Below are 104,565 nucleotides of genomic sequence, written 5' to 3'. Positions count from 1 at the left end.
GCGGCTCAGGTTAAGCAACGCCAATCAGTCAGATGTCAGACTCAACAGACCTTTGTCATAACCCTTGGCTTTGCATGATTTCTGAATTTTCAGGGCATTTTGCAGGTATCCATAAGCAAACTCTGTCGATGCTGCAAATTGAACAAAGGCTACATAGCTGTGATCTACTGGTAGTTCACCTAATTTGTCTCCCTCAGGCCCTGTTTGCCTGCAGAATCATCTGAGACACGTGCATAGTTAATTTTTGCAGCTTGTGATTATCTTTAACATGCTTACCTCAGAAAACAAGATTTAAGCAATTCTACAGTCTATGTCTAAGTGAGAACTTCTGAATTTGTTTGAAATAAATTGGCCAGAGGGGCTAATTCAATTTGGCATCTCCAATGAAGATAAACACTAAAACCAGGTTTCATCAGTACTTAGAGAACAACTTCTTGGGCCTCTGTGACATTAGACATTATGTGATGCCTGAAAGATACAGCTGGAAACCTTGTGATACAAGGGTGGTAAGCACGTGTTGCAAAATATATTATGTAAGTTTTGCATATCGCTAATGTTTTAGTTTGTGTATTTGTTTCAGCAAAAAGTTGTTGAGGATACTGTTTCCCAAGGATGATTGGACTCTTCACAGCAGTAGTATGACAAGATGATCATAATATCAGGATGAACAACCTGTTCATAAATAACCTCTAGTTATTTATACAATGCCCAAATGTTTTAAACATTTAAAAATATGAGTGTGTTGAACAATGGGATATTCTGCCTAGAATATGCCTTGGTCATTTTATGGAATTATTTGTTTCATAGCTGTACTGTCATATATGTAGCATGAGCTTGTGAGACTCTCAGAGCAGCAGTTTTGCTGTTTGCCATCGCCCGTGGTTCTCTTTCAGTTGTGGTGCTTCCCACATTCCCACTGAATGTGCTTTTTTACACTGTGTCACGCTGAACGTGCTTTACATTGCACCCACTCCCTTCCCCAGTGTCTTACTCTGAATTGTATTTTGATGTTTTCATAGCCTGATCAAACCAAAGGAAGTTAAAAAGATTTAAACAAATGCATGCACACTCCCCATGATCTTCTTTATTTTTATGAATTTGGTTGTTATTACCATTTGCATTGTTTTCTTTATCTTCCTGGGTGTTTGCATTTATTCCCAGTATCTACATATGTCAGCAGTATGCATACTATCAACGTAACCCATTGTTGCATGGAAGATAAAAACTCCCCCGGTACTTCAACTTGCAGAGCGAGCAGATGAGTTGTTTCCAGCCCCCATTTGCAGTTCAGGTTGCATAGCGATCTCATGTTTTAACCCTAGAGTCTCTCTATTCCAGCCCTGAGTTTCAGCCAAGAGATGATTATAACCTTTGCTCCCCACTTGTTGAATTATATCACTCCCCAGGATCACCACGACCCTTTGGGTTTGAATGGGGTACATCTATCTTTGCTATCACCCTTTGTTTATGGTATTGCAGTCAGCTTTCAATCTGCATGACAAGTTTCCCTTTCCAACTCAATTTGAATTAATTTTGAGATTACAATTTTGTGCGACACCGTAATTAAAGGCGGGAGTGCAATCCAAACATAGAGCATCTACAGCTTTTCCTTCACTCATGAATGTTGCAATTCTATTTTTAACAGCAGTTAATGACTGTGGCAAAGTGTAATCCTTCCAAACTAAGGCTGCTTGTTGCTTGTAGCTCTTTTACACAAGAGGAGAAAAGCCAGACCCAGCATGTATAAGCAAAAGAAGGCACCTCCAGATGACTTTTTGATCTCCATCATTCAGATGACACCAGTCATTTAACAGTGTTAAATCATAATGCAGGAACAGTCCCTAGCACATGCTGTAGACAGCAGCAGCTGGAACAAGGAAGAGTTATCTCTCAGCCCAGCCCCGCATGCATTTAGACAGACCAAAATGCCTTGTCTTACTAAAATATTAAGCAAAACACAGAAATGTGAAACTTAGATCTTCCATTTTGAGCTGTTCATTATTTGATTCCAGGTCCTTTTGCACTCAGCATTGTGCTTGTGATCTGACACGCAGTCAGGCTCCAACACTCAGATTAGACTGCCCTAGAGAGCAAAGCGTGTGGGACAGCCTCATCAGAAAATGCAATGCCAGCAGCAACTCCTAGTATTATGTGTTAATCTAGTTTGGGGGAAAGGCAAAATTAAATTTGCCTTAATATTTTTATACACAAAACAAGCCTGCATGGATAAAATAGCTTTGGATCATTAACAGAGTGCTGCATATGCAGTCTGCCGAGGCAGCAGCTGGGTCTAAACAAACAGATTAAACAGCGCTTTGTACCTGTGTATCAGACACAAATAGAAGCTTCTGCTCCCATTGGTCTTATTGCACCTTCTTTGGGGGTTTTGATACACTTTACCTTGATCACATCAAAAAATATTAATCCTGGTCCATACATGTTATTGCACAAGCTGAACGTACAGTATCGGCTCTCCCCTTGCTTTTCTTTTAACAGTCACATAGTAATAGAGTGAATGAGACGTGCTGCAGAGGCATTAGCTACTTTGACCTCATGGAAAAAGCTATGGAGTTACGGGTGAGATTTTATTATCTGTCTCTTTTCAGAAAACCAGTGATATCATGTCTGCCTCACCCTCATGATTGCATGTGATAGATTCACATTATTCATCAGATCAGTAATTCATGTTATTCCCCTGCTGTTTCTTTTCGTTTCCCCTCTGCTTCTTCATAAGGTGTTTTCCAGTATACACCATTGAACTGGAAAATGTAGCCTGTCAACAGCCTCAAAGTGTTCTTTGCAGCTCAAAACAGTGCTAAGAGGCTTGATCCCTTATTATGGGTATAAAAAAAATACAGGCAAATCAAGATTGGATCAGAGTTTTCACAGTGAAAACTACCCTTGCAGGCCATGTTTCAATCTTAATTAAAGAATCTTCACGCCTACTGTCACTGAGGCTCTTTGTCAGAACTGCCAGCTTCTTGTTACATCTTTTGTCCTTTATAACTTCAGAGACTTTGAAAGAGTGGTAGAATTTGTGAAAATATGATTTTAAGCCATATAAAGTACACGGTAGTGAGTACAGAAACAGTCTACTTACCGATCAAAAATGTCATGAGCAGAGATGGCTCTTGCTAACTGCCTAGTGCCATCTATTGATGAAAGAGAAAAAGTTGAAGGCATTTGTTGCAAAATGTGTGCAATGCAACGACCTTCAGCTAGACAGCACAGGGAGGGGGAACTGGCTGCAAGTCCTCCACGGTACTTCTGCTGAGGTCAGGCTTTATGCCAGTTCCTCTTCCCAGACTTGGAAGATCTCCTGGGAGCTGCAAGAGGCAGGAGCTGTCCTTGTGCTCACCATATGCCTTTGTACAGGCTCGGTATCCAGCCAGTTCCTGGTAGTACTTCTCCCTGACGCTCAATGTCAGTAGGCAACGGAGGGGTCAGCACTCCCCCAGGATCCATGTTGGGTGGCAGGAGGCTGTTCCCATTCCACACAGGAGAGAACTGCAGCCATACAGCTGTGCTTCATTTCTCACTGAGTATTCCCATCATCAGGAAAGAAACATTACAGGTATGAATCAGTTCCGGATTAGGAAAGCTCCTTAAGCCTCTGCATGAGCTACCTATCCATGGAATTCAAGGGTTCAGTACTTTTGCTGAAACATTTGTGCACAGAGTCAAGTAATACACTCAGGAGTGCCCCACTGGCCTCCAGCTGTTCTTCCAGAAAGGCATGGGTTTCTGCAGCTGGTGTGTCGTATCTAACAAACCACTGCAGAAATCTCAAGTGACATTAGACTCCTGTGCTCAGACCACTGAATCAAGGCACTAGACAATACCATCCATGGAGTTTTTTGGTTGATTCTTTGCCCCAGATGAGACACCTGTGTTTGCTCCATTAAGTGACACCCTAAAAGCCTTTGACAGTAGTGTAAGTCTACCTACAAAGCTCATGTGCAGACATTTGAATTCAGACACCTTCATCTGGAACTGAATCTGAGCTTATGGGTCCAAAAACCATCCAGCCACTCAATACAATGCCACTTGTTCGACACCTCCATATAATACTTTCCTTGGCACCTCAGTGTGATTGCTGCTCTGGCTCTGGTCAGAGACAGCAAATACCTCCACTGAACTGCTAAAGCTTCCCATCGGAAAGGTTTCATTTACCTATTAACAAGTGAGAAAAATAAAGTTTTGGAAAGATAAGCATAAAGCCTCTAAGATTTCTGGTGTACGTTTGTAAAACAACATTAGGAGCTATTCAATTCACAGCTCTTCCTGCCTCCATCACATCACAGGACTTGTTTACTGTGCTGGAGGTAGTCAGTGACAGCAGAAGGCTATAGATGGCTAAGCAGTGGCGGCTTTATCTACATGAAGAGATCAAAGGACCAGGCTAGATTTTAAATGACAAATTCCAGAGCAAAGAAACAATTTTTGCCATTACATAAGGCAGTATTCAGGGACTCAGGGCTTTGGGAAGTGAAAGTTGTAAACTAGGAGTGAATGTGCATGACTGCATTGCTTTAAGGTCTGTGATTTTGTGTAATAAATAATAATGCAATAACTTTTCTTTCTGAAGCAAAGTTATTGCTCCCAGAGTGTTGCAGGCATGACAAATAAGTTAGACCTCTTGGGTAACCACAGGGGCATAGGAGGCAGCAGTCCAGGGCATGATCTGAGAGCAGTACAAGTCTCCTGTGAGAGAAAGATATTGATAGACATTGTACCGGGAACGCGTTCGGAGTGGCCAAGAAAGATCATGGAGGCAGAGGAAACAAGGCAAGGGCACAGAGTCAGCTGAAACTCTTTCTGCAACAGCCACACCAAGCATCTGTAGAGCAGGAACAGAGCAGCAGATGAGCTCTCCTAGTCCTTCACTAACCCAAGTGATTGAGTAGTTATTAAACTTCTTCAAACTGGTCATATTGTTTTGCTGCCAAAACATGCTGTCTTCTGAACCTTTTCATTCATAGAGTTAGGTCCTTTCTACTAATTGAAAACCTTAATCTGTTCATGGCTAGCTTATTCCCACCAAATCTGATAGTGTGCAGTAATAAAATACAGTAGATATTTCTTTTCTGAGCTTTTGACTCTGCTTCTGTCTTTGAATTACACTATAGACTCAGCAGGTATGAGAGTCCCATTGAGCTAGACACTCCACTGGGATCATACATAACAACACTCTGTCTCCAAGTTTCAGTGATGTGCTACACACATTATATATTTCCAGACCAGGGTCAAAATGTGCAGTTGCCAAGGCAGAATTAGTCTGGTTAATGAGGCTTTCATTCCAGGAAAATAAGAGAAAGCAATTCCTTATATCTCTATTTCCATATAATAGCTACTTTTGTATAATGATCAGAGTAGGGTAAAATATTTTTAGTGAATCAGAAGAACAAAGTAATAAAAGGGCTTGAGTAGCTTGGAGGGAAGAGAATGCACTGAACTTTAAAAGATACTTAATGTGCCCATAAATAAGCCAAGATAACATTATATACAGGTCAGGTAGACTCTCATAAGGAGCACTATGAAGTGAATAATAACTCATAAGAAAATAAAAACTAAGAAGGACAAAAATACACCTTTGTTCCCCTCCCCTAAATCTCAGTAAAGATCAGGAGGGTGTCCTAAAACTGTACCCTCCACAAAAACCCTGCAGTACTTATTTGGCAAATGAAGAAGTCTTTAAAATATTCCTAACATTACGTGTCATTGCTATGTGCTTTTTTTTTGTACTAATGAATACTATGATGTCCATAATGTATAGTGTATAGAGACATTGTTTTCTTTATATGCATGAATTACTAGTCCAATTGGTTAAAATGTTTAAATGGCACAACAATTTTTGGTTTTGCAATGACATTTCTCTCAAGCAGTGATTTTTTAAAGCAATACTTGAACATCTCCAGCCTCCCAAAATCCAATGCGTTCACTAGAACTGAAATTTGTCCCCTATATATTTTTCCTTCAGTCATCACAGAGAAGAGAAGAAAACATTAGGGGAGGAGGGGAAGAAAAACCAGGAGAAATATGATAGGGATTGATGTTGACAGAGGAATTCCTGGGTTCCCATCTCTCCTCTAAGCACTCTCTATTCATGTCATTCATGCCTACATGCTCCACAGTACGAAGTCAGTGAGCAGTCCTTAGAGCCAAGAAAGGAAACCATGGAGTTATCCTAACTATTCAGCTACAACAATGCTCTCTTCGTCTTCTGTTTCCTGTGCAGCACTTGTTATTTCATGGGAAACAGGGTAACTTCAACAGGAGGGATTTAGGTTGTTACACTGGTACACTACCACTCCACAACCTAGGCCAGATGTTTCTGGAGGGAAGAGTTGTGTTGCTTCAGGCAGAAGAGGGTACTCTTCTGTGTCCCACGGCATCCTTTTAGTACTAGATAAATAAGGATACCCTCTTTTCATTTGTTTTTTAAGGTAAAAGGGGACTAGGCAGTGTACATCCTCTGCAGCCTCACTGGGGATCAGCTATCAGATTAGCTTCACTAGGACAGACCTATGAAGGAGCACCACGTTTGGGGTTTTCCTGAGGTCAGTGGATGAGATGGAAAATTAAAAACTCCATTCCAGAAAACTCAAGAGTTCATGTCTCATTTTTGCTTAAAAATTATTGACTTAAATCACATTCTCCAGAGTAGTTTTGACTCCAAATACTAACACAGAACATCTCTGATCTGCAGTCGGGATTCTCAGGGTGTGTGGTACAGGAGGGGGATGGGGCCTGGGAGGGAGCAGCAGGAGGACCCCCATTCCAGCAGCCTTGTGGCTAGCTGTCCTGCCAGCTACTTGGCAAAGCTGCCTTTGGGGACATGTGTGCTGTAGCTGTGACCAGCAGAAGTGACAAAGCCTCAGTGTCAGGTACCAGCACTGTGGCAGGAGCTCCCAGATCACAGCAGTTTCCTCCTGGCTGCCAACACTGGCTGTTAGCATCGAACCTCATCAGCCTTAGCACTGACCACGGTTTGTCCTCTTTGGCATTTAGGTCCATGCATGGATCAATAGCAGCGGTAATAAACCAGTTACCAACGACAGGCAGTAAATCAGAACTTTTTCATGGCCACAACACAGCTTTTATCTGCCCTGATGCTTTCTTAAAATTAAATGTCACTTTGCAGCTCTTCATATAGATCCACATGTACTGATGGTGCAGTCACTGCTGAGGTGTCCTACACCTAGGCTCAATGTAAGTCAAGACTTCCCTTGTTCAAAGCATGACAGTCTGTTCTTTGCAGTCATGTGTGATGCTGCAGCCCCAGCAGAATGGCACTGCCCTACTCTACCAACAGAAAACAACAAGGAAAATCATGACGGCGTGGGCAGACTTAGGACTGTTCTGCTGGTTTTGGCTGGAGTAGAGTCAAAAGCTGCCAAATGGTATGCAACAACTGATATCACCAATGCAATTTTCTTGGTCCCTCTGGCAGCAGAGTGCAGACCACAGTTTGCTTTCACAAGGAGGGGTACCCAGTAGACGTGGAATCGACTGCCCTGGGGTGGAAACACAGCCCTACCATCTGCTGTGGATTGAGGCAGACTGCACTGGAACAAGGTGAAGCTCCCAAACACCTGCAGTATATTGATGACATCATTGTGTGAGGAAACAGTGGAGGAAGGGTTTGAGAAGGAGAGAAGAGTAATCCAGATTCTTTTGGTAGCTCGTTTTGCTATAAACCAAAGCAAGGTCAAAGGACCTGCACAGGAAATCCAGGTTTTAGGAATAAAATGGCAAGATGAGTGTTGTCATATCCCAATGGACACAATCCATAAAATAACAGCTATGTCTCCACCAACTAACAAAAAAGAAACACAAGCTTTCTTAGGTGTCGTGGGTTTTTGGAGAATGCATATTCCAGGTTAGTCTGACTGTAAGCCCTCTCTATCAAGTTACCTAGGAGAACGACTTTGAATGGAGCCCCAAGCAGCAGCAAGCCTTCAAACAAATTAAACGGGGGATAGTTCATGCAGTAGTCCTCGGGCCAGTCCAGAGAGAACAAGACATGAAAAATGTGCTTTACAGCACAGCCAGGGATAACGGCCCCACCTGGGGACTCTGGCAGAAAGTGCCTGGAGAGACTGGAGGTCGACCTCCAGGCTTTTGGAGCTGGGGATATAGGGGCTCTGAAGCCCCTTATGCTCCAACTGACAAAGAAACATTATCAGCATATGAAGGAATTCTTGCTGTTTCAGAAGCAGTTGGTACTGAAGCACAGATCCTTTTTGCACCTCTATTGCCTGTGCTCGGCTGGATGTCCAAAGGGAGGGTCCCCTCTATGCATCGCAACTGATGCTACACGGAGTAAGTGGGTCACACTGATAATGCAGTGGGCTGGAATGGGAAACCCCAACCACCCAGGAATCCTGGAAGTGATCACGGATCGGGCAGAGGGACGAGACTTCAGACAATTGCCAGAGGAGTTGACTCATGCTGAAGAGACCTCTCTGTATAATGAATTACCAGAAAATGAAAAGCAATATGCCCTGTTTACAGATGGATCCTGCCATATCATGGGAAAACATTGAAGGTGGAAAGCTGCTGTCTGGAGTCCTACATGACAAGTTGCAGAAACTGCTGAAGGACAAAGTGACTCAATTTAGTCTGCAGAGGTGAAAGCCACCCAGTTGGCTTCAGATGTTGCTGAACAAGAAAAATGACCAGTACTGTATCTCTACACTGACTTATGGGTGGTGGCAAATGCTCTGTGGGGGTGGCTACAGCAATGGAAGCAGAACAACTAGAAGTGCAGAGGCAGACCCATGGGGACTGCTGAATTATGGCAATATATTGCTGCTTGGGTAGAGAACCTGGTTGCAAAAGCACATCACATAGATACTCACATACCCAAGAGTCATGCCACTGAGAAACAGTGAAACAGTGAGAAGGTGCACCAGGCTAATAGAATGGAAGTGGCTCAGGCGCATCTGGGTTGAGCTATTTATAACCTGATGGGCCCATGACACATCAGAACATTTAGGAAAGGATGCAACATACAAATAGGCTCGTGATTGAGGGGTGGACTTGACTATTGGTGCCATTGTATAGGTTATCCATGAATGTCAAATGTGCACTATAACCAAATGAGCCAAGTGGCTAAAGGCTTTTTGGTCTAGAGGACAATGGCTGAAATATCAATATGGGGAAGCCTGGCAGACTAATTATATCACACTACCATGAACCCATCATGGCAAGTGCTACATGCTTAGAGTGGTGGAAGTGACTATTGGATGGTTGGAAATACACCCTATGAGCCACGCCACTGCCCGGAATACTAACTTGGGCCTTGAAAAGCAAGTTTTATGATGACATGGCATCCCAGAAAGAGTTGAGTCAGACAATGGGACTCATTTCTGAAGCAACCTCATAAACACCTGAGCCAAGGAGCATGGCTTTGACTGGGTCTATCACATGCCCTACCATGCACCAGCCTTCAGGAAAATTGAATGATACAATGGACTGCTCAGGACTACACGGAGAGTAACAGGTGCTGGGACATTACAGCACTGGAATATACATTTAGCGGAAGCCACCTGGCCAGTTAACACCAAAGGATCTGCCAGTCAACCTGGCCCTGCTCTATCAAAACCATAGTACGTATAAGGAACTTGTTGGGGAAAACAGTCTGGATTGTTCCTTCCTCAGGAAAGGGTAAACCTAATCATGGGATTGCTTTTGCTCAAGGACCTGGGTGCACTTGGTGTGTAATGCAGAACGATGGGAGAGTCCAACATGTACCTCAAGGTGATTTAATCCTGAGTGAAAATAATCCAAGATTTGAGTCGCATGATATAGGAATTACTATAGCAGGAACCCCTTGTTGCTAGCCAGACTAGGAGCAAGGGGAGGAGTTCACTGCAATATTAAACCCTATGACCTGGCTCAAACAGACCAGGGGTGGAGTTTGTAATGGATATGCCTTTAAATTGTTGTAACCTATGGTCTGAGTTGTGTGATGCAGGATTTACTATAGCTGGAACCACCTGAACCAATGGAGGACAAGCCTTACAGGAGCAGTGCAAGTGCAGTGACCTGAGCTGAGCTGGCTTTGGTGCCCAATAACTCCACGCAACACACCACCTCTCCTGTCCTGAGTGACCACCATAACAGATGGAGCCTGAAGTCATGGATTGTTAACTCAATGGACATTTTTTGGACATTTATGGACATTTTACAGATGTTTCAGAGGGGTGGTCCATAGATTAAGGGAATGATATCTGTGTATTGTATCAAAGGATGAGAAGGGCAATGTTGGTTAATGAGGATATATTGGATAGTGTGGGACCTGAGCATGATGTAAATGGTGTGGAATAAGGGGTTGAGAATGTGCTGGGTTTAGATGGAGTAGAGTTAATTTTCTTCATAGTAGCTAGCATGGGGCTATGTTTTGGATTTGTGCTGAAAACTGTGTTGATAATACAAAGATGTTTTCATTATTACTAAGCAGTGCTTACGCAGGGCCAAGGCCTTTTCTGCTCCTCACCCCACCCCACCAGCGAGGAGGCTGGGGGTGCACAAGAAGTTGTGAGGAGACACAGCCGGGACAGCTGACCCCAGCTGAACAAAAGGATATTCCGTACCGTATGACACCATGCTCAGCATATAAAGCTGGGGGAAGAAGAAGGAAGGGGGTGACATTCAGAGTGATGGCGTTTGTCTTCCCAAGTAACTGTCACACATGCTGGAGCCCTGCCTTCCTGGGGATGGCTGAACACCTGCCTGCCCATGGGAAGTGGTGAATGAATTCCTTGTTTCGCTTTCTTGCATGCGTGGCTTTTGCTTTACCTATTAAAATGTATTTATCCCAACCCACCAGTTTTCTCACTTTTACTTTTCTGGTTCTCTCCCTCATCTCAGCTGGGGGTGGGGGGAGCAGTAACAGAGCAGCTGTGTTGTGCTCAGTTGCCGGCTGGGGGTAAAACTTTGCAAGGAAAAGCCATATTCCGGAGTGCAGCTGGCCCCTCTATTTTAAACTCTATCTGATAGAGTTAGAACGCAAATCCCTTATGGACAAATGCTGAAACTTAATCTCCATTAGTGCTTCTACCATTAATGGTGAAGATAAATGCTTCTGTTTCCCTTTTTTCCTATCAGAGCAACTATTTTTCCAAAGGTGACTTCTTTTTTAACACCTGTGCTGTACAGATGTAGTGTTTTGCAGATGGGTAATTCAGAAAGGCAAGATTATTTGAAATGTGAAATGCAGAGCATTATGTCTAAGAGATAATCTTGTTTTAGACTAGAATAGATATACCTACGAAGTATGCTGTTCTGCAGAAAATGTGCAGTAAGACATGTCAGTCTGCTTGATCAATAGGTACAACATACACCCTCTTGGGCAGCAGGTGAGTACATGGGTGCAGCTCTGCTGATAACACTTGTTGGTTTGTGAAGCCAGTTAAGCAGAGCTGGTGGTATTGGTGTAGCCAGATGTTCCCAAATCTTCCTATCAGAGAGTTTATTTCAGCTGATTAAAGCATTAAGAAACTGTTTAAATTTTCGACCTAGACAATATCTTTTTTTTATGTGTCAAAAAAAATGAACTCAGGTGTCAATGTATTTGTTGGTATTAGAAATGACTTTACAACTCTTTATTGAGACACTATAGTGATGCTGAGGTCTCAAGTAAAGACTGGTCTCAACATGCAATCTTTGATAATTCATGTGAAAAATTCCTCCAAGCTTGGTCAAATTATAAGACCATCACAAACCCACAAGTACAGCAAAGACTGTTGAGGTTTTAACCAAATAATTTTAATATTCCACCTGCAGCCATTATGTTGTATCTCTTTGTGGCTTTTTCTTACTTACTTTTGATATGCCATGTCCTCAGAATGAAAAATCTTTTCCAGTTTTGGGCTACAGCAACTGTATTATATTTTCTCTGCAGTCCTTCTGCCAGGGTTTTGTAGGATGTAAGAACAGAGAAAAGACATTATTTCACCTCTGTTTTCCATATGTGTTCGTCCACTCCTTTTCCTTTCCACAGAGCTCAGTATAAGGCCAGACCTCTGAGGGCCAGTGCAGTGAAGGGCAGTGGTATCCTGACACACCTGCTGCTGCAGAACTGAAACAGCGTGCAGCGAATGCGGCTGGCGGCTGCAGGAAGGGACAGGGTGGTCTCACAGGAAAGGGAACTGAACATTGTCCCAGTTCTGCCAGCTTCAACGCTGGGAAATGGCTTCTGTGCCACGCTCCATCACAGAGTTTATCCTGACCAGGGCATTTAAACCCAGTTGCTCACTGCTGAACACCCAATGTGCACAGTGTCTTTCTCTTCTTGTTAGTCATGAGACAGCCAAGGCCAGGCTGGCAGAAACACCAAAAGCTAACCTATGATTCTTTCTTCTTCCAACAACACATCACCTCACCCACTGGCACTCTGTTTCTCACTCTCTTTTTTGAACTTCCCATCAACAAGATGGGCCTTTCTGCAGGAATCCTGGATTTAACTTTATTGTAAGGAGTGTATCTAACAGTGGGTTGGCAGTCTGTCAGTCTGGCTGGGGTCACTTTTAGGCTGAGTAATACTGAACAGTGCTAAGTAATGCTGATGCTACCAAGCTAAGAGTTAGGTTAGTGAGGTAGTGCTGTCGACCCAAGCAGTAGTTGCATATAGCATTACAGATATCACTTCTAGCAGTTGTTTGCAAATTGGGACAGCTCCAGACCTGAGAAGGCACATGGCACCAGCTCTGTTGTATGTATCTGCATGTCACACACATAAGCATCCCATGAAAACAATGGCAGAGTAAGTAACGCAGTATATCGGGGTGAATTGAGGTATATATGAGGAGCTTGAGCCAGGGAACAAAAGGCTCCACTGGTTATCAGCCGGCCAGGCATTTGCCACCGTGGTGTTGCCTACTGGGCTGCTGGAGTGAAGGAAGCCACAGTGACAGTATTGGCCAAACTGTGTGTGACAGAGGGGTCAGAATCCCTGGCAGAGGTGGCTTTTGAGGGCAAGCTATCAGTACAGCAAATACAAGTATACAATTACCTTCAGCTTCAACATAAGGAATGATAGGTTCCTGATTAAATTCCTGGTTTAATCTCTGATTCTACTAGGCCAGTTCTGATCGACTTTGGAGTGACGCTGAAAAAAGAAATCCCGCTGTCAACTAGTTTAATGCCTCCACCAGAGCCCAGACATTCAGCTCTTCTCCAGCAGACTTTCAAAGGTGTTTAGAAGCCCTAGGGTGAAGGCTGGCATTTAGTAGACAGAAAAATAAGCATAAACAGGCTGTAATAAACTCCCTTTGAAAATTAGATACTTAGCACGCTCATGTATTTCTGAATAACCCAGTAGGTGTTGATCCGTATCTTCATAAATTTTTGAAAAAGCGTACCTGCTTCTGTCTTATTTTTAGCTGCTCACTTTAATAGCGCTACCCTAATGCACTGAATTGCAATGGCTATTCATATATAAATAATATAATGGCTATTCAAATATAAAAACTCACTGCTAGCTACAAACTATACAAACCCGGAATAATGAGCAAACTTTTAAGTCCCTATGTACATATGAAAGAAACAAATGCAGAGCTGACCACTGCTGAATGTCTTGCACTGACGATAAATGCCCAGGAGAGGGGGCTATAGGACCAGATAGATTTTCATATAAGAGCCTGGCAAAGCTGAACACATGACGATGGCTAAAGAATGATAGAAAAAACGAGAAAACACCTTGAACTTTAATGTCAGCCATTTTTTAAAGTGTTTCTAAATAGTTATATGTAGCCAAGACATAAGGACTTTAACATCAATGAATTTTCTTAATCTTACCTGTGTGTTCCAATTGCAGAAATATGTCTTACAAAAGATTCTTAACTGCTTTGTGTGACATAAACACCTTCTAGGATTATGAGATCAGTGTGGCATAAGTGTTGGTGAGTGCAGAAGGGGCAGCCAAGTGGAAAACAGGCTTTTGCAACTGCTGAGATAGGTCACCTTGAAAGATGGAACTGGAGAGCCATCAGGATAATTTTACATTCATCCAGTAGAGACTGGGAGTTTAGAGATAAAAAAGAAAAATAAATTTCCTACCTTAATATGTCTGTTCTTGTCTCTTTGTTGGGTGCACAAGGTCTGTTACAGATTGCTTCTCTTTAGACTTTTTAAAACTTAATTTGCAAATAGTGTAGCAGTAACAGTTGCATCCCCCAAAATTTACAACTTTTGTAAGATTATCCCCAATCAGATTACAGTTGCTCAAACATTGCACCATGAGATAACTTTCTAGTTTTCTAAAAATTGAACCAAGGAGGTGGCTTCAGCAGATTTAAAGACAGCTATCCACCATAAATGCTCCCTCAAGTATGATAGAACTAGGAAAAGAAAGCTCCCAGCAACATTTACCAGGAGTACCTATCATGACTTTACAAATAATCTGAACTATTGCCCAAAACTGTAATATACATACTGATATTTTGTTTCCCATATGCAAGGTACTTTGTCTTGTTCAGACACAGCTTGGTTTCTTAAACTGAGCTTTTGGATGCTATGTCTTCTGTAGTGCCTGACTTACAGACACTGATGCAGCCTTGACATTGCATTTCAGTGCCTTTGATGGAATTATCAGAGTTAAACCATATATTACAGATCTATTTTGCTAATATTTATGATGTGCTTGGAATTACAGACATTCTGTCTTAAAAATCAGAGAAGACAGAAATTTAAATGTCTTTTTCCATAGAAAACCAATCCTGTGGAATTGTATTTTTTGCAGGTTTTATCACTTTATCTTCTGTGGTAACAACAAGCTGGTATTCTTGACTGAAGGGCTTGGCCAACAACTAATTCATGGAAGTGTTTTGGCTTTTTTTTTGTATCTCAGAGTGAATACTTCCGGATTTTTTGCATTTTTTCCTAAAGACATGTAATGATTCAGGGTTACTTTTTTCTACCACATTTTTCAGCCTGTGCATACTTCTAAGTTACAGTGCATAACTGTGAGACCATCTGAATAATAGATATTTAGTATCAGTGAAATTCTGCACATAGAAAGGTAGTCCTGGACCTGCTCTAGAGACTGGCAGAAGTGAAGAAAAGTGGGTTTCTCCTACCCCATACCTAAACAGGGACTTAGATGAGGGGATGACTTGCCTTCCTGTTGCAAGGTAGTTACTCCATTGCTTGGAGAATGGCAGGACTAGGAGTAGATTAGATGCTTCCCTTTTAGGTGACCAGTGTTAGATGAAAACAGATGCCTGGTCAGGGCTAAATCAAACCTTGTTTGAACTGAAAAATTTCCTACACATTTTTTTGGTAACCTAGGTAAATTTTGGCTCTTATTTTCCTTCTAAGCCCTGTTATAAGATGAGACATGCTGTGTCCCTGAAGGCTTGACTAAAGCAGATGCCATGGTTATTTTCATTAAAAAATACAGTGGAAGGAGGAACTGTACCCAGATTTTACACAGTAGGTGACTTATTAGATAGCTTCCTCAAGAGGTGGGGGATCCACATCAAAGCAATTCAGAGGGAAACAGAAAAGCAGGCAGCCAAAGCTGCCACCCAGACAGCATGAAGGCTACAAATACAGCTCTGTTAAGCTGTGGTTTTGATGAGGCCAAGTGATGCTAGAGTATGACGAAGACAATCAAATATACCACAAGACAGTCAAAGACACAGATTTTTTTATTAGTGTTTGGTCTTGGACATGACTGAGAACGTTGAAGCTGTTGTGAGCTGTGACTTGCCTTTCTATACCAGGGTGAATAAATCCCTTAATTCCTCCCTGTCTGCATTCCTGCATTTGTAACATGGCTTTGCAAATGTGGGACCATCCTGGCTATGCTTATACTGCTTGAACGAGTGAACTTCAGACAACTAAAGACAGGAGAAGCTGTGGCTCCTTGCCCACCTTTCACAGTCTCTGCACTGCCTGAGACAGCAGCAGCGCACATGAAGCCCACAGACTGCTCACCCCAGGGGGCTCTGGAAGACACACATGCTGGCTGCCCTGAGCCCGAGATGGCCACGACTCTGTCTGAAGGGGAGCCTTAATAATCTCTCTATGACTGGCTACTGGATATACCACATTTTTTGCTGTCAGCTTCTCATCTTAGGTTCCCTATTCTTTATTTTTATGAAGTCCTTGTCATAAAGCCACCATGAAAACTGTACACAGAAGATGTTTGCAGAAAAAAATTAAATAGTTTTGCAGCATCCAAAAACGGTGCTGAAATCTCTTTCATGCGGTCTCCTGGCTTCTCATCTATAAGATCCCAAACAGATACAAGAAAGTTAAGTGAGGCATCATCTCCTGCACTACACCAGCTGGTAGAGCTGCAGAAAACAACCAAGCTTTCGGGCACAGAAGCCTTTCTTCCCATCTCAGGGAAAAGCTCCTGATTCAGAGCAAAGAAAGGCCTATGTGTCCCAGACAGAGGCATTTGTCCAGGCCTGGAGGAAGGGTTGTGTGCCCAAAGCCACGGCACCTGTGCACCAGCGCTGCCCAGTAGGTTTTGCTGCTGTATCAGCCTAACAAAAGGTATTATTTCTTCTTCAAAAATTGCTGCATCTATACCCTCAGACTATCACAATTGCAACAGTGTTGCCATTTGTATAAAAGAAAACCCTAAACTATGCCACTAACAGGGAGTAATTTGTTCTCTGCCTCGGTCGCCTTTTGTCTTTCAGTGAATGTATCCCTGTCCGCTATTGCCTGTGCCTGCACTCCATGGTGCTAAGGGAGCATCACGCGAGACTGAGAATTCCCTTTTGGGAACACTTACCTTCAGTGATCCTGAAAGGTTTGTTTTCATCCCTCCTCCGAATAGCAGCTGTTGAAAATTTTAAAGGTCTGTTTAATTTTCAGCATTTTTACATAATTCTTGCACTAAGGAGGAGGAAAAAGGAAGGCAGGAAGACAGGAAGAATCAGTAAGCACTATGCTACCCATGCTCATGATTTATTTTGTATAATGCTTGCTGTGTAACAGTCTATCTAGCCCATTGTGCTCTTGCCAAAAGTAGTCATAAAAGATCGCTCAGGGAAGGGGAAGAGTAAGAACAGAACAAGTATGTGCAATGGATATCTCTAATGCTCTTCCAGCCATCAATTATGTCCAGCTTGGGGACTTTCAGGGCTAGATATAGCTCCTGTGCATTTAGTAGCTCCTCTATGAACTCGTTCCATCTCCCCTTTTAACATCTACCTCTTTTGGTTGAGAAGTTAGATCCATATCGCACAATGGAAAGAATCACCTCCTTCCTTCACATGTACATACACTGGATTTCATCTGCCATTTTGCTGTCAGCTCGCTCAGTCTTGTGAAGTCTTCCTGCATCCCACAGATTTCTGGATTGTTCTGAACTACATTGGTAAAGTCCTCTTGCCTTCAAGGATTGACTGTTTCTTCCAATCCTGTTTCCTATTCCTAAACAAGTTTTTATCTTTTCTATGGTAGCTACCTAGTTACTGTATATTAGACGTTTGGTCTGCTGCTAAACCAGAATATATATGGCACTCAAATGGCAAAGGGTATACAAGCAGGTATGCAAGCACAGGAGCAAGGTGAGATGACAAGGTTGATGTGATCTCCTAAGCTGTCTCTCCCAGTGCTTTCAAGAATAACTTCTGCAACTTCTGACTGCATCTAGCCTCCTGGAGTCAGAAAAAGCATTCTAGCTTGATTAATGGGAAAGAAACCTTGAGGGTACAATAGTCCTCCACCTTCTGAGGTGGTCTGCACATCCTGTAGGCTTAAGGACTGACAGAAGCCCACATCCACTGAAGCATTCATGAAGCAACCCAGCCTGGCCAGCCTGCATCTGCACCCCAGCACTGACACTGCTCACACACATGCTGAGCTGCTGAGCCTCTTTGTACACTCTGCGTGACAGTAGAGTCCCACTTCCCTGCCACATGCAGTGGCAGGAGAACAGCTGTGCAGAGATGTCCTGCTCACCAGGGCTGAGCCAACATGCTCTTCTCACCAGGGATGGGCTATGGATGGAGTCAGAAGATGCCTTCTCCACACCACCCCGGCAGAGACCTGGCTGGGTAGTGTGGTTGCAATGCCTGGACTTCCCCCTGCTCCTTGCCTTACACGCACAGCATCTCTCCTGCCCTCTCCATCCTAAGCTCTCCTCCACTACTGGTGATTGTCAGCTGACAAAATCTCCCAGTAGAGCTGGAAAAGCTCTAGACAATAACATCATTACCCCACTGGCTGGCATTCCACAAGTGTGTGCATCTAACCAATTTTGTCCCCAGGCAGCTCCTTGTTTTCCTTCCCACCCCCAGTCTGAAAGAAAATAAAAGTCATTGGAGCTTATTCTAGACAGCTGGCCACCTTAAAAAGACGCCAGACCTGCTTGTAGCCCAGATGCATGAATACTAAAACAGGGACAAATCTAACATCCGTGGTTTTAATCTGGATACAAAATATTGTGTTGTACCCATGCTGCCCCACTCCACTGCCACCAGTGGTAAGTGCCACCTACTATCTATCCTCATCCTCACCACGCTCCTCTTCCTCTGCTGGCCTTTGGCAAGGATCCCAGTCATGGTAAAGTCCTCTTCTCCTGAGCATAACTAGTACACTAGCATTCCTGTGAGTGAGGGAGTCCTCTCAGGCAATCAGTCTTGTTCTGAATAGCAAGGAAGGACATATCAACGATATACAGAGAACTAAGGGATTGCAGGAGAGCAGGTTTTGGACCAGTATTTCTTTCTTGGTTCCATACATGCTGCTGAAACAGAGACCAGAGCCCTTGCCCTGGGATGCCTTGAGGACAGCATCCCTCTAAACACTCCTTGTAACTGAGGGTATAAAGCTCCTACTGGACCAAAGGAGAAGACAGGGTGGGCCAAGGAGGTCCTTCAGGAGGGGCCACAGACCCTGTTTTCCCCAGGGGACCCTGTGGTGCTGCTGGAGGCAGCTGATGGGGTGGATGCCCAGGCAGAGCTCACCCATGGCTCCTGGGGGCTGACTGGGTGGGCTGGAGGCTGACTGGATGGGCTGGGGCAGAGGAGCATGGCTATCCCTGCAACTGAGGGAGGTTTCTTCAGAGGGCCAAACCTGAAAATGTGCTAAGCCTAAGACCTGCTCTGTTTTCTTGTTAAATGACCCACTTCAGGCTATTCTAGAGCTGCTCAGCAACTCTTTTGTCAAAATCAGCTAGCATGACTTCTGCACCGCCCTGAGGCATGGAGCCTGCAGGAGGTTTCTCTCTGAAGCATCAAGGACAACTTCTTCACCTCAGCCTCTGTGGGAGAAAAGAACAAAGTTATATTGGGAACTGAATAACAACAACAGGTTTTGTCTCTTGCCAGAAATAGTGTGCAGCACTTGTCCCCAAGCAGACTTGCTACCCTGAGGAGAGGAGTTGCACTCAGAGCCCCAACCATCCCACGTTTACCCTGCATGTAAACCCAAGGGAGGTATTCACAGCCATGTTTATTGCACTGGTCATCTCTGGCTGATATATAGGGTATACTGTTAAGTGTGGTACCAGGTAGGGTCCCCAACAACTAAGAGAGAGACCCCGCAGGTCTCTGGTCCTTCGGCTTTCAGGGGGACAGCTATGTTCACAAAGTGAGCACTCACCACGTGCAAGTACAGACAGATTCTGAGGAAAACTCCTGAGGAAGCAGCATGCCCTGTGCAAGATCCTGTTTCTTCTAACTGGTGCCACAGAAAGGCTGGTACTGGTAGAGGTCAAGCAGAGCCAGTTCTGTAGGTGGCACCTTAGGTTATGGGCTGACCTTGGTGCAGATAAGTGTTTCCCTGTGCTAATTGGACTTTCATGAACTGGGCTGAGAGGAGTATCTGGTAGCCATAACAGCACCGTGACTCCAGCTGGACATTTTAATGCAGCATAAAGGCTGTAGGACAGACATGGATGCTTGGGCCTGGATAGACACAGGCCATGCACAACAGTATTTACCTACACTTACAAAGCAATCTGAGATTTATCGAGAGCTCTTGCATTCAAAGTCTTGACAAAGCAATTACAAAATCACTTTCTTTTCATTGCTAAATAAAATAACAGCACTGCTTAGCAAAATTCTTTTGGGCAATGTACCTAGTGTCAGACTGATCTCTGTGTGACTGTTACAAAGTTAAACATGGCATAAGTCTGACTCTTGGACTCTTTTAGTAAGTTAAGATAAACCATAGCTAGGGTTCTTTCCAATGCTTAAGCAATATAACAATTAAAAATTGTTAGTATTATGTTCCTTCTTTTCCAAGTGTAAAGAAATCAAATTAGGACATTTCTACCTGCTTGCAAATTAAAATAAAATTCAACCATGTTCTTTCCTTCCACTGATGTAGTGATAATTTTTTTTTTTAAAAAAAATGTTACATTAGTTGTTTGGTAAATAAAAACTTAGGCAAACATGCCTGTTTAATAGGTAGCAAGAAAGTCATAATTTCTTCATTGTTCTGCATTGAAGTAGATAAAAAACACTTACGCATGTTTCTCCTTGGCTACCCCATGGCTCTCCATCTTGGCCTTATATTCAAAACATATTCAGTTATTTTTACTACAGATTCATTTATTCTTATTCTGCAGCTAGCAGTACACCACATGTGAGTTTGGTACTACTACTGAATTTCACAGGGAACGGAAAAACAGACAGAAAACTCAGATTACTCACCTATAAATCTTTTCCAAACAATTTAGCAAAAGCATCCCACATTTTCTGCCACAAAACAAACAGAGAGGACAAATGTTTTGAAGTTTCAGTTACTAGGGACCCTCAGTGACCTGAATGTTCCTGGAATGTCATTTGACCGGTTATATCAAATTGAATGTTTTCTTCATCCCTGAATGGAGCTTCTCCTTTAAATAAAATAGTAAACAATAATCAACGTTACAATTCTTTATAAAATCTTCTAAAATGTAATATTAAGATTTTACTGTCTTGTGTGCTTTTGGGGATGTTTACCTGAATGTACGAAATGGAAAAACTCCTACAAAGCAGAAAACACACCAGGGCCAAAGGGATGCTGAGGACAAATGACTGAAAATCATCTCTCAGATCCTAACTGATAGTCTTTTGTAAAATGAACTTGGAGCAGAAAAATAACCATGGAAACCTCTCCGCTCTGATCAAATCTGTAGAAAAACAGGGAAAATACCCTTTAATTGTATCTGCAGCAGGAAAAACAAGTGCAGTACTTGTTGCCTGTGCCAACTGAGCAGTGATTCAGAAACTGATTTACCGGGAAGGCTCCAGACCATCTTTCATACACAGACACACTCTCCCCTGTGGTGCCTATATTGTCTCTTCCGTTACAGAGTGAAGGGTGGTGGTACAGCATCACTCTGCTCCCCATTCAGATCCTGGCTTGCTCTGCTCCCGTACCTGGGAGGCTGGTGCCTGCCATGGGGGAATGACCCAGAGGTTGATCCCGCAGAGCAGGAAGATGGAAAAGCCCCCAGTTAAAAAGAACATTTAAGGAAATTTACAGTTGAAGAAAATGTTAGACTTCTTCCATTGAAAGCAAAAGGACTGAAAGAACATTTTTAAACCCTATTAGCTTCAATGAGATTTAAATAAGTGATTGAAGGTAAGTGCATAATTTTGTGAATAAAAATTCTTTAATGATCCTTAAACCTACAGCTGTCTCATCAACGTTATCTAGAGTGGAACCAGAAATTACTTCCGGTAATCTGAGGCTAAACTACTTGAAAATTAGATTTTACGAGGAACAAGGGACAATGATTCATGTTAGAGATCTACAGTTCCCTCTCTTCCTGTCAGTCAAAAATGAACCTAAATCTTCACCTCGCACATACAAAATCCTTAAGGGTTTTTATTATTGCTAAACTACTTGAAAATTAAACTTTATGATGAGCAGGGGACAATGATTCATGTCAGAGATCTATAGTTCCCTCTCTTCCTGTCTCAGTCAAAAATGAACCTAAATCTTCACCTCATACTCACAAAATCCTTAAGGGTTTTTATTATTGCCCGTTTTTATTACTTTGTTTGTAATTTTTATTTTCTTCTTAAAACTAGACAGAAGTTACCTAATAACTATGTTTGCCCAGACCAAGACCTCATAAAACCCACTCAAAAATTGTTAGCCTCATAAAGTAGCAGTCAAACATGCAGGAATTGTATTTTTCATAGCTTAACTGAGCTAACCTATCCAGGAAAACCTATGTAGCTTTAAAACAGCAGCAGCATGCAGTGTTCAGTTTTAATCCCACTACATGTCGGTGTTGCACCCTGCAGTGTGCCCTCCACCAGAGCAGAGCCAGAGCAGACGCTGCTGTCCCACAGCACTGCTGAGCAAGCCGAGGGCTGCTCGTGGGGCAGGTGGGCACATAGGCAATGCCCAGAGGTGGCCAGGGGCAGAGCCCTCATCCTGTGTTCCAGCAGTATGTGGGAAACACCCCAAATCACAGACCCAATAGTCAAGGTCCTGTATTCATGAGCAGTGTTAGTCAACCTTGCCATAGTGCTGGCTTCTTATTCAAGCCAGGTGTTTTTGGGGTGTTCACTACTCCCTACATACTTGCTGAAAGTAAATAGTGAGGGGGAAAAACCCTAATCTTACAGTCTTTGACAACTTTTCATTCTATAACTATACTAGATTTTTTTCCCCCTTTAAAATTGTAAGGCAGGACTAGAACTGTAGCTCTTGTCTTTCTGGTCTCATCTCTAAGCTTCATTCACTTTCTGAGCTACAGAGATCTGTTAATAAAACAAAAAATTGCAACAAGAATTTTAAAGTTATTGAGTGTTTGGGGGTTTTTCAATACAATAAAGAAAACCTAAATGTTTATACCTTTAATATTTCTTGCCTTTGCCCTTGTACTCCACATCTACCTCTTTTCACATCACACTTTGAAGAAGAGAGGGGGAAAGAGCTGCAGTAAAGAATGAGAGTTCGTTAGTATTTTTGGCTCTTCCTAATCTGAAAACTGAAAAGTTTTTATTATTTTTAAGGAGAAAATTTGCTTTTTCTCCTGAAACATCGTATTCTACAGCATTTTGTTCGATAGAGTTGTACACGGTTATACTGAGGAAGTCTGACTTGGTTGTTTCCCAACAGTATCCTTCTAGTAGTTCTTACCTTAAACATGAGATGTCAGGTTTTCAGCCCAAACATCTTTAAGCAGGTAAAAAATGGTTTTGGCATTGGATAAATTCCAGTATTACTGGAAAGAAGAAAGGCACTAAAAAATTAAGCAAATAATGATTGCACAATCTCTTTGACTGCTATGACAAAGCTTTGACCGTTAGTTATTTGTTTCTAAATTACTGCCATGGTGGAGATGTCGGACTAGGAAATTGGATCTGACCTTTCATATCCTGAGACTGGCAAAAGGCAGAACATTGCACCATCATTCGATCTTGGGAAATTTTATTTAATCACTGGAGGCCTGCTGTGTCCTTTCTATGTCCTCCTGAAAGACCGTACAAATGGCAGAGAGAAGACCAAAAGATATATGTAGAATCGTGGGTTTCAAATAAAACATACAATCTTTCTGTTTAGATAAACTTCTCGCTGAGAGCGGAGATTTTTAAAAATAGTCTATGATCCGTTGTACAAAAGTAACAATAGTCCTGAGGCATGAAGTCCGATTTAGACCCAAATGTTCCCAAAGCTTAAAGCTCTTAATGTACAGTATTATGGACCGAAACCAATGCTACAAGGGAAAAGTGCTTTTGTTCTTAATCTTGTGGTCTCTGATCAGATCCAGCTCTAAACACGTGCAACCTGGCTGCCAGCTAGGAGCAGGTAGCCCCTGAAGGAGTGCATTCCTGGCTTGAAACCCCAGAATGACTCTCATGTGAATTGTGCTTTCTTAGCTACTGCTCTATAGCTTTTACTATCACATTCATTTAATAAAATTGCTTTTTTGCATAAACTCCACGTTGATTTTACACAGACTCCTGCATTGACTAAAGGTTTCCTTTCTAGACAACTGATGTGTTTCACTGATGATTTTGATGACAGATCTCAGAACCAGTAGGGGAGGAAATTCAGCCTTGCAGGTATTGACTTGGTAGGTGAAGGAAAGCTCTCACACTGGGTTTTCATATACTGTTCTAGAAAACATTAACCACAGTACTATATATGTACTAAATTTGCTTTAAAATAAACTCTTCTGCATTTGGTTTCCTCTAGGCTACAGACAAATCTATTTGAATGCTTTAGGATTTGAGGTTATAATACCCTTCTGTCTGCAATGGAAGCTTTTTCTCCCAACCCAGAAGGGAACAGAATTAAGGCACTCACAGTGGTTCTTTACTTTGGTGCAGATCTTAAACGTGATCAGTGGAGGAACAAAAAGTATGAGTACTACAAGGAAAAGCTGCAAAGCAAAAATCTGTAGCAAGCCAACAACACAATCACCTAATATATGGCAAGATACCAGGAAGGGGAATAATGTTCTGGAAACCTCCATGTTAAAAATTGGAGGAAGAAAACTGAGAAACAAAGAGATCTGTACTGATAAAGTCACAGAAGTGGCGATTCAGGAAGCAAACCTGTAGTGGGGCGGAGGCAGGACTTCAAAAAAAGGGGCAGAACAGGCAACCTACTTGTTTTCCTCCTGAATTCTCTGCAGCAGGATTTCCTCATCACATCATGTGGAGCCATGTAAATATGCCCCCTCTGGCTACGTGACAGGAATCATTTCCTCCACCGTGCTTGCAGGGAAGGAAAGCAAAAAAGAGAGGTCAGGATCTTGGGGATTTGTATTAGCAGATAGCACTTAGTCAGGAAAGGGATAAAGATTACGGGGGAAGTGGTGCTATTGGTTTGTAATCCTTTTCTGTCACACATACTTTTTTTATTAATCACAAGGAATATGTGGAAAAAATTAAGCTTTACTATTCTTCACTTTCAATTTCTAATTGGTGCTTAATGCAGGGTATAAAGGTTTCAAAATGTACTTAGAACAAGCTTACAAGCTGAAATTTTGTTAGAATCCAGAAATGTGACAGAAAAAAATTTTCTGCCCAAGTTTTCAAATGTGTCTCTCCATATCTGCACCTAAAATAAAGAAACATGGGAAAACAGGTGTTTTAAAACATGGCAAGTTTATTAGCATATTCTTAGCTGTGTTCTCCCTGCTTCACATATTTAAATGTTGAATAATAGCTTAGATTAGACAGTCTAGTTTTAGTATTACACATTGTACCACTCAATGAAGCAGTGTTAAAATGTGTGCTAAGGCATCTTTTCAGTTTCTGAACTGAAAGTTCAAGACAACCATTTTCAGCAGCCTAAGAAGTGTGGACATTGCCTAAATGAAAGCAAAGGCAACAGCTGTGCTGGAATCCTTCAAGTGCTGCAACCCCATTCGCACGCACACATTTTTGCCAGTTGAAAAGCTTAAGCTTTCTAAATAGGAAAGAGAAAAGACTGTTCCCACATAAAAGCATCCAACATTATCTGCATCCACACTAGGAACCGCATCAGTATAATGCCCAGGCAAAAAAACTGCACTGCAAGCAAAGCGGTTAGCCTGGAAGAAGCACATCGGCTTCCTTAGTGGTCTGCTTGCAGGAGTTGTGTGATTCTTTCCAGTAACACCTCTCTGTGTATCTCAGTGCTCCGGCCAGAGCTGGGACTCTGATTCTAAGCACAGCCACGCAGGAAAAGCCCAGCCTGCTGCAGCAGCACCATGCCTTAGCACTCAGGTGACATGAACAACTGATTTCATCAGGTCTGGTCAATGTGCAGAAGTTTTGCTGGTTGCAAATGGATTCATAAAAACCAAAAGCAGACAGAAGTCTTCTAATAGATTTGAGTCTTATTTCCTACCAATGTAATGAGTACAGAGCACACAATGTACATTCAACAGAAAGATAACTTCCAGAAAAACATCCATCCTTGAAGCCTTTAAGCACTACAAAATCTATTACGTACTAGACATGTATGCTGAAACATACTAGTTTATTTTTTATTATATTAAGACATTTTATTGGAACAAGACTAACACACTCAGGTTAAACTCTTTTGTACAACTGCTCTGCCCTTATTCTTAGTTACTCACTAGCTTTTAGTCATTTTATTTATTTCCATCCTGCTCATGAAATTATTGAGCAATGCCAGGGATCGCACTAATCCCCATTGAACTCTGCTGGAAACAGCCCCACTTGATGATCCTTTCCTACTGATAGTTAGGCCTTGTCCCCCTGTACTCAGCACTGGTGAGGCTGCACCTCGAACAGTGTTCAGTTTTGGGCCCCTCACTGCAAGAGGGATGTAGGGGTGCTGGAGCGTGTCCAGAGGAGGGCAATGGAGCTGGTGAAGGGTCTGGAGCACAAGTGTTATGAGAAGCATCTGCAGGAACTGGAGCTGTTTAGCCTGGAGATGAGGAGGCTCAGGGAGGACCTGGCTCAGGGAGGTTGTTTAGTTTGGAAAAGAGGAGAGTCCTGGGGGATCTTATTGCTCTCTACAGTTACCTGAAAGGAGGCTGTAGGCAGGTGGGTGTTGTTCTCTTCTCCCAGGTAACAAGCAACAGGAGAAGAGGAAGCAGTCTCAAGTTGCACCAGGTGAGGTTTAGATCGGATATTAGGAAAAATTTCTTCACTGAAGGGGTGGTCAAGCACTGGAACAGGATGCCGGGGATGGGTGTGGAATCAGCATCCCTGGACGGGTTCAAAAAATGCATAGATGTGGTGCTTAGGGACATGGTTTAGTGGGGACTTGGCAGTCCTGGGTTAATGGTAGGACTTGATGAACTCAAAGGTCTTTTCCAACCTAAATGAATCTATGATTCTTCAATTGTTGAATTCAGTTACCAGTTTTCTATCTATTTTACATGTGTACTACTTCTGTTGCAATGTGATGTGTTTTAAAACGAGTATCATGCAGCAGTAAGATAAACACTTCACACATTTTCATATGCAAGTATACTTTGTCAATTTTAGACATTTTAGACCGATTTCTTGCACTGTTAATGTGACTAAGGAAGCTTGGAAGACACTGTGTAAAGGTATTTGATGTTAATATATGCTGCTAACTGATTTATTTAAATAAACGTGTCTTCTTTTGGGCATTGTCTCATTGGCATTGACACAGGTTATACCAGTTTGCCTCCACTCACTCTGAATTGCATCAACTTAATTTCATTGATTTGCAATCATGCTGCTAATGCTGTGTTAAGATCAATTCTTAGCTTACAAAGATTTACCACGTACCTTATAGTTGTGTCCTGAAGGAACCACAGATAAATGTTTTCACTGGAAAATAAAAAGCAGTCAATAAATGCACTTTATTAGTATCGGCAGCATAACAGAAAGCCTACAGCTGTTTCACATATGAATTGCTTAACCAGTGATCTTCTACCATTAGACCTTTTCACAGGCAAAAAGTTCAGAGGTGATAAAAACTTAAAAGACAAATCTGACTGCAATTACACAGTTATATGTCAATCTCCCAGTTAATCTCTTCTCTTTATACTCTCTTATAACCAGGTTGAATCACTCCAAGTAGGAGGTGAGGTCATACTAATTCAAGCAATCTTAAGCACTCAGATATCTCCTGATCTAACTAATATAAGGAACTCCCTTTATTGCAGTTACATTTACTATTTTTTATAAAATTTGCCACTGTTCATGTAAAAATGACACTCCTGACTTGGCACTGAAGAATATGATGGTGAGAATTTTCACCATGAGTCTAATTCAAGTTTGTCTGAGGCTCGAAGTCACACCAGTGCTTTTCATACTGGTGCTCCTAAGCTACATCAAGTGAGCTAGTCTCAGTTCTCATGGACAGAGATTCATGTAGCAAGAGCCCACCACAACTGTTGGCTTCCCAGCAGACAGGCACATGAGTGGCTCCTTGGGAAGGCTCCTGTGATAGCCTGGAATTTCTGAGATATTTTTTTTTGTTTCTGATAAGAACACCAGATCCACAAAACAAACTGCAGGGCTTTTGCCACAACCTTGGCTTGCCAGCAGTCTGAGATTCCACTCTGACAGACAAAGGATTTTGTTTTCTGTCCAGATCGTATCTTCAAATGTTACATTTTTTCCCTCAGTTATGCTTCCCTAGGATAAGAGGTTTACTGATGTCCTTTCATTACTCCAGGGATTGTTTCAACATACCTTTTTTTTTTTTTTTTTTTTTTTTGTAATTCCATCCAGGACTTAATTTGCAAATTAAGCAACTAACCTTATTGTTCAGGCAAGACTTACTAATGCTGCTTCTAAAATGGCTACTAGAATCTGTTCTACTGCAGTCTCTGGGTTGCCCTAGCTGTCCTGCACTTTTTAATATTATTACTTTTGGCCTTTTTTAAAACAAGACAGGTTAGATAAGAGAATATAGGAAAAGGCTTTTAGGAACAGCTTATTCAAGATGGTTTTCAAAAAGACACGTGATGTTGTATGCAGACTTGTTACTGGCATATGTACAAATGTATGGCCATTTTCAGATGTATACAGTAATTCCTGAGGCAAAATGCATGCCATTCACCAATAGTTTTTTCAACATATGCAATGAAGTCTTTCAGAATCTGCTGTTAGCTTAACTATGAGAAAACAAAGAACACCTCACACAAACAAATAGTCCATAGTAAAAATAGTGAAATTACCTTTCAAGGAAATAATTTAACTGATTCCCTGTTAATTGCTGTGTCCTAGCAGCCCTTCAGAAAAGACGTGCCACCTGACACTGTTGTGCCACATATTGGATGTGCATTGCAGCGAGTTTGAACTCTACGATCTTGAAGGTCTTTTCCAACCTGAATGATTCTATGACTCTAAGAAAACTGTTCAGTTTTGTCAAGGCAATTTGCTGCCTGTTCCCATTTCTGATGCTTCTCAGTCCCCACTGCAGTCAAACCATCTATAGAACAATCAATACAACATATAGAATAATCAATACACCACTACTTTAATTTTACAGAATCATAATTTGGCCACCTTTTTTCCATCCAACTGTGAAGATTTTCTGAGCAGAGCACCTCTACAGTGAAGCTACCCTTACACGCTAGAAAACATAGGGAGTTTGCAAATTAGGGAGGGTCAAAGTTGTAAAATGAACCTTCATTTTGACCTATTATGGTATGAAACTGGCATTTATGCTGACTTTTCTTTCCTTGGTAGAAGTATCACACATGTTCTACCAAATATTTGCTTTGGTACGCTAGGTAAAATCCCACTGGAAATCTGGACACGTTATCTAAGCAAGGGAAAAGGCTTAAATTCCTGCCTTCTTACACAGAGTGTGAGGTTGAAGGTGGATGAAGTTCCTGGTGTTAGCTTATGCGTGTAAAACCCTGACAGCACACAGGTGCCATTCAGGAATGACTACAGCCCAGCAGAGAAATTCTTGTGAATGTGGTGTTCCCCAGTCAAACAAAGTAAAAATGGGAGAAGTATCTGAACATACATAAATTTACTTTTAACTATAAAACGTGTTATTAATTAGCTAATTTCACATGACGTGCCAGATGTTGAAATGACTGTGTTTTGCCTGTGGTATAGCAATACCTCGAGTATGAGCTCAGACCGAGGGATTCACCGGGCCACACAGTGCCACGGCTGCAAACCCTGCTTGTCACACACCGCCTACAGTCTGAATAATTGAGACAGGCAAAGGGTAAAACGGGAAACAGAGATACAGCAGTATCTTGTCTGAGGTCACATGGCTGGTCAGTCACAGAGCTGAGATTAGAAAGGGGGCCGCCAGGCCCCCTCCAGCGCCCTCGCCGCAAGACCCTGCTGCCCGCCCCTGCTCAGCTGGTGAACGTAGCTCCATTTGTTACAGCAGCTCCTTGCAGAAGCGGTAAGTCTCAACGGAGTCACAAAGCGTGTAATGAGAGCCTCTGCTGATAACAGCGGGTTTTGTTGAATTACAGAAACAAGCATATGGAAGCCTTCAAAATAATTCTGAAATTTCGCTTTAAGAAGTACAAAAGCATAATTAAAAAACATCTAATTTGAATAGCTCTATGTATCCCCACTGTCTGATCAGGTTAATTACTTAGTTTGATTATTTTCTGAAATCCTTTTAAATTATTAACATGTAAAAAAAATAACCCTCCAGTACAAAATGATAAAAGCATAATTTGATAATCCTGTAATAAGGGTAGACAATTGCTTTAAGAAATGTTCAACTGCTTTTCAGGCCTGAGGCTAAGTAGGAAAAGATAGCTATTTGCACATCAGAAAATTGTGATATTTTAAACGTAGCTGCTAAGCCTTTATTTTACAAAACATTCTATTTGTGCGTCATTCTGCAGAGCTAATTAGAACAATAATAGCTATAAAATTTATTATTAACTATAATATTTGCCCTTCGGCGGAATTTGCTCTCGCTCCACTGTTGTCAGGTAAACTTGTGGCCAGCTATTACTATAAAAATAACTTCAAAGGCATATTAATAAAAATAATGCAGTAATGAAGGATTATTTCTTTGGGAGAGTCTAAAAATGCTGATGTCGTTTGGAACAGTTTCATGCCTGTACTGCTGCTGATGGTGGTAAATAACTCCAGCCTCCTCAAAATGACTGCATCACATCCAGGCGGTGCATGAAGGCATTTCATTCCAGATTAATGCTGATCAATGAGTCAGGTATTGTCTGCTGTTAAGGAGAAAACTGGTGATTGTGGACCACATGGAGCTTAGCTTGATTCAGGTGTGGTTCTGGGACTAAGAGTAAATAAACCCACTTGGGGAAGCAATCTGCGATCGCGATATTCCCAGCTCAGTCCCTGAGTTTTAACATCAAGAACTTAAAAATACATACCGCTGCTCTATGAAAAGTTTGACATTTAAAGTATCTTGCTTTACTCAAGTGGTTCTTTGGGTTTGCTGAAGATGAAAGTGATTTCCAAGTTAGGAAACCTGGTGACATGAGGGATGGTAATGTGGTAAGAAAGTTGAGGAAGAATAAAAGGTTTGGGTGAGGGGGAGGAAGTTGCTCCCATCAGCTTAAGCTGCTGGTGAGTCTACCCCTCAATGAGAAACTGGATTCAGCAAGATCAGGAACAGAAACATGGTCATGAGTCTGTTTACAAAGCTGTAGGCTAAACACAAGAGCTTTGTTGTATTTTTAGGAAGAAAAGATGTGTTAGGAAAAAAAAAGAAAGATACTAAAAAATAGTGATGAAGGCAGAGAACTAAGAAAAAAAGTGTTGCAGATGTCAAGGAGGATTTTGAAGAAGTGTGTAGGATACATCATTCCAAAGCAAGAGAAGTGTTAAGGAAGATGCATCAAGATTGTAGGTGCCCTTTAAAAGATGACTTGAGACATTGATAAGATCTGTTCGGAAAGCCATAAATTTCAGAACAGTGTTTTCTCTCCTTAGCCCAGATGTTGATAGTAAGCACGTATGCGGTCCAAAAGGTTGATTTGTTTAGGCAATGCTTTCTCTGCTTGACAAAACTCAGATACCTAAATATATCTATCTTGTAATTCCAGTGATGGGCCAATGACTATGCTCTCCCAAAGCTTTCTAAGAAATGCATATGCAAAAGCTATTTATTGGAATTTCTGGGGATACTTTCAAGATACATAGTTATATTTTGACGGTTGTTTCCATCATGCTAGATAAAAATAATGGCACAGACTGTTTCCAAAATAAATACTGAAACAGTTAAACTAGACACACAGTCATTCTTCCTGATTTAATTAGGATAATCATAAGAAATTATGTTAGCACATGCCTTTTTCTAACCTACGCTTTCTGTAGAACATACATGCCCCTTTCAACTCACAAGATGAACAGAAGCCCAAGGAGTTAACCATACTTTCCTTCTAGCTGCAGAAACGTGCTGCAGAAACGTCCTGCATAACTATTAAAACCTAGTACATGTCAAGGACATTTTCTTTTGTGGACTGTAATTCAGAAATTAGGAGGAATTTTATAGATGAGATATACAACTACATCTTCTTTACCACCATGCATCCCAACTAGATTCAGAACTGCAGATGAAGGAGAAGCTCCAAGAGTTCTGTTCTCACTGGGCAGTCCCAGAAAACTGCTGTCATGACTGCTGTTTCACTGCCACAAGCTTTTGTCACAGAAGGTTATAGGTGCTTTTTGGTGAAAAATGTCAAGCCAGCATAGTCAGTTTATATATATTTTGAAGGCAGGACCATGTCCAGAGTGTAAGTGGTATATACAGGATATATTCTGAAGAATGGAAGACAATATATTATATGTGAACTGCACAGAATACTGAGAATTGCAAGTGTTGAGGGGCAAACATGGGAATCTGATTTTTTATTTCATTTTCAAAATAAACATTCGGATACAGACATTTCATAAAATAGAATACATCTGCAATGGTAGGCAAAACAGAAAATGAAAATTTTAAGTACTTTGAAAAAACACTTAATAGTAAGATTAAAAAGATTCTCTCCCGCCCACCCCCAATTAAGTTCTACACACAATGACCCAGTACCATGCTGCCAGTTACTTACTGCTTTACTAGGAAAGTAAGCCTTCAAATATCCTCAGAGGCCATCAGCATAAGCCCAGAAAAATGACTGTTAATTAATCATCTTAAAAATATTAATTATTTTTAGTACAAGTAATTTTAATGAAGTCTTAAGAACTACAGCCTTGGGAAATTGACGACTCCTTTTATATATGTGCAGACACACACAGAGATTATATATAGGTATATATACAGAGCTAGTACAGACAGCACAGCCTGCTTTAGCTCTCCTGTATTTCTAAAAGTATCCAATCAGTTTATAAATTCACTATAGAAATGCTTCAGTGATTGTGCGTAGTAATGAATTCTGCAGTGTGCTTATATGCCGCATAGCCTAGTACTTTTTTTGCTGGAGTTTTATGTAAGCTTGTGCTCTTTGATTAAAGGAAAGAAAGGAAGGGAGGACAGAAGGAATTGAGGGAAAATAAGGAAGGATGGAAATTCTCAGGCAATACTTTGTAAAAATTTGGAAATTGGGTAAAACTGAATTAATTGATGCAATAGACACCATGACTTCCTTTTTTTCAGTGTGAGTTAAAAAAAAAAAAACAACACCACAAAAACCAAACAACAACCAACCCTAAATTCAGGCATTACCAAAACCATGGCAGTAAATTACATTTATTTTTTTGAATATACAAGTGTCTGCCCTGGATCTCAGCTGTGGAATTTAAAAATCAGGCATGAGTAAAAGGACCACCCAAAAACATACCTACTCAAACCAAACTCTCCAGTAGTTCTAATAAAGAAGAAAAAAATGTTGTTTGCTGCATTCCTGGAGGTAAGCTAATGCAAGTTCTAGTGGACAACGGTGGATAGAGCTTTCCAAAACTGAGGATCCCTCACAGAGAATGAACGCCCTGCCAGCTGCTTCCTCATACTTCATTTGCAGAGCTCACATGTGTGAATCTCTGTGGAGTTTGAGTTGATGGTATATCACAGGGAGAAAAGTAATCTTTCAAGCAACTAGACTCAGTTCCACACAACTGTGCTCAAACACGATAAAGTTCTCATAAACCAAACAGTTTGGTGAGAAAAAGATTTATCTCTGTAGGATAATTTCTTTTAATCTGTTATGTAAATCAGTAGCACTGCTATCTTTTTAGTATCTTCCATAAGGTTTTATTTAAAGTCTAGACATGCTCTACAGAGAGTGTAAAATGTGTGCATCTGAAATCGCATTTTAAAACAAGGTTTTAGGCCACAGAGTCATTCTGGAAGCAGAACTGACTCATGGTTTCTCAAAGCCTGGGCAACAGCCAGCCTAAGGTACATCATGCAGGCTGTCAGTCAGCAGCAGAGCAGGAGCAGCCTGTTTGGGAGCCATGTGTTCAGCCCCGTACAGGCTGCTGCTACACGCAGCCTGGCACCTACCAGCAGTGCAGCCAGCAACGGAACCAGCATCCCTTGCTGACCGCCTGTTCCCCCACCGGCTCTCCTGGGGAACGAGCAGGTGCCATGCAGCACAGCATCCTATCGTGTCAGGTTGTTGGGGGCTTATGGGGGGCTAGGTGGTCTTTTTTTGAAAATTCTTCTTCCCTGAAGTCATTTGAATATGAATCTGTGTGAAGGTACAGTTGGAAAGGCAATCAGTTCGTACTAGCAGGTCGGGTTATGTTTACCTCAGCCCAATATTTCTTTCTGTCTACTACTATATAATTTCCTACTTTTTTAATGTGCCTGAGAGAATATATACAGAATATGGCAAAGACTTGTTGCAAAGCATACATATGTCAAGGAGCCTGGTGGCAGGGAGTGGCAGGGCTCCCTCAGGGGCTGCCAGGCAGAACCACAGAAGCAGGGCTGGTCCCACCATCCCAGCCAGAAGCTGGGGCTGGCACATCTGCCAACTGTTCACAGCTGGGACCAGCAGGACCCATGGCTGGACACAGGCCACTGAACGATGTCCATAGCCTGGTAGGGCATGTGCAGTTCTGTAACTCGTGTTTGCCTAATGCTTCCTCCCAGCCAAGGGCAATTCACATTGCCATCCTGGATTCCCCAGGACCATTTTCCCCCTGCTGTGCTTCAGCACAAGCACTTCTGAACTAACAGCTGAGCAATATTGCTTGCTCTTGCAATGACATTGTCTCTCTAGGCTTCTTCTTTAAACTCCAGCTTCCTGAGTGGCAGGAAATTCTGATGTTCACTCATTCATTAGAAGTTTTGCACTTTGTATTTTCAAAGTAAGCTTTGGGAGCGTAAACTCTAGAGACTCAAATAAGGGAAGCTAAATAAACATATTGTTTAAATGAAATAAATAATCCCTCTGTATGATCTTCCTGCAGGGACAACTACAGTCTGATATTACACAAATCCGGTCACAGACATGCAGGTCAGCTTGGGTCTGGAAGAAGTACAGCATTTTCCAGCCAAAGAGCCCCCTGGCCACCAGATGTTGCCAGCTGCCACCCAGAGCACCTGGGGTGCCCCATCACCAGCCTCCAGCAGGGCCGGGCAGGCTCCCCGTGCCGCGTGCTGGGGGCTTAGCTCCTCTCCAGAGCACGCACAGGCTCCAGCGCCGCGCAGGGCCCGCCAGAGCTGGGCTGGCCCCATCCAGCATCCCCGACGTGACAGCCACGGCTCCGGGCGGCTGGGGGGCTGCTGGGCTCAAGCACAGCGCCACACCAACGCGTGGGGCTGCGCCAGGCCCCCCAGGACCTCTGTCAGCCTGAGCTAATGGGCTCACTGGGGCTGGGGTGACAGCACGCAGTCACCCACTATGGCCTGCTGCCACCTTCCCGCTTGACGCCCCCTCCCTCCTCCTCCTCTCACTCCGGTTAGCCCAGCCCCTCGGCCTCTCCAGCACCGCAGCTGAGTAACTTCCGATTGACACGCCAGGCGGAGTTCGGGATGGAAACTGCCCGCCCGCCCGTCGCCGTTAAGCCGCTCAGCTGCCGCAGCACCGGCTGCACGACACCTGCCCCGTGTGACGGTGTAACTGGGGATGCCAAGGCCTGGAGGTGCCGTTCCCGAGCGCACCGGCGGGCTCGGAGCAGAACGCACAGCCGCTCCTCTAACGCCCTTCACTGCGAGCACCCGAGCAACCAGGCACCAGCTGGGACCTGCGGGGACCCACGTGTTTGTAGTTGTTCCGATTATGTTTGTGACCGCCACCGCATGGCCCGGCGTCACCGCGCTGCCCCTGCTCGCCACGATGTTTTCCCCCAGCCGGCCCGCAGCCTCTGCCCCCGCGCACAGAGGCGCCGCGACACTTCACACGGCGCCCGCCCCCCGGGCTCGCCCTCCCTGCCCGCGCGTTGCAGCGCAGCGCGGCCCCGGGGCGGGGGAGCGGGGCCCCGCCGGCGGCGGGCGGGGGGCGGCGCGGGGCAGGCACGCGGTGTTTACGGGTGAATGAGGGGCGAGGCCGGTAGCGCTGCGTCAGAGCGGCGCGGGGGCGCGCGGGGGCGGGCGCACCCGGCGGAGCGGCCGCCGCGGGCGGGGGGCGGTGACGCGCATGGCGGGGCGGGGCGGGGCGGGGCGGCTGCGGAGCGCGGCCGGGCGCGCTGCCCCGCGGCACCGGGGGCGGCTGCCCGCGTCCTGCCCGGCCATGGGGGTCGGGCTCCGGCCGAGACCCCGCGGGCGGCGCTGACCGGAGCGGCACCCGCCGCTCGCTCCCCGCGCCCGCGGCCCCGCAGGCAGGAGGCCGGGCGGCGGCGGCCGGCGCCCGCGGGCGGGTGGCGCGGGGCTTGGCGCGGCGGGCCGCGGCGCGCGGGGCTCGGGACCCGGAAGCAGAAGCGGGGCCGAGAGGCGGCTGGATGGGAAGGCGCGGCGGCGGCGGCGGGCGGCGATGGGAGAGCAGCAGAGCTCGCTGAGCGCCCCGCGGGCGGCAGCCGCGCCGCCGAGCCCGGCCGGGGCCCCGCGGGAGCTCGGCCCGGACGAGCCGCCGCCGCCGGAGGCGGCCCCGGGCGGCGGGGCGGCCGGGTCGGAGCGAAGCGAGGAGCCGCCGCCGCCTGCCGCCGGCCGCGAGCGGCGAGGGGCCGAGGAGGCGGAGGCGGCGACCGAGCCGGAGCAGCCGCTGGCCGCAGGAGAGCCGGCGGCCCTGGCGGAAGAGGGGCCGGGGCCAGAGGAGAGCAGCGGCGGCCGCCGCCGCCCCCCCCGGCGGCACGTGTACTGCACCGTCTACTGCGTGGAGAACGACCGGCCGGCGGCAGCCCCCGTCTCCCCCGGCGGCGGCGGCGGCTCGGGCGTGGGGCAGCCGCCGGCGCGGCGCGGGGTGGCGGCGGGCGACGACCCGCTGTCGGCGGGCGGCAGCATCGAGGTGGTGGACGTGTACCTGCTGCCCGAGCCCTTCTCCGGGCTGATCGCGGGCGAGTTCGGGCCGCTGCTGGTGCTGAGCTGCCGCGTGTGCCTGGAGGAGAAGCCTATCAAGCCGCTGTCCTGCTGCAAGAAGGCGGTGTGCGACGAGTGCCTCAAGCGGTACCTCAGCTCCCAGGTACGGCCCGGGCGGCGAGGCGAGGTTGTGCCGGGGAGGGGGCAGAGCGTTAAGCGGGGCGGCCGGTACCGGCAGCGCGGGCCTGAGCATCGCCCCGCGCCTCGGGGCGGCGGGGGGCGGAGGAGCCTTTCCCGCCCCACCGAACGCGGCTGGCAGCCGCACGCCCGAGAGCTGCGGATTTAATGACCATTTGTTCTCGAAGCGTTTGCGCGTTGGTACGCAGCCTGTCGGGTTGGTCACTTTAACGTTTTCAAGCTCCTTCCATCTTCTACAGGATGTTCTCTTTGGATTGTCAAACTCTTGCCGTTACGCGGCCGGCACCGGTCTCCTGTAAAGAGGAATGCAAAGGGCGATGGATGGAGTCCGGCGGCAGCGTTAGCAGCCGCCCCGGAGGCGACCCCCGAGGTCAGGTGCCGGGGATCCCGGCTGGCATCCCACAGCCCCGCGCACCCCGCGGCGCTTGTGCCCGCTGTCATTCGGCGTGTTCCTCTGAGAATAATGCGTTTGGTGTTAGGCCAGATATGTAGGCTTAAAACAGTGAGGGGGGGGTGTCTGTGTGACTGTTCGGTAGGAATCACAACAGTAAACAAGAACTTCCTTGGGGGAAAAAAAAAGTAAGCCCAAAATGCGGTACCTAGTCTGTGCTGGGCAGAGAGCTGCTCATCCTGGGTTGGTAGGTAGCTAATCACATAGAGGCTGCTTGTATCTTCATCACTGCTTTGTCAGTCAGAACTGCTTTTTCAAACCAAAATCAGCATCTTGAAAGCAAAGCTCCGTCTTAGTGTTTTTAGTAGCTGGAATCACAAAACACTTGTGTGTTGTTACTGACACTAGTGCAGATGTGCCCTAAACTGAAAGCAATGGGTGAAGTATGGGTATGTGGGAAAAACAAAGCCAAATAAACGCTTTTTGTACCACCTTTATGTTTTTATTCAACATAAACTTTTGGGACGTGCCCACTGGAGAAACGCTGGTGTGTGGTAGAATGAATTTTTACACCTGTTGGAGCTGAGAGTTGTGCTGGGGCAGCCTGTGCTTCAAGCCTGGTAACACTTGTTGTGGCTAATGGTAAACTCACTAGCATTTCTATGGATTGCCTCTGTTCTGTTTAGGTAACAAGGAAAGGCTTAATGTGGGGGCTGATGGATGGGAGAAGCATAATTTTGTTTTGTACATCTCCCGTAACACTTAAATTCAGGAACTTTATCTCGAGGCTTTATGTACAGAGCCCAGAATGGTTTGGTTTGTAGTTAAGTGGTCGGCTGGAAACTCTCAGTCGTTTGGTTTTTTTTGTGTATATTGCCACTGCTCGTTTGCATATTTGCTGCTGAGGTCCTGTGTCAGGACGTTGTCTTGCTTTGAAGCTGGAAACTGCAAAGTGGTGTGATGTTAGGGTGGTCTTCTCTAGCTTCTGTTGGGGCCTGCAGCTTACAGTGATCTAATGGAAGTTACATGATCTGGTAGCTAAAGCTACCCTGAAGAGCTCTTCTGCCTGGTTTAGGCTGGACTCTCAGAAGTCGATATGGGAGCTCGGTGGCTGAAACAACTGGTTGGCCTGGGAACCATGGGTACATGCCCCATGAAGTGGGTTTAGCATTAGCCAGCTGTTGGATGTGTATGCAGGGATGCCCTCTTAAAGGAAGCAGCTAGTATTGCTGAGCACTCTGCAAAGCTTATCCCAGCATTAAAAGGTGGTCTTGGCAGATAGCCATATGGGTACTTACTCCTGTACGTGTAAGGTGGGGCAGGGATACAGATGCAGAGGAGGGGATGTCTGCAGCAAGGATGCTGGTCTTCAGGAGGGAGATTCACAGAGCACTTCTGTTGGCATGTTGTTACAGAAACTGTTATGACCAGGCAGAATTTTAGTTGCTTGATAAATTTGTTCAGGGAAAAAGGAAACAAAATACCCTCAAATAACAGTCCAATGTGTTCTTCCCCTGTCTTCCTTTTTTGTAAAGAACAAGAAAGTGATGTTTCTTTGAGAAGGACAAGAAGCGATGTCTCTTTCCTTTGTGCTGTGGAAGGACCCTGTGACTCATCCTGACGAGAGAGGAGAGGCTTCTACATGTCAGTTACATTAAAGGAATTTCTGGGAAGGATGAGTGGAAAGGCAGTATAGGATAGAAATAGTTGCCTTTCATCTTTGAGACTTAACACTGGGTGTAGCAAAGAAAAAAGGAAAATTTACCGAAAGTTCAAAAGGAGTAAATGTTGAAAAGCTGTTTCTGTTTGAAAATTTTAACAGATTTTCAGTTTGGATACAGTCAGCTTGATTTAGGAATGAACCTGACATTGAAAAAAAACCCACCCAAGAACAAAACCCCAGGCAGCAATATGCATTGTTCAGATCTGTTTTTCCTTGTCAGAGAAGTAGCAATCTGTGGCCTTGACTCTTAATTCTCTGGAGGGGTGGTCTTCCATGCTGCAAATGTGGAGCTGGCAGAAGTATAATGCTTAAAATAATTCATGTTACCTTTAATGTCTGTGTGTTTTCCTACTGAAGAAAGCTGAATTCTTGATGATGGTTTCATTGTGATTTCTGAAATGATGCTTAATAGAGTAGCAAAGTAAAAACCCTGTTAATGCATTCTGCCCTCTTCTATGCAAACATAGAACAGCATTGAAACTTCTGCCTTGGAGCCCTTTCATAGATCAGAAAATCAACTGAAGTTTTAGGCATTGTTGAAAAGAAGATTATCCAGATGAGACTATTCCAGCTGCAGAGTTTACTAGTAACGTTACCAGCATGCTGGAAAATGAGGGTAATTGATTTAGGACTGTTGCATCTGAAGGTCCTTAGAGGTCAAATCGTGGCTTTCTTATCACTGGCACAGCACCTTGCTGTATAATCCCTTTCAAAGATTTAACGGCTGGAGCAGAAGCTTAGCAGGGGAGCCTGGAGTGCCCAGGCTGATCTGGAGTCAGACTTTTGGTAAATTGCATAACTTCACCTCTGCCTCAATTTAGCTATTCTTTCTCCTGGCCTAATAGCTGCAGACCCTGAGGGCTTTTCAGGGTCTAAGACCAGTTTATCTACCATTCAAAAAAACTCTATGACTTCATTCTTTTGGTCCCAGAGAAATTGAGGGGTTAGCCTGAAAGAGGTGGTGGCTCTTGCACCTCAGGACCTGGTGAGTCCCACAGAGCCTGGGTCAGTTCACAAGAAGCCCCATCTCCAGGAATCAAGGCAGCCTCAAAGCTGCTCTTTGTTGTTACGCTTAAACACAATATAAAACAGATGAGCCCGAAGAGTGTGAATATTTGAACTGTCAGTGCTCTTTCCGGACCATGGTGCTCACGGAGGCAATCTCCATGGGCTCTCAGGTATGTGCAGCGTGAGATCGGGGTCCGAAGGGTGGAAGAACAGTTTTCTCTTCAGCTGGGAGCTGTGGGCTTCTGCACTCATGCATCTAGTATACAGGTTAGGGACAGGGGTGGGAAGAACGAGGACGCTCAATCTCAGGTGCAATACTGCCTTCACATCCCCTTCACTTCCCATCCTCCTCTCCATTTAACATGGCACCAAAGCCATGTTATTCCAGAGACTGTGTGCACAGTGCACACACATAGGTTTGCTAAATGAGTGATTCACTTCCTAACCTCTCCTGGCTGCTTCTACATCTGCGTCAGAGGGAGTATTTGTGCCTGGTTTTGCTTTTTGTCCATTTGTGTGTCCGGAGTGGGGATAGGGTTTCTTTGAAATTTTCTTTAAAAATTGTAGGCAAATAGATACAGGATGATTTTTGACTTAAGAAGAGAGGGAAAAGACCTAAAGTATAACTAGGTTTTTATATTTAACTTATTCTGGACTGGTAAAGAGGTTAAGATTTATATGTGTTTTCTCATCTCCCTAATCTGTGAACTTGGCGAGTGCTATTCAGAAGAACAGTATTACTCCTCACTTTTCAGCAAGTATTGACTAGACCAAAATAACATTTGCTGTTTCCTAACATCTATAAAGTACAATATGTTCTCTAATAAATATTTGAAGCTATATATATAAAATTGCATCTATACTTGTTTCACTTTTCCTATAAAGTGGCTGTAAAAGTTTTATAGAAACCTTGGTGATTTGACTGCCTGCTTTTTCTACATGCAAATTAGGAAACTTGATAATCCAGTTTTGATCCTATGGTTATTAGTGATGCTTTATATTGTAAATCTTGTAATTCTCTTGAAGCAGTTATTCTTACATTAAAGGACTTTGGGTAAGTTAATTTTAAACAGCATACTATATTCTCAATCAGATATTATGGTGCTTTAATTATAGGAACTGTAATGAGATTAGTGGCCGTGAGTAAATTGGAAGGGATTGTTGGGGGTGGGGAGGGACTGCATGCAACAGCGTTTTGTGCACAGCTGATTTTGGTGGGACTAAAATTCTGCTCACCTCTCCTGAGCATGGAATGTGGAGATTGTCCTCCCTCTGCCCAGGACCTGTTACTAGTCTTTCTTTCTCAGTGTCCTGACATCTGGGTTTTGACCCCTTTCCTTTTTTTGTGCATGATCTCTTTCTGAAAGACCTGGAGAAAAAAAAAGCAGCAGACTGTTAGAGTCAGGATTTTTGTGGGGAATGTGATTATATAGCCATGTAGTGAAGAGGAGAATTTAAGAGCAGGCTGTATTGCCTAAAACTAATACTGGCTTGGAGCCGGAGGGACTTGACACCTGCGTGCCTCTTCAGGTGTCTGATGGTATCTTATAAATGATACATCTTCAAAGCCGTAGTCTGGTTGCTGATGAAAACGAGCTAGCAGAAATGTAGGCACCAAGTGCTGAATCATCTGATGGTTAATGAGCTGCTAGTGCCCTGAGTCAAACCAGAGCTCAGAGGGCCACTGTCATTCCCTGTGGGAGCAGCTCGGTGTTTGCAAGGGTTATTAATCCAAAAGCATGCTCTGGCTGTAGTTAGTGAATTAGTTGCTAGGACGGCTGCAGGCTGCCTGCCAGGGGATGATGGTAGGGTGAGCGACCACTTGCCAGCTGATATTGCAAGAACACAGAAGTTTCTAGAGGAGGAAGAGAAGTGCAGGAGGGGAAAGGAATATATTACCTGCTAGATTACAGGCCTTCTAAACCAAACCAGCCACTTCAGCCACTATAAGGTGGCTATGTTCCTGAGTAGGAGGAGGAGGCAGCAGATAGACCTGGTCCATTAGCTGCAAGCAGCCTGTAAGCCGCAGGAGCACCTAAACTACTTCACTGTCATTTTCAGCAAACGGCTTCTGAAGGTCTGTCCTGTTCTCCTGACATGTTGTATGCAGTGCCAGTGCTGAAGTGCTGCTTGTGTAGCCGGCTGCCCAAAGGTTACTGTCACAGTTCAAGATGACACCCAAGTACCTTTAAGACTGTAAACATGAGCCTTTGAAGTTGGCTGGGCATATAGCTGGCTTTCAGTCCTTCTTGAATACTTGTTGCTGGATCCAGTTTGAGCCAGACTGAGGCTTGGAACAAAGTTTTACAAAATTAAGCATTGCAGGAAATACATTTAAATTCTTTTAAAAGAAAACTAGTTTTGAGTAATGTTCTTGAATACAGCCTAGTTGTCCTAGCGCATGTCAGGCTTGATACTATGTCAACATACCACCACTTTGTGTGGTGGTTTTGTTCCCTATGCAGGAGTAACTGCAAGCCTACTCTGCATGGATAGCTATGACTTCCTCTTGTTTAGACAAGTGTTTGCCAAAGGTAGACCTGGAATATGTGGCCATCATTTCTTAGCCATGCTGTTACGGAGTGAAGGGGGGAAAAGAGTGGCTGTTTTTTCAGCTAATAAGATTTCCATTAAAACTCTAATCTGTAGGATCAGAGATGTTAGGAATTGAAAAGATTGTGTCACCTTTGAACAGTGGTAGGAAGGGTTTGCTAATGGGGGAAAACCTGAATTTCTGGGGTGAAGATAAATGATAAAGATAAAATTGTTGATGTTGGTAGCAAGGGGTGAGGATAAATGGCGAGTCCTGCAGTGGTGAATTTTTTGATGTTGATAGTAAAGCTGGTTTTGAAAGGTGAAGGCTTCCTATGAATATGAAATTGCAGTGGGAGATGAAGGGGAACCAGTTTTGGTTTAGCTTGAGTTGAAATCTAATTTCAAAAATGTGAAATTTCTGTGAAGCAGAAGCCCTTCTTGTCAGCTGGCTCAAATAGCCAGCATGGTGCACCTTGCTGGTTTGTCAGGAGTGTTGGCATTGGGGACCACGCATAGGCTGAGCCACGGGGACATCGCCTGCTGTGTGCCTTCCCTTGTACTGCTCTCACCAGCTGTTCCAGGCACAGGTATGGACTCAGGCCAGGGGTTTTAAAGTGAAATGAGTTGAAAACTGAACTGAGTTTTAATTGCCCAGACAAAGAGAAATGAAGGAGTTAAAGGGGCGTTGGGAAGGCTTTTGGCTCACCTCTGTCCCTATTCCCCTGTTTTTCCAACCAGAACAACTGTTCCTCCAGTTGCTTTGGGGCCTCTTGGCCCTTCATTCCTCTCTTCTTGTACAAATATCTTGCTTCCTGCTGTCTAAACCAGCCAGGCTCAAGGAAGGTACGACTCTTACGTGACCAGGATGTGAGTACGTTGTCAAAATGATTTAAGAGTTGTAAGGGATGTAATTTCTTCAAAATTCTTCTGGTGAAGAAGGGCTTTACTTACCCACCCAGTTACCATGTTTTATCTGTCTAGTATGCTTTAGCTGCTTGCACTTCAGGTTTCTCTTGCCTTTTTTTGTATATTTTATAAATTCTATTAAAAAATCCTCATCTATTTGATTTTGTTAGTCAAATACCTATGACTTTTTCTAGTATAGAAGAAGTGACAAATTTGTGTAGTGATGAAGAGGCTATTAACTTATGAGCCCATTTTTAAGTACTTGAAAAAATTTTGATATGGTATTTGGAAGCTAACATGAACATAAAAATAACAGCATTCTTGTTGAATAGCCAGTTCTTAAATGTATGTTTTTCTGATATGGCGTGCACACATTTATTGTATAGGTAAATAAGCCTTGTGAGAGCAGGTGCTTAATGTAAGTGAAATAGGAAAAAAATAGGATGGAAAACAAATTCAAGACTTTACTTGTAGAGAAGAAAACTTCATGGTTGTAGGGTTTCTCCTATTTATTTACTTAATTGTGAGAAAGGCTGTGCACTCCCTAGATTACAATTTCACAAAAAGATGAAAGAAATTTCTAAAGCTGTCCCACTCCCTTTTCTTTATGAGCTTGCTGGTAGACCATAGTGCACTTTGAAAACTGCAGATGTTTTTTACAAGGGATGTCAGGTTGAAATAATAACAAAAGCACCTTTCCCCTTCTGTGGACTTTCTTCCCAAGTGGTGTTTTTATTAAGCACAGTACAGACTATACTGGATATTGTAGTGGAAGGTAGAAGGGACAAAGTTTAACTTTCCCAAGCCTAGTTATGCTGATGCCATTGTGTATTGTTTTCTACCATAGACATTGTACAAATGGCAGCAAAGGCAGGTACCTCTCTAGTTTAATTGGTTTGGCTCCCTCATCTCATAGGAGTGGTGGTGTATCAGCTTGGGGCCGCGTGTAGGATGGGGATCTGAATGACTGTCCCTTTAGCTTGTAGGAAAGGGAAGTCCTATCCAAACTGTTTCAGCTGTGATGTGGCTCTTTGGGGTTGTGCACACAATACAAGGAAGGAAGAAGAGCGAGAAGAAGGTTGCCAGGATGGGAAGGGCTTCGTGATGTGATAAGAATTGGTTTGCCCCAGAAGATGGGCCTGCTCAGGATGAGCTTTCATAAAACAAAAGGGAATCATGAAGACTGGTGTCCTTCATGTATGAGGTGCATCTTTAGCCTCTGTTTAAACCTGCAACTTAATACTGGCTAGTTATTCTGGTAAGTGGTGGCCAGAAAGTGAAATGGAACTAGCTCTATTTCTGGTTTCTTATTGGATGGGGGCGGGCAGGAAATCTAACCTTAAAAAGGAAAAAAAAAAAGTGTTTTAAACACAGTTTAAAATAAAGAACTTCCAAGAAAATGGTGGGTTAGTGTTTTACTGGACTGCTGGAAGACTTTTATACCCTATAGGCAGCAGAGAGGGGTGGAGTAGGTAGGTACAGCATACTATCTGTGACACCATTTTAGAGGTGCTGAGAGGTGGCCGCTTTCCTGAACAAGCAAAAAGAAGGGCTTTGCTATTGTCAGTGCCATTGCTGTTGTGTGGGGGTACAGAAATGGTGGAGGTGGGCTTCTTAAGATATTCAGCTATTTTAATGTTGCTCACTGTGTCAGTGCACTCTGGGGAGAGGACAGCTTATGCCTTTCCATTCCAGTGCACCTCTGCAGTGCCAGGTATGATTTGTCTCCTTAGAAATACTCCTTTAGCAGCCTTATGGAAGCAAGTATGTAAATTGCTCGGTGCTTTTTCAAGTGCATGTGCAGCTCAGTTGTGCAATAGCTTGGAAACTCTGCTTAGTTAACTTCATGGTATTAGTGTGCAGCTTAAAAGAGGGAAAGAATGTGCAACTTAAAAGGTTTTTTTGGAATGGACAGATTCACAGAAGAGCAAACATGTCCCATAGTATTTAGATGCTAAGTTGCGTACCAACTACAAAATATTGATGTTAGGACTCCAGGCAGAGTTATGGTGGTGATAGTATATTTTATTGTGGTGAACTAATCCTACTGAGATTAAGGCAGAAATTTGGTTATAATACACTGGACTTCTGTCTAAATGTTGTTGCTGTTAGAGACTTACGGGTATTGACATATACATGGCCATGTAGACCTGAAAGTGGCTGAACTGTGCTATTAAAATCTGGATATTTTAAAGTATGTAGGTATCTGTGGTCACAGTTTTCCTTACGCAGGGGCAGTGGAAATTAAGCAGCCTCAGACATTTTCACCCATTTGTATAATGGAAAGTAGAGTCAGCTTTGCTTCTGTATTTCTTTCTCAGTAACACTTAGAGTAACTTTCAAACTTCTGAAGATGCGCATTCTTTCAAGGCATGATCTGAAGTTGTAACTTTAAATGACTGGCATCTTCGCCATTTCTAAGATTTTAAACTTTCCTTGCAGTGAGTTGTGACTATTGCTAATGGACATTGCTGAGTGCTTTTGCCTCAGTAAAGTAGTTATTTCATGTGAAGACTTGATTTGTTGTTCTTTTTGTGAGAGTAACTTGGCAAACCCTGCCTAAGTGTCCCATAGTGTAATGCTTCATGAGGACCTCACCCAAGCCAAGACAACTAGTCAGACAAGGCCAATCACTTCTGGTAAATTAAGGATCTAAAATGAGTTCTGGATCTCCTTATCAAGAAGAGCAGACCTTGTCTAAAGCTGAAGGTCTACAGTCATTTTAGCTGGCAGTGCTGCTTACCCCAACCTGCAACTTGTTCCTTAGTGTTCATGCATCATCTGATCCACCAGCAGAAAAAAATGGTCTGGTTTGAAAGTAACCTTTCACAACCATATCTTACTGGGGTTGGTTTTGGGTGTTTGTTGGGGTTTTTTGTCTTATCCAGCACCTAATTGTCTCATGCATGGTGTGCAAATGTTTATTCCACCACAAGGCAATACTAAATAAAGTGTCTGTGGCTAAGCAGGGCCACTTATTTTGGCAGCTGTGACAGCCTGTCAGAACAAAGCAACTGAAAAGGCAGTGCAAGGGAAGGAGACAGAACATGTTCAAGATGACAGCACGTGGGGTTTTTTATTGGAGCTCAATGAAATCAAACCTGCAATTTGGTCCTGTTCTTGCATCACTTCCTCTTTCACAATCCACATGGAAGCCACGGCTTGTCCAGTGCCCAAAGGTGCGTCTGCACCTGTAGCTCTTGGACAAGCGTGGTGGTGTGGTCCAGAGTGTTTATCTGAGCTCCTTGCAGCACTGAGGTTCCCAGTCCTGCCGAGGCTGGTACCCATTTATGGTACCTGTGGCATCATTAAATAAGCAGCTCTCAACCAGCTAGAATTTTAAAGGATCCCCAAGTGTTTTATAACATAAAATAGATTATTCCTAAGGCCGTTTTACAAGTGAAGGTTTTTCATGTGAATATTCTTGCAGACAAGGAACCTCTTCTTTTGATCTGGTTTATTTCAACAGCTTTAGTTCGCTGCAGCCAAGCAGTGCCAAGTATGATCGTTATTTTCTTGAGAGAAATATTTTTGAGAGCTCTTGTGCAGGAAATAAGTTCCTCGTTGCCCCTTACCTCTTTGAATAACAAGTGAGAAGATGCAGAGCTCAAAACAATAGAAGGGGGGTTGTTTTTTATTGTGTGGGTTGTGGTGGTTTATTCTGGGGGGTGGTGGTTTTTTGGTGTGCGTTCTTTTTTCCTTCAAAGACAAAATACCTGGACTGTTGTTAAATGGGATGTTATTTTAAAATGCACAGCGGAACAATGTACAGCACTGTCATGGAAGAAGTAGTATGCATAATTTTGAGATCTTTGTAGATGAAGGGTTTTTTTGAGCTTGGTTGTACAGTCTCTTGGTAAAAGTACAAAAAAATAAACTTATTTTGGAGACAACAACCAAAATAAATTCATTACTATTCCAATATATCATTTTCCACTGTGATTAACTTATGTTTCTGTAGGTGTACTGCTTTTGACCCATAAAAATTTTAAGCCTATTTTTACAATTAATATAGAAATTTTTAAAGTTGTATATAACCCATGCTTCTAGCATGTGCATTGGCATGAATGGGCTGTAACTACAGCTTTCACAATCTAGAAGCATGTTTCTTAGTGAGAAACATTGAGATATTAGTTTGGGGGAAGGAGAGAAGACCAGGAGGCAGTCCCCTCTCCTTGCCTCAGTAATTAACTGGGACCAGATGGCCAGTTTTGTGATGCTAGCTTACCATTTAGCTTCTGTATCGAGTTTTGATTTAGGAGAATTTTGTTTTATCAGTCCTTATGGTGAAAAGAAAGAGCAAGGAAGAGGTTTTTTGATTTTAATTTTTCAAGTAGGAGCTCACCTGACTGTTGGAACATTAGTATGAGGCAGCAGATCTGAGTTAATGACAACAGATGATGCAAGCAGCTAATAATGGTGGAACCACTTAAAAGGTGAATGCAACTTGAGGATGTAGCAGAGAGAGGAGAGCAGGGATGCTGTTGTATGTGACAAGGTTTTATTTGGAATCTTGGGCACCAGGGTTTAAGAAAAATGGCAGGAACCAGGAAGGACTGCAAGGAGAAGAGAGCTGTTGAACAGATGCAGAACTGCATAAGGAGATCTGGCAGGAGAAATGACCACTCTTCCTAATTGCAAGGAAGGGGGTAAATTAGGTAGACACTTGTAAAGAAGTTTTGGCACAATGCAAACTATAAAATTAGCAGTTAATGAAGGGAGGATGGAAATTGGTGTGAGCCTGTGTGTTTGGGATGGAAGGGAGGGACCTTGGAGGGCCCTTCTAGTCTCTGAATTTGGGAAGAAGGGCGCAATATCTGAGCAGTTCTCAAAGCCAACACCTTCAATGCTGTCAAAAGGGACTCACTGTGTGGCACCATTATGTGCTGAATTTGGCCTGGTTGGATGAGAAGGCTGCCTGTGCTTCTCCGAGTGCGCTCTGTTGGGAAGCTTGAGGAAATGGTAGAAGAGTTCTATGGCCTGCTGTTACTGTTTTTTTAACTATTGCAAACAGCAAAATTTCCTAACGCCCGACGTGTATCTGCAAGCAGTGCATTTCAGACCATGCTTTGTGTCTGGCATTTCCTGGTCTGTAAAGAATCTGAAGTCAAATGTCTTGCACTGATTTTAAGAGAAATGGCTTTTAAATAAATCTCAAAACTGTGTTTTCAAGACTGTTTTTGATTAGACTGATCTGGCTTAATTGGAGCAATTTCCAAGTGGTTCCCTCCCTCCGCTGGCAGAGGACAGACTGCATTGCCGTTACCTTGGTTGACCTAAGTTATAGAGGATGCCTTTGTGAAATAGCTCTCCAAGGGAATAGCTCTCCAAGGGAATTCATGCAGGCTGTTGTATAAAGTTATGAGAGAAAGAACAATTAGCAAAGACCAGTGATTGTGTGTTTTCGTCTCCACAGATTGCTTTTATGTGAAAACAATGAACAAAACAGATGGTTAGGGTACCAGAGAAAAACAGTCTCTGAAATTGGGTGGTTTGGGTGTGGGGTTTGCTGTTGATTTATATTTTTTTTATGAAACTACTGTTAGTGGTTGGGTAAATGTGCTGTAAGTTACTGGAAGGTGGTAGCTGGTTGTTGTTGCACTTCATTGTTTTCCTCTTGGTCCTTAGTTTAGCTGTATGCTTCACTGGACAGGCTGCAGCATCATCATTCTGGGTTTATCTCCTGATGGAGATATTCTAGGGGGTTTTTTCCTTCCAGTTTTTGATACCAACATCTGACAAGTTGTGGAAGGATTTTAGCATCCTTAAAGTGCTTATGTTGGCTTCCAGGTAGTCTTTTGGTAGCTCTAGGTAGTTGCAGGGTGTTTTATTGGGGATTCTGGTGAAATCCATTCTGGTTCTGGCTGTGCCTGGCCTGGTGTGCATGGGGAGGGCTTTGCTACTGAGATGCAGTAAACATGAGTTTCTATATTTATCACAAAATATGCTTGCACGCTGCTTGAATGAACTCGTTAAAGCCATTGTGCTCTTTATATATGCAGGAGCTAGATCCACAGGGAAAATAATCAAGTTTTGCACAGAGATTGTGCTCAGCTACCCAGCCTCTATGTGTTAAGTCCATTCTTTAATATCCTGTATGTGTTTGTACCTTTGAAGACTGTGTAGCCTTTTATTCAATTCTTGTTAAGTTAGGTTTATACCTGTACAACTAAACTGGTCTCCTTCAGGGTTTTAGTTTCATGTAGTGTCTCTGAGTTCAGGGGTGAAGTCTGTCTGGGAAGACAAATTTCATGGAAGCACTAATTGATTCAATTTTTGGGTCCAAAATCAGTGTTGTGTACTAATCATGAAAAACCTGCTTCTGGATTTGGACAAACCTTACAGCATAAAGACTGATACATGCTGAACCAACGGGCATTGAAACATTAAAAGCACTCTGAAAGGTGTATGATTTTTAATAGATTCCTTCATGTATGTAAGCCATGGTAGAAAAACTGATGAGAACTAGATCTGGAATATGTCAAATTATCATATATCTTGTGTAATGGTCTATAGAGACACTTGAAAAATGCAGAAGTACTGCCCAAGGAGTAAGAAAAGGTAGATGAAATGAAGTTAAACAGCTGGCTGATAAGTTTTGAGTGGGTTATAAAACCTTTATTTATGTCAGGAACTTGAGCTTCTTCAAAAGGTGTATGCTTATCTAATGAGTGCTGTGAAGATCCTGGAGAGTGACCTGTATTCTTGCCAGCTTCCAACTTTTGCTGTTTTTCTTCTTGCCTTTCCTGGATGAGCTTCCTTTCCACTGTCAGGAGCTTTTTAAAATGGTATTTCCTTTCCATGGCGATCCCGTAGTTTACAGTATTTGCAGTTGTGTTCTGGAAAGGTAGAGGTTTATACAGTTTAAGACTAATTTGGTCACCTTGTGGATTATTCAGCAATGCCACTGAAAGTAAAGGATTTGTACTGGAAGAAATCTAACTTCTGTCATATGCCGTGTGACTTTGGGGGAAGGAGTTGTTACTCAGCCGTGGACTCTTATCTCTGTCATGTTGTTGGAGTGTTTGTCTTGTTTTTCTTCCTGACAGTGTATAATTGACCAGGAGAGAAAGTCTTCCTTGCAGAAGAATCTTTGTAATCACCTATCATGTGCTTTTGTCAGTCCAGCTGCTTTTGAGCAAGTGTGATCCATGTAGCAGATGACTCAGAGAGCTGGCCGTGCTTTACACTGGTGGTATCTCTCTAGCACTGAACTGAGACACTTAAGCCGAGGCTGAACAACCTTCAGGACACATCAGTTAGAGCTGTCTTAAACTCTTCACTGTTCCTTGCTATCACTGTACACCTGTGGAGGGGGGGCTGAAGTATGTTCACGGCAGTGAAATTACAGCTTTTTTTGCTTTTCTTCCCCCTACTACTGCAGAGTCATACGAAGCGTTCTTGTAGCTTGGAGGAGTTCTGGACTAGCCTATGCTATCTGTTACTCAACTGTGATTTCAACACAGTGATTTTGAAGATCAAGCTCAGTAGCCTTGTGTTTCTGTTACACAGATACCTTTAGTGGTAAAGTGGAGCAGTTGTGAAATTTGGAAGTATAAAATCATAAAAGCCTGTAACAGATTATATTACTGTATTGTGCATTACAAAAAGTTTTTTGAAGGCACCCCCCCCTTCCATCAAGTAGCAGAGAGATACTGATTGTGTTCTCCCTTTTTTTACCTGTTTCTCAGGCCCTGGAAGTGGGAAGAGGGTAACCATGAGATTAAGACTATTAGTTTGTTTTTATTCCTCCTCTCTTTCTCTTTGAACATCATTTGTTGGGGGGGTCATGGGGGGTGTGGGCATTAGGAAAAGGACTTGGTGTTTCTCTGAAGCAGTAGAGTTCCTATGCTGAGCGTTTGGCACACGACACCCTTACGTGTGATGGCACAGGGAACAGGTTTGCTCAATTGCAGCATTAATGTTTCAGTTAAACCTGTGTACTGTGTTGGATGTAGTAGGAGGTGTTTTGATTCCATGTAGGTGTTCCAAGTGCTCATCAGGAAGTGACTAATACAGCTGGGCAGGTAGGGCTGCACTAATGAGACCAGTAAGAAAATGGGCTTTATTTAAAAAAGAACAGCTGTCACTACTCAATGTAAAGCACACATCATATAGCAGTAGGAAATTTACTGTTGATCTAGCATACTATTGCTTTGATCAGTTACTTTTTAAAATTTTGGGGGGTTAGGATTTAGAGGAAATACATATTTCATGTCTTGGGTTGTACAATAGCTATATTAATTGTGCTAATACTGCATATTGCAAACCCAAGCAAACAAGAAATTGCTCACAGCTGTGTTTTTTCTTAAACTAGAAAAATTCAGAATTAGGATAGCTGATCAATCTTAGCTGTCTTATAGTGACCACAATGGAAAAACCTTGGAATCATGCTTCCTTGTAACTCCAGTGTAAACTATCTTAAATATCAGTTTTGCCTCAACTTTTGGGGGAAAAAATGGTGAGTTTTGATATGGTTTCATCTAAAACTAGTTGCAAACTTGTAAAATTCTAAAAATGCTTTTTTGCTCGAAAAGTAAATTCAGGGAAGCAGTACCTAATTGTTGAGATTTTTATTGAACCTGTAAATACTGTACTGAATGAACCCAACTACTGTAACAATACAAATACCTGTGACGATAATTAATAAGTTTCATACTGAAGTTAAGCTACAGATCACTCCATGAAAGGAGCAGTAAATACATTTTGCATAGCTTCCATTCTCTGTTCATGTTTCCTCTTAGATTTTTACGTTTTGGCCCTTCCTATTAGTTTCCTTCTGAATTTGCGCACCTCAATAAATGGAAATATTCTTGGAAAATAGGCGGAATGGTGATGCTCCAATCTTAGTGGCAGTTAAATAAAACAGTCAAAACAATCCTAGGCTGCTCTTCTGAGCTTTTCCCTCCACTTTTTTTTGTTGTTGTTCCACTTGCCTGGTTAGATCTCTTGAGCCCTTTCTGCTGGTTGGATAGGTTTTCTTTGCTGTACTGCTCTCAGATTTGCTGCTCAGTGGGTTTTACTTTCCAAGCATCTCTTACAAGTACCTTTGTTGTGCCTTAGTGAATACTGCATGTATGCAGTTTGTCTAGTCTCGTGTAGGACATGAATCTACCACCTCCCATCATCATGTTTATTGGCTGTCATAGCTAAGGGGGACAAATCATTGAAATCTCATATGAATTCAGCAAGTGTATTTTTTTCTTGAGTGAAAGCATGTTCCGTGTATCACAGTTGCAAGTAATTGTCTGCTGTTAGAACAATCCTGACAGAGACTTCTAACTTTTTCTTGGTTTCTTCCAAATAAAATTGTTCCATCCCACTTGAATCTGTGGGGAAAATCCAAGGTGATCCTACCCAAGTACTCTAGAAATCCAGACTTCTCACAGATGACCACTTATTGCAGTGACTGTGAACTCACCTTTGGCATGCAAAGTCACTAGGAGCTATGCTTTGAGGTAAATCAGGATGACGTTAGGAAAAAGACATTCTTATTTGCAAGATGTTCATATGTTGTAATGAGAAATTAATAACTTTCTTTAGAGGTTTGGTGTGCAGAGGTGGTTGAGGATGCATATTAAAGAATACTTTTATGATCTCTATTTATTTTATTATTCTTCCTGCGTAGTGAAGGACTTGCTAACCTATTCTTTCTTACTGATTACGATTTTGCAAATGTGAGTCAAATGGAACTGTAGTTTGCCCTTAGTTTTAATCATAGCCATTTGTACTTTGGAGAGTTAGTGCACAAAATGTGCATAGTGTATGGTAATTATCAATGGTGCGGGGTTTCTCACTTTTCCCCTAAATTTAATAAATGTTTGCTGTTTTCCTGATGTATATAATTTTGTCAGACTTCTTCACATGTGATAATTTGTTCATTGTGCAATTGTTTTGCATGTGAAAGAATGAGATGTAAGTGATCATTTGGAGGAATCAATGATCGGTTGGAAGACTCAAGTACTTTTTTATTCCATGCAAACTATATACAACTCTTTGTTTCAGTCTTCTGTAATTCTTAGCATACTTAGGTTAAAATATTTGTACTAAATATACATTTCAGTAGAGGTTGAAAGTAGACTCCGGAGACCTCATTATTAAAAATTTGGCTTTATAATTAGAATACCCTATGCACCAGAATACAACAAAGGATTAATTTTGCCTTTAATAAGAGATGTTTTATTAAATCTAAACGACTTCATAAAATGTTCTTTAACTTTCCCTTGATACTGCCTTGTCACTGCTTGACAGCAAGTGGCTTGTAGATTTAAGTGTAAGCATCCTTTGGCTTTTTCAGATTTATCAGTTTTACCTGAATGACCCAGGTTTAAAGGATTGTATTTCACCAGATTTGTTTAGGGTTTTTTCCTTGCTGTTTGGGTAAATTACCCTGTTCCCAAATGAAGTTTGACAAAGAAGTTAGTCATTCATACAGTCGTTCAGCTGTTTCAGCTATGTCACCTTCAATTTATGTAGGGAATGCATAGGGTATGGGAAGGAGGGAAGTCAAAGAGTGGCTTTCATTCAGTTAACCACTGAATTTCAGAGGTACCATCTTAATGTTAGTATCATTAGTTACAGGCTTACTAAAATTTTAGTACCAAGTGTGTTGTAGGGAATGATGGAGTTGCATAGACATGTGGTGGGACATCAGCTGATTGTATTGGGCAGGGAGGAGAGCCAGGGACAGCTCTGGAGAGATGCCGCTGTCATCCTTCCTTATCAAGTTGGGATTAAGGGGGTGGGAATGTCACTGAGCCTGATCTTTTGCCACTAGGGAAGGTGCTGAGACATGTTTTAACAAGTACTCAAAGTCTTAACTATCAGAAAAAGTCCTTTCTTGGGCACTGTCAAGCTGTTTTTCTGTCCCTCTAGTGCTGCCAGAAAATCTCGGCTTTGATGATGGTTCAGAAACCTATACCGTACTGGGGGAGTGGGGGCAACAAAAGTAGGCGCATGTGGACAGAAATTCCCAAGGTTCTGAATTTACTGGGAAATTAACACAGCTATGTTTTGTTCTCATGAAGCCACATTTTGGTTCTTTTAGGGAAATGTCAGTACAGTTCAGAATTTAGTTCTACAGAAGGATGCTTTGAGTTTCCGTTGCTGCAGGCAGCGTTTTGTTGAAAAGTGCGTAACAAGCGCCTCGCTTATGTTGGTGTTTGGGTGAGCTCCCAAAACCACAGAAGTCACAAATACAAATATTACTTTCTTTTGCACAGAGAATCAGTGTGGTTTGGGGCAGCAGTTTCCTGGGCAGCAGCAGCAACAGCAGTTCTTGGTGGTGGCTCCCACTGTTTGGAACAGGTGCAGGTTAAAAGGAGACTTTACAAGTGTAGAGCCTTCCCTGGATGAAGGTACAGGGCAGCAGGAGCAGTTCAGAGGGTAGCTAGCCTCTGTATGTGTGTTATTAAAGTGAGAGAAATTAGATGGATTTAGAAAATTTTGAAGAGTAGATTTTATTTTTTTTTTTCCCCTTGCATTCAGTAAGAGGATGTTCTGTTCCAGGGAAAAACTGCAGAATAGGAAAGATGTGACTTGTGGAAAAGGCAGGGACTTCCTAGGAAAGGTTGAAGTGGGTGTCTCTTCTTTCTTTTTCCTGAATTTTCCTTTCTTCTCTTACTCCTCTCCTCAAACAAGCTCGAGCAGCCATGACTGCTTTCCCCTTTCCAAGTTAAATGACTGCAGCTAGCCAGGCCTCTACAGAAGCTTGTGTTGGTGGCAAATGGTTGTCAGGGATTGCTTAACCATAGAGGGCAATTGCAGTTTGCAACTACTAGTAAAAGTATTTGCTCTGGAAGGACTGGTGGGGTATTTTTCTAAAATACAAAGTAGTCCTTATCCCATTGAAAATCTGAAACATAACTAGTGTTGTGAGAGCTCGTGTTTGGATAGAAAGGTCAGTGGTGTTTAATATATAATGTGCTGTGTTTCCATTTCAATGAAAATACCAATGAAATGCTAAGTCGGATACTTTCGAAAAGTTTTGTCTCCTTGTTAACAAGCATTCTCTTTATTTTCTTGTCTGTCATGAAAGCTGTCAATCCTTTCTTTTTGGTCTTGCAGAATCTGGAGTTGGGGAGATGTGTGTCCTTGTGTACAAGCCCTCTTGCTCTTGCGTTCTCTATTACTGTGCTTTGTAATGATTCCTTTATCCTCCTGTGCTGCTTCAGTTCCTACCTGTTAACCTGTCTGCCACTAAGCACTATATATATTCTTTGGAAACACTTAATGAAACCAGAATTTCCTCAATTAATATTGAATTCAATTACTACTGGAGTCTGTGGTTTCAGAAGTGGAGATGGATAGAGTTGACTTGGTACCTCCTTCACCTCACTTCACCTGCCCACCTCCTGGTCCCCAAGCTGCAGTCCTTAGTGGCTCTTATACCTACTGGTAGGAATGAAGCTGCATCTTTTAAATAGTCAGTGTGGCAACCCAGTTTCTGGAACCCTGGAAAAGTTTAATGCTGGCAGAGGTGGTGTTTCGATGCATCTTAACAACCTGTTCATCCCTTTACAAACCCTCATAGTCAATCCTTGGTATTTATTTTTGGAGGGAGATGGGGAGGGGGTGGGGAGTATTAGACAAGTTTGAAATAGGCAGTATCTACAGAAATGATAAATAGTGGTTTTTCTCCAATTGTAAGCAATTTTTTCCTACCATAACCATTCTTAAGTTGGAGCCTCTGCTGGCTTTACTCATGGCACAGAACAGTGAACTTTATTTAGTAAAAATTCTTCCCAGTGTATGGAAAGTTAATGAGGTGTGTCCTTTCATAGTGTATCTTCTACAATCATTGGTTTGTTCTTACAGTCAACTGCTTCACAGTGTTTTGTAGCATGTGTGACAGTTGTTGGTAGAGTTCCTCCCTGCTTCTTGCTCTGAAGCTAACTTAGTGGTTTCGTTACAAGTAAATGCATTTCTTCATCTTAAAAAGCTTGCTTCGTAACTATTCCCGTTGCTTTAGCTTCACAGATAAGACTCTTGTATCCTTCAGGGAGACAGCTGAGAGAACAGAAATAGTGCCAACAGGGAAGTGGGAAGTGTGAAGACCACATGAAGGACTGTGGGGCAGGTGTCAGGGCAGATGCTGGGTCCAGACCTGAAGCTTGGTGAAGGATTTCCATGCCTGCCATTGAGCGTTTTAAGTACTTGTACAGAATGGGAAAATACACATTAGTACCCACAAACCTAATAATCACATGGCTATGCCAAAATATGGACCACTTTCTGAAGAACAGTAATTTTTAGGACGTGTGTGGAAGATGCTGGTGCTTAGACTCAGATGGAGGAGGGATTGGATGCAGTCCTCTGGCCCTGGTGCTGTAGTTGCCAGTAACTGTTTTTACTGAGGGGAGCTGCTGAGCATATTTCAGGCTTGTAGCTTTCTAAAGGTAAACAGAGTTAACATGAGACATACCTGGTACGTGATCTGAAGGTGTAGATTGACATGACAGGTAAGATGACTGGTGGCCAGCTACCTCTGCAAGTCTCTTTCCTTGGCTGTGTGTTTCCCACTTTTCTCTTGGGTAGCGAACTAGCGATCATATGTCGCAGGGAGAATTAATTCAGCTGCCTGATCAATTGGAAAACTAATTAAAACCACTCCGGTTGACTATATTAGCTAGCTGAATCTTCTCCCCTTGCAGCCTCGCAATTGCTTTCTAAAGCAGAGAGGAAGAAGAGAAAGCTGTATTGACTTCTTCCGTAATTTTTTAGCCACTAGGCAGGGTGCAGTCTGAGATAATGGCAGTCTTGGCTGACTGTGACCTGATGGAATGGTTGAAGGGGTCTGAGACCTGGTGAGGGATACCTGGCCCGGTGGATATGTGACAGGTCTGGCTGGACCTGCTCCCCAAACATCTCAGGCCCACATAGGTATTTGGTCACATAACTGGAAATCTTGGGCTAAACTCCCAGTGATACAGGGTAAGCCTTCCTCAGCATCCAGAAACAGGAGGCTGTGTGGGTAGAAGTAGCCCCTGATAAAGAGACTGTAGAACCAGTAGAAACTGGCCTTTCTATTTGAGGCCAGTCTCTCTAACCAGCCAGAAGGGGTGGTTGCTGAGAACTGAATTCAGGGATTACAAGGTACTTCAACTTCTGTCTTCATATTCACACACTGGTTGGGACTGTTACACTCAAAGGAGCAAAAGTAGATAAAAACATGATGAGGAAGGGAAACCTTATTTCACCTTGTGGTTTTTCTTCTACATGCAAGTAGTTACACAGTCTTATCTGATCGTAACAGTATTTTTGCAAGAGTCAGTTCTCTTCCTTGCTATTAACTCTGAAATTTTAGACAGGAGTCTAACCTGGGGCATTTTGACTTTCTCTACCTCTGTTCTTCACTCGTGCCTCACAGAAAAAGTAGGCTCTTGGAGCATGGTACATGCTCCCAGGTTTGTCAAATCCTTATCAACATTTTGAACTGGTAAAGGGTTTGTAGGGTTTGTAGTAAAGGGTCATGTTATATTTTCTTTTAAAACATAGATTTATATATATAAACAGCAGATGAATAAGTCATGGGGTTTTTTTTTTGGTTTGGGTTTTTTTAAGATAATTTAGAACAAATGGGAAGTCATAATTTCTTCTCTTGTGGCAAAACTGATGTGAAAATGAATGTTCTAACAGCCCAGTCAGCTGATAGAACTGCCTTTAGGAATTTAAATGAGCTTGCTTCATGTTTTCTTTGCTTTATGAAAAAGTGGTAAGCGGAATATATTGTTCTGAGCACAGTTATGGTTTGTTTTTCCTGGTGTACAACATCTACCTTGTCTGCTTCCCCCATTGTTTTGCTGTTTCTAATGGTTTTGTGATGCTGTAAAGATTCTAGCTGCTTGTGACAAGCAAGGTCTGAAGCAATCAATACACAAACACGCTCCATGAATCAAGGTGAAAGCTGGCTTCCAGCTTCAGTTAGGACCCAATTCTGGCAGACTGTCAGGGAAACTGACCTGACACAGTAACAATCTCCAGATTACAGCCAGAGTTTGATCAGCAGAACTAACTCTGCTAGTTTGGCTGTTAAATACACGCTGTGTACAAGTCACTATGTGCTAGATGAGTGCAGCTCTCTACTGGATTAGATCAGTTGTGGGGCAGAATTGTTCTTTCAACTTTCATAAGGGGATTTTTCATCCATGCTATAGTTTTCTGCTGAGGTATCTAAAGTAACAGTTTTAACGGTTTGATGTGTGATTTGCTTCTAATCGCGGCAAGACTTTTGCTTTGCTTTCACTTCTCCAAGTATGGGTCAGAACCACTGCATAAGCTTTTGGCTCAGCTCCCTGGAGAAGATTGTGCTGTTTGCACTTCTTGATCTTGTACGTTTGCTCCCTGTTGTGGCTGTATCTGTAATTGCATTAAATGTGCATTAAAATATGGTTTAAACCATGGTGGATTATGAGGAATAACTTCATGTGAAAGACATGTGAAATTGGAGTCTTGGCATAGTGTCTGGTCTTTGTCCAAATGATGGTATGTGGGGAGAAACATTGTCCCTTAACCTTTCCCAGGAAGTATTTATCCCTGAAAATAAGTCAGCATGCACACTTGCCCTCTTGTTGCTTAAGCTATGTAAAAATTATGAGTTTGCTTCACTTTACGGTAGCTTTGACAGCGTAACTTTTTACCAAAACCAGCTTTGTTTATTGTACATAGGTACTGGTAGGATGAAGTAGGTCTCTTTTCAGGAAGGCAGAGCAAAATAACTAGTCGTAATTAAAATCTTAGCTATTTTGTAACAACTTGATTGCATAAGAAGATTTTGGCTACCTTCTTTGTAAGGGAGGCCAAGTGATGGTATTTTAATAACATACATTTCACCTTGAATCTTAGAAATAAGATATATTACTATAATTCCTGTCAGTTAAAAAGGACTTTTCAGGCTTTCTTCTGCTTTTGTGTGTGCCTATGCAACTCTGCTGTTTCTATATTAAATTTATTAAGTAAAGAGGGCACAATTTGGTTTCGTGTCTGATAATCAAGAATGAAACATGGATGATTAATACGTGCACAGGAAAACTCACCTACAACCTCAGACCTAGCAAAGACATGGAAACTAAATAGTTGTAGGTAGCTTGCTTAAGGAAGCAGGGTGTTTTAGGAATGGCTGTAAAATGCCTGTCCTTTTTTCTACAGGCCAGGGAATGCAGGTGATCAGGGTGGTCAAGAGAACAGTTGAAAGTTTTATATTAAAAGTTCTTGCTGTTTTTGAGTCATCACCCACATTCACAGCAACTCTCTGTTAGGCTTTGTAGCCATCTTCTGGGATGGAATATGAGACAAGTAGGAATGTACTTCTACCCCCTTCCCTTGGTGGAGAGCTTTTTCTTTGTTTTATGCTAAACACCAGGTTTCAGTTGGAAATTAAGCACCATGAAATATGTCTGTGGGTACAACAGCAGTGGTTGCTGTTATGTTTTACTGGTGAAACCAAAGGTTTGCTAAACTGTTGCTGATGATGCCAGCTGGGCTTATCTGTGTTAAGAGGCTCAGTAGTACATTAGAGACTTGGATGTCCTTGTCTGTGGCAGGGGGATTGGAACTGAATGATCTTTAATGTCCCTTCCACCCCAAACTTTCCATGATTCTGTGAATGCAAGATTGCTGAATAGGTTGTGCAGACATACGGTAGTTCGGGCCCTGTTTTACTTGAAAAGGGAATGCTGTTTGGCAAATGTGAACTCAGGAGCCTTTTCCAGCTTTTGTGTCTGGTTGGGACCCTGCCTACTAAGTAGAATAATGAGCTAACTGATCTCTTCTTTTTCAGCATAAATAGTTGTATGATAAATTGTCGCTGTTGTTGATGGGTTTTGCTTGGCTCCACCTGAAGATTGAAGCCATGTATTTTCACTCTTCTGTATCAGTTCATGGGTGCTAACTTCATGTCCGTCTTTAAGAAAATCATGGGAAAGGATGTAGTTGTGATACTAATCATTGTTAATAGTTAACAGTATTATTCCGTTGGAATTTATCTCAATCTGGGTTAATCCAGTCTGAACCCAGTGAAGGTCAGAGTTTGTCTGTTGAGGACTTTATGTTGTAAGTGAGGCAAGAAAATGGCAGTGTACCTTTTTAAGCATTGCTCCTGTAAGAGAGCAGCACATGCATAAAAATTATCTGCTCAAGTAATGGAGCACACTTTGGTTTAATCGTCTTAATTAGAAAGGGGGAATAGGATTTGGGGTGTGTTGGTGGTTTTTTTCTTTCTAATTTATTGTTTTCTGAGGTAAGTATTTCAATGAATTAAACACTTGTGCCATGACTTTCCTGCTTTTGGGAGGTCAGGCATGCTGAAAGCAAGGGATGCTGCCCTTGGCAAGGGGGAAGGCTCTAGTGCGGCAAGGTTGGTGGCTGCATTGTGCCTGTGTGTCATCCCGTTCAACCTGTTAACTCCTTGCCTTCCCAGGGTGCTGGCCTGGGCTATGGCAGTTTGTGCCTGACCAGAGCACTCACATGTGCAGGTCAGAGCAGGGTTAGGCTTGGCTGGTAACAAATTCAAACAGAGACGACAATTTCTACGATTCTTATGCTGGCTGCAGGAGAACAGGCTGTTTTGCTCTGAATTTAAGGTTGTCAATTAAAAAGAGTGAGCTGATAGATATTTTTTTTTATCTTATTTTACAGGAATCGGCTGTTGGAGTTGGCTTGTTTTGGTTCTGTGTTATTTGGCTGTGATGTTTTTATTCCAATGCTGGAAGCCCAACAAACCATTACCTTCTGAAGGTCTTGTTTCTTTGCTACTTGTATTTCTTAATGGAAGAGCTCCTGCGAGCAGGGCTCACTCCTGAGACGGTCAGGTTATTAGAGCATATCATGGTATGCGGATGGTTTCCTGGCCCTTGCTTCCTTTCTGTAATCCCTTCCCATTCCTGCTGGTTTTTAATGTGGTTCTTTTGGTCCCACTCCTAGGCAGGAGCAACTGCCCCTTTTCCACCCCAAAAAGGGCAGGTATCCAGCTCAGTCTGCTCTCCTCAAAGTTCTTTCATGGACACCTTTGGGTCTTCTAGTAAAAGTGAACGTGTCTTCTAAGGAATAGAAAAATTAGCATACCTGTAGTTAGCTAGCATTGGTAATATGCATACCTGGACAAAATAAGAAAGCTCTTGTGCATTTCCTTGTTCCTTTTAATGAATGCTGAGATTCCTGTGGGTTTGGGTCAGATTCCTCCAAGGTTTGCAGTTTCTTCCATGCTTCCTCCCAGGTTACCTTCCTCTGCTGAGATTTCCCCCTGCCTCTGCCCCCACACATGCCTCGGGAGGAGAGATGAAAGATTGCTTTATCTTGCACGCTGAGGGCTCCAAGAGATTGTGAAAGCTTTCTGCCAGCTGATCTCTCTGGTGTGCCTCTTTTTCAGAGAGTGTCCTAGATCAGTGGGCAGCTGTCTGGGTGTACCAGCCCCGGTTTTGTCTTGCCATGGAACTAACCGTTGCCTCTGCTGTGGATTGCAGCTCAGCATGGATGACAAAGAAAGAGAATAGAAAGCCTGTAACCTCTGCCCATGCTAATGACATGCGCTAGGTTTAATGGGTAGTAGCAGACAGAGGCATGATTTAGTGCAGTGTAGTTTTTCTAAACACATTACTGAGGTAAGATAGTTTCCTTTTTTAATTTACTTGGTGCGAGAGAAAGTAGCAGGAGATGAAAGCGTGGAGGGGGAGCTCATGCAGACTGATAATTACTTGCTTATATCTTGTGAAGGAGGATTTCAGTATTAATTTTTCTACAAGTAATTTTCTGTAAATCCTATCCCTATGTGAATAGGACAAATTGATCTTGAATGTTCCTGTTGATATCAAATCTGTGTGAGCAGGTAGAACCTGGTCCTGTGGAAGGAAGGGAAAAGGAGTAGAGCTTCATACCAGCATGTCATCAAATGAGAAAGCAAATAAAGAGGCCTTTAAGAAAAAGGTTTTGGCTGACTTTAGGTGTATTCTGAAGAATATCTTGCTAGTTTATCCTCTCTCCGCCTCTCTCTTGTCCTACATGTGAATGTGGAGGGAAAAAAGAGTTTGAATAGGAAACAGACACTGTGGTTTGGGGTTTTGCTCCAGGCTGCAGAGGCCAGTTTTGCCAGTTAAGGTTTTGGTTTGTTTCTGGGGGCTAAAGCTGCTCTGGTTGCCACCCACGCGGGTGGTGCCAGCTGTGGCCCTCACTGGTGTGTGCCTGCACCATCTTGCAGCACCCCTGGGGATGTGGGTTTGGGTAAGTGTGCTCCTGAAAGCTGAGACTGTGAAAACTAGATGAGCTTTGAGAATTTAAATTGATGCCACATTTAAATATGTGTTGTAAAGCATTCAGAAGACATGCTTTTGGAGCAGAAAGGTCAAACCTTTGATGTACAGGTGCTGGTTGGACTGCAGTTATGTATCCTGTGATTCCCTCCCAGCTTCTTGCCTTTGAGTGCCTTCCTCCTGAAGGATGAGATACTGGTATCTTCTTCAAAGGCCCTAAAACTTTGCTTTATGTCTCTTTTCTTTTTTCTTTTTTTAATGTCGACAATGTGACAGTTAATGCAAATTTTGGTAAGTGTGACTAGAAGAGGTGGCGCCTCTTCATGCCTGCAACGTTTGGGCCCAAGTGACTTTCTCTTTCTGAATGTCACATGGGGCAGGACCTACCACATCATTCATAGCTTCATCCAGATGTGTGGTACTAAAGTAAAAGGAGTACAGAGACCGTGTCCTCACAGAACATGTGAAGGAGGGCATCCTGATGGACCCTTTCAGGGTTGGTCCACATGAGCATGTGACACAATAGAAATCTGATAGTTTATTTTAATCCAACTCTCTGGTTGTACTTTTAATAATAGAGCCATTTTAAATACAACTTAAAATGGACATCTGTCACAAATATGTATAGAAATTCTTTGGATTTTTTGTCTTTGAGTACCTGTCAGACATTGGTGCTGGGAGAAGTGAGGTTTCTTAGCCTACTTGTAGTCCCTGAGGTTGGGAAAAGTGGGGGTTTCATTTTTTTTTTTTTCTCCTAGACAATTTAAAGGTACGATTGACATTTGCCACCTTCTTTGAATCATCTCAATTACCTTCTTCATTCTCCACTGACTATGAAGAAAGGCTGGTCATTCTAGTTGTTTTGGTGATTGCTTGGATATTTCCTGGTATAGCAGAAAATATGAATTAAAACTAAAAAATATAACAATAATTAATTCAGTGCCAGTGTGCAGAAGGTCCTCGCCACTTTGAACTCTTTCTGGATCTTTTTGTGGTCAGCAGTATACGTGCTTCTGAGGCTAGTGAGGTTACAGGTGGTGGTTGACAGAGGAGATGGTGGGGTGACAATGAGAGAGGGATTCAGAAAGTAATCTAAGTCCGCTATATCGAGAAGTGAATGAAAGGGGGAATAAAAGTGGAACATACCCTGTGGAGTATGGTTTGTGAAGTAATGAATGACAGGCAAGAACTTGTGTGTAGATGTCCAGTGGAGGAAGTGGCACAGAAGAAACCCAGTCTCTTTTCCTATTTCGTGGTGATACAACTTAAGTAAGCCCCTATGCTAATTACTGTTAGTTCTAGCGTTCTTTGTTGCTTCTCTTGAAGCACTGAGGATTTGTACCATCTGACAGTAAGGAGGGAGAACAGATGGACTGAAAAAGAGAATGTGTTTCATAGGAGGTTTGGGGGCTGGTTTTTTTGGTGGGATTTTTTTGGCGGGGTTTTTTTTTTTGGGGGTGGTGGTGGTGTTTTTGTTTTGTGTTTTTTGTTTTTTTTATTAAAGAGGAGTTTGATGGAGAATGCCAGGATATCACTGGCACAAATCAGAGGCAGGGAATCCGGACTGCTAAGTTAGAGCTCAAACCACAGAAACGTTCATAAAATCCAACCTTAAGGGCAGGTGCAAAATGCTTAGTAAAAGTTTGCAGTATCTTAGGTTTGCACTTGAGCCATGTCTATTTGGATTTCATTTGGTTAGCACCTACCTCTGTGGAGTCCTGAACCACGGTGAGCCTTTCAAGTATTTTCCATGATTAATTTTTTTAAAGAAAAATTCAAAATTACACTTTCTGCTTCCCAAACAAGACAAGTAATTCTTCACTGAATTGCAACTTACCAGCAAAAATGAAAGAGCAATGTTTCCAGTGAAGTAGAAAGCAATGGGTTTTTACTTATAAATAAAGGGAACTTTAATCCATTTGTTTCTTCCCCTGTAGAACATGAAGGTCCAGTGGACCCAGCTGTCCCCTCAATTGCATCTGTACATTTCCAAAAATTTTTTAATGCATAACATCCTTGGTAGTTTAGAGAGGAGAATTTAGTGCACTGGTAAAATTAAATTTCTCTGCAGAGCTGCAGATTAGACATGGCACTGTTAGCTTTCAGCATTAGTAGGTGAGAAGTAAGAACAGTGTACTGGTTTGTTTAGCGTGTGGATCTCTGAACAAAAAGTGAAGTTTCAGTTGGAAAATGCTCATTTGTATGTGTCTATTTTTAAAGTAGAATGGCCCCTTCTGTAAGAAATATAAGCGTAATGCAGCTGCCCAAGTACAGCCTGCACAGGTTATGTGATATCCAGCTTGGGCCAAGCTAAATGACAGGTATAAATCAGTGCTTCTGTGGGGTAGTTTGAACTTCGTTTACTGTGTAGCTAACAAAGATTTCCTTTAAAAGAAAGCCCAGGGGTTGGAAGTAATTTTCTGACTTAAAAGTACCACGCCATCTGCTTCTGTTTTCTGTTGCTAGTATCCTTGCATTTTGGGGGAAGCAAGTGGACTAATGTGGGTCTGGTTCAGCTGTCCTCCACATATACCCACCACCACAGCCTCCACCACCCCAGAAAATCTTTTCAAATAAGATGTCAAGAAGTGGAGGGGTGGAGGGAGAGGTTAGGTGTTGCTCTTCTAATAGTTTAAATGTTACCGTTTTGTAGGATGAAAGTCACAAGAGCCTGTTTTCTCCTCATGAGTTGTAAGCAGAGCTAGCCCCTCCTGAGATGCTATACAGAAGTGAAGCACAGCTGGGCATGAGAGCTGGATGCTGCCTGACATTTAATACTATACTGTAGCTCAGCTGCTTTTAGACATATCTGAGTCGTTCTTCATGCTGTGAAAATACACCATGCTGTTGTGCATACTGGGAGCTCTGAAGTTCTTAATACACAGTGGTATTTTAAAATTCAAAGACTTCTTAAAATTCAGGGGTTTGACGACATGATAAGCTGATATTGAAGGATTAGGCTCTTCAAATAAGAAAAATCAAGGAAAAGAATAAAACTTGTTATTTTCGCCGATGTTATAAGACATTTTTTTCTTTCCCATTCTGTAGCACCTCCTGGGTCCGCAGCAGCAGGTAGCCTAGCAGCCTACCTCTAAAGCTGTACTTAGATCAATTGCTGATGCTAGTGCACAAACAAAGATAGGCTGTTTTGGTACGACAAGGCTCCATTGAAGTTACGCTAATAAGCAAGGCAGCTCTGTTCACTTCAGTCCCATTCAAAACACAGGAAAAGGATCAATCTTTGCCAAACTTGAAAGGCTGAATATTACAGAGGATAAAAATTATTTACTTCAGGTGGGTGTAAAACATATTTTCAAAATAAACACTGAAACCACACTTGATGTTTACCACATATTTTAATCATAGTCTGTGTGGCATGATATACAGCAAGTGTACAGCTTTGTATTCCTTATATTTTATAAATGCAGGTTTATTCTAACTAGCATTTAATATAAGTGCTTCTTAAGTACCAGCTTAGATGCTAGATACAATGTGCCTTGTGACTGTGAAGTGTTACTCTGTTGTAGTTTAGTTTACTCTTAGCAAAAGGTCTTGCCTTAGTATTTCCCTAATGCTTGAACAAAAAAACCTGAAACCCTGAAGTAGTTGTAGATGGGATTAATTTGACGATTTGGTTTTAAATTGTTGTACCTGTACTTCTTTAAAGAGAAGCTTGTACTAATCTTTGCAGTAGTGCAATAGCTTTTTTATATTTCTGTAGCAATTTGGTTTCCTATTTTAGTGTGTTCGAGTGCTCTAGTGCTAGATTTATTATCTTCTGCCTTCTAAGCACAGCTCCATGATGTACTGGGTGATTCTTCTGAGAAGAGTCACTCTAGTGGTGTCATATGCTTGAGTTCTGTTTTGCATGCTGCTATAGGTGAATTGGTGTCCTACAGGTATAAAATGGTGGATGTACCCTGGCATGTAGCTTGTGGAGGTTTGGTTTTTTTGGTGGGTTTTGGTTTTGTTTGTTCTATTTTGGTGGGGTTTCTTTTTAATACCTTTGAGTCCATACCCCTCCTGTACTTACTGGGTCGTGAAAAAGCTAAACTGTTTGAGCCTAGCCTTGTTTGCAGGTGGTAGAGCTCTGCTCACCTTTTAGAGCTACAAAATTAAATTCAAGGAAGTTCCCTCCTAAGAATGAGTGTGTTGCTGGGGGAGCTGCCTCTCCTCTGCCTCTCTCCTGACCTGCCTGCACCCTGAGCTGAGGCTGCTCAGGGCACCATGGCAGCAATTGCTTGCCGAGGCGTTCTCTGCCATGCTGTAGTCTGGGACAGGCTGCCACCGTACTCACCCTGCTTTTCTCTCTCTAACATACATCTGACTTCTTTGCTCTGCTTAGGTTTAGCTACATTGCTGAAAGAACAAAAAGAAAAAAGAAAAGAAAAAAAGGGATTTTTTTTTTGAAGTCAGTATGAACCTTGGGTTTTATACCACTTTGTTATGACTCCTGATCCTCTGGCTGCTGACTAAATTATCATTCAGGTAGAGCCCATACGGCTCCATGCTGAAGCAGCAATGACAGGGTTGTGTTGTGTTGGTTTCTGGGGGTTTTTCCTCCTTTCGTAGCTTAAATATTGCATTAGTGAAGTCTCTGAGGTCTCCTGGTACCACTATGCAGCAGCAATATCTGCATCCAAATCTGAGGTGTTCCTATCATATTTAGTATATATTGTTTGACAGATTCCCATCATCGAGCATGTTAAAGAATAAGCAGACTAGGGAAATCAAATTTGCCAACCTTGAAACAGTAATTCCTAGAAAGAGATGCTGGGTGCACTATTAAACCTCTTTCTCTGCATGCAGATAGTAAAGAGGGAATTAGGCTGGTGGTCAGCTCCACTTGTGCAGTCAACTTTCATTCATTCAAGATTACTGGAGGCAGACACAGACATGCTCAAGCTGCGTCCTTGCAGATTCTCAAGATCCAGCAGGGTTTATTAACTCAGGCTTAGTGCCAAGCAAATGCAACTCTGCTGCTCCCAGACCAAGTAGGATCTGCTATTTTGGCATGGAGTCTGAGCTGTTAAAGCCTGACAAGTGTGAAGGTGCAGAGCTGGGTCCAGTGATCTTCTCAGATCCGGGATCTCTGGAAATACATTGTGGATATATGACCATATGGATCAGCTTGGGACCATCAGGACTTACTAGCTCAACAACAGTTTCAGCCCTGTTAACCTTGAGCTTGCTTCTGTGCCTGTTTTTATTTTGGTCATCTTTTTAGTTTTTATAGTTATTTTTAAGGTGGTGGGAGGGGGCATTGTTTTTAAACTCCAACTTTGAGTTGTGGGAAAACTTATGACCTTGGTCACCCCCAGGCTCAGCTAACACTTACTGTGCATGCAGCGTGGCATGTAAGGAGCTTCTTGGACGCCGTCTGCAGAGGCACAGAGCTTGCTGAGCAGGAACCAGCTCAGGGCTAGCACTGAGTCAGAGCTGTTAGACTCTGATGATCCTAAATTGACTTGAATTTCTCTGTGCTGCGATTCCCAGCACTTTTTGCAGTGAAATAGTATATGAATGTTTCCATTGCCTGCTTTCTCGGCCTGTATGAGCTGTGATAGTGGAGTGGTGAGCATTACACCCAAAGCAGGGAGTGCTGTATGGGTGCTCCTAGTTAGGACTTGTGTTTTGGTTTCGTGGAGTACATTGTCATGGTACGTACACTGAGACTATATGTTTATAACTGCAGTTGTCTTACAGGTAATTAGCTTTTCTGTTTGGATTTCAAAATACTCTCTGGAAGAACTGCAGTGTGTTTGGACTAAGTCAAAATAATTTTAAGACTATATGATTGATAGTCTGTGGATTGTTACAGTACTTGAAATTGAATTTCCTCACAAAATTCACAAATGCTTGCTTAATTTTTCCAAGCAAAAGGTCATACAGCTCTTCTGGTTTTTTCATACACAGGTGCAGCTGGGACAAGCGGATATAAAATGCCCGATCACAGAGTGCAGTGAACACCTGGATGAAACAACTATCCTCTATAACCTGCCCCATGACGACATCATCAAGTATAAATATTTCCTGGAACTCAGCCGCATTGACTCCAGCACCAAGCCATGCCCTCAGTGCAAGCACTTTACAACCTTCCGGAGGAGAGGCCACATTCCTACCCCTGCCAAATTGGAGAACAAATACAAAGTGAGCATGCTTGCCAGGGCCGTGGGTTAGATGACACTACAAAAGTAGGACAGCGTTTGGTGGGCATTAAATGAGCTTTCTTGCATCGCTGGTGCTATGTGCAAGTTGTAATTAGGAATATGAATCTGTAGTACGTAATTGATTAACTACTTAATTAGTTTCTAACAGTTCAAGCAGTTGAACTGCAACCCCTTTTTCTTTGGCAGGTGGCATAATTTTGTCCTGAGACACATTTTAATTTAAAGAATGTATTCTCTCTGGCATTCAAACAGTATGGTCACAATCAGAAGAGACTAGGGAAGGGGAGTTATCATTGTAACTGATAATTTTAGGTACACGACTAGCAGAGATGATTTCTTCCTGAAACTCTGGGCAAATGAATTCTGGGCGTTTGTGGTGTTAGGCTGTTGGCTTGCTCCTTAGAAATAGAGCTGTTGTCTGTCCTGCTTCTTGGCTTTGTTTTCTTCAGTCCCTTACCAGAGGTTGTACATTCCTGTAGTCTCATCACTCATAATACGAGAAACTTGAGAAACTGGAAAAAAACACTTTCATAGAATTTCTTTCAGTAGAAGATTTGCTTATGCTGTAACTTCAATCAAAGATAAAAAGCAAGAGCTTACAATTAGAAGCTTTGAGCTGCTGAAGGTCCATCTCAGTTCCAGAAGATGAGGGTTCTGTCTGCAGCATCATGCTCTGTATTAGTTTTCCATCCAATTACTAGATTTCTTGTGGTTAACTTCATGATTGAGCTGGCCTTTTCTGGACAAACCAGTTCCTGTTAGTAGGAGTTTAGATGACTGTTTAGATAGCCCTAATTACACAGCATAAGATTCAGCCCAGCATGGAGATTAAAAGGTAGAAGGTTGTGCATTCAGTGGAGTTGAAACCTTGGTAAAGCTATCTTTGAGTTATGAGCTACTTATGTATACCTGTGCAGTGCATGAACATGCCACACAGCCTGTGGGACTCAACAATTCCAGATTTTTTGGCATCTTACATGCAGGTGGAGAAATTCGAAACTGCAAGTGAAATTCCTTCTGCCCACAGCCATTCTTTCACCCATCCGCTTAGCATTCCCTCAGATGCAGACAGGACGTAGAGTCCAAGGTAGATGAGAGGTTGTAATGCTTCTCCAGCAGCCTCTCAAGATGTCAGAAGCTGTTACTGTTCCACAGATGTGGGTCAGAGGTGGTGCAGCTGTTGTCATGGGCATGTTGTCTCTGAGACTGTTCCTCAAGGTGCAAAATTGGTTGTTCTGACCACCAGTGCTTTTTTTATGCTATAGTTAAAACCTTCCCACTGCTTCCCTACAAATCATAATTGGAAGGAATGGAAGACTGTGTGATGCATGAAGTAATGCTAGCCAGAAGCAGGTCCCTGGTCCCTGGTAATGCATTGTGTGTAGCTCTGATCTGCAGGGGTCAAGGCTCCTGGGAGCAGGCACTGGCAAAATGTGCCCTTTGAGCTGTGCCCAGGTGTTGCCTGGAAGAATGTCTAGTTGATGCTGGGCAGAAATATAATTAGGAAAATACAAGCAACCTATGGACAATCATAGTTCAGGGCTTCAGCCTACTCTCTGAACCTGTGGCGTTTTCTGGCATAGGTACAATCCTAGTGACTGACTTTAAGCTTAGCACAAGGAAATGTTTTGCTGCAGGGCTAAGGTTTAAAAAGAAAACTGTATATGAGATTCTGCATATGTGAGTGATTACATACACATGTAGCTGTGAACCATTGTTATCTTAGTGTTCTTAGATTCTCGTGTGATTGCTTGCATCTTGTCTGTGCCTTGAATTACAGGCTCTTCAGAGGTAAAGACTTATTTTCTTCTGCATATAGCGTAGGAGACATCTGACTGGAGACTGGAAGGCTCACGTATTCACATGCAAGCAATAATAACAGCACTTGCACCAGATGAATTCTGTGCCAGCACTGGAAGTGCTGCCTTCAGAAGAACTGAGTCATGTGTGGGGAAAGTCTATGTGTAAGCCTACTAGATCATTGCGCACGGGGCCTCAGAGCCAGTGCTCTTGCTGTCCTATACACTGCAACAGGAAAACACTGTAAAACCCTTTTGAACAGATACTTTAAAAATGTTATTGATGGCATTCCTAAAATTTGATACGCTGCTTAAAATTATAAATAATACCTAATTTTAAAGAAGTAGTAAAGTTATTAGGTAAATTAGTTTTTCTTACTATAGCTGTTCTGTGTCAGCTAAACTGACCTAAGCCCAGCAGTTCAGTTTGCTGGTGCTGTTTTTCATTTTTGAGATGAAAGTCTTGGTGTGCTAAGCCTCAAAGGTTGGCTGGTACATGTATGTTGGAGGAGAAGGAGGGGAAGAAAGAGGAAATTTGCTACGCAAACCTTTCTTCTCCCATTAATGCCACTTATGACAGCATGGTACAGCAGTGTGACTAATTAATGTGACTATATCAAATATTTGTATCATAAATGGATCCAACTCTAAGAAAGGAAATATCCCTGCCCCCTCTCTTATGACCTAACTTGGGAGTGTTAAAACTTTTTTGTAGACAAGATCCTAATAAACCTTTGGTCAAAGCTGGTATACCAAAGTGCAAAGAATGTGGGCAAAAATTGAAAAATTGATAGTTCTTTTTTTATGCATGGAGCAGATATGGGTTGCGCAACAGTGAGTATGTTGGCTTGTTCTATGAGGGGCTGAGAGGGTTGTGTTCCCTTAAGGCCTGGATTTCATCTGTTGTTCTAATGTTAGTTCCTTGACCAGCCATCTGCCATGAAGAAGCAATTCTTGGACTGTATTTCTGCATTGTCAGCCTGTGAGGTTCGTAATGTAGTTTTCTTGTGCGCTTCTGTCAAGAGGTACACATCACATAAAAGAAGGGCTTGAGTGCTTGGCTTTGGAAATGTGTTTTTTCAGTGCAGTTGTTGCATGAACTATCTTTAGTTTGGACTGCTTGAGTTTCTGAAGCTGGTTGCTCTGGAATAGTAGGAATTTATACCTGCAAAGGTGCTGTGATAGAGCAGACCTGTGTAGTTCGTATCAATTAGTTCCCCCCTTTTGGGATCAGATTTTAACCTTGAGTAGCACGTACCTTCATGACTACATGTCACTTCAATCTGCCTTGAGCCTGAACTGCTGCAGATGTGATTTTGCCATGCTCTCCCTGTTTGCTCTCAGCTGTTCATTTCTGCCAGGTTGCTTTTGCACATGTTGATGTTTTGGTGTCAGACTGGGAGCTGGATCAAAGATCAGCTCCAGTGGGATACAAGATCTGTTTGTTTTGTTGTTGCTTATTTTCAGCTGGTACAAGTGAGGGGACAAGTTGGTGATGACAAGGAGGCAGCTGTTTTGGCAGGAGCCCATATTTATTTTGGAATAAAGTGACTTGTGTAGCTGTAGCTAGAGATTGTAATTAATGTAATCAGTTAGTTGCATGATTAATTTGGCTATCCTGTTATATATCTGGCATTCCCGAGGAGCAGAAAAATCCCACAAAGCTTTCCGCAGATTCAGGGCTCTCAAGAAGATTTTTTAATGTGTAGTCAGTTTTGCTATCATGATGTCACATCAAGCAGTATTTTGTGTTGAAGTTACCTACCAATTTTGAAGGGTCTTTTCCTCGTAGGTGAGGAAAATGATAGAATAGTTTGTAGTAAAAGGGCTAGCTAAGAAAATGGAAAATGTTAGCCTCAAAGATCAATGTTTCAGAAAGCTGAGAACCAAAAAGGTTAGCATGAGAAGTTGTCGTCTTTTCTATTGCAAGGGAGGCTGACCTCCAGATGGCATAGAAGTCTGCGTATATATCTGTCCTCTTCATTCTGATCAACTGAAATGGAAGGCATAAAATAAATGGAAAAATGTTTGTGTGAGGAAAAACATACTTGATAAAAACCTAGATTAATGTTCTGTGGTTGTTTTTTTTCAGATATAGTTTGTCTGCTTTGCTGGACTATAATATATTTTACTGGTTTAAATTATATGTAGATAGCATTTCAGTGTCCTTGTTATGATAATTCATGCACTAATACTGAAGCATAAAGAAAATCATATTTGACTTCTTTCTTTCAGAAAAGCAGAGGAAGAATGGAATAAGAATCTTAAAGACTGATATAATTGCCCTGTTGTGTTCCTGTTTCTTAAGCACACTGGTGTCACGCTGCATCCAAGTTTGAATAGATTTAGGGTTGTGTTTTGCAACCACTAGTTCCAAGAAAAATAAGGTTCATAAGTACTTAAAAATATAGTTTTCTTTGCCTGTTTAATGTATGTTCAGACAGTATTGAACAACAGAGAAGTCAAGTGGCCCATTCAAAGTGTAAAAACTACTTAGCAGTTTGGTTTTGAGAAAGCATCTGTCAGGGGTGGCAAGCAGAAGAGGGAACTAGGAACTCCAACCCTGGTACTGAAGTAGCCAGTTCCCACTAGTTTACTTCAGTTAGTCAGGGCCATTCATAGGAACAAGTGTTATTCGGAGTTCATGTGGTTATAGCTTCATCTTGTATGTCAGTGCTTTCTAAGTAACATATTTGGAAGCATCTGATGCCATAGTGTGTGTAAGAGTAATTATATGTCCTGGTGGTTGCTGTATTTCTTGCAGTTATAGACATGCTGCAGTAGAAAGAGAGCCTGCAATGAGTTTGTGTCAGGTTTTCATCCCCTACCCCCTCTCTCTCAAAAAAAAACCAAAAACAAAACCAAAACCAAGAACAAGAACAAAACCTACCCACACCCCAAAAAAACAAACTCACAAAACTTACATCTTAACTTCTGTTGGAATTTTGTTTAAGAAAGAAACTTCAAATTGCAGCTTCCCAGATCTCTTGGTTTGGGTTTGTATTTTTTAACTTTCGTGTTCTATCTCAAATGTCTGGATTCTGCAACTGATACAAGGTTTCAGGTTGCAGAACACTTAATTATGGCTACAGACTCCCAACTTTGGCTGAGGCATAACAAATACTGAGTAATACAATGCAATGCTGGCTATAATCTGTCTTCCCAGCAGTAGGTCGCTGTGACATGTGTTACTGAAAAATGTAAATTCAAAGCTTAAAGGGGAAAAAAAAGATACAGAGATATTGGGCAGAATAGCAGCTAGTAACCTAACCTATCTTGTTTGCATTGTTTTCTGAAGTATTGTGGAAACATAGATCAGTGCTCTGCATTAGTTTCGTTAGCAACGAATCTGCTATTCTTTAGGTTCTTCAGAGTGGGAATTTTCCTCTTACCTGTTTAAACTTTTTATTATAAGAATTCATTGGGGAAGCAGAGATGTAGGATAGCATGTTTTCTTTGGTTTAGCATCTGAGCCAGTAAACCAACAAATTGGAGAAGTGGCACTGGTTGTAGTTTGTATTGCTTTTATTTTATACTTTATCTTGGCCTTAGATATTACTGTGTTTTCATGCAAAAAGTAATAATGTTTCTAATCCACATCTTGCAGCTTTAATGTGGTGTTCCCCTGTAGCATGCTTTATTCTTTGTCCTTTCCTGATTTTTTTGCTGCCTATCTGTGTCTTCAGTAACTTATCGCATGCTTCCTGTCAATAAAATAAGTGCAGTTTTCTTCTGTGTGAGGTGTCTTACTGCATGCTCTAGCAAAAAATACCATCTTGTAGCTATAGAACGCCGTAAGTCATACTTGCACCAGGTACAGTATTTCTGAATTTCATCCATTTTAATATTATGCTTTCCTTGAGTCTGCTTGATATGGAGGAAATGTATGTATTCTAACACTTAAATGCACATACTTTTTTTCTTTTTTTTTTTTTACAAAGATAATGACTACTAGATGGTGACTGACTAAAATGTTAATGTGGTGTAATAAGAAGAAAATCTGTCAGTTTCTTGATGCTGCTTCCCTTCCTTGTGCTTTAGTCTTATGCCCAGGCAAAGGATCCTGGAGGGGGAAGTGCTGGTTTATGAGTAGTGAGAAAATTATTCTCTTCACCATTAACTCCCATTCTTGCACTTGCTGATCTGTAAATGTGGATTGACATAAAGAGGTAAGCTGAAGTGATACATTGACCAGCACATCATACAGGTAAACAGTGCTACACAGACAGAGACACAGACAGAGATGCATCACTTTATACAAATTAAGCTATGACTGTTACACACTGCTGCAGTGTAAAAAAAAAAAAAGGCAAAAAACCTCTTGCGCTCTACAGCTGAAGTTAAAGACAAGCACTTTATGGGTCAGCTAGGGGCATAAAAATGCTCAGCTTGAGCCATTGTGTCGATTATGGTTTTAATGTGAAACATTAAAGGCAAAACCCTAAATGCTGTCTCTGTGTATAGAACTTGGGGAACAGCATTAAGGGTAGCAGACGGCTTCATTTCTCAGTCATGCATCAGAGATCAGATCAGCTTTGTATTAGCATGCTGGTAGTGACGGATGTAGGAATTGCACCTACAAATAATCATTTTGGCTGCCTCCCAGAAAAATACTTAAGGGAGTTCAGAGCGCCTACTTTGGACTCTTGACTGGAGCCAAGGCAGCACACCACCAGCTGGCATGTGTGAGCAGAGGTCACAGCAACTGGTGGGGGTGAAGACTTTAGAAATGTGTTCTGGGGGCTTCACACATGACTACACCCTAGGATGTAGTTTCCTGAGCAGCACCCCTACACCATGCATGGCCAGTACACATCCGTGGTTTGGTGGTGAACCAGGTCTGGACACAGGTAAAACCAAAAAGCCCTTTTTTGGCTGGTTGGATTCCTCAGTCTTGTCCATTAACTGGTACAATGCCAGGGCAGTGCCAGGCATGGGCTGCAACTGGAGCTGGTGGACAGGGCACAGCAATCGCTTGGGAGATGTGCCTTCCAGTCTTTCAGGCTGAGGCATTTTGTTGCCAAACACAGTAGAAATGAAGATTTTGCAGGCGCCTAGAAATGCCAGTCTAATGTGGCGTCAAGTTCTTTCTTTCCCTACTCACGATCCAGGTAGGAGGCCTGTCTTTCATCATATAAGCACCTGCAACATGCTTCTGTTTATTTCTTCTACAAAGACGGCAGCTGCCATAGCTTTTTTTTTAAAAAAATAAATAAATAAATAAATTAAAAAAGCCAGACTCGGGAGGAAGACATGATGATGATGGTACCTGTTTGATGCAATGATTTAAAACCCAGAGAATGGTATGGGAAAAATAGATCCTTTCTCAATTTAAGGAGTTTGGGTTGTGGGTTTTGCTGTTAGGTGTGGTCTGTAGGAAGCAGGCTGTGTGGCACAGCCTCAGCTCACCCTTACACAATCAAAAGGAAGTGCCCAACTTCCAGGTGGTAGTTGTGGCCCTTGGTTGAGAGCCTTGCTCTTGGCCCCTTTTCCCAGGACCATGTCTAATACAAGCTTCATAACCCATTCTGGGATCTGTGGAGCCCCTTGAGAAGATCAGCTACTCCCTGGTAATAGCCTTGGCAGTGAAGTTGAGAAGACTGAGATCCACTGCACTGAAAACCGGCTGCTGGTTCTTGGGTGGTGGCACTCGTGCATTGGAGGCAACTGAATAAGCTTCCTGGATTTTGCCTTTTCACATTTGAGACGTGTTGAATTTAGGAAGCGGGTTCCTATGCTTAAACAGAGCTACTTGTGCTTAGTTTGATTGAGGCCTTTCCTGGCTTTAGCAATTAGTTCTGTATTTTCTGTCGTCTTTTAAAAGAACAAATTAGCTTCCACAACTTCTTGCATTTTTAAAACAGACCCTCAAAAAATGCTAAGTCTTTGCTGGCCAGCTATTACTCTCTTAATTGAAGAGCAGAGGTTTTAAAACAGGCTTTCCAGTTGGGTCAGCACCCAGCTTGCAAACCTGTGGTGTTTTCTCATTTGTACAGATCCAGTGTCCATCTTGCCAATTTGTCTGGTGTTTCAAGTGCCACTCTCCCTGGCATGAAGGCGTTAACTGCAAAGAATACAAGAAGGGAGACAAGCTGTTGCGTCACTGGGCCAATGAAATCGAACATGGACAGAGGAATGCCCAGAAGTGTCCAAAATGCAAGGTGAGCTGCTCTCCCTTGGCTTTTAGCTAGTGGAATCAAACCATTTAGATATGTATTTAAAGTAAATATTTGTAGCTTCTCGGTGTTGGAAATGAAATTCATGCTTGGTGTGTGGGTTCTTGTGAATGACCTGTCGGGGGGAAAACAGGTCTGATGTTTTACTTGCTTATTGCTGCACTGATTCTGCAGAATCTCTGCATGTAAAAGAAACATGGAAATCATAAGAGGAGGGCCTTGATGTATGCTTATAATGAATGTGTGTTATAGAATAAATTATTCCTAAAATAAAGCTTTAAAGAAATCGAAAGCTTTAGAGAAACATGGTGCCCTTCTGTCAGGCTTTCCAAAGGGCTTGGGTGAATTAAATTTTGAAGGCAGAAAGTACTCTGTCCACCAGTTACGTAAGGGAAACTAAAATTTCTTAAAACCCGTTTTTTAGGATTAAATATCAGTTCTTCACAAGCCTTTCTCATGAATTAGTTTATTTTTAAACACTAAAAAATGTCGTTAATCTCTAGTAGGATAGGAAATACTTCCCACTACTCAAATGAGATGCAACAGCCCCCTACACCCCTGCCCTGGCTGCCCTTAGTGAAAGTGACCATTATGTTTGTTCACTTTTTTTTTTCACAGCACTTATCTCCAGCTACTGACAGTATAGGAAGTCGAAACCTTGTGAGCACCATGGTGATTTTTTTTTCTTTTCTTTGTGATTTTTTGTTTGTGTGAAAGAGAGTACCTAATTTTAACCTAACTTGCTCTTCATGTACTTCATGGAGAGGACAAAGTAACGAAACTGGAACATTTGTTAGGAAATAAATACTGAATGGAAGGATTTACTTCTAAATGTCTGAATTACACTTTTGTCATACTTTGAGCCTTACCCTGTGCAAATCAGAGAATGTTTATCAGTTTACTAAGTATCTTATTTTGGTCTTGGGGAAAGAAATGCCTGTGATGCCATAGCTTGAAATATTTCAAAACACTTAAGAAAAATTTGGAAAGCTCTGAAATCAGCAATCAGTTGTTTACCTTCCTCCTGCACACATGACATTTTAGCAGAGTTTTAACAGCTTGCTGTTTGGTAAGAGTTGATAGGTTTGAGCCAGTTCTAAAAATGCTCACTTTCTGGAAAGTCTTACAGTAAAATACTTTTACAAACTTTGTTCCTTTCAGAGTAGGGGGTTCAGAAGTGTGTGTTTCCTTTTTAATTCTTTGACCTGTGTCTTTGATTCAGACTTTATGATAATGCAAATGATGTAACAAATAAGTTGTCTGAAAAAAAGAAGAAAACTTACCAAGCAAAAAAGTATGAATATGGAAAGCAGGGGAAGAGGGCTGCTAGCTGGAAAAAGAAAGGAACTAAAACTGCTAACCCTAATGTGTTTATCATTGTATGACTTTTAAATCTAAAATGCCCAATGTACAACTGTTTTCACTGTCTTGAAAAGAAAAGGAAAGCTGGACAGTTGAAACTTACACAGGTTAAGTCACTAATTTTGAAGCCTGAAGTCACATGACTTTGGCTATTCATTTCAAAAAAAAATTAGGTTTTTTAATCCAAAGCAAATAAACGCTCCTGTATGGTGGGAGGCAGTATGGAAAGTTATGAAACTAGCACAGAAAAAGAACCTTTCTTAGCAAGTCGTTTCTGATAATGTGGTATTATAAGTGAATATTGAAGAGGGAGTTCAACCTTTTCATAAACTGTATTGCTACCTCCACTCCTGATGTTTTTATTCGGGGGCAAAAAAAAATAATCTGTCCTGCCTACAACCTCCAAAATATTTATATCAACACATTGTTTGTTTTTAAATCAAATCTATAACTGGCAAGTATTCAAAAGAACCACTTACCCTGTGGTTAGTTGTACTGTTCTTTTTTTCTTCCTTAATCAGTTACTGAGTAGTTATGAAAAACACGTGTTATGCAGCATTCTTCATCAAACCATTAATAGATATCTGGGCACGTGGGGATAAACGTACCAACAGTTAACAGTTCGGAGTCAAGGACTGGAGCTAATACTTTGTTTTCTTCTCTCTCCAGCCACCCCCTCCAAAAGCTCTTTATGATATAACATTGAACTGGGTGACTATTCTATTTCCAAATAAAATCATGACAGGGAAAGCAGAGTCGGTAACATACCATTTGATTTATGCTTGTTATAGATCCACATAGGCAATGTTTCAGGTGTCGGCGTATTTTATTTTGAGATGTGCATGTGTTCTACTTAACCAAAACATGAAAGAGGTTCTTCAAAAATTTGCAGCAGCCAAAACTGACAAACAGATTGACGAAAAGTCAAGATTAAATTGTAAGTGTCAAGATATTAGTATTCAATCTTTGTGCTGAAACTGAAGCTAATGGAAATTAAAGGTAGAAACTTCAGCAGTGGTAGAATTCCTTTACTGAGATACCTTGTAAAATTACTGGTAACTTCCAAAGTGTGATATTGATTACAGTGTAAACTGTGACGATATTTTAGAGAGATCATCTTCAGATAATTATTTAAACAGACAAACACATATATGCACAGACTCTCTCTTTTAAGAGGTTGTACCATGGAAAAGTGGAATGCACAATTATCTTGTCTGGACATGCAGATGATAAAATGGGTACGCTCTTACTGTGTGTGTATAGGGAGATCCTTAGGCAAGTATTCGCAAGTTTTTCAGTGGTTTTGGTAAGTGCTTTGAAAGAACATAATCCTTTGTAATGTGACTACTAGCGGGCACTGTTTAGTAAGCTTAAACTTGATTTTTTCCTGTAGGTGAACACAGCTTTAGTGTTTCTAATAGTAATAGCTTATATTTACCTGGTATCTCTAAGATACACTTACATAAGCAAATAAAAATGTTACGCTATCAAAATACTTAATTGTAGAGTCGTGTTGTGACTGTATGTCAGTATGGAAATACTACAAAATGCTACTTTTCTAAAACTATATCTTAAATTAATTTTGACATATTTTTTAATAGAGCCTTTTCCAAATTTATTTTAATGCCATTTTGAGAAACTCAGTCTAAATAATTTTTCTCAACATGCCTTGTCCAAAAAATGCTGGTCTTGTTCAAGGAACTGGCTAATGGGTGCAAATTAGCTACATATTATTTGATGCCTTTTCATCAAATCTAAAGCCTGATTTGTCTTTCCCCACTACTGTTTTAGGGCTTTATTTTTTACAGTTTCTTTTGATAACATGTTCGCAGCAAAGTACCTTTTTTCCACAAGTATTTTTACAGACAGCAAACCAAGGAGGTACTTCATGTTGGTGTTATCTTACCACAGATTTCAAAAACAACACTGTCTGAGGAATCACCAAACTGGCTCTAGCTTAGAAAGCTTCAAACAGCAGCAGAGTTTTAAGTAAACAAGGATGTCAATGCAAATCAAGGAGTATGTACATCTTGTCTGTGGATTCACTGTTCTGATTAATATGAGCATTATGAAATTACTCGGGGCATAGTTTTCGAAGGTGCTCTGCAAATTTTCTTATCCTTTGGAGGGAGGAGAGTCTTTGCTTGTATATGAAGGGATGAAGCTATACACCAGGTTTTCTTCAGAACAAGTGGAGAAGAAATGGCCACTCTCATCCGCAGATCTCTTGGAAGCGATTTCCCTGGAAAATTTCTGTGAGAGGGCATTAACATGCAGAGGGGATAAAGTGAGGGTCTGAAAGAGCCACTGCGCTACTTCAGTTGTTTACTTAAGCTCAGAGCTCTGTGTGCTTTTGCCACTGATGTGTAATTTTCACCCCTCTTGTTCTGGGAGCCATTCTTGGGTTTCTGAACAACTAAACCTTTTCCCGCAAGGTGAGGGTACATCTTGGGGTTTGATCACGCTCTAGGTGCGGGATGGAGCCAGTATCACTTACTGAATGCTTGGAGGCAGGAACTGGGCTCGCCATCATGGTGCTCTCACCTTGCCTTCTCCACCCTCATGTGCTGTTGGGGAGCCTGCAGTTACAAGGCAGCCAAGCCTGCGCAGACACAGCTAACTATAGCTGCATTCCCGGCCCCGTGCGTTCCCCTGGCTGCCTGCTGCGTGCCGCGGTATTGCCAGTGGGGCAGGAACACTTGTGTGATATCTGACCCATCAGTGACCGCTTTCCCAACCTATAGATTTGTAATCCATCTATGTCAGTGGATTATCCTGAGGGGAGAGAGGTATGTCCATGTGAACCAGAGCTGAAGTTGATCTCGTGAGATGTCATGTTTTAGGCTTGAAAGCAGCCTGACCGAATCATACAAAGTTCCATCTGGCATTGTCAGTCTGTGTTTGTATGCTAGGGAGTCCAAGCCCAGCTTCTGCAGTGGTTGTTTTCTTTATTTTTTTTTTAAATGGAGTCTCTCCTCACTAAAAGAAAGAAAGTTTTTTGTAACAAAAAATGTAGACGTGTACAGCCAGTTGTTCCAAATCTCCAACTTTTGAAGACGGTTATATATGTGCAGCTAAGTATTCAATGGAAGTTTTTTAATGCTTTACTTCTTCAAGAAGCAAAGATAATGTGATATATGTCCATAAGGAAATAAAACTCACATCAATTTCTTTATGCTTTAAGAGGACAGTGTGCCTGGAGGATTTAGTGCAGAAACAAGTAGATTCAGAAATTATTTATGAGTGGTGCCTGGCTAACAGGAGCTGGGGTGCTTTTAGGAAAGTCTGGGTGGAAGGGTGACATGCAGTATCAAGTCACAAGAGGTGGATATTTCTAAAAGGTCTTGATGGTAGAATGCATAAAGCTATTACCAGCAACTCCTTGAAGTTCTGGCTACCAAAGAAAATAAACTTATTTTTTAAATAGTAAGTAGTTTTGGTTTGCATCTAGGGTTTTTATAGGCTCCAATATTGGCAGTTAGGATGGATGGTAACTTAATAGATTAGGTTGCTAAGTTGGAGAAGAGAAAGGAGAATTCAACAGTCTTGATTCAAAAAGAAAAGAAAACAACCAGTTAGGGAATTAGATCTTACGACAGTCATTTAGTTTTTTAAGATGGAGACAGGTCATTGAAGCAGCAGATAAGGAAAGGTACCTCTAAAAGTACAGTATTCTGTATAGTTGTTGTCTGAATTTCAGTCCCCTGAAACACTATTTGGAATTAAATTTTAAAGTTAATTTTATTAAGTCACTTCACTGTTGAAGTTCCTTAATTTCAATTAAGTTGATCTCATAAGAGTTGAATAAACTATGGCTCCATGAGTAGGGTCAACATTTTTTTCATATAGAACCTGAAAAGGAAAAGTCAAACTGACAATACGCCTTTTAGAAGAAAATAGTGTATAATTTCAGAAGTCATACTTAAGTTGGTACAGTATTGGATAGACTTTTCTTCTGACTGTGATTGCAGTCAGTGCTTAAATGTAAAAGTTTTGAGATCAAGTGGCTTATAAAGCTCATCAGCAATGGTGTTTTTTCAGGTACTTTTGGAAAACAGGGCACCTTTGATACAGCAGGCTTCCTCGAGGTAGAGGGGGGTAACTGCTTGATCAGTCTGTTTGCATCCCTTCTATGGGCTGAATGCAAGTCCACTGGAATACCTGTCTACTAAAAGTAATGTTTCATAGCCCTATAGCTGATCCTCTCTTTTGTGAATGTCTTCCCCCTCTTATGCGTAGAAGAAGCGTTTGAAAGCATAGAAATATGAGTTCTGAGATCACTATTGTAGGCACAGGGATGTCGGCACCCTGTGTACCTGAAACTATTTTTAACTTTATCAGCCCTAGAATCTTTTACCAGAAGTATTGCTGGTGGAAAACATAATTTTGTTGTGTGCCAGTTTCAGTAACTGTTTGGGTGAGCAAGATTTCTCAGATCCCAGATGAACCCTGATCAGCACCAGAGAACAAGCACACTTTGACCCTGTCAGGAATGTCAGATACCCCAGGAGTCACAAGCCTCTCTTAAGGTGAGAGGCTTCAGCTGTACCTGAGCTTTCAGCATCTCTGGTGCTTGCAGGGCCATTGAGTGGTGATGCCTTGTCTTTACCTGTACCTACCTGAAAAATAAATACATGTAGATATGGGTAAGAATTTCAGGAGGCATTCATTCATCTGTTGTAAGTTTCAACAGAAACAATTCTAATTGGACGTAAGGGAAAAAAAAATATTCCCAGGGAGGGTGGTGAAGCATGGGACATGTTGCTCAAAGAGACTGTGATATACCCGTACTTGGAAATTTTTAAAATCTGGTGGGATGAGACCTGGAGCAATCTGATCTGACTTTGAAGTTAGCCCAGCTTGGAGCTAGGGGTTAAAATAGATGACCTTCGTAGGTCACTTCCAACCTCAGTTATTAGGTAATTTTATCTACCATTTCACTGTGAAGCGTGGTGTCAGGACAGGGGGAGTGGTCTTCAGCAGTTCTTTGAGCTAGGAAAAATGTGTTTACCATCCCATTAGCTGTATTATTAGTTGGCAATATTTAGAAGTAGCTGTGTAAATGTAGTTGATCTAGTGAAATACTCAACCCCAGGACTACCCTCTCTCCTAAGACTTTAAGAACTATTAACTGAAAATGAAGCCTTACAAAATCTGTGCGAAGTAGGTAAATGTACCAGTTTTGCAGAAGAGTAAGTGCACGGAGGTACATGAATGGAGCTATTTATGCAGGCAATGGGCAGAAAGAGGGATGTACAACCTAGGCAGCCCAGCTTCATGCTGTATTACGGGCATGAAAGCTTGGTGTAATTCTTTTGTATGGTTTGTGGAATCTTTCTTTTTTTAAAAAAACAACAACCTATACTTTAAAAATCACTCACTCCAACAGCAGAGTCTTTCTGGTGTTTATTACAAAATGCCAAATCAATTTGTGATGGTGATGGGATAGGGAGTGGGGCCACAGGTGGCATAAGAGGGAAAGCCATCTGTGAAGGGGTCAAACAGAGTTCATAACTATATTTACTGTGCGGCTTTTATTTTTAATAAAGTTTGGTGCTAATGTGTCTACTTCAGTAATAAAAACAAATCTTCAGTGAGGGCAGGGATCACTCAGATTTTCATCTGATACAAAGAGTGTTTAAATGAAGAAGAAAAGTATGTATGGAAATCTGGAAACAACTCATCATTGATGCTCTGAAACATCCCTTAGAAAACCATTATTGTCTTAGGACAGCTGCAGTATTAACTGATGCAAGTACTGAGTTAAACAGGGAGTTGCTTGTGGTGGCTTCTCATCCAGTGCGTGGACTGCACCAGGTAGTGTCTACTTTCTCCTGTGCTTAGGGAAGGGGAAAAAAATAGTATTTTCTTTTTTTTTTCCCACTCATACAGATCCACATCCAGAGAACAGAAGGGTGTGACCACATGACCTGTTCACAGTGTAACACTAATTTCTGTTACCGTTGTGGGGAAAGATACCGCCAGCTCCGGTTCTTCGGAGATCACACCTCAAACCTCAGTATCTTTGGATGCAAATACCGCTACCTCCCCGAGAGACCACATTTAAGGAGATTAGTGCGAGGCTCTGTCTGTGGTGAGTGCATACATGTTCCTTGTGGAGAGCTGCACAATGAGGTGATGGGGTGGTGTTCAATAACAGTTAAATTAAAACTAATAGTTTAAAGTATCGGATGGGCAGCCTGTTCAGTTATGTAAATGGTGGTGTATTAAATATTTCTAAATATATAGCATTTTCACTCCCTTTTTCAGTGGACTGTGTATGAATAAGTATTGCATACTCTTCTGATAGATTGTTTCCTAACATTTTTAAATAATATGTAAACAAACTGGAAAAATACTGTCAATATGCATGTTGCTGGCAGTGATTTTACTCCGAAAGCATATAGGGAGAAATAGATCAGAGCAGGAACCTTTTTTTAAATGAACCTCTGTGGCAAAGATCCATTTGGATAATACATTGTTTGGATTTGAACCCGACCTGGGTTTGAAAAACCAGATTGTGCAGGTTTGCCTTTTTAAATAGGAAGACAATTGTCTTTTGACTCTTAGCTTTGGTTCAGATAAAATCCAGCTTAAACCAAAATACAACAATGTGTATTAATTCGTCTCAGAAATATGATGCCAAAAGCTGGATTTTTTTTTTATTTAAAAAACCCCACCACTCTTAATTTGCTTTTGAACCAGATGTGTATCTGTCTCAACCTATAGAAGCACAGGAAAAATCACTAACACGTTAGATTATTACCTTATGTGGTATCTTACATATACATTAAGTTCAATCATTGTAGTGAGTTTACACCATTTAAAGCTATCTGTAACATTATAGGAAACGGTTGTTTTAACTGTTAAAACCTGGGGACCTATTAAGGAAAATAGGACTTCTTGTGCTTTGTATTAAGGCATAGAATTGGAGGTGACTTGGAATTCACCTAGGATGAAGAAATAACTCCTGAGTTTATTAAATGGTGATGTTGAATGTAGAGGTGGAGGTAAAGAGATTGAACGTGTGAAAATAGAAGTCAGCAGACCTTTGGTGAAAACAATACTCCCGAGTCAAGTGTGTTCCAGTAAGAAAACTAGGTGATTTCCATTTTAGAGTAACACACAGGAGTTGGCACACAAACTCATAGGCCTGGTAATAAGAATGCTGATCTTGCTGCTCTGTAAAGTTGAGAGACTCACAAACCTGGAATGCTTGTTTAACAAGTGACAGTAAGTCGTTGAGGCTCATTAGTTTAATTTCAGGAACTTGCAAGGCTTTAGAAGAAAATTTGAGAGGTGAATTAAAGATACAGAAATAAATAGGAAACTGAATGAAAAGTCAAAATGACTGGATTTGCCTACTCTGATGTATTTTGTAGAAATAAATTCCATCGCACGGGGAGATCTAGTATAGATTAGACAGTGCTGGTACTACAGCACGTGGGTATAAACAGTTCATGAATAAACTTAGGTTTGAAATTCAAGAACAGTTTCAAAGCACTTGGGTTTCAGAAGAGCTTTTCGTAAAAGCCATGATGGGAAACAATATAAGCTGTTTTAAAATGGATCTTGTTACCTATGATGGAATTTGCAATTACAGATACTAGAGTCTGTGCTGAGAGACATTGCCAAGCCTGTGCTGCTCACATGCAGAATCACGGGTGAACCTTATTCCAAGATTAAACCTTCTGTGTATGATGGAGATACAAATATAAAGTAAGAGGGTTTTATCACAAAACTCGTATCAGTCTTTTCATAGATCTGCAAGATCTGAGATCTCACAGAACTTGATTGCAGATCTGCAAAAATGACATTATTATTATTATTGTCCTTTTTTTGGCAATAGTTTACATGTAAGGTAACTAAATATGCAGTTGGCATGTTTTAATGCCACATAAAATACAGGTGCATGTACATAATTACTATGAAAATTATTTTATATTTTCCCTCTTTGTTGTTTTAGGAAACAATAATACACAGCCTTTACCTTTTAAAAAGAAACAGCTTTTACTAGTAGGAAAGAAATTCAGTTTATTTGCAAACAGTGACTTGGAGGCAGTAAAGAAATGTGGAAGTGCATATGAGTTAAAGTTTAGTGGTGAAGATGTGGATGCTCGTATTTATAAAAACACAGAGAAGGTATAAGACATTTTGCTTTCATTTCCTCGTGATTTGCATTGATTAGTAAACTAAGAAAGACTAGCAATGCTCAAAAGCTTATATTTCTCATAAGGTTTTCTGTTAAAAATTTCTTTCCAGGACTACCTCTGTCATATGGTGCTATTTCTCACAGGAATGGTCATCACTTGAATAGAGACAGAGGTAGCTGAACCTGCCAGCACATGTAACAGATGCCCTTGTTTTTACAATAGCTTGTTAACACTCAGGTTGACAACGATTCAAAGAATTCTGCATTGTTACTCATGACCTTAAATACCTGTCATCTTTAGAGCTCTAAATTTTAATATCGATCCTAATACGCTTTATGAATAACTACCAAAACACTCCAGAGCTCTAACAGCATGAAAACCAAAAAATAAAAGTTTCAACAATTTACATCAGATTAGAATTCCGGAATTCAGCTCACTGCTCTTCCTCTATTGGATTAGATTTTGACTATGACTGGCATATGTGACCCAGTCTAGATTTTTGTACTTTTTGCCCCACAAGAGCACGTGTGTGTGAACAAGTGCTTTTTAAGAAGACATTGTGTTGTTATAGGATTGTATCGCCTGACACTTTTCTTTCAAGATGATATAATCCCTGTGATACAGTGTCAGTCCAGTTTGTGGATTCTGCCATCTGCAATAGTGGAAATTTGGCAAGATCAGCTATCTTTGTAAAACTTCAGCAGAATTATCTGTGCCTGTTAATTTGGTGAGTGTAAAGGTCTGCCTCTAGTGAGTTCATCTCCAACAGTGGTCAATTAGAAATACAATCTCACTCCCTACTGCTAGTAAACATTCTTTTAGACACTTCCTTAGTTAAGGTTTGTATCTGAACCTTTGCTTAATAACTATCAATAGATGTATCTGTACTTCACCAATTCATACAGTTTTAGCTTCCACAACATCTCTGGTAGGGACTGTAGGATTTCACTACGTGTTGTGTGGAGAAAGTACTTCCATTCCTCTGGTGCTTTTTTTTATTGATTCCTGATAGTTTCATTGGTTACTTCTGTTATCATGAAATAGAGTAAGTAATAATAGCTTGCTTACCTTCGCATATCTTTGTTTTTTGACCCTCCATCACATTCTTCTTTGTCATGATATTTGATTTTAGTTGGTTGGGTTTTGTTCCTGTTTTGTTTGGAACTAAAGTTTCCTAGTCTTAATCATTTAAGACCAAACTGAAAACCCAGAAATGTTTAATTCTAGTTAGGGATCATACCTAGTATGTAGGACTGTAAATGTAAATATATTACAGCTTTATCAGGTAGAAGGGGAGCATTATCATCAGTAGGTGTTACTGTACAAGCCTAGAAAATAAAGTTCGTTCTGAGAGTCAGCAGAAGACATTAGAAAGAGGAGATGGCAGCAGAGACATAGACTATTAAAAGCATAGTAAGCATAGCCTCTAAATTTTAGTAAAATGTAGCAAGAAATAAACGTTGGGTTTCCTGTAGTGAATTGCCTGTCCAGTTAGCTAAATCATGGAAATTAAGAGAACATTATCTTGGCTGTCAGTGGGAGCCTAGTGAGGTGATGCTAGGTACGTTTTCTTCTGTTACTTTACTTTCTTGCTATGGAGAAGAAATACATTTAAGTAAATGTGATTTTATAGTCTTGTGCAGTGAAAGTTTTCTTGGCTTGTTTCTACCAAATCTGGGTGGGTGTGGTGTGTAGAAAGGAACAAGCGCTTCATGGCAAGCTGGCATGCTGTCCTGGTTTCTGTTGAGAAGCAAGTGTTTGTGCCTATAATCACACGCTGTTCTGTAATAAATATAAGGGAAAAGCATTTATGGGAGCATAAATTTAAACACACTTCTTCATAAACCAGTGGTTTTGTAAAAGTAAGAAATCACAGGGAGGAGAAGATAACCTGGGAATAGAAGTGGTCTGTGAATTTGACAATTCTTTTCCTTCTTTAGCCAGCATATTTTTTAGAGAAACTTTGTACTGTGGCCAGTACAGTAAAGGTGAAATTGCTTTTATCCTTCAGTCCCAGCAGACTTAGAGATTTCATTCTCATAGTAATTTCATGCAATTTTACTTCCAAAGCCATTATACTAGTTGGCAGTTTACCAAACTGAAAGATATGTTTTAACCCCGTGAAGCCTGAGTATAAGTATAATAAACATGCAACAAAACTGCGCCTCAAGTATTTACAACACAACAGTTGAGAGGTGAATGTTTATACTATAGCCAGAGTGCTGTACTCATGTTCCTCTGTGTCCAGAGTGCCACATTCACGGCTATCTGAAAAATCAGAAAATCAGAATGAAGGAATTTAAGCCACAGAAACTCAGTTCCCATGTACTTGGTTTTAAGTCTCCATGAAGCTTGTTGTTGAATTGGCAATTGGCCAAGTTGTTGAAGGCAGAATGTTTGGTTATAACTGGAGTTAGTGATGAATTGTACAGAAAGGAAAAATGTGTTGAACTGTCTTAAATGTACTTAAGGTGCTGCTTAAGTACCACTTGAAGTCAGTTGGGTGAATTATATTCAAAATCAGTTGCTATGTACTTCATGGGTATGTAACAGAACACAACGTGTAATGATGCTATTAAAACAAATGAAATTTTTTGCATGGTCGACAGCATTTCAAATAGGATTCTGAAAGCAGCATGTTTCGGATCTGACTGACCTGTACTTCTGTCCCAAGACAGAGAGCAAGATTCACTCTGTGTGCATGGCTTTGAGCACCACAGGAGGAAGCTTGCATTTCTAGGATCCAGCCTTCATTAGCAACTTTATTAAGTCTGTTGTGACTTGTGAGAAGTCACCTACACATACTTGATAAGACACTTGTAAAATGGATGCAAATTTATATTAGAACTTGACTCTGCATAGATATAACTGTTTTGATTTGTAAGTAGATACTTCTAGTGGCTCTGTTGTTTAAACATTAGAATGACATTTAGACTTAGAAGACAGAACTTTATTTCTCTCATGCTAGTGATCAAATTTGAAACTCATATGTTAATTTTTTACATGGCAAAGAATTCTCTAAGGATTTAAGCGGGTTTGTGTATATTACCCTAAAACCTGCAACAAACCCAGTTATGCAAGGGAAAAATATTCCCTTGTATTTCCCTAAATATTTTCTCATTTTGCAGGAAAAAATCATTCTGTGTGTCACAGGTAATGCAACACCTCCGAGACACCTACAAATACAGTTATCGCATTACCACTTCATGTTGAGTAATCCAGTAGAGAAATTGTTTACCATTAATTTGAGTAGAACTGTGTGTGAAAAGGTTCCCTTTTGAGGCTTGTTCTATTTACAACCATTTCTTTTTAATTTGTCCTTAAAAGCTAGCTTTGAACATTATCAAACTGACCCTCAACCTACTGCTGAGTTCACCACATATACTAATGATCCAAGATTTTATTCAGCTCTGAGGCATGTTTTACATTTGCTCTCTCTGCTAGTAGTCTTGGAGTTAGCTGACATAGGATGGTGGGTTGGGAAGTTTAGTGCCTGCAATAAACATCCTTAATCTCAGCAGCATTTCTTGTTGTCACAGTTCCCTCTAGGATTAAGAGCCTCATAATCCTTCACACTATAACAAACTGTGTGTGTCAAACTGGAATCTGATAGAAAGTAATGTTCAATTCAGAGCATGTTCAAATGGAGCATTTTATAATTGTTTCATACAATGCTGATAAAAATGATTGGAGTAAAAGGTACGTATCCGCTGCTTTGCAGTGATCGCTGCTGTTTGTACTCTTACTGATGGTAACTTGTGCAGCTCTTGTTCACCTTGTATTAACTTGTTCCTTAATTTCAGTTTACAGAGGTAAAAAAAAGATAAAGGATTTAAATATGGTAGATATATAAGGAGAAAAAGTATTTTGTTTTGTTTTTTAAAGTTTAATCTTTAGAAAGAATGCACTGATAACCAAAAGAAGATACCGTCCTATGACGATGAAAGGTCATGTTATCCTGTAAGATCTTGGAACTACACAATACTCATAACTGTATACTCAAAGGTGAAAGGAAAAAGACACTCAGGCTTTATTTCAGCTCTGAGTAGTTTGTCAAATGCAAGTAAACAAATTCTTGAACTGAATTAACTTAGGAACCATTCTTTGTGGCTGCAAAGAAACTATTCCAGTCAAAAGCTATCTTAGCACTTTCTGCAGACTCTGTTTCTGTGTACTTAGTCACCAGTTCAGTGGTTTGTTTCTAATAATTTTGGTACAAAATGTCATAATTTTCTAGCATTTTAATTAGCTATTAATAAAGATAGTTCATACTTTAAAACAACCTGTTATAAGGTTTACTTTGAAATGGTTAAAGGCTCTGGTAATTTTTTTTACATGTTTTTAATTGCTCATTTTCAGAGTTTTCTTGAGGTTTTCCAATGCTACATTCCTTCTCCTGTCTACACGTGAATAATTTATTTGACAACGTCTGTGCCTATAGAATGCAGCACAGTGGAGTTGTAAGAAGGTCTGCCATTAGGATGCCTAACAACTACAGTAATACCAATAATTTTGCTAGTTTTTTTCTTCTAGGAATTAATCTTTCCTACCCACAACACTCCTATGAAATGTAAAAGCTATCAAAACAGCATGAAAAGGACCAATTCATTTAACTGCTGTAAATATTTCCAAAATATCTCATTTTTCCTTCACACTGCCCAAATTAGTGGCTCAGGTTATGGAGAGGTTTGCATCATTACTGAATGAAGTAATGCATTTACTGAAATCTGATGCAAGTGACTTGAGAGAGGGAAAAGCAGGGAAGAGAGAGGTAACAAACTCTCTTTTCTTCCCTTTCTAGAGGTGATCTTTCAAACACTTGCTTAGCTTAGGCAATTGCTTTATTTCAAATCCCTGATCAGACTACTGGTGTACCAGTAAAAATGCCTGCCCTGCTGCATTTTCAAACAGTTAAGACAAGTGACATCTCTGAGCCAACCACTGAGCCAACACAGCCAGGGAGATTCTGCTGTTCAGTTGAAAGCATGCAACACAAGAAAGATAACTTGGATTGAAAGTGCAGATTTCCACTTCAGTGTTTCAGAAGGAGCTCTGCCTTCCCTCCATGCATTTCCTCAGATCATGAACTCATCGCAAGTAAAGAATATGAGCACACTTCATTTGTTCTTAGTTTTATGCTCTAGCTGGTACCACCTCACTACTTTGCTCACATAAGAGCGGCAACATATCCTTTTAAATGTTGATCCAAAATAGACTTGGCTGTGGTTTGATTTAGACCTAAATCGCAGCTGTACATGAGGACTTCACCTTTGCCTTTTAAAGCAAGCAGAAGCATATTTAGAGGAGATGGTCTCATCACCTTGAGCTGACCTAAAACTCTTCAAGATGCTGGTTTGCCTGGCACCTTTCCAAGGTCGTTGCTGTGCAGTAGGATTCCAGAGAAGCCAAATGATAGTAGCTTTATAGCTATCGTGTTCCTGTCGATGCCTGATGGATTTCAGAATGGAAACAGAAGTAAATGCAGGCTAACTGTTAATGTATAAAATGAGCTGTGCTTGGAGATTTGTGGTGGGTGAAGAGGGCAGAGAGAAATGAGTGCAAGAGCTGGCTGAGTGGCGATAGCTCCTAGCTGGGTTTGTAGGATGAATGTACAAATAGGAATCCTGGTAAAGTTTAAAAAAAAATGTACCAGTTTTTCGGAGTCTGGTATCGGGATATTTATAGATGGTTGGAAAGGGAAAAATAAAGTGCTCACTTTGATTTAATGAATTTTGCATTTCAGCTGGAAAACTACTCATTACACCCCTAATACTGGTTCTGGGACTGGCACTGGGAGCCATAGCTGTTGTAATAGGTAAGACTTACATATGTGGATGAGTCTTATACTGATGTTGCAGTGACTTTCTTTGTGACATCTCAGTATTTTCATTGCAGAGAAGTGGACACAAAGTGCAGTTTTCATAGATAGTGTTTTAGTATGAAGCATGTGACTTTTTTTAAAAAAAATTGTCTTTAGAATCTTTTTTTTTCTCCTACTTGCATTTTATGCTTATTAATTAGTTTTTCCCCCAATTATTTGGTTTTCTGAACCAAAAAACTTCAACTAACATAGTTAAACTAGTAAAAAGGCCCAAGTAATTTAAACATAGTCTTGGGGCCTGGCTGACTTGGGCCCACCCGTTAAGCACGGATCACAATTTTAAGATCTTGGCCCACGTGCATGGTAAGATTTTTGAGGCACTAGGCATAGTCCCAAAAGCCTTCCAGCTTGAAGATGCAACAGCAACAAAAAAGCAGCAAATTGTGATGAGTCAGTCTCAATCTTATTCAGTGCATAGGCTGCCAGATTGAATTACATCACAAAAAACAGTTCTGTGAACTCATTTCATATAGTATCAAAGCTCTGTTAACACAGTTGTGTTAACGGGGATGTCGTTATACTAGAAAATCTGCTCTTTGCCTGGCTCAGTTTAATTCTCCTGCAGAAATGAAATAAGCCATAATAAAGAAATGTATGATTTTGCTCATGTAAGTGCATATCCACTATTTATGTTGGCAGTAGTATGTCAGCTGGGGATCATGCTCTTCACAACTCTTCACCGATCTACTTAGTGCATTGAAAACTTGCAGTGTGTGCCCAGCCCTGAGGCTTGTTGGAATGTGGCACCTTTATTTTTATATAATAAAGCTGAAATATAACAGCACAGTTACATTAACAAGATCAGTATTCTGAGTTGGATTCACTGAAGATAGATGTCTATATTTAGTTATCCATCTTAAAAATTTATTCTTTTTAGTGGCATTTTTATGCCAAAAATATAGGCAGTAAAGATTCTTTAATGCCAGTAAAGTTTTATTTTGTTCAGCAATCTGGTATAATCTATGCTGGGAAAAAACCCACTCTTTTGCTTATATTAAAAATGAAGAGGGCTTTGCAATAGTACAGTAGCAATAATTGCAGTAATACCCACTATTCCATTGATGTCCCATCCTAGGTATGGCCAGATAAGGGGACAAAAAAGAAAAACCAACAGTTTCAAAGTTTTGGTTTTGAGGTAATTACAGCAATTTACTGACAACACAAATTTTAAAGTAGTCTCAGGATTTTAGCTGAGAACCATTTTACACCTTTTAAAAGGCTATTGAGCAAAGCAGGGACCCTGGTGACCACTACTCTAGTAGTCTTTTGTTACATTTTGTTACTGTAGTGGTGTCTGAAAAGGAAATCTTTCACCATTTCAGCTAGTGGCAAGAGACAGGGGAGATGCTTCTCGCTTAGTTTTGAAAGAGTACCTTATGACAAACTGTTTGTCACTTGAATAAATCTGATTCATGTATTTTTCCTTTTACAGTTTCCTTTCTCTCAAAAGACTTTTAAGAATAAATAGTTCTCTGCCCAGGCAAGGGTAAACATTTGGTATTACTTTGCAATGATTAGGATGTTTGTAAAAATAAATACTTTAAAAAAAAAATATATATATAACATGCTGCTTCTGTTGCATGTGAAACTGGTTGAAAAAGGTGTAAACCCAAGACTGATTTAACTCAAAGGATTGCCCAAGTGCTTTTAGAAGTTTTAAGCTTGTTTCTTATACAAAACACCACGGTTCAGGGATTAATTTGTCAGAGATGGGAGTAGAGTTAGCAGGAACTTGTTGTAAATGGGAAACATAGCTTAACTCATTACTAAAGAAACTGTTGCAGGCTACTGTTTTTTCTGCTTGTGCAAATGCCTCTAAATTCTCTTGAAACATAGAAAGCTGCATCTGAATACTCTGCATACACTGAAAGAGCATAATGCATGCTCAAACGATTGGATTTAATTATGGTTTCATTCTTATTTTTCTTTTGGCAGGTTTATTTGTGTTTCCTATCTATTGCCTTTGTAAAAAGCAGAGGAAAAGGTCACGGACAGGTATGCCCTGGTAAGGATGGACCTTTACTCACGTGGACTGAGCTGGTCCTGCAAGGGCTATACCCACTTTGTGCAACAGAGCAATACAGTGCTGGTAACAGCATCAAAGCCACCGCCCTGGAAGAAAAATGGGGGATTGCCTGCCATCTTCCCTCAGCTGAAAACACTACTGCAGACCAGAAAGCCTCTTTGCTCTGGTGCACTCTGAACAAGATGGGCCCCCTGACTGCTGCTTTTTAAATGTTTTGGGGTTTGTTTTTTTTTAATTATTACTTTGGAGGATTTTTTTTGAGTCTTGAGTTTCAGAACTAGACAATCAAAGTCTGTATTGTAGCCACAACTCTACTACCGATTTGGCCTGTGAAGAAAGCATTTAACTGCTAACATGTGCTCCATTTAACTTCAGTGTTGGCCTTTAAGGGGGAAATGCTTAGAAGTGTTTGGAGTCTTACTGTGTACTGAGCATACTACTTTTGGTATTAAAAACTACTTCTGTAAATAACTTCCATCACACAGCATTCTGTTCAGCATACCAAAACCCCATCATGAGCCAGAGCACGACAGCTGGTTATCTTCAGAGTCCTCCTGCGAGTGGGCAAGAGCGTAGATTGCCACTGCCAAACTGTAGTGCCTCAGAGGGAAATCTTAGTATTGAAGCTCCATGACACTTATAAATATACTGATTGGTTTCACTTCGCTATTTAATTTATGAGTGTATTAATATTGATTGGGGTGGGGTGGGGTGTTAGACAGATTTGTTGGAAGAGTACTGCGTTTTTAAATTCTCCCAGTACAGAAGAAATTTAAAGGGTTTAGATAACAAAAAGTGTCAGTGGCCTGTTCTGTTCCAAGATATCCCTGAAGTATATTTACAGGGAAGCTGGAAACCTGCTCTTCTATTCTGACTTGGCCTATAATACACATGCTACACTCTAGTTGTGTGAAGATTGACTTGATAAAATTTTTCCAACCTAAATAGCACAGGGTTTTTTTAAGTAGGCTACATAAGGCTGAGAGCATCTACTGATGTCTCGGGAGGAAAATCTCTGAATTTTGGGTAAGGGGAGGGGTCATGAATTCTTAGGAGACCATTTCATTCTTACTCTCTGCTTCTAGTGTTTCTCTTCCTGCTGCATTACAGATCTGAAGAGAATAGCTATCCTTGCTCTTTTTTTCCTAACTTCAGAGTACCACTGTTTGCTACCGGACGTCTTTCTCAGCACGTTGCCACAAGAGCAATGTAATTCAGCATTAGGAATTGGCTACAGCGTGTTTTCATTTTCAGTTATAATCCAAATTTATTGTACAAATATAATTTAAAAGAAAAATATGAATAAAACAAATGTGTAAGTAGAACACTGAAACCATAAAGGAACTGAATAAGAGAAATATATATATACTTTAAAAATACAAGCTGATCTTAAGAAGATTGGATTTATACTGTGAAGGTACTTTTTTTTCAGTGTGTGTGTTTGAAGATAGATATATATATATATATATATATGTTTGTATATATATGAGGAGACGGGAAAGCAGGGAGATGAGTAATGTCCTAAAGAGTCTACAGACTTCAAAATGTCGGCCCCCAGATATCATAGCATTTGAGAGTATGTACTTTGCACCGCTTTCTTTGAAAATTATTACATCTGAATTTAGTTGTAATTTTTAAGTAAATAGTATTCTGCCCCACCAACATAATACTGTTGTAAGATACTCACTTTGACTTCAAGAAGACTGATTTCTTGTGGAAGAAACTGATGAATTTTCTTTACCTGGCAACACAGGTGTCAGCTTACCATAGCTGGCTAGCATGCTTGTTTTGTGTCAGCTTCTGGGTTTGGGTTTTTGTTGGTTTTTTTTCCTCTTGTTGAAACTGTGTACAAGCACACCATAGTAGTCAACAAGTACTTAATATTTCCATTTAAATTCAAGGGCATGTTGACCCAGTTGTCCTAATGGTAGAAATAGTACCTTTCTACGATTTGCAAATTAAGTGGGGAAGCAGTGGCATGTAGAAGTAAAGTTCAAAGCCTATTGTCAATGCAAATCCACCTGTTAATTAGATTTCTTTTTCTGTGACACAGCAGTTTTCTATTTTGTTCTGTCTGAGGTTGGAAGCTGCCTTAAAATTGGGCTTGGTTTTGAGTGTGTTTTCTGAGGCTATACATATCAGTTGTCTTTGGCTTACTCAGGGATTTTTATTCCTCTCTTTAAATGTCAAATAATGAAGATATTTTTGTATTATTTAGAAAAACCTTCAGACCTCAGAGAGCGAGATATATATGGATAGATAGATTTGGGTTTGCAATGCAGTCTGTAATATGGTGTCAAACTATTCCACTTGAGAATATTTTAGTACTTGAGATTATCTGTAATTAACTCTACAGTGGATTAATTTCCTTTTTTCTCCTGGTTCTTTATAAATGTGTGAGGTATTCTTACAGTCTTTGTAGTTGTTTTCACTCTGCTGTTTGCCATTTTCAGTTTCTGATGGGAGTTCAGTAAGATGTGGAATTAAGATGGTAGATAAAGAGCATAAAAGGGAAGATAATATATCTGCACTTATTTATATTCAGAAAGCATGTCATTGTGGGTGGAGGAAAGGAACACATAGCTCCTACATTGTCACTTCATCTAGGCCATTTTGATTTTATCAGAACAGATTAAATCAAAGGGAAATGGTTCTTCACTTTCTACACTTAGCAAAAAGAGGCATCTTTGAACTTGTAAAGATGAGAGACTCTAATCTTGCTTTCTCTGTTGGAAAAAAAGAATGACAGTAATGTTTGGTTTTGTTTTTCTGTAAAACAGGAGATTTCAGGAGCCAGGCAGAGTAGGGATATGGAAGTCTTTTTCCATCCATATAAAAATATTCTCCCTTTAATAGTACAAAAATACAATTTTTCATCAATATGCAATATAACCAACTGAAAAATTAAGTAGTTTAGTACCAAACTTAATTCAATAAAATGTTAGCTTTTAAACTACTCCTCTCATATCACAGGAAATCTTACATCAAAGTCATGTAATTTGTTTTACAAGCATTAATTTATCAGTGTGAAAGAAATGGAATGAACTTTGTTAAGGAGATTCAGAGATGTTTTTACTATGTAAACGTGTTTTGGGTTTTGTAACTGTACTCTAAAGAAACTGTCAGACTGTCCTACTCCATCTTTATTAGCAGAAAACTTCATGAGGCAGCTGAATTAACCTGCTAAGGCAGATTTCACGCTATTATATGCTGATCATAGTTGATCATCAGGTTGGCTTTCACCATATTTAATATTTAAGAATATTTATCCTTGTGCAAAGTTGTTACTCACAGATACCTATATTCAGACTAGGAAATGCTTAAATCCATTCTACGCTAGCTGCCTTTTGCAGGCTTGCCTGGAAACAGATTTGCCCATGCCCTCGGGCCTCGGGGCAGGCGTGCAGCTGTCGCCCTCCCTGCGGTGCCCTGCTGTGTGTGCCCCATCCTGCTTCTGCTGGGGAGGGCTGGATGGATGGGCCAGTCCGGAGGGGGTGGCTTTTCCTTTCTCTACTTTATTCACAAAGAGTATTTTGTTGTGTTTCATTAATTGGGTCAAGTTTCAGGGCTGCTCAACCATGTCAGGGACAGGATGATTCTGATTGCTGCAGCATCTCAGAGCATAGTTAGCTGTATTTGCAGAGCTTATCCAGGAGCTGGTGACTGGAAAATAATTGTGCTTTTCCTTGTGTCAGTCTGTTAGCCAGGGAGAACAAGAAGCTGAGTAGGAATAAAAGCAAGAGGCAGAAGTGCAGTTCAGAGTAGCCTTGTGCTGTTGCTGTGACCCATCAGTTTTAGTTCTGTACATCGAAGTCTATTAGTTTTCAGTTCTCCCCACCTGTGTATATTTATATCTTTTAAATGTCGATTAAAATACAGTGCACTGAGTGATCTGTTATCTTTGGGGCAGCGCAGATGTGTAAGTAAGGGAGGATTTTGTGTTAGATTTTGATGTAACTAATTCTGACTTCATAACTCTTAGTGGTATGTTAGGGATTTTTTAATTTATGTCTATTTATTGGTTCGGAAAGTTTGATCAACATGAAGTTTCATTTCATTAAAAATATTAATTTGCAGGGACTATTGCCAATTTAACTAGAAGGCATTTTGGATCACCGTCGGGTATTCTTTTCAGCCAAAGGGCTTTCTGCTCTTCCAAAGACTGCCTTTGCTTGTGTGATGTTAAGTGGTGTGTAAGATAGGGCAGTAATTCTGTCAGAGGATACAAATTCGTCAGTGGTGGAATGGTTTCTCCTGCTAGTTAGATCTGAGAAGCTGCTTAATATTCAGTGGCCAAACAGTTTGCCATACAGACTGAGATTATTTTTTTTTTTAATTAGTTGTGGTGGTTTGTCTCTTAAGCAACCCTTGCACCGTTCATAATTCTTCATGTGAAAATTGTGTAGGTCCAAGCTGTGGATAAGAACCATGGATTACTGTTACAATCTACATTAGATCTCTGATTTTGCTGATGGAAAGAATCCTTCCTGAGGAAACTTACTAGAGAGATAATTTCTTAGTTTCTTGTAACGTTGCAGCCTTATAGTTGCGGTGGGTCAGTTTTATTCCTGATACCGGTCATAGCCCCATCAAATCAGAGAAGTTGTATGCATTTTTATGCCAGTATGGAATTTGGTCACAAATATTTAGATAAAAATATCTGGAAGTGTGTTGGTAGCCATTGGGTAGCAACTTGAAAATCTGGTTCACTTTGAAGAAGTGCAAAACACTATGGAGCCAGTCCTCTCACTTGCCCAGTGAAGCTAGTGCTGTTTAGTACATGCAGGAGAGGGCAGGGAGTAGGGGAGAATTTCAAAATGATGTTTTTATTAAAGCAAATTATCAGGGGAAGGAATACTAGTTTTTTAATATAATAAAGAGACTTCTTAATGCTTTGAGTCACTAATAAAGTTAGAAACAACATCCGTAGACAGTGTTGACTAAAATCTCTTAGAATTCTGCTTTCTTCGTTGTAACAGATAGTAAGTAGCACAGTGTAAGATTTGGAATTACAGCTGTTCATTATTTTTCAGGCTTAACACATAAACTTGAAGAATAGGGCACACAACATTTAAAAAGTTATATTGCTGATATATTTGATAGCCTCCTGCTACTGTTACATGAAAAACGAGCTGAGCCTTGATTCAGCTGCAAGACTAGCAGTGTTTTCACTTAAGTACTGCTCAAGCTATAACACAACACCACACTCAAACTTCTGTCTTAATAAAACTAACAAATGCAACTTGTTGCAGTTGCATAGGACTGCAGCTTCCTGGCTGATTCTTATTTTTCTGTGCATATGGGCTCAGGATCTATATGTTCTCTGTCCACTAAGGAATGGCGTGCTCTTATTAGGCAATTAATCACTCTTAGCCTGACAGTGAAGTACCATAAGGTAGGAAAATGAAAATTGATCTTAGAGTGCATGCTCTGATTTCAAAGGTAAAAATGTCTTATAAGCTTTAATTACTTACTCCCTAGTAAAAAAAAAAATACATTTCTAAGCGTAATTGCAGCTGTTTATTTCTAAATATATGGGTTTTTTTAAAAAAGTCATTATAATAGCAATTAGTTTATTAAAAAATGCATATTGTGCAAAAGAAAAACTTTTGAAGCTTATTTGGTTTATCAAAACTTGAAAAATTAATCTGAGGTGTTCTGGATGGATAAAAGAAGAGGAGAAATTTATTGCGTAAAAATATTTGAATTGTTTATTTTTAGCATAAAGATGGATTTTGCACATACCTGCTTAAACACAGTTGCATGCTAACCCCATTCAGTGTTCACCTTGTTGAAAACTTGTCAGACTAAAACCAGTATTGTTGAAATTTTATACTGCTGTCACTGAGCATGATGTTACTAACAGGATGCCACGTTTACCTCATTTTTAGAAGGAAAATCTGCTTACAGAATCCTAACAAGCTGTTCAGATATTTTAAACCTGCCCTGTTAAAGTGCTGATGCAGTCAAGAAACATTTTCATGCGTTATGCAAGCTCTGGGTAAGCAGATGGTTTCAGTCTTTAGTCATGGACTATCTTTTTGCATTAAAAATGTGCTCTTAAGAGTTCTTCAGTCCAATTTACGGTCTGCTGTTGTATGTCCAGAAATTGCAAGGAAAGGGGTAGATTTACATTTCACTGTTTACCATCTCATAATAAAATGTTTACCATATTTCCATTTGTTATACATTTTTATTTATAAATGCTCTCCTTTTTCCTTCCAAATTTCATAATTTGAAACTTGAGTTGCAAAAATGACTGAAGGTGAATTTGGACTGGAAAATGTGATCTCATAAGAAGTTGTTTCAGTAATGCTTTGCTGAGCTATACCAGCAAAAATTAATTCTTTTGTATTTAAATTACTTAACACAGATTTCAGCATTTTATATTTTCTTCAGGGCTTTTAATTTTGCATATTTTTTTTTAAAATGCAGTTAAACAGCACAGCGGTCTTTGTTATGTAACTAACCATCTGAGTCCAAGTAACTTTTTAAGGTATTTGTTAGTTCTTGTGACTGTGGTAGTGACAAGAATAATAGGTGCTGGAAAAAAGAAAACATGATCTCTGAGGAGGTTGTCCAAGCTGAACTTTTATCTTAATTCCATGACAATTCAATGAGAGATCTTCCCCTGCCCCCATCTTTTTTCTTTTATACATCTTAAGGTGAAGAATTCCCTTTAATATAGGGTTAATTTGAATGGCAGGAGGTAAGGGTAGTGAGATGACAGATCGCATCCTTTTTTAAGTGTACAGGCTTCTGGCACGACTAGAGCGCTGGCCAAAATGCTGTGGATTCATTAAGAAAGCAATTTCTCACTCCATGTTTGCGCTATATAAAAACTAGATGCACCAGTGATTAGAACTTTCTGTAGTATATTTATTTGATGACTAAGAAGTCGTAAGAACTGGAGGTAGGCAATACTCATATAATCGATGCTTGAATTTCAGTATTCGGTGTTTTGTATAATGAGGAATTTTAAACATGTAAGTGCCTTATTGCTTGTAACAAAGGAAAGTTGTTTGTTCCCCTCCATAGAGCAATATGGGAATTTCTGTTCCATGGACTCTACAGACAGGCATGTTAAGCCAAAGTAACCAACACTAGTTTGCTCATAAAGCTGAAAAATGTTATGTTAGTGAAGAAGTTATCTTTTTACAAATCCGGCATGCCTATTTTAACTCTGATCTCATTTCTGAGTTTTTTAACTTGCTGTTCACACACGCACACACACACCCCCCATCTCCCTTCACACTTCTGCAGAAATGCATCTTACGTTGTTGTCAGCATGAGTTTGGTTTTCCAGCAAAACCAGCTAGGAGTTTTCGACCATTTAAAGAAATGCAACTTCCTGAAGAAGACAATTCATCTGAAGTTAAGTTAGACAACCTGTGGTATTTGTACCTTCAAAGTCCAGGGCTCAAATGGGCCCTGTTTGTAGCAATTCATGAAGATGGAAGCACTGAGTGTGGTACACAGAGGTGCATGGTGGCTAGGTTGGGACTTAAAGCGTTTTGACAGCATTTAGTGGTATCCAACTTGAACTAACATATCCTGTTAATGTAAGTTGGTAATTCCTCTGAGGTGGGTATCTTGATGGACTAAACCATCAAACAAGCTTGGTGGAGCAGCTCTGGGACCTCTGTTCAGCCCTTCAGTGTGTGGTGGGAGGTATGATATTTAAAAGTATTATTCATTTTACCATCTTCGGATAGCTTCAAAATGGATACTCTAGGCTTTATGTCTTCTTCTGGGATTACTTCCTTTCACAGAAGATAGTGGAATTTTACCTTTCATGATCTAGGTTTTCTAAAGGACTTGGTTTTTCTTACTAACATTGCTCCCACTTTTGTCCATCTGTTGGAAGTCAGATGCCAAGAATAAGCTACTTTTCTAAATTTGTCTTGAATTATATGAACTTATGGTAAAAATTATCTTTTAAAAAATACTGAAGTTATAAAAAGGTATTTATCAGAAGGAAATAGAGTTGTTGGGGGGAGGGGGCAATAAGAAGAAAAAATAATGCTTAGAAGGTCTGTTGTAGATTCATGATGATAAAATGGTTTTACTATGTTCCATTTCCTCCACTAAGAAGTTGGGAAGGAAGGAAGAAGAGGGAGAAATGAAGATGAGAAGAGTATCTGTTTGAACCTCCTCTTCTCTTGAAATTTCAGAGTTTTATCAGAACTGTAGGACAGGCACTTATTTCCCCCCAGAGTTTTTAATTGGTAATAGAGCTGTCACTTGCAGTGTTATTTCTTCATGAAGCATCACACCCAAGTGTTTAATCAGAATTGAGCTTGCTTATCTGAAGGTTTTGATTATAGAGAATTTGATTTAGAGCCATACTGCAATAAAATTAGTAGGTGAATTACCACGCTTACAGATATCCTAACTTTTCTTTCAGTATTATCTCCAATTTTTAGGCATTAATTAATTCTATAATCTGCTGAATAGGAGGCACCAGGTATCAAAATACTTCTTCGGTCTTACGAGTTACTGTTTATTTTTAAAAGTTATTTCCTTAAACGAAATTATTCACTTTTACAACCAGCAGGCACGCAACCAAAACGCTGATAAGGTTTTTCCATTATCTTGCATTTAGCTGATAACTATATTTTTTGTTGCATAGTATTGCAACAATGGTCTTCATGCTGTAATAACTTGACAATACTAGTCTGTAGTCTTGGGCAATGTTTTACAAATAATCCATCTTCAAGTTGGTATTTGAAATGTATACCAGTTATCACTGTTGAGTGTGCTACCTTTGTGGCTGCTTTAGTTTGTGTCAATGTTTTGTAAGGATTATTTCTTGCTACCCTCTTCAGAGTGCCTTTTAATTTAGGAGGTCTAGAAATGATTTACGGAAGTCTTCTGTTTAATCTACCGTAGTAATGTCTGATTTTTAAACTTGTTCTGATGAATGTATAACTAAAATCCTGTTCTTATAAAAGCTGTAGTAGACACAGGTTGTATATATGCACATGTACATGCATGGATACAAGGGAAGGTGTTCTGCCAATGTTGGTCCTGCTGGACAGGACCTTTTGAAAGTTAAGTGAATTTTTTAACAGTTTTATTTTCAAAATGTTACCTCACTAGTATTCAGTAGTAGATATGTCTCTGTACTGCTTCACTTTGCTAAATACAATCACGATCATGGTAGGCAATTTAATGTAAAAGACTCTGTGATGAATCAGGTGTCTGTATTGAGACTGAAGTTCGTAAGTCAAAATTTACAGTACTTCATTCCCTTTAAAGTCATTCCTTTCACTTATACTGATATCCCAAGTCCCTGTTAGCAACAAAATGAAAAAGTGCTTCCCCGTGATGAAATGGAAGAATGTAAAGTAGCATTTGAATGCACTCCACCTGTCTTAGAATCAATATTCAGAAATTGGGGGGTGGGGGTGACAGATTTAATGAATTGTGGGAAGATGTATATTGTAGAGTTCATTCACTTGCACACAAGGGATTTTGCAATGTCATCTAGTAACGTCTACCTAATAAAGTTTTGAAAAAGAAAACTTGTCTAACTCTTTTAATTATATGTTTGAATCATAGTTGACCAGCTCCAATGAGTCTTGCTTAAATCTGTATTTTTTATGATTCTTATATAATCCTAAAAAAATCCCACCAGATTATTTCAACTTCAGAATCTTTGTGTTCACAAACACTGTATTACAGTCACTTCAGTCTTTGAACTGCTTTAACGCTGAAAATGAAACCAGAGGTATAAAGGCAGTGTACTATTACTATGATGAATATTTGAATGTAAAATACTTCCTACTATGTGGTGTCATTTCTAGGCTACTGCTTACTTTTAAAAGCATCTTAATATGCAACACAATTTTACCTTCTCATGAAATGTTAAAATTTTAGCTTAAAATAACCCAATATAAAATGTATTGGAATCCAGTTTTTCCATTCCCTTGTTAGGACTAAATCTTAAAGCTGCATAAGGTAGTTCTTGGAGAAGGCAGTCTGCAGCTGTAAACTTGAAATATGTAATCCATTAATTGAACTGGGTGCCCTTTCTCTGGAGAGGAGCTCTTTTCAGTTTCCACACTTCATGAACTGACAGTATTGGTGGAATGTTTTGTCTGATGTGTTGGGGGGGTTTAACACTGCCTAATTATGAAATTGTGTTTGCATGTTCATGCACTGGCAGAGAAGGTAGCACACTTGCCTCTAGTTTTTCTGTAGGAAATAAAGCCGAAAAACAATTCACTGCAGCAAAAATCTTGAGGCCTATGCTAGGTGCCTCTGGCCAAGGACAGGCCTTTCTGCCCTCTCCCCAGCACCCTCCAAAACAGTC

General features: G+C 41.2%; 1 protein-coding gene across 2 annotated transcripts; it reads left to right on the top strand.

Moving 5' to 3' along the window:
- Positions 1–35,884: 35,884 nt before the first annotated feature.
- Positions 35,885–100,419, top strand: RNF217 (ring finger protein 217). 2 transcript variants are annotated; one of them, XM_056343320.1, is made up of 7 exons: positions 35,885–36,841; positions 68,597–68,830; positions 76,646–76,810; positions 77,444–77,497; positions 84,080–84,281; positions 92,084–92,155; positions 94,157–100,419. In XM_056343320.1, exons 1-7 carry the CDS (start codon positions 36,197–36,199, stop codon positions 94,228–94,230), a joined length of 1,446 nt encoding a protein of 481 aa, XP_056199295.1. In that variant the 5' UTR covers positions 35,885–36,196; the 3' UTR covers positions 94,231–100,419. The 2 variants fall into 2 exon arrangements, with proteins under 2 accessions (XP_056199295.1, XP_056199296.1); XM_056343321.1 differs by lacking the exon at positions 77,444–77,497.
- Positions 100,420–104,565: the final 4,146 nt, after the last annotated feature.

The sequence above is a fragment of the Falco biarmicus genome, chromosome 6, assembly GCF_023638135.1.
Source record: "Falco biarmicus isolate bFalBia1 chromosome 6, bFalBia1.pri, whole genome shotgun sequence".
Classification (NCBI taxonomy): domain Eukaryota; kingdom Metazoa; phylum Chordata; class Aves; order Falconiformes; family Falconidae; genus Falco; species Falco biarmicus.
The sequence above is the reverse complement of the archived record's forward strand: the minus strand, read 5'-3'. Positions and strand labels throughout refer to the sequence as shown.

Excerpts from the sequence above, each read along its gene's own strand:
- RNF217 (XM_056343320.1), top strand. The coding sequence starts at position 36,197 with ATGGGAGAGCAGCAGAGCTCGCTGAGCGCCCCGCGGGCGGCAGCCGCG. Across the intron at positions 68,831-76,645 it reads AATTGGAGAACAAATACAAA|ATCCAGTGTCCATCTTGCCA; the intron begins GTGAGCATGCTT and ends TCATTTGTACAG. Across the intron at positions 76,811-77,443 it reads AGAAGTGTCCAAAATGCAAG|CACTTATCTCCAGCTACTGA; the intron begins GTGAGCTGCTCT and ends TTTTTTTCACAG.